At 40.1% G+C, this 144,179-nt stretch overlaps 1 protein-coding gene and 1 long non-coding RNA gene across 4 annotated transcripts; one reads left to right on the top strand and one right to left on the bottom strand.

Moving 5' to 3' along the window:
• The first annotated feature begins 81,612 nt into the window (after nucleotides 1-81,612).
• Nucleotides 81,613-124,090, top strand: LOC127429135 (protein Red-like). 2 transcript variants are annotated; one of them, XM_051677980.1, is made up of 20 exons: nucleotides 81,613-81,728; nucleotides 82,338-82,404; nucleotides 83,244-83,336; nucleotides 83,480-83,539; nucleotides 85,734-85,901; nucleotides 86,017-86,131; nucleotides 87,344-87,414; nucleotides 87,496-87,542; nucleotides 98,832-98,995; nucleotides 104,641-104,749; nucleotides 107,777-107,816; nucleotides 107,896-108,085; nucleotides 108,234-108,252; nucleotides 114,783-114,861; nucleotides 117,800-117,880; nucleotides 119,211-119,268; nucleotides 119,367-119,455; nucleotides 119,551-119,659; nucleotides 120,846-120,880; nucleotides 123,026-124,090. In XM_051677980.1, the coding sequence occupies exons 1-20, from the start codon at nucleotides 81,713-81,715 to the stop codon at nucleotides 123,051-123,053; spliced, it is 1,638 nt and encodes a 545-aa protein (XP_051533940.1). In that variant the 5' UTR covers nucleotides 81,613-81,712; the 3' UTR covers nucleotides 123,054-124,090. The 2 variants fall into 2 exon arrangements, 1 of the variants encoding a protein (XP_051533940.1); XR_007895235.1 differs by lacking the exons at nucleotides 119,551-119,659; nucleotides 120,846-120,880; nucleotides 123,026-124,090 and adding an exon at nucleotides 116,268-116,308 and having other exon boundaries at nucleotides 114,783-114,884; nucleotides 119,367-119,454.
• A 3,274-nt stretch (nucleotides 124,091-127,364) lies between these two features.
• Nucleotides 127,365-138,781, bottom strand: LOC127429174 (uncharacterized). 2 transcript variants are annotated; one of them, XR_007895238.1, is made up of 5 exons: nucleotides 138,440-138,781; nucleotides 136,586-136,630; nucleotides 136,255-136,372; nucleotides 131,987-132,032; nucleotides 127,365-128,756 (listed from the first exon to the last, which is right to left on the bottom strand). It is a non-coding gene; the product is annotated as an uncharacterized LOC127429174 (long non-coding RNA). The 2 variants fall into 2 exon arrangements; XR_007895239.1 differs by lacking the exon at nucleotides 138,440-138,781 and having other exon boundaries at nucleotides 131,987-132,303; nucleotides 136,255-137,272.
• Nucleotides 138,782-144,179: the final 5,398 nt, after the last annotated feature.

The raw sequence follows: 144,179 nt of genomic DNA, 5'->3' as shown, positions 1-144,179 counted from the left end.
TCGATGGATGTAGTCACGTCGTCTTCTACAACAAAGAACATAGGTGTTATATTTGATAGAAATCTGTCCTTTGAAAACCACATTTCAGATGTTTGTAGAACAGCATTCTTCCATCTCAGAAATATTGCTAAGACACATGCATTCTGTTTCTAATGCTGAAAAAATAATTCATGCATTTATGACCTCAAGACTAGATTATTGTAATGCAATAGTGGTAGAATGTCCTGCAAGGTTCCATAAATAAACTTCAGTTAGTTCAAAATTCAGCAGCTAGAGTGCTGACTAGAACCAAGAAATATGATCATATCAGCCAAATCTTAGCGTCGCTCCATTGGCTACCTTTAAATTTAGAATTAATTTTAAAATACTTCTAGCTACTTACAAAGCTTTGAATGGTCTAGCTCCACAGTACTTATGTGACATTCTATCTTGCTATATTCCATCATGTTTACTAAGATCGCAAAATTCTGGCCTGTTAATAATACCAAGAATATCAAAATCCACAAAGGAGGAAGATCCTTTTCCTATTTGGCTCCTAAACTATGGAATAGTCTTCCTAACATGGTTCGGGACTCAGTTACACTCTCTCAGTTTAAGTCTAGACTAAAGACTTATCTTTTCAGCCAGGCATACACCTAATTTATCCATAAACTTATAGTTATGCTGCATTAGTTAGGTCTGTTGGAACCGGAAACACTTCTCATATTCTATAATCCTGTTTTAAAGTGAATAGCATCCAAGCTAATATTATTCTATTTGTTTCCCTGTCTTAACCTTGGGATACATATTCTGAGGTTACCAGAGCCTGCCATATCCAGCTCTTGTCCTGCCTGGTGTCCGACTCCGGTCCTGCCTGATGTCCGACTCCCTCTACAATGTCTTGCTGAGTGATGACGACTAACTGCGGCCTGTGCCAGCCAGATATCACTTCAGTCTACTACAATGGACTTCACAGAGTATGAACTGATGCCAGCACCAACCATCAGCATGGGATACTTCACTGGACACTGCCTGAAACTTGGACTTAAGATGGGCTCAACCGGAAATTAATCTGCCACAAGCTTACAGTCGAACTGCAGTGCATCTCACTGACCTCTGCCTGCAAATCCTTGGTCAAAGGATGGACTACACACTTAAAATGGAATACAAAGATAATAAATTAATTGCAGCCTTCATCAGTCAAATAACAAAAGACAATGCGTCTGTTTCCACTTCCGCAGTTAAGAATGTAAATTCTAAAGACTTTAGTAATTAATATTACAGTTAATACAAAAGCTTTTTGTTTAAACATTGGCCCCTAACACTTACTTAGTTTACTAATTTTAAATCTTGACATGTACTACACATAAATAACTAATATTGGCATTATATTCATGCTGTTTAGCCAGAGGGGAACTGGCCTCCACAGTAAGCCTGGTTTCCCCCAAGGTTATTTTTCTCCACTAACCAGCATCTTATGGAGTTTTGTGTTCCTTGCCACAGTCGCCTTCAGCTTGCTCACAGGGGTTCTAAATACAATTATTATTTAATAATTTTTTGTAAATAAAATTCCCTATCTGTCACTCACTCGACGTTGTGTCGATGTAGTGACACTAGGAGTCCCTCTTGGGAGCCCCAAACAACTCTGATTTAGAAAAAGGCCAATGGGAGTTGGCGAGTGGAATTTGCATGCCACTCCCCCGGACATACGGGTATAAAAGGAGCTGGCTCGCAACCACCCATTCAGACTTTCTCTTCGGAGCCGAGTGGTTGCGTTCAGTGCACTGAATTCAATCTCGTTACTATTCACCTCAAACTGCTGGATCTATGGCGCATTTTAGCGGCTTCTCCCCCTCTGCACCCGTGGAGTGCAGAGAATGCCCCTGGGTGCTTCGGCAGAACAAAAAGAGTATATTTTCTATCTAAAAGAGTGGCACTCACGGAACATCTTTTTAAAAATGCCTTTCCATTTGTGTATTATTCCTGGTTGTGGTTGTTATCTCTCCACTTCTGACGGCCACGATTGCTGTCTTACATGTCTGGGTGCTGCCCACACGGAGACATCATTCATGGATGGGTCATGTCCTCATTGCGAGAACATGACTATGGCAATGTTGCGGTCATGGCTTTACTTCGTAAGAGGGCAAGCCACCCCAGCAGCTCCCCACCTCGGTCCTTCTACCTACGGGTATAAGGCTGCATCGGTTAGCACTGAGGGCGATTTGGGGACTTCAATGGGAGCACCTCCACCGGGGAACCCCCCACGGACCTCCCATTCCGCAGCATGCTCACTTGCCCTGATCGGGCTCTCGGATGAGACCGCCGGCTCATCTCAGGGCGAGTTCGACCTCTTATTCGGAGCCCAGGAAGACGATGAGCTCTCGATTGCCGCATCGGGGAGTGGGTTCGTCCAGTCTGACGCGGAGGCTTCGGCTGGGCTTCCTCCTTCGAGTATGGTCGCCCAGTCTCAGGCCGACGCGGAGCTGACGGACATGCTTTCCCGGGCAGCCGCAAGCATCGGGCTAGAGTGGAACCCTCCACTCTCCCCTGAACCCTCACGGCTCGATGATTGGTTCCTGGGCCTAGAGCGCCGCTCACGGCCACGCCCCGCCCCAGTCCCTTTCTTCCCGGAGGTGCACGAGGAGCTGACGAGATCATGGGGGGCACCTTTTACTACCCGATCCCGGTCTTTCAGCTCCCCCACTCTCACTACCCTTGATGGTGGGTCGGCCAGGGTGTATTCGGTGATCCCCCAGGTGGATAAGGCACTCACGGTGCACTTGTGCCCGCAGAGCACCACCACCTGGTGTGGGAGCCCGAAGCTCCCATCCAGGGCCTGTAGGTTTACGTCGTCTCTGACGACTAAAGCCTACGGTGCCGCTGGACAAGCCGCCTCCGCCCTGCATGCCATGGCTCTCCTGCAGGTACACCAAGCCAAGGCGCTAAAAGAGCTGCACGAGGGTAGTTCTGACCTGGGATTGATGCAGGAACTGCGCTCGATGACTGACCTCACTCTCCGGGCAACGGAGGTCACGGCGCGGTCTCTCGGGCAGGCTATGTCCACCCTGGTGGTCCAGGAGCGCCAACTTTGGCTCAACCTGGTCGAGATGAGAGAGGCTAACAAGGCGCATTTCCTTGACACCCCTATCTCCCAGGTTGGCCTGTTCAGCGACACCGTTGAGGACTTTTCCCAGCAGTTCTCGGCGGTGAAGCAGCAGACGGAGGCTATTCAACACATCCTGCCCTGGCACGGCTCAAGACCCTGCACCCCGTCTGCTTGTCGCCAAGGGTGTCCTCCTGCAGCAACAACACCGGCTGCACTGCAGCCCACCCCCGCGGCCCAGCCCCGGTGTGGAGCCCACCGCAGGAAGCAGATGCCACCCATCTCACGGCCGGCCGCCAAGAACCCGAGGAAGGCTTCAAAGCACCCCTGAGATGGGCGACCCAGGGACAAGGAGACCCGCTACTCTGGAGCTGGTGGACAGACCACTCCATCCCCTGGTGGATGGCTGGGAGGAGAATCTTTGTTTCATTTTATTTCGCTGCATGCCCAAGAGTCTGCGGTTCCCAAAATTTCAACAAAAGAGCCGTTTTCTTGTTCCCTGGGTCACATATCCAGTGCACACGGCCATTGTCACGACCGCCATCCACCATCTCATTTCGGCAGGTTTGGCATTCCAGTGGCGGGCCCCCCGCCCCTGCGTGCCCAGCTGTGGCATGAACACGCCCACACCAGGTTGGTTCTGACGGACTGCGGGGACGATATTCCTCCTCCCCCCTCCCCGGCCAATCTTATGGTGGGTATAAGGAGCCAGGTAAGTTCTTCGATGTCCCTGGACTCAGCACGGCCACGGGGCTCAAGCCCCCTCGACGTGGCGCCTCAGGCTTTTGCCCTGCTGCGAGGCCCCACCCACCGGTATGTCCGATATGATTGTCCCCTTGGTCCCCCTTGCCCGGAGTTTGGATGCATGGCTTGCGCTCTCCAACCTGCTGCGATAGCTGACCCAGACCGTCCGACTCGACTACACGATTCAGTTCACCAGGTACCCGCCCAGGTTCAGCGGCGTCAGCTTCACTTCGGTGAAGGGCGAGAACACCGCTACCTTGCGTGCGGAGATCACTACCCTTCTTAGATTCTGTTCCAGGTCATCAATGCAGCGGCCATGTGTTTCAATGCTCATCTTAAAGCTCTCAAGAGATGCAGCAATAGGAGCGAGGGCAGAATCAATGGTTGCTGTCAAATCGGATATCAATGTTACATGAAGAAAGGTAGCTTATTGTCCCCATGGCAGTCAACCGTGTTGCTTGCCGCGTTCCCAGTGGTTTTATTCCTTCACTGCTTTTCGGTATCCATTGGACCTATCTAGTTGTAGGTTAAGTAGAATACATAAAAACAAAACAGAACAAATGCTCATACATTGGCAGAAAGGGTCTGACATACAAATAAAAAAATTAAATGCTCCAGAGCCTACTCCTCTCACGTCTTCCCAGATACATGATCACCCGGAAGTCAGATGCTGATTATTTTTTTGTGTAATGTCTGATGGTGAGGGGGATTCATGTGTTGTGTATTCTGATACTGACTTGCCAGATGTTATGTATGACAGTAATGAAGGGGATGTCCCTTTGAATGATGCTGTCCCACCAGGTGACTCTTGGAATGTGATGGCTACAGCTGATTTGCCTTCTCAGTACAAATGCAAGTGAGTGTACTGTAGATGACTCTTTGGAAGTTGTGGTGTGAAAGGATTGATGCTGGTGGCATGGATGGTGAAATTTCTGATGAGGAGCAAAATCAAGATGGTAATGGTGCAAACACTAGTCAGCTGGTGCCTTCGGTTAAGGGTCAAGGGTGGCCACATTATAAAGCCGGTTAGGTGCCTCATATACTCCATGAGCAGTCAGATATTTGTAATCAACAATTTCACTCTTTAAGGAGATAAACTTGTTCAAGTTTCAGTTTGAAGGATACACAGGTGCAATGTTGATATTTTTTTTATTTATTTATTTTTTATAGGAGAAAGTTTTAAGTGGGGATTGCTCAATGAAGTGTAAAAGGCATTTGATTTTAGTTAAGAATGAGGAAGGGGTAATTTGTTATACTCATAATCTTCAGGTTTACATTATAGTAACCAGCATTTTGTGTGCTGGTTTTGCATTCCCTGAGATACTGTTTTTGGGATATAGTTATTTTGTTGTTGTTTTATGCACAATGTTGTGTATTATAAAGCATTGTGGGTAAAAAATGTATTTGTTTATTTGTTTTTTGTGCTGAATTCAAGAGGGGATATAACAGTAAAACTTAAAATGCAGGGTATTTTTGTCAAAACAAACAAAAAAGGAAGAGTTTATTTTCTGATAGGAAATGTTACTTATTGAATATAATTGTTTAAAATATTTTTAATGTTTATTTTGTAATTGTTCTATAAAAAGAGAGTATAATCAGTTCTTTTAGGTGTCCTCTAGTGGGAGGGGGGGGACATATGGTAGAGTTTTCTTGCACCTGCCGTCACATCTCTCTCTCAATTTGAGTTAGGCTGTGAGAGAGATGGTAGGTTGAAATGTGCTCCGCTCCATTAGTACTAAAGAAATAATTCTTTCTTTTCATAATCTTAAAGGTACATGTGCAGCCTTCTAGACAAATATAATTATAGATGTATTATGTGTCAATTTTGTCATTGTATTCAAAGTTATCAGTGTTTTCTTTTTCAGTTAATTTGAGAAAGCACTCCAACCACGTTACACAGCAATAGCATGTGTAACCTGTGGTTGGAGTGTGTGTGATAAAAAAAAAAAAAAAACACTTGATTTTCACACTTTAGGGTAAGTTTTGGAGCAAAGAACTGACACGGTGTGTCTGACACGGTGTTTGTTCCCCCACTGTTGATCTCACAGGTATTGTAACGCTGGTGTCATGGAGAGGAAGAGAGGAGATGCAGGAGTACTGATACTTTTAGGACTTTTAATAATAAATGCTGGAGTGGAACAAACTATAAAGCTAAACTTCTTAAACATAACAAAACAATGTAACACTATCAAGGACTATCAAAGGAATGGGCAAAACTAGAGGATATTTATACTATATATATACTATATTATATTTATAAGTAACTAATGAGGGACAGTTGGCAGTGATGAGGGCAGTGCACTATGGGAGATGTTGTCCGGGGAAACATTTCAAAATAAGAGTCCTAGGAAAACATGAGGGAGACAGAATGTGACAGGTATGAGGAACTTATGTACTTTATTTACTGTTATGTTATTTACTTTTGTACTTTATTTACTGTTATGTTATTTAGTTGTGTACTGTTTTATTCATTTTTCTATGAATAAAATCTTTTAAACTCCCAGATTTATTGTAAGAGGTAAAACAGATCTGTTCTCATAACATATGTGATGCTGAATTTTTGTGAAGAGTTTAAACATTTTTATACAGCATATTGCTCAGTCTGAGTTTGGCTGTGAGAGAGACGGATGAGTTTTGGAGAGGAGAAATTGTGTCTGACATTATGTTTGTTGCCCCATTATTGATCTCACAGATCACAAGCAGATAAAAAGAGATCCGCCAGCTCAATAAAGAGGATGAACTCAATCTGTGCTTGACTAGTGTCATCATTTATAAGGGACCAGAAAAGAAGGGGTTACAGATAGATGCCTCGTACTGACCTCCCTCAGCTTTCTTTGTTTTGTTGGGGGTTGAGATATGTATGGGGTTGAAGATATGAATGAATCCTCTGAAGCATTTCTTGCCTCACCTAGATCCAGCTCTTACCACTTTGGTTAATGGCTCTAATAGAAGTGTCACTGCTCTTCCTCTACAATGGCAGAAATATTTCCACTTGTAGGTTGTTCGTTGACATGAGGGTCAAGGAACGAAATAATATAATTTCCATATTTTAGTCAAAATACGGAAATTATATTATTTCCAAATAATATCCTTCCTTGACCCTCATGTCAACGAACAACCTACAAGTGGAAATATTTCTACCTGTCTGCTGCTGAACCACTCTTCTTTTCCTTTTCAGCACTCCTTTCTTTGATGTATCTGTCTCTCAAGTTCTTTCATGTTTTTTACTTCTGTAAATACCAAAAGGGAAAAAGCAGGATAAGATTTACAATAAACAATTTATAATTTGCACTCATATTAATTATTAATAAAATGTTATTTTGTGTGTTTGTTTCCATGTACAGGTTTCTTGGAACTGGAGACTCCTTCACATCTATAGGATTTTGCTACAGGGCTGCGACATCAACTGTAAAATAATAGATGATGTCACAAGGGCTATCTGGGATGAACTGTGGGAAAACTACATGCTTGTTCCCAAAAAAAGTGATTGGGAAGACACTGGGAATAACACCACACTGGACATACCTCAGGACAAAGAACTCCCAGGTATCATGTCCTTGTTGGAGATGAGGACTTTCCCCTACAAAAGCACCTCATGCGTCCATTTTCTGGACAGCATTTACCTTGAGAGAAGAGGCACTACAATTACCGGCTCTCTCATGCAAGACACATAGTTGAAAATGCTTGTAGCATCCTCTCCACACAATGGCGTGTTTACAGGCGTGTCTCACCACAAAAGGCAAAAGCACTGGTGAAAGCCACTTGTGTTTTGCACAATTTTCTGAAGATGAATGGAGATACTGTGGGAGGCGAAGGCCCTGATTTAAATGCACCAAACATTTCCCAGTTCTGTCTGCAGCCAATACACAGGGCAGGGGCAAACCACTGCAGCAGAGCAGCAGCAGAAGGGATACATTTGCACATATTTCTCCTCCCTGGCAGGTGAAGTACCGTGGCAGCACACCATAATCTGAATAGTTAGCAAGATTTGTACATTGTTTAGAAGTATAGGTGCGAGCATGCTCACATTTCACCTGGATTTGAAAATAAATGAATAAATAATTCTGTTTTTAGTATTTTTCTGTTTAAAAAATAAAAGCCTAAAAATACAATCCCTGCCTTGTTTGTTTTTAAGATTCATAACAAATAAAGAAATAAATACAATATTACTATGTTAATTAAAAAAAGCCTACAAAGACAATCCCTGCAATGTTTGTTACTTGTTTTTGAGACTAACCAAATAAAAACATAGTTTGTGTTGCATTTATTTCTTCATTACATAAACATGCATGTTGTAATGTAAATGACATGATCTGGTATACATTTAGCAAAATTACAGATTGTTCGCTTATCTACAACAAACATGAGATTACTTCGGAAATCAGATGTGGGAGTGCTACAAATGAATATTCAAAGACCACTAAGCTCTCTATCAATGACCTGCTTGAGAAAAAAGTAGGATTATCCATTATATAAAGTTGATGCAGACACTGTTCCAGAAAAGCAAATTAAAATAGACATTTCATGGTCCATCTGCAAACTTCACACAATCGTTTTAAGTTATAAATTATGTGTTCGAATAAAGTCTACCCACCTGGTACATCATCTCGCCCACTCACCGCTTTCAATCTCTTTATACCACGGGTCTGCTGAATGCTTGATACTGATTGGTTGACAGATGTTCTAAGGTGTGCAATTATTTTTTAGTAAATGCACAGATATGAAGTAGTTCCAGGTCTTGACCACATAACGGTTCCATATAACTTCTCCAAATTATACAGTGTAACACTTCTCGGTTAAAGGAGGAGGCAAGAAGCAGATTTTGTGGTTCAGGTAAGCCTTTTATTCTCCCCACTGCAGCAAATGCACTCTTTCAGGGCTTTCACCGTGTTCAATAATTCAGTCTAAACATAAACAACTATTTCAGAAAAATAAACTCTCAGCTTCGCAATAATAAGCTCTTGGCTTAACAATGAGGTCTCTAGTACCCAGGCTCTCTCTTTCATCTGAGTCCTGCGTGGCCCTCTTTATGCCGCTCTCCCCGTGCTCACTGAAATTAGAGACAGGTGTTAGACATAATTTAGCTCAGGTGTAAGTGCCCTTACCGCTTTCTCTCTCTCCGGAGAGATGCTTGACCACGCCCCCGCTGCCACATATCCCCACCGCCTGACTCAGGCCGGGGCAGCATCCGGCCTGCCTACCACTCCCCCCCCATTCCTGGAAAGGAAGTTGGCGACAGCCATCTGCACCCCCGGTCTGTGGACCACCTTGAACTTAAACGGCTGAAGAGCCAGATACCAACGGGTGATCCTGGCATTAGTATCCTTCATGTGGTGGAGCCACTGGAGTGGGGCGTGATCCGAGCAGAGGGTGAAGGCCCACCCCAGCAGGTAGTATCGGAGTGTGAGGGCCACCCACTTGATGGCGAGACACTCCTTTTCCACCGGGCGCTCCTCCCCCTCCACCACCTGCGAGAGTACGGCCCCCAGTCCCCTGTCTGAAGCATCTGTCTGTATAACAAAAGGGAGAGAGAAGTCAGGTGAATGTAAAAGCGGCCCCCCGCAAAGTGCGGCTTTAAATTGCGTGAACGCCCGTTGACACTGCTCCATCCACTGGACCGGATCTGGAGCTCCCTTTTTAGTGAGATCAGTCAGCGGGCTGGTGACGTCCGAATAATTAGGTACGAACATTCTATAATAGCCAGCCAGCCCCAGGAACTGTCTCACCCCCTTTTTGGTCTTGGGTCTCGGGCAGGTTGCAATCGCCGCTGTCTTGTCAATTTGGGGATGCAGCTGCCCGTGACCCAAGTGGAACCCCAGATACCGTACCTTCACCCGTCCAATCGCGCACTTCTTCGGATTCGCTGTGAGTCCCGCTCGGCGCAGCGATCTCAGAACCGCCCTCAGATGTTGCATGTGCCGCTGCCAATCATTGCTATAAATGATGATGTCATCTAAATAGGCAGCGGCGTAAGCTGAATGCGGTCTGAGGATTTGGTCCATGAGACGCTGAAACGTAGCCAGGGCTCCAAACAAACCGAACGGAAGAGTCACAAATTGGTGTAATCCAAACGGTGTGGAGAAGGCGGTTTTCTCACGGGAAACTGGTGTCAAGGGGATCTGCCAATAACCCTTCGTCAAATCCAATGTCGAATAAAAACGAGCAGTGCCCAACCGATCGAGCAACTCATCAACGCGAGGCATTGGATATGCATCAAATTTAGACACCGCGTTGACTTTTCTATAATCCACACAGAATCGCACAGACCCGTCGCTCTTAGGCACTAGAACAACAGGGCTGGACCAATCACTGTGGGATTCTTCTATTACCCCCATATCAAGCATCGCATCCAAATCTTCCCGAACGATTTTCTTCTTGTGTTCGGGTAATCGAAAGGGGCGGCTATGTACCACGACCCCCGGCTCGGTCTCGATGTGGTGATGGATGAGGTTTGTACGTCCCGGTAGAGGGGAGAACACATCTGCGAACTCCTGTTGCAACCTAGCAACCTCCGCGAGTTGGCTCGGTGAGAGGTGGTCTCCGCAAATGACCGGGGTGAACTGATTATGTTTTGAACTCACCTCCGGTCCGAGCTCCGCCTTCTCGGGAACTACCATAGCCAACGTCACGGGGACCGCCTCCCTCCACAATTTCAGGAGATTGAGGTGGTATATTTGACGTGCGTCCCCTCTATCGGTTCGTTTAACCTCATAATCGAGATCTCCCACTCGTCGTGTGACCTCAAAGGGTCCTTGCCACTTGGCAAGTAATTTAGAGCTCGATGTGGGAAGCAATACAAGCACTTTATCTCCCGGTGCAAATTCCCTTAATTTTTGTGGTTAGCTGAGTTCAGTACAGTCGGTGCTGTCATTCTTGAGCTTGGAGCAAATTCTCCTGTGTTAGTTGCCCCAAGGTGTGGAGTTTTGCTCTAAGATCAAGAACGTACTGAATTTCATTTTTACTGTTTGAAGGTCCTTCCTCCCAGGCCTCTCGCAATACATCAAGCACGCCGTGTGGGCGTCGCCCATACAGCAGCTCGAATGGGGAGAAGCCAGTGGAGGCTTGTGGGACCTCTCGTACTGCAAATAATAGGGGGTCGAGCCATTTATCCCAATTTCTAGAATCATCGTGCACAAACTTACGAATCATGTTTTTGAGGGTTTTATTAAATCGTTCCACCAGGCCATCTGTTTGAGGATGGTATACACTGGTGCGAATCGATTTAATATTTAACAACTCGTACAGTTCGCGTAGTGTTCGTGACATAAATGTTGTGCCTTGATCGGTGAGGATTTCTTTCGGAATCCCCACCCGGGAGATTATTTTGAAGAGTGCCTCCGCAACACTGCGTGCTGAGATGTTGCGAAGAGGCACTGCTTCCGGATATCACGTTGCATATTCCACTAGGACCAATACAAAGCGATGTCCATGTGCTGACCGTTCTAATGGCCCGACGAGGTCCATTCCAATTCTCTCAAAGGGGACCTCGATCAAAGGGAGAGGGCGCAATGGCGCTTTTGGGGTGGCCGGTGGGTTAACCAGCTGGCAATCGCGGCATGCCGCACACCACCTGTGGACATCGCCGCCAATGCCCGGCCAATAGAAACGGGTTATTAGACGGTTCAGTGTTTTCCTTTCTCCTAGGTGACCCGCCATGGGATTATAATGAGCCACCTGGAATACCATTTCCCGACGGCTCCTTGGAATCAACAGTTGGGTTGTATCCTCTTTGGTCTGAGTGTCCTGTGTCACTCGATAAAACCGCTCATTTATAATTGCAAAATAGGGGTATGAAAGTGCGATGTCAGGCTGGAGTCGTTGACCATCGATGACTCTCACTTGGTCAAAGGCGTGTTTGAGGGTTTCGTCTCGCGATTGCTCCAAAGTGAAATCCCCGTCAGGGAACTCCCTGAGAAGGGGAGGGGCAGCAGCCTCTCCCCCTCTCTCGTCATCATGACGTGGAGCTGTCGAGGATGGCCCCGGCTCCGCCTCCCCTGCCAGAGCATCACACATCACACATCTCCCTATTTTCATACAGGACCCATCCGCGCAAATTCCCTTTAATAAAACTCTAAAATCATGCCAATCAGTCCCCAAAATCAGCGGATGGGTGAGGTGGGAACTAACCGCAGCCTCCACTCTATGCTTTTTCCCCCTTAATTTAATTGTCAGGGTCACCACCGGATACTTGTGAATATCCCCGTGTACACATTTCACCTTCACCATTTTAGTTGTGACCAATGCCTCGGGTTGAACCAGGCGTTGGTGGATAGTGGTTTGATTACAACCGGTATCCACCAACGCTTGGCGAGTACCCCCCTTGACACTTACCAGTATCCGGTACGCTCCGGCCTGGTCGGGGGCAGCCTGTGGGAGGTCAGAGACCCGCACCACCATCCCCAGCTCCATCAGAGGGCACTGATCTCGGAAGTGGCTCAGGTCTCCGCACCTCCAGCAGGCCGGCCCAGGCGCTACACCCGCACTTGCGTCGGCGGGCGCCCCCCCTGAGGGGGAGAGCGGCGGGGCATTGGAGTAGGGGAAGGTGTCGCCTCCCACACCCGGGGAACTGGTCTCAGGGGCTGAGGTCCTCCTCGTCTGCGTGGGGCAGGAACAGGACCTGGAGAGAGAGCAGACGAGAGAGAGAGAGGGGAGGGGGAAGAAACAGAGGGAGTAGAGAAAACGTAGGAGGGCTCTTCCGCCCTCGGGATCGCCACCATGTGGTCCTCCGCAAGTCGGATAGTTTCCTCCAACGACGCCAGGCGGTGGCACTGGACCCACTCCGCCATCCCTTTTGGCAGTCGAACTATGAACTGTTCCAGTACCACCTGGTCGATAATTCCCTGGACGTCGCGATCCCCTGCTAGCAGCCATCTTCGGCAGGCGTCACGGAGCAGCTGGGCAAAGGCAAACGGGCGGTCGGAGCTCTCCAACTTCAAGCTCCGGAAGAGTTGACGACTTTCCTCTGGAGTGCGACCAACCCATTGCAAGATGGCTCTTTTTAAATCTCCGTAGGTCAGGAGGCTCGACGCTGGCAGATGTTGAGCCGCGAGCTGGGCTTCCCCGGACAATAGTGGGATCAATCGGGCTGCCCATTGGCCGAGCGGCCAGCCCCAGATCTCGGCGGTCCGCTCAAACAAATCCAGGAAGGCCTTGGGGTCGTCCACCGCCCCCATTTTCTGTAATGCTGGCGGGGTTAACGGTGTGGGAGTGTCCGGGGTCACGGCTGAGGATGCCCCCTGGCTGAGGAGGCTCCGGATCGCCTGCCGGTCCTCGGCTTGAGCGTGCATGAGCTCGACAAACCGGCGGTCTTGATCTTGTCGGAGCTCAAGCAGCATCTGTTGGTGGTTCTGATGTAGGCTGGCGAGGGCTTGGAGGATCTCCGCCAACTGGGAGGACTCTACGGGGCAACTTCAGCTTCGCAATAATAAGCTCTTGGCTTCACAATGAGGTCTCTAGTACCCAGGCTCTCTCTTTCATCTGAGTCCTGCGTGGCCCTCTTTATGCCGCTCTCCCCGTGCTCACTGAAATTATAGACAGGTGTTAGACATAATTTAGCTCAGGTGTAAGCGCCCTTACCGCTTTCTCTCTCTCCGGAGAGATGCTTGACCACGCCCCCGCTGCCACATACAGTTTCGCCAATTATTCCATACAGGCTACCACAGCAAAATAGCCATATAAAACAAAGATATTGGTTAAGTAAATCGCATAAGAATGACAAACAATGTCTAAAATATCTTCCTCTTCTTTTGATTTTCCCTTATGTGCTATTAGGCATCGGGCTTCTTGAGCCAGGGGTAAAACTCTCCTCTGTCCTGGGACAGTCTCTGCACCTCGCCGAGAGTCTTCCCTTGTGATGTCCAGAGGAACGAATCCTACTGCCTGCTGCTGACGAGAGCTGCCTTGAATATATATATATATATATATACACATACACATACATACACATACGTACATTGAGTGGAGCAAAACGAAAACATTGATAACTTTAAAATCAATAAGGTATTTGGCAACATAGTTAAAGAAATAACAAAAGCATTTGGAGGGAGCTATGACTTACCAGCAGGAACAGAAATTAACAGTAGCAAGATTAAATTAGTGAGCTTGATTCGGCACAGGTTTTATCCAATGATTGCAAAACCTACTTACTTGCTACTAAATGTAACGTCCCAAACCACGTGCATTAAAAGTGAACAGCATCATACTGTACGGATCAGTACCCTCTGATGGAGCTGGGGATGGTGGTACGGGTCTCTGACATCCCGCAGGCTGCCCCCGACCGGGCCGGAGCATACCGGATACCGTTAAGTGTCAAGGGAGGTACTCACCAAGTGTTGGTGGACACCGGTTGTAATCAAACCACTATCCATCAACGCTTGGTTCAACCCGAGGCTTTGGGCACAGTCAAAACAGTGAGGGTGAAGTGTGTGCACGGGGATATTCACAAGTGTCCTGTTGTGACACTTACAATTAAATTCCGGGGGAAAAAGCATAGAGTGGAGGCCGCGGTTAGTTCCCGCCTCACCCATCCACTGAATTTGGGGATGGATTGGCCTGATTTTAGAAATTTATTGAAGGGAATTTGTGCGGATGGGTTCTGCACTAAATTAGGGAGATGTGAAATGTGCAATACTCTGGCAGGGGAGGCGGAGCTGGGGCCGTCCTCGACAGCTCCATGTCATAATGACGAGAGAGGGGGAGAGGATGTAGCCCCTCCCCTTCTCAGGGAATTCCCTGAGGGAGATTTCCCTTTTGAGCAGTCGTGAGACGAAACCCTCAAACACGCCTGTTTCACGATGGTCAACGACTCCAGCCGGACATCGCCATTTCATATCCCTATTTTGCAATTATAAATGAGCAGTTGTATAGAGTGACGCAGGACGCTCAGGCCAAAGAAGAGCCGTCGGGAAGTGGTATTCCAGGCGGCTCATTATAATCCCATGGCGGGTCACTTAGGAGAAAGGAAAACACTGAACTGTCTAATAGCCCATTTCTATTGGCCGGGTCTGCAGGTGGTGTGCGGCATGCCTCGAATGTCAGCTGGTTAAGCCACCGGCCACCCCATAAGCACCATTGCGCCCCCTTCCGTTGATCGAGGTCCCCTTTGAAAGAATTGGAATGGACCTCGTCAGGCCATTTGAAAGAATTGGAATGGACCTCATCAGGCCATTAGAGCGGTCAACACGCGGACATCGCTTTGTATTGGTCCTAGTGGACTATGCAACGTGATATCCGGAAGCAGTGCCTCTTCGCAACATCTTATCACGCAGTGTTGCGGAGGCACTCTTCAAAATAATCTCCTGGGTGGGGATTCCGAAAGAAATCCTCACCGATCTAGGCACAACGTTTATGTTACGGACACTACGCGAGCTGTACGAATTATTGGGCATTAAATCGATTCGCACCAGCGTGTACCATCCACAAACAGATGGCCTGGTGGAACGATTTAATAAAACCCTTAAAAACATGATTCGTAAGTTCATACACGACGATGCTAGAAATTGGGATAAATGGCTCGACCCCCTGTTATTTGCAGTACGAGAGGTCCCGCAATTCACCCTCTGTTCGGATCACGCCCCACTCCAATGGCTCCACCGCATGAAAGACACCAACGCACGGATCACCTGTTGGTATCTAGCTCTTCAGCCATTTATATTCAAGGTGGTCCACAGACCGGGAGCGCAGATGGCTGCCGCTGATTTCCTTTCCAGAAACGGGGGGGGGGGGGGGGGGTAGGCAGGCCGGATGCCTCCCCGGCCTGAGTCGGGCAGTCGGGATATGTGGCAGTGGGGGCGTGGTCAAGCATCCGTCCGGAGAGAGAGAAAGCGGTAAGGGCACATGCACCTGAGCTAAATTATGTCTTACACCTGTCTCTAATTACAGTGAGCACGGGGAGAGCTGCATAAAAGAGCCACACCGCCAGCAGACCAGAGAGAGAGCCTGGGTCCAAAAAGTTATTATTGTGAAGCTGACGTGACGCATGGATACAAGAACGGAGGGGAGTGGATACACTGACACCTGGGAAACAAAGGTGCGGATGAGTGGGGTGGCCAATCAGCTGCAGTTTAAATGTAGCCTTCACTAAATGTCTTCTGAAAGGGCCCTTTATGTAAAAATGTACTGTGGCAGACCTCTGCCTTTCTTATGGAGGAAGAAGCAGGAGCAGGGTAAACATCAAACGTAAGACATTTATTAACACACACTTTTCAGTGTCACACATAACGGGGTGCATTTCAGCACCCCCTCGTGCGAACTGCGGCTCTGGCTCTTCCTTATCTCTCTCCCGGCTGATTGCAATAATACTCCCCCAGCCGTCCATCCTTATCACTCGGCCATGCCCTGCTCGCCACATACCCCCATCACCCGACTCGGGGTAGCCAGCTGATTTCTGGAGAGGGAGTGTTGCCATTTCAGCCGACCCGCTGCAGAATGGCCTCCGGGGTCACAACTCCCCGTTTCCGGAGAAAAGAAACAGGATGGGGGGGGGTGGAGAGGGAGAAAGAGATAGGAGAGTGAGAGAGAAGAGGGTATTATTGTTTCTTCCCTACCGAGTTTGTTGATAATTTTGGCTGCATTATCATAATTTCAATGAAATATGTTATTAAAATATACAAACATTGTTTTTTCCTATAGCTTTTCCCAAGCATAGGGTTGATGAGGCATTGGTCAATATGGTTATTGACTCTCAGACATTTACAGTGGTTGAGGATGAAGGTTTCAGAGGGCTCATCTATGATCTGGACCCTACCTACATACTGCCAACGAGTATGAATACAGCAGAGGCCAATTTTGATGTGTAACCTTTATTTTACCATTATTTTATTGTTGTGTTCTTTTGGCTTTAAATAAAATGGTGGCTTCAAAATATGAGAAAGCAAAGAGAAAGGTCAAGGCTCAGTTGGAAAACATTACAGCTGTGTCTCTCACATCAGATATGTGGACTTCAATCAACATGGATGCATACCTAGCAATAACCTGTCATTATACTGATGACAATGAAAAGCTGACCACTGTCTTGTTGGGGGTTGAAAAGTTCACAAATAGACACACAGCTGAAAATATGGCCCTGGTGAAAAATAATGTTATGGAGGAGTGGGTAATCAAGGACAAAGTGAAATGCCTTGTCACAGATGCTCCAGCAAACATGACTGCTTGTGCAAGAATTCTGCAAGTGAGACACTCAGTCTGCATTGCACATGCCCATAGCACAATGGTTAAAAAAAATTTTGATCAGGTTCCTGCTCTTTGTGACATCCTGAACAAAGCGAATACAGCAGGAGATGCTCAGACCATTTCTTAAACTGGTCAGTGAGGTGGAAACATGCTGGAACAGCACTTTTCACATGCTTCAACACCTGCATGATGAAAGACAGACTGTGGGGGCATCCCTTGCCTCACTTAAAACTGACATCACTCCTCTTCATACACAGGAGTATGAAGCCATAAAGCAAATTCTGTGTGTTCTCTCCCCATTCCACCAGGCCACTGTAGAGCTGTCTGAGGAAAAATGAGTGTCTGGCTCCAAAGTCATTCCATTACTGAAAATGATTCACCATTCTTTACAGGGGGAACAGATCAGGTATTTATTTGTATTTATTTAGCCTGATTACTATTGTTAATGAATAATGTTTTGGGGCTGGCTTAGACTGTTGTTTCATATTATACTGTTATATATAAATAATTAAATACAGTATATTTTGGAAATATTATATTGTTTATATGTATATACTGTATGTTTTTATTTCAGCTTTGAGTAAACAATTTTTAATTTTATAGGTTAACCATGGACATCTCAAAAGAATTAACTGAAAACTTCATCAGGCATCTGAGGGAACACATCTGGAATATGGAGTCACTGAGCATAATTACCATGGCAACTTTGCTCAGCCAGAATAATTACCATGGCAACTTTCCTCAACCAGTATAAAATGACAGAGGCTGTCAAACGGCTTATAGCAGAATATAAAAGCAGAAGATGAAAGACAAGCACTCTGTCAACAGAACCACCATCCTCAACTCAACAGCCTACAACAAGCTCAAGTATTTGTTTATTAATGTCTTTAAATAATAATAATAATAATAATAATTTTTATAGTTGTTGACTGTTGGTGTATCATGTATTCAGTCAATGTACATGTACAGTCACTCCCATTCAAGTTATTTTCCCATCACATCTCTTAGGTGGAAACCTGTGGCTCCTGTTGGACAGTGCTGTGGACCAGAGCAAACAAAGCTCAAATGCTGATGCAATAGTCGAAGTTAATAGATACCTTACAGAGACAAACATTCAAAGAGACGAAGATCCACTGGGATATTGGAAAATCACTGTGCCCTGTGAGAAAGTGTTCTCTAAGGCAGGGGAAGTACTATCAAAGAGGAGAAATAGACTCAGCCCTAACATTGTCAAACAGCTCTTATTAGGGGGCCAAGCACCGCAGGTGCTGGAACCCTATTGTATCCGTTAGAATTTTTAGGGAGCCAAGCACAGAAGGTGCTGGAACCCTATTGTATCCGTTAGGATTTTCTTCTTATTATTATTATTAGGGGGCCGAGCAGCTGGAGCCCTATTGTAGTTGTACTGATTCTTCTTCTTTTTTTTGCCCTAAAAGTGTGGGCGTAAGAGACCATAAGTTGTGGAAACAACAAACTTGGCAGAATGGTCCCAATTCCCCCCACTTCTCAGGCGCACAAATGCACACTCATCTGACCCTAGGTGGCATTATAATAAACACTTTTATGCTGTTTCTCTGCAACCGTAAGGACTAGAATCAAAATTATATTTTCCTCTGATTCCTTGAGTCAAGCCCTACAAAATGTATATCTCCGAAATAATTTCCATCTATTTTGAATTTTTTGAAAAACCTACTTTTTCAAACTTCTCCTAGACCGTTAGCCTGATTGGCACGAAATTTGGTATACATCATCTACAGACCGTTATGACAAAAAGCTATCAAAAGAATTTTTATATGTCAAATCATTCCAAAGATAATAACGATAAAATTCCTTTGATTTAACACAATTTGAGTAATTGATTAATATCTACTCAATGCAAACTCCAAACGTAACCTAACTTGGTACATATAGTCAACAGGATGTTTAGATGTCATAAAAGTTTCAAACAATTCAACCCCTAGGGGGCGCTACAACTAAAAAAACTGTGATAACCGTGCAGCAAATTACTATACACAAGCAGGGTATCTACACGAAGCCGCATATAAAAAATTTTGACAACCGGCCACACGGTGGCTCTATAATTAGCTAATTTGTGGTTTTGCTAATAACTCGGGAACCATATAGACTACAATAAAAATGTGTAGCTTCTCTGAATCCACCAGTGCCCCCAAATCATATGGTCAGTTGAATTTCCATATCCACAATAAATGTTTCTCCAATTTTAATTTATTTGAAAAACCTATTTTTTCGAACTCGTCCTAGGTTATTTGCCTGGTATACATCATTTACAGACCCTCCTGACAAAAAGTTATTAAAATAATGGAAATAAGTATGTAATACTTGTAATGCTGATAGACTCGACTGATTTCTCAGTTATTTATCATCAAAGGTGTTTATTCATCTTCACAAGTTTATTATTTGTTATCTGTAAACAAAAAAGCTTAGTTAGCTCTTCAGTATTATAGCGAGTGCACATGCAGGTCTCCAAACAGAGTGCGAGCCTATAATCCGACACCACATGTCAGCGAGAGACTCGCTCACTTTAATATGACTGCATTTTGCACTTATATAATATAAAGTGTATAAGTGTTAGCCTGCATGTGATGACACTTGACCATAAGTTACATGCTCAAAATAAAAACATTACAGTTAAAACATTTATTTGTCAAATTTGCAGCAACACAGCATAATGCAGCATTTGCTGACATGAATACAATGTGCTATAAATGTTCCTTTGTGGATATAGCCATAACTACACAAACATCTCCTCAGCATTTACTGTATCAGCAGTATTGACTGAAATCATGCGAGTCTTGTGTCAAACGGCCCGCACCAGAGAACAACTAGTTGCATATTTGCCAAAGTTCCTAAGTTCATTAGTATTATGCAATGTTCTACTGAGTTCCAAAAAATTGTTTTTACACCTTGTTCATTCACAATAAAGGTTTAAGTAAAAATATACGAAGGTAAATAATGCTTTTTATTAGGTTACTATGTATCATTGTATATAAAATATAAATATAAAAGTGCATAACAATGAAAGTGATTAGATCTAGATTTTTAAATAGATTTAGCCGTTTCATAAGAAATACATAATTTTCAAGATTGAATATCGTCAATAGCATGAAATTATTTTTTATAATTTTTGAAGCCATTGTGCCCAACCCTAGTTCACTGCACCTCTTTAAAACCTGTTTTGTTCAAGTAATATGACAACATTTATTCTTTGCAGTATTATTGATTTGCTGGATTATCATATTATCATATTAGATTATCACATGTACTACTATTTATTATGCTGATTTCTGATGTTCTCACAGAAACAATACACAAACCAAACATGCACAGTCTTTACTTCACAATATACTTTTGGAATATACTCTGGAGTAGCTGCCATTGTTTCTAAAAGAAGAATTGGGCGAATTGGTTTACAAGCAGTCCATTTATGTAAAAAAAAAAAAAAACGTATCAGTATAATACATTATAGACTTTAGTCTCTTCAACTGCATGTGCTGAATTAAGCCATATAAAATTCTTAGATCACATCTAATATTCACAGCTTGTGCTTTGTGGAGTTTGTTGTCTACTTATTTCTGAAAGATGCTTTTTTTATTATTTATTTATTTATGTTTTTTTTTTTTTTTTTTTTTTTTATTTATTTATTGTTTGTTTTTTTTATGTTTTGTCCGCATAATGATAGAAAACACTTTAAACAACAGTACAACCCACTAAGGAGAGTGTAAGATCCCTGTCAAAAACCACACAGCTCTGGAAAGATTAAGAGACCACTCCAAATGTTCAGTTTCTCTGGATTTACTATTTATAGGTATGTGTTTGAGTAATATGAACATTTTTGTTTTATTCTATAAAGTTCTGACAACATTCCTCTGAAATTCCAAATAACAATATTGTCATTTAGAGTATTTATTTGCAGAAATTGACAACTGGTCAAAATAACAAAAAAGATGCTGTGTTTTCAGACCTCGAATAATGCAAAGAAAACAAGTTCATATTCATTTATAAACACCACAATACTAATGTTTTAACTTATGAAGAGTTCAGAAATCAATATTTGGTGGAATAACCCTGATTTTCAATCACAGCTTTCATGCATCTTTGCATGCTTTCCACCAGTCTTTCACATTGCTGTTGCGTGATTTTATGCCACTCCTGGCTCAAACATTCAAGCAGGAATTCAACAGACACTGATATGGAATGGCTGCCATACATGTAGAGATGCTGATTTAAGAAACATTTGGAGTGGTCTCTTAATTTTTTCCAGAGCTGTATATTGCATTGTGAAAAAGGTCCATGCCTGCTTGGCCCCTGATAATTGCCACTTGCAGCTATATTTTATCAATAAAAATAATTAAAAACTTCTCCATCCCCCTTCTGCCATTCCCACAGTTACACAAGCACTATCACTGCCAAGTCTCATAAGCACATTTAATAAACAGATGATCCCATCACACAATATGTTCTTATTCACATCTTAGTCCTGCACTTTAAATGGATGGATCATTTTGTCCATTTCAAACTTCTTTGACTTTCATACATTCTTTGACCCTGTCATACAAGTAGTATAGAGAATACCAATAATTACAGCCTAAATACTTGCCATATGCAACTCATGTTAGTCATAATTATATACTGTACATTATTCTATTACATCATATTGAATTATATTGCCATGTTTACCTCAAAGAGTAAATGTGTAACTGGTTGTATCGAATCTCACCAGATTATAACATGAAAATAATAAAAAAAACTAGCAAAGTGCAGGTGTTGCCATGCTTTAATGGGTAAATGATTTTATCAGAGGCAGAAAATCAACACACACACGTGCTTTTATTTGTGCACGTAACATTGAAACTACATCAATGAGGTGTGTGGTTGGCGCTTCATCCGACGGAGCTTCATCCTTAGGTTTTTTTGCTGCTTTATTTTGTACTAACCACCAGATGGCACTGTTTTGACACTCTTTAAGCTTTGAAGCTTTTCCCGGAACAATCAGGGAAAAGCCTCAGAGCTTTAGGAGACTTCACTTCCCCATCCCTATCGTTAACGTTTCACAGGTGATTGAGTCATAAGTGTCCCAGTGTTCAGTGGATAAACACCCTTGCCAGTGCCCAAATTCGTGTTCACGATATACTGATTCATGACATAGGGAGCTAGGGAGCTGATTGAGCCACAGGGGGTATTTCTCAATTCTAAGAACGCAGAGAACGGACTTGTGTTCTTATGAAGACCAGTCTTGCCAAGCTACCTTGGAAGAACGAACTTGGAAGGACAGGAGGACGTAGAACGCATCTATTGCGAGCTTTGAGATGTGCTGCGATCTTCCTGTTGCGCAATTAACCGTCATAGCACATTTGAATCCAGTGAGAGAACTACTGGCATTATCACACAAGTGACAGCATTAATATCATCACACCAGTGAGGTTTTGTAGGACTAGTGACACGTTAAAAGAATAAAGTCTGTAAACACTCGTTTTCTCCATGTTTATTACTATATTAAAATGATGCCCAAAAAACAACTATGTTGACTGAGTATAACGACTCTCACAAGCAGTCAGACTTTCGCAAGCTAACAGCGGGAAACTCTTGAGGAAAAACAAAATTATAAATGTCCTTCATCTGCCACTGTAGTACCAAGTTTTGCCCACATGACGCGTCACCGTCCAATGCATCCTCGATTTCAAGGACACATCCGGGTTATTTCCTGCGTTCTCTGTACTTAAGTTGTTGAGGATTGGAATTGGAGGCGCACAAGATGGTGGCCGTAGCAGTTGAATATTATTCTATCTGAGCGCTTTTAGGGATTTACACACTTAATATCCAGTAATTTTTTATTGACTTAGATCATACAACACCTTAGATAATATACTGATGATCTGCAGCATTTTTTGGAAGCTATTGGTCGAAATTTTACTGAAACTTTACTGTGTCGTGGAAGTTATCACCACGTGTGCAAATCTGCCAGTAAAACGCCTATTATCACAATGGACAAGTCTACAGCAGCACAGATAAAACGGGATTCATCTTCCAAACCAAAGAAAACCTCTCAACAACAACTAACTTTTTCATCTGGATTATTTGGTAAATGTGCTTGAAATCGAACGGAAGGGGCGCAGTTGACTCCTTTACCTGACACTCCTCTGAAAAGCCCGGAGTTGAAGAAAACCAAAAGAAAGAAAATCTACACTACTTGAAATTCAAAACAACATAGTGAGTCTTCTAATGGATAAAATCATAGAGAGAGCTGACAGTATAGAGGAAATGGTCAAGAAGAATACCGTCAGTATTGACGCTCTAAAATGCTCATTTGAATTTGCCTTCAAAGAAGTCAATGAGCTAAAATCTGATGTGAAAGCTGTGAAAGTGACATGCACAGTAAAAGAGCGAAAGGTAAAAGAATTAGAAGAAAAGCTGAATGAGGATGAACGATATCGTCGAAGGTGGATTCTTCGTATTTCTGGAATTCCGGAAAGAGCAGATGAGAACATCAAGCAACGGGTGATAGAAATATGTGGAGCTGTCATTCCTGAAGAAAAAGTCAGACTGACAGTGGATGTGGACATCGTTCATCACCTGGGACTAAAGGAACCGAACAGAGGCCCCAGAGCAACAATCATCCAGTTCCTAAGCAGAGCTACGCGTGATCTCCTATGGAAACGGGCTAAGACATGTGAATATTTGAAGAGACACAATCGGAGATTTAAGGAAGATCTGACCAAAGCTGACATGAAAGTTCACTGGGAACTGTGGCCAGTGGTGGAGGCGGAGCGGAAAGAAGGCAAGGTGGCTTTCTTTGCTGGTGTGAAAGTGATCATCAATGGTAACTGGTATCGACCATCCAATTCGTAACTGATCTTTTGTCAAGATGTAGTTCTAAAGACACTCTAGCAATGAACAGTTTTCATAGTGTTGTTTTATGCACAGTTGATTTGTTCTGAACTGTTCTGAAAATATTCTTGTTCATTGCACTTTTGAATATTAATGACCAAAGTTTGGTATAATGATTGTTTTAGGCATAAACCCCTAATGAGCTTAACAAAGCTTACAACCAGTCTAACACTTCATAGGCTTAGGAGTGGTTGTATTTTTCTTATTTATTTTATTTCTTCATCCGTTCAATTGATGTCTTTATGTATCTGTTTTATTAATGTTAGGGGTATTAGAGATCTGTTGAAATGCAAAGCAGTTTTTTTTTGTATTGCAAAAAATTTAATGCAGACTTTTATTTTATGCAAGAAACACACACACTGTCATCCGACCTTAATCTTTGAAAAATCAGTGAGGAAATTATGTTTCAAGATGATATCTCTGAATTTCTACTTTTTGTTTTTAAGGAAGCAATTGAAACCGGTTCTCTTCCTACTACAATGACACAGTGTCTAATAACTATAATTCCAAAACCAAAAAAAGACCCATTATCATTAGACAATTGGAGACCAATAATTTTAATTAATAATGATGCAAAATTATTAGGTTTGATTTTTGCTGAAAGACTTAACAAAGGACTTAATCAAATTATAGATGAATGTCAGTCTGGTTTCATGAAGGGCAGGCATATCTATAATAATATTCGACTGATGTTAGATCTAATAGACTATAGTGATTTTATACCAGAAGATAGTTTTATATTATTTATAGATTTCTTTTATGCATTTGATACAGTTAAGCATACTTTTATTTTTAAAACCCTTAATGTTTTTGTATTTGTTGAATATTTTCAACAATTAATTAAAACCCTATATCATAACATCAACAGTTAAGTGAAATTAGCTCATGGGACATCACAACGATTTAATATCAGTATAGAGGAATCAGACAGGGATACCCAATTGCACCCCTTCTTTTTCTATTAGTTACCCAAATAATGACATTACATATACAAAAAAAAAATTGATTTAAAGGAATTCAAATTCAAGACAGAGAAATTAAATGTAGTCAACTTGCGGAGGATCCTACTTTTTTTTTTTTACGAGATAGCAATGTGTGTTTAGAAGCTTTTTCCAAAGTGTCTGGTTTATGTATTAATGTTAAAAAATGTGAATTGTTACCGCTTAAAAATTGCATGTTAAGCTCTATATGTGAAATTTCTGTGAGGAATCAAGTCACCTACCTTGGTATCAAAATCTGTAAAGACCAGAAAGAACGTGCTTGTCAAAATTTTTACCCAATTTTAGGAAGTATTGTAAAAAAAAAAAAAAAAATTGTGGTTAATGAGGGACGTTTCATTGTATGGCCGTGTACTTATTTCTAAATCTGAAGGATTGTCAAGATTAGTGTATGCTTCTCTAGCCCTTGATGTTCCCTCGTCAATTATTAAAAAGGTTGAATCCAAGCTCTTTAACTTTATATGGAGGAATAAACCTCATTATCTAAAAAAAGACATAATATGTAATATCCAAGAAAAAGGAGGCCTAAATGCTTTGGACTACCGGACATCAAATAAGATTTTTAAGATATAATGGATACAAATTATCTAATAAAAAAATGTCATGGTTACTGGTGTAACCTCCGTTCCCTGATGGAGGGAACGAGACGTTGGTGTCGATGTAGTGACACTAGGGGTCACTCTTGGGAGCCCGAGACACTTCTGGTCTTTGATAAAAGGCCAATGAAAATTGGCGAGTGGTATTTGCATGCCACTCCCTCGGACATACGGGTATAAAAGGAGCTGATATGCAACCACTCATTCAGGTTTTACGCTGAGGCGCCGATATAAAAGAATGGAGGTTACACCAGTAACCATGATGTTCCCTATCTGTCACTCACTCGTGGAGCCAGTGCTGAAGCGGCCTCATATGCATCAACCCAAGCGGGGTGGCCACCGCCGAGGATGGCATATGCCCCAGGAGCCTCTGAAAAAGTTTCAGTGGAACCGCTGTTTTCTGTTTGAACGCCTTCAAACAGGCCAGCACTGACTGGGCGCGCTCGTTCGTGAGGCGCGCCGTCAAGGAGACTGAGTCCAACTCCAAACCAAGAAAAGAGATGCTCTGAACCGGGAGGAGCTTGCTCTTTTCTCAGTTGACCCGAAGCTCTAGTCGGCTGAGGTGTAAGAGCACCAGGTCCCTGTGTGCGCATAACCCATCTCGAGAGTGAGCTAAGATTAGCCAGTCGTCGAGATAGTTGAGAATGCGAATGCCCGCCGCCCTTAACGGGGCAAGGGCAGCCTCTGCGATCTTCGTAAAGATGCGAGGAGACAGGGATAGGCCGAAAGGGAGGACTTTGTACTGATACGCCTGACCCTCGAACGCGAACCTCAGGAAAGGTCTGTGTTGAGGAAGGATCGAGACGTGAAAGTAAGCATCCTTCAGGTCTACTGTCATGAACCAATCTTGATACCGGACGCGAATGCGTCTTTGCATCAGCATCTTGAACGGGAGTCTGTGTAAAGCCCGGTTCAGTACTCGCAGGTCCAAGATTGGCCACAACCCACCGCCTTTTTTTCAGTACGATGAAGTTGGGGCTGTAAAACCCTTTCTTCATCTCGGCTGGAGGGACAGGTTCTATCGCACCCTTCCGTAGGAGGGTAGCGATCTCCGCGTGCAGGGTAACAGCGTTTTTGCTCTTGACCAAGGTGAAGTGAATACCGCTGAACCTGGCGGGCGCCTGGCGAACTGAATCGTGTAGCCGAGTCGGACGGTCCGGACCAGCCACTGCGATGGATTGGGAAGCGCAAGCCACGCGTCCAAATTCCGCGCGAGGGGGACCAAGGGGACAGCGTCGTCAGACATACCGGCAGGTGGGGCCTTGCGGCGGAGCACGAGGTGCCACAGCACGTCGTGGCCGTGCTGAGTCTAGGGACATCGAAGCACTTACCTGGCTCCTTGTGACCACCCCCGGAACAGCCTGAGACGGAGGAAGAGGCCTGTCCTCGTAACCCATGGAGCCTGCCACATCGGGGGCGGCTGTTTGTCACAGCTGGGCACTCAGGGGTGTAAAGGGCACTGCTGGAGCACCAATCCTGCAAGAAAAAGCCCGTAGACGGTTGTCGTGGTGACGACCGTACACACCGGGTATGTGACCCAGGGAGGAAGGAAGCCGCTCTTTTGCTGAACTGTTGGGTACAGCAGCCACTTGGGCATGCGGCGAAATCAAACAAAAAGGCAACAAAAGATTTTCTACCCGGCCCTCCACCGGGGGATGGAGCGGTCTTTCTACCAGCTCCACGTGAGTTTCTACCAGCTCCACGTGAGTGGGTTCCCTCGTCCTTGGGTTGCCCATCTCAGGGGTGCTTCGAGGACCTCCGTGTGTTCTTCGGCACCGGCTGTGAGACGGGTGGCATCGGCTTCCTGCGGTGGGATCCGCGCCGGGGCTGGGCCAGAGGGGCGGGCTGCGGTGGAGCCGGTGCAGTCACCTCAGGGGGACGCCCTTGGCGACGAGCAGACGGGGTGCGGGATCTTGAGCCGTGCCGGGGCAGGATGTGCCGGATTGCTTCCGTCTGCTGCTTTACCATCGAGAACTGCTGGGCAAAGTCCTCAACGGTGTCGCCGAATAGGCCCGCCTGGGAAATGGGGGCAGCAAGGAACCGTGTCTTGTCGGCCTCGCCCATCTTGACCAGGTTGAGCCACAGGTGGCGCTCCTGGACCACTAGTGTGGCCATCGTCTGCCTGAGAGACCGCGCCGTGACCTTCGTCACCCGGAGGGCGAGGTCGGTCGCCGAGCGCAATTCCTGCATCAAATCTGGGGTGGAACTACCCTCGTGCAGTTCTTTCAGCACCTTGGCTTGGTGGACCTGCAGGAGATCCATGGTGTGCAGGGCAGAGGCGGCTTGTCCAGCAGCGCTGTAGGCCTTAGCTGTCAGGGATGACGTGAGCCTACAGGGCTTGGAAGGGAGCTTAGGGCGTCCACGCCAGATGGTGGCGCTCTGTGGGCATAAGTGCACCGCGAGCACCTTATCCACCGGGGGAATCGCCGTATAGCCCCTGGCGCCCCACCATCGAGGGTAGTGAGAGCGGGGGAACTGCGGAGTTGGGGTCGGGTAGTAAAAGGTGCCTCCCACGACTTCGTCAGCTCCTCATGCACCTCCGGGAAGAATGGCACTGGAGCGGGGCGCGGCTGTTTTGAGCGGCGCCGCAAGCCCAGAAACCAATCATCAAGCCGCAAGGGTTCAGGGGAGAGCGGAGGGTTCCACTCTAGCCCGACGCTTGCGGCCGCCCGGGAAAGCATGTCCATCATTTCGGCATCGGCCTGTAACTGGGCGACTGTCCCCAAAGGGGGAAGCCCAGCTGAGGCTTCTGCGTCCGACTGGACAAGCCCGCTCTCCGATGCTGCGCTCGAGAGCTCATCATCTTCGCGGGCCCCGAACAAGAAGCTAGACTCGCTGTGCGACGAGCCAGCGAACTCATCCGGAAGCCCGATTGGGGCAGACGAGCGTGCTGGGGAATGGGAGGTCCGCGGGGGGGATACCCGGCGGAGACGATCCCACTGAGGTCCCCAAATCGCCCCCAGTGCTAGCCGCACTGACCTCATACCCGTAGGTAGGAGGACCGAGGCGGGGAGCCACTGGGGTGGTTGCCATGATCATGTTCTCGCAGTGAGAACATGAACCATTCATAAACGCTGCCTCCGTGTGGGTCGCGCCCAGACACGAAAGACAGCGATCATGACCATCCGAAGTTGAGAGAAAAAGACCGCAACCAGGAATAACACACGATCGGAAAGGCATCTTTAGAAAGACGTGTCTTTAAAAAGACGTTCTGTGTGTGTGCTCTTTTAGAGAAATATACTCTTTTAGAGGGGAAAAAATGCTCTTTCAGAAGATATACTCTCTAGTTTTTCTGCCGAAGCGCCCAGGGGCGTTCTCTGCAGTGCACCAGTGCAGAGGAGGGAGAAGCCGCTGAAATGCGCCCTAGATCCAGCAGAGGTGAATGAACAGTGCTATTCAGCTCAATGAGCATGACCGTTCGGCTCCGAGAAAATCTGAATGAGTGGTTGCATACCAGCTCCTTTTATACCTGTATGTCCGGGGGAGTGGCATGCAAATACCACTCGCCAATTTTCATTGGCCTTTTATCAAAGACCAGAGGTGTCTCGGGCTCCCAAGAGTGACTCCTAGTGTCACTACATCGACACCAACATCGAGTGAGTGACAGATAGGGAACAAGACTCTATGTGGAATATTTCCCAAAGTTAATATTTCAACAGGTTGGTGGACTAGAGTTTTTACTGAAGTGCAATTATGATGTTGGGAAACTACCAATGAAACTGTCAAACTTTCATAGACAGGTGCTTCTTATTTGGGCCCTAACCTACAAACATAATTTTTCACCTCACAAATATACAATTTGGAATAATAGAGATATAAATCATAATAGACAATTTTTTTCCTAAAAGATTGGTTTGAAAAAGACATGGGTTATACAGTTAATTAAGAATAGTTCTTTTTTTAAATTATTCCGAGTTTTTGATCCATTTTGGTAAATCCATTAGTCACAAAGAGTTTGAAAAAGTATTGAGATCCATCCCTGGAGGAGTAAGACTGCTGTTCAGGAATTTATCAGATTTTCAAATCTGTAAAAAAGAAGATTTTATGGAGGGTCACGTGATGCCATGCGAGGAGCAGACGTGTAAACGGTGAGCTCTGCGCACTTTGCTAGTTTTTTTATTATTTTCATGGTATAATCTGGTGAGATTCGATACAACCAGTTACACATTTACTCTTTGAGGTAAACATGGCAAAGAAGTCAAAATCCTTGGGCTCTGGAGACATTAAAAGTCACTTACGTGCTCAAGCCGAATCCTCTGACGGGCCTGCAGACCAGGGACTCGATTTGGATGGTGCAGCCGGGGAAATTCAGCGTCAACTGTCCAACATGTTTGTGATGCTGACGAAAGTTGTTGCTGACTTGGAGGATCTCGCTGTAATACGTCGATCGATTATGGTGATGGAAACAAAATTCCCTGAGTTGGTTACAAGAGTGGCAGATGTTGAGAAATGGATCAATTATCTGGAGTCATCGGAAAGGGAATTATCCACTAATCAAACCAAAATAGATGTGGAAGGCATTTTGGAAAAACTGGAAGCTCTCGAAAATAGGAGTCGAAGGAACAACATATGGATTGTTGGAATTCAGAGATATGGTGAGATTCCTGGACGAGCTCTTCCCGAGTCTGCTAGACATACCAGACCATAAGATGGAAATCGAGTGAGCTCACAGAGTCCCGGCTCGCAGATCTGCTGAGGGAGACAGGCCCCGATCAATTCTGGCCAAATTTCTGAGATCATCCGATAAAGATCTCGTGTTGCGCAAGGCGATGAGCAAAGGAAAGCTTTCTTGGAAGAATCACAAAATTTTCTTGTTCCCGGACTGCGAATTTGACAAGAGAAAAATGTGATCGGTTCAAGGAATGTAAGAAACACTTTCATCAACGGAAGATCGCTTTTGCACTGATGTTTCCGGCCAAACTGAGAATAGACACCAAGGACGGCCGCAAAGTATTTTTATGCCCAAAACAAGCACTGTCCTTCATAGAAACAATGGGAGAGTAAACCATTGGGTGTTTCTCATGTGAGTGGATTGACTTGCTCTACATTGACTCGACTGTCTGAGGAAGCTAGGCACCATTTTTGTTTCTTTTTGCGTTGGCTTCGCCTAGCGGCTGGAGTTTGTTTTGTGGAATAACACTTTTCCTTAAACTTTTGCATTGACGGAAGTTCGCTTTTACACTGAAGTTCCCGGCCAGATTGAGAATGGACACTATGGATGACCGCAAAATATCCACATGCCCACACAATGTCTTTTATAAAGTTGACAGACTGAGTAAGTCAGGGTATATTTTTTTATGTGGCCTTTGAGTGAATTTGACTCTCGACCATCCGAGGAACCGCGACGCCTGTTTTGTTTCTTTTTGTGTTGGTTCCGCCTAGTGGCTGGAGCTTGTTTTGTTGAATAACACTGCTTCGGGACAGTTATAGATGAATCTGTTCGTTCTTTGTGCTTATGCCTCCTGTTGGCTGGAGTTTGGTTTGTGGAGTATTTTTGTGGGACATTGGAATGATTACGTCATCTGCTGCACTCATACACAGCCGGCTCACTGAACACTTGTCTGTCTGTCTGAGGACACTGAACAGCTTTATATTGGCTGGAATTTGTTTTATGGAGAAACACACCTTCAAGACAGTTCTATGAATGATTCTACACGTTCTTTGTGTTTATTCTGCCTATTGGCTGGGGTCTGTTTTACAAAGTATTTTCTGTTATGTAATTTTGCCTCACAAATTTGTGAGGCAAAATTTAGCAATCCAAAGGCAAAGTTGTCACGGGGGCTCTCGTAGGCAAACATGGACCTTTTGAGTTCAGAGGGATTGACGCCGGTTGGCGCTATCGTGCGTGGGGTTAATGAGCACGTTTTTCTTTTTTCTGTTTGTTTTGTTAGGGAGGAAGTTTGAGGTTTTATTGTTGCACTAATGGGGAATTTGGTCTGTATAATCTTGTTTTTGACACACATTCTATTGTTTCTATTATATCAACAAGTCAAATGTTAATATGAGTGGGTTATCTTTATCCACGTGGAATGTGAATGGGTTGGGGCACCCCATAAAAAGAAGGAAGGTTATTTCTTTTCTTAAACATAAGAAATGTGATATAGTGTTTCTTCAAGAAACACATCTTTCCTCACAAGAAGCTGAAAAAAATTGGGAAGATGTGGGGTGGGCATGTTTTCTTTAGTGTTGGCTCAAGTAAGAGCAGGGGAGTCATTATATTGATAAGTAAACATCTACAATTCAAATCTCTCAAACAGATTAAAGATAAATTAGGGAGAATCATTATTGTTTTAGCAGAAATTCAGGGGAAGAGATTGGTTTTGGCTAATATTTACGTGCCTAACGTTGATGATCTGGGCTTTTTTATCGACCTTGAAGGGATGTTGCAAGCCGCTGGCACCCCTCATGTTATAATATTGGGAGGAGACTTTAATCTTTTGATGGACTCAGTCCTTGATTATAGTGAAGCAAAAGTATGTAAGCCCCCTAGAGCAACATTGATGCTTCACAGGATGTGTAAAAATCTTGGTCTTGTAGATATTTGGTGACTTTTGAACCCATCTGGTAGGGACTATACATTTTTTTCATCAGTCCATAAGATTTATTCTAGAATACATTTTTTTATATATATATCTAAATCCCTCATTTCATCTGTTGTTGATTGCTCAATTGGAAACATCTTAGTCTCAGATCATGCCCTGGTGAGTTTAGAGGTGTTGCCACATATGGAGAAAAATAAATCATATAGTTGGCGCTTTAATGTATCCCTGTTGCAAAATCCTGATTTCCAACAAATGTTAAAGACTGAAATCAATGTTTATATGGAGACCAACTGGTCCTCAGTATCTTCTGTGGGCGTGGCTTGGGAGGCAATTAAGGCAGTTCTTAGGGGTCGGATCAGACAATATGCCTCATTTACCAAAAAATCCAAAGCATGAGAACTTGTGGAGTTGGAAAGGAATATTAAAAGTGCCAAGGCAGAGCTGAAGCACTGAATGTTGTCTGATGGCCTCAGAGAATTGACCCGATTGAAATACAGATATAATACTATTTTGTCTCGGAAAGTGGAGTTTTGGTTATTCAGGGCAAGACAGTCATACTTTGAGTTGGGGGACAAAGCAGGGAAGCTTTTCAAATCAAATCAAATCACATTTATTGTCACACAGCCATATACACAAGTGCAATGGTGCGTGGAATTCTTGGGTGCAGTTCCGATCAACATAGCAGTCGTGACAGTGATGAGACATATACCAATTTACAATAACATCAAATTATCACAACACAGTTTAAAGTCTAATATACACATAATTACATACAACACACTATACAAATAATAACATACACTGTACAGTATACAATACGCACAATATAGATACACATTATTCAATAAAAATAAAAAATAAAAAAGTATATATAGTAGTATATATAGAATGTACAGTAGGTTGTATTGTACTGTATTGACATTCAGGCTGTCGGTTGATAGTAAGTTGTTAAGAGAGAATATATATAATAATAATATAATTTATGACAGTCCGGTGTGAGATATAAGAGTAAGAGTAATAAAGTGCAGTGCTGATGTATTTTGATCGTGGGAGATCAAGAGTTCAAAACTCTGATTGCTTGGGGGAAGAAGATATCATGGAGTCGGCTGGTATGGGTCCTGATGCTGTGATACCTGATGCTGCAATTTTGGCTAGATATATAAAGCAGAGAGAGTCTTTTTCTACCATTCCCTCAGTGAAATCTGCTGGTGGTGAAATTTTTACCTCGGCCATTGATATTAATAATGTCATTAAAGAATTCTACCTTGATTATATAGTTCCACGTCTTTGTCTACTGATGATGATATTAGAAACTTTGTGGAACCATTAGAACTCCATAAATTGACGACTGAGCAAAAAAATTCTCTGGATTTTGAGATAACCTTGGAGGAGCTTGACGAGGTAATTAAGGCCTTACCCACAGGCAAGGCTTTGGGGCCAGATGGTTTTGCAGCTGAATTTTTTTGATCTTATGCTATAGAATTGGCTCCACTTTTGTTAGAAGTTAATACGGAAAGCTTCCGCCAACCATGACACAAGCCCGGATCAGTCTGATTCTTAAAAAGTTCAAAGATCCAAGCGAATGTAAAAGTTACCGCCCAATTTCCCTGATCCAGCTACATGTAAAAATTTTGGCTAACCGGTTATGACATCTCTTATACATATAGATCAGGTGGGGTTTATTCGGGGCCGTAGCTCTTCTGATAACATTAGGCGTTTCATCAATATCATGTGGTCAGTAGCGAATGATCAGCCTCCGGTCGCTGCCATCTCACTTGACGCTGAGAAGGCATTTGATATGGTAGAATGGGATTATCTTTTTAAGATTTTGGAAATGTATGGGTTCGGGAGTACATTTATTGGTTGGATTAAGTTACTTTGTAGACACCCTGTGCAGCGGTATAAACAAATGGATTCATTTCAGATTATTTTACTCTGGATTATTGTTCTGTCTTGCCCTGCAACTATTAGCAGCCGCGATAAGACAGGAGGATGATTTTCCAGGGGTGATGCCGGGAGGTGTGGTGCATAAGCTTCTGCTTTATGCAGATGATATTTTATTATTTGTCTCTGAACCTACTAGATCTATGCCTTGCCTCCACAGAATTATTAATTCCTTTTCCAAGCTCTCAGGATACAAAGTCAATTGGTCTATATCCAAAGCTTTTGCTATGACAGCGTACTGTCCAGTAACGGCCTTCCAGCCAGGCGCCTTCCAGTGGCCCAAACAGGGCATTAAGTATTTGGGTATTTTATTCCCAGCTAATTTTGACCCTTTCATAAAAAGATTTTCGAGCAATGTGGACATGTGGACTTCATTACATTTATCGAGATTGGGAAGGTTAATGTTATTAAAATGAACTGTATTCCAAAATTAAACTGCCTGCTACAGTCACTCCCTATAGATGTCCCCCTCTCTTATTTCAAGCAATTTGATAGCATAGCGAAGTCTTTCATTTGGAATGGTAAACGTCCCAGACTACATTTCAAAAAATTACATAGGCTGATTGACAAAGGTGGGCTAGGCCTACCCAGGATTTTGTTTTATTATTATGCATTCGGTATCAGGCATTTGGCTCATTGGTTGCTTCCACCTGAAAGAGCCCCTCCCTGGTTTTCTATTGAACAGGAAGTCCTTGCTCCTATTTCGCCATCGCAAAGCATTTCTATCAAACTAACCGGAGAAGTTAAGTCACACCCCATTATCTCACATTTGCATGTGATTTGGACAAGAGTGGCCAGAGTATTTAATTTGGACATTTATTTAAATGTTGCCTCAAGCATATGGCTTAACCCAAAATTATGTATCAACAAGTCCCCATTCTGTTGGTTAGAGTGGACTGTGAGGGGGGTTACTACACTCGGCGACCTGTATTAGAGTGGAGTGTTGAGACCTTTTGAGATTTTGGGTCATCATTTTGGGATTCCCAGATCTCAGTTTTATAGGTATTTACAGCTGCGCCACATGCTCTGTACTGTTTTAGGGAGTAGCACACACCCTCTTAAAGTGGCAGATACTTTGCGAGAAGTGATTACTGCTTTTGGGAAAGGTCATAAGGCATCAGTGTATTACTCCCTGCTAATTCAGAGTCTGGGGCTTTAACTTCTATCAAGAGATTATGGGAGAAAGATTTGAACTTGGTATTGGAGGAAGGAGTGTGGACTAAGATTCTAAAAAATGTTAAGTCTGCATCTAGAGATGCAAGGGATCGCCTTATGCAATTTAAGATTTTACATAGATTTTATTGGACCCCCTCTAGATTATATAGGCTTGTTGTTAAAGACACACCTACCTGCTGGCGATGCCAGTCAGAAGTTGGAGACACAACCCATGTCTTTTGGGGATGTGTTGAGATCCAAGATTTTTAGTTAAAGGTTCAGAATTATTTGTGTGACGTTTTGGGCACTCAAATTTTACTTTGCCCCTGACTTTCTATTTTGGGCAATGGGGTAGTTATACATTTTGGGGACAAATATATTAAAAAATTGGGTTCTGAGTAGTATGATGATTGGCAAACAAATTATTTTAAGGGGTTGGAAGTTAGACGGAGCGCCACCATTTCCACAGTGGTGTGCGGAGATGGGGAGGGTGGCGGCTTTTGAGGAGATGACAGATAGAAGGCTGGGGCTGGAGGACTTGTTTTTCAGGAAGTGGGGTAGGTATTTGCCTGTTTTGGGGGACTCTAGGGGAAGGGATGAGGAGAGAGAAGTTTAGTTTCATTATGCATGTTTATTATATATATTGTTTGTGTGTGTGTGTGTGTGTGTGTGTGTGTGTGTGTGTGTGTGTGTGTGTGTATTATTTTATGTGACCACAGGGGTGTTCTTTGGGGTTGGGAAGGGTTGGTGTTTGGGGAGGGATATTAATGAGGGTTAAAAGTTAAATGTTTATTCGGTGTGTATATGTTGTGTTTTTCTCTGTTGTGTTATTTTCTTTGAAGCAATAAAAATGTTAATAAAAAAAGGAAGATTTTATAGCTTTTATTTTTCTAGAAGGTGTAGATATTAGATAGTAGATATATTATGTAATAATAGCAATATCAGATCTATGTGCAGAAGCAATAATACTCCCCCTAGTGTCAGAAATTGGAATATTAATTTGGAATATATACATTGGAAAAATACATGGAATCAATGTAATAAATACCTTATAACTAATAAAATTAAAGAGGTAACTTTTAAAATTATTCATAGAATATATCCTGTCAAAGATTATATTACTAAAAGATGTAAAATTGAAATTAATAATGAATGTGCATTCTGTAAAGTTGAACCAGAAACATTATCCCACCTATTTTGGAATTGCCATCTTGTCAAAAGATTCTGGAAGGATGTCGCTCAATTTATGTGTATAAAAAGTAATTATACTTTTTCATTGAAGAAAACAATATTTTACTTTATTTTCATCACAATAACAAAGATGTTATCTTTTCTTTTATTGTAAATTTTATAATTATTTCTGATAGATTATTTTTACGTAAGTTGAAATGGTCAAAAAAGAAACCCAATATTAGCCTATTTTTGATAGACTTACAAGGATATTACAATATGATTAAACTTTGTAAAAATATTAAAGCCAAAAGATTTGTAAAGATCTTTAATTTGTATAATTTATCATAATGCTGTTTGTATTGAAACCCCTAACTATTTGTATTGTCTTTTACTTTTCTCCCCTTTTTTGTCTTTATACTTTCTATATTGATATTATAAATTGTTTAATTTGTAAATAAAATAAATAAATAAATAAAAAAGGATTGGAATTGAACTTTGGCAGTGGATGATGACGTAGAATGAGTCCTCAAGAACGTAAGAACACAAAAGAATACACACTGAGAAACAGGGTGAATTCCAAACGGAGGTGAGCATCCCTATGCCCTGCTCCCTCCGAAGGGCTGAGCCCTTGAAGTGGGAACTCTGGAGGGAGCAGGGCATTCGCGTCTCATGTATGGCCATTTGGAACAACCTTGATGAAGGGAGTAATGAAAGACATACTCCACTTCGCCTTAAATGTTACCATGACGACGAAGCACTGCTGTTCTAACAACATGAATCTCTTATTTATTGCTGTTAATTTGTTGTTGCAAATAAATATACTTTTTGTAAGTTTTTTTTTTTTCAAACATTGCCTTTTGTGTCTTATTTAGAATTGCTAAATGTTGCTGTTTTAATAATAATAATAATAACAGTAATATATCTGTACATAAATGTATATACAGGTGCATCTCAATAAATTAGAATGTCATGGAAAAGTTCATTTATTTCAGTAATTCAACTCAAATTGTGAAACTCATGTATTAAATAAATTCAATGCACACAGACTGAAGTAGTTTAAGTCTTTGGTTCTTTTAATTGTGATGATTTTGGCTCACATTTAACAAAAACCCACCAATTCACTATCTCAAAAAATTAGAATACATCATAAGACCAATAAAAAAAAACATTTTTAGTGAATTGTTGGCCTTCTGGAAAGTATGTTCATTTACTGTATATGTACTCAATACTTGGTAGGGGCTCCTTTTGCTTTAATTACTGCCTCAATTCGGTGTGGCATGGAGGTGATCAGTTTGTGGCACTGCTGAGGTGGTATGGAAGCCCAGGTTTCTTTGACAGTGGCCTTCAGCTCATCTGCATTTTTTGGTCTCTTGTTTCTCATTTTCCTCTTGACAATACCCCATAGATTCTCTTTCAGGTGTTCAGGTCTGGTGAGTTTGCTGGCCAGTCAAGCACACCAACACCATGGTCATTTAACCAACTTTTGGTGCTTTTGGCAGTGTGGGCAGGTGCCAAATCCTGCTGGAAAATGAAATCAGCATCTTTACAAAGCTGGTCAGCAGAAGGAAGCATGAAGTGCTCCAAAATTAATTGGTAAACAGGTGCAGTGACTTTGGTTTTCAAAAAACACAATGGACCAACACCAGCAGATGACATTGCACCCCAAATCATCACAGACTGTGGAAACTTAACACTGGACTTCAAGCAACTAGGGCTATGAGCTTCTCCACCCTTCCTCCAGACTCTAGGACCTTGGTTTCCAAATGAAATACAAAACTTGCTCTCATCTGAAAAGAGGACTTTGAACCACTGGGCAACAGTCCAGTTCTTCTTCTCCTTAGCCCAGGTAAGACGCCTCTGACATTGTCTGTGGTTCAGGAGTGGCTTAACAAGAGGAATACGACAACTGTAGCCAAATTCCTTGACACGTCTGTGTGTGGTCTTGATGCCTTGACCCCAGCCTCAGTCCATTCCTTGTGAAGTTCACTCAAATTCTTGAATCGATTTTGCTTGACAATCCTCATAAGGCTGCGGTTCTCTCGGTTGGTTGTGCATCTTTTTCTTCCACACTTTTTCCTTCCACTCAACTTTCTGTTAACATGCTTGGATACAGCACTCTGTGAACAGCCAGCTTCTTTGGCAATGAATGTTTGTGGCTTACATGATTGTCTTCTGGACAACTGTCAGATCAGCAGTCTTCCCCATGATTGTGTAGCCTAGTGAACCAATCTGAGAGACCATTTTGAAGGCTCAGGAAACCTTTGCAGGTGTTTTGAGTTGATTAGCTGATTGGCATGTCACCATATTCTAATTTTTTGAGATAGTGAATTGGTGGGTTTTTGTTAAATGTGAGCCAAAATCATCACAATTAAAAGAACCAAAGACTTAAACTACTTCAGTCTGTGTGCACTGAATTTATTTAATACATGAGTTTCACAATTTGAGTTGAATTACTGAAATAAATGAACTTTTCCACGACATTCTAATTTATTGAGATGCACCTGTAAAATACATGAATGAACGTTTCCCATGAGAGTTTTTTTTTATTTGTTATTAACAATTTTTATTGATTCCATTCATATAATAAATAAACATAAGATAAAATACAGAATCAAATTATATACATTAAGCCCCTCCTCCCAAACATCCCCTCCCCCAACACAAACACACACTACACTGTTCAAAAATAATTAGAACATAAAATAAAACATTAAAAAAAGTATACTTTCAAAAAACAATAAGAATGCACATACACATTTAAACTACAAATCCCTCTCCACAACCCTTCCCCGAGAACCCTCCAAAAAAGCCAAATATCTACCCCACTTCCTGTTAAACAAATCCCATTTTCCCAGCCTTTTATAAATTACCTCCTCGAATGCCGCCACCTCGCCCATCTCTTTGCACCACTCCTGAAATGAGGGTCCTCCAGCCGACTTCCATCCCCTGAGAATGATCCGTCTGCCGATCTTAAATCTGGCTAGGATCCAACTTTTTAAATGTCTATCCCCTATATTAATGACTGCCCCATCACCTAAGATACAGAGTCTGGGGAAAAAAGAAAACTGAGTGCCCAATACGTCACACATAAATCTCTGAACCATCAACCAAAATTCTTGGATCTTAACACACCACCAAAAAACATGGGTTGTGTCCCCGTCTTCTCATTGGCATCACCAGCAGGTGGGTGTGTCTTTAAGACCAAGCCTATACAATCTAGAGGGGGTCCAATAGAATATATGTAAAATAATAAATTGCATCAGACGCATCCTTGCATCTCTAGATGTAGACTAGACGTTTTTTAGAATCCTAGCCCACACTACCTCCACCAATACCAAGTTTAAATCTTTCTCCCATAATCTCTTGATAGAAGTTAAAGCTCCATCCCCCAGACTCTGAAATAGCAGAGAGTAATACACTGATGCCTCATGACCTTTTCCAAAAGCAGTAATCACCACTCCCAGAGTATCTGCCGCTTTAGGGGGTGTATGCAGAACAAATAGTACAGAGCAGGTGGCGCAGCTGTAAATACCTAAAGAACTGAGATCTGGGAATCCTAAAATGCTGAACCATATTTTCAAAGGATCTCAACACTCCACTCTCATATAGGTCACTGAGTGTATTAACCTCCCTCACAATCCACTCTGACCAGCAGAAAGGGGAATTATTAATACATAATTTTGGGTTCAGCCATATGCTCGAGACAACATTTAAATAAATGCCTGAATTAAACAATCTGGGCACTTTTGTCATACCGAGTGCAAATGCGAGATAATGGGGTGTAACTTAACTCCTCCAGTTAGTTTAATCAAAAGGCTTTGCAATGGTGAAATAGGGGCAAGAACTTCCTGTTCAATACAAAACCAGGGAGGGGCTCTCTCAGATGGAAGCGACCAATAAGCCAAATGTCTGAGACCGAATGCATAATAATAATAAAACAAAATCTTGGGTAGGCCTAGCCCACCTTTGTCAATTGGCCTATGTAACTTATTGAAATGTAATCTGGGACGCTTACCATTCCAAATGAAGGACTTTGCTATGCTATCAAATTGCTTGAAATAAGAGAGGGGGACATCTACAGGGAGAAATTGTAGCAGGTAGTTGAATTTTGGAATACAATTCATTTTAATAACATTAACCTTCCCAATCATAGATAAATGTAATGAAGCCCACCTGCCCACATCACTCAAAAACCTTTTTATTAAGGGGTCAAAATTAACTCTAACTAAATCACACAAATTTGCAAATACTTAATGCCCTGTTTGGCCCACTGGAAGGCGCCCGGCTGAGAACCGTTACTGGGCAGTAAGCTTTCAGATCCAAAGCTTCGGATTTAGACCAATTGACTCTGTATCCTGAGAAATTAGAGAAGGAATTAATAATTCTGTGGAGGCAAGGCATATATCTAGTGGGGTCGGAGATGAAGCAAAAGCTGCGTAAAGCAAAAGCTTTTGCGCCATACCTCCACCACCACCCCTGGAAAATCATCTTCCTTTCTTATCGCTGCCCCTATCCAGAGTAAAATAATCTGAAATGAATCCATTTGTTTGTATCTCCGCTACCGGGTGTCTATAAAGTAACAAAATCTATCCAATAAAAGTAATCCCGAACCCGTATATTTCCAAAATTTTAAAAAGATAATCCCATTCTACCATATCGAATGCCTTTTCACCATCAAGTGATATGGCAGCGACCGGAGTCTGATAATTCGCCACTGACCACATGATACTGATGAAATGCCTAATGTTATCAGAAGAGCTGCAGCCCCGAATAAACCACACCTGATCTATATGTATTAGAGATGTCATAACTTAATCGGTTAGCCAAATTTTATTTTATTTTTTTCTCCCCTTTTCTCCCCAATTTGGAATGCCCATTTCCCAATGCGCTCTAAGTCCTCGTGGTGGCGTAGTGACTCGCCTCAATCTGGGTGGCTCAGGACAAATATCAGTTGCCTCTGCGTCTGAGACTGTCAATCCGCGCATCTTATCACGTGGCTTGTTGAGTGCATTACAACGGAGAGGTAGCATATGTGGAGGCCCATGCTATTCTCTGCGGCATCCACACACAACTCACCACGCGCACCACAGAGAGCGAGAACCACACATTATAGTGACCACAAGAAGGTTACCCCATGTGACTCTACCCTCCCTAGTAACTGGGCCAATTTGGTTGCTTAAGAGACCTGGCTGGAGTCACTCAGCAAGCCCTGGATTTGAACTATTGACTCCAGGGGTGGTAGTCAATGTCAATACTTGCTGAGCTACCCAGGCCCCCGGTTAGCCAAAAGTTTTTACAATATTTTTACATCTAGCTGGATCAGGGAAATTGGACAGTAATTCTTACACTCGCTTGGATCTTTGTCCTTTTTAAGAATCAGACTGATCCAGGCTTGTGTCATGGTTGGTGGAAGCTTTCCATTCTTTAATGATTCCATATAATCTTCTAACAAAAGTGGAGCCAGTTCTGTAGCATAAGATCTAAAAAATTCAGCGGCAAAGCCGTCTGGCCCCGGAGCCTTGCCTGTAGGCAAGGCCTTAGTTACCTCGCGAAGCTCCTCCAAGGTTATCTTAGAATCAAGAGAATTATTTTGCTCAGTTGTCAGTTTAGGGAGTTCTAATGGTTCCACAAAGTTTATAATATCTTCATCAGTAGACAAAGATGTGGAACTATAAAGATCAAGATAGAATTCTTTAAAAGCATTATTAATATCAATGGCCAAGGGAAATATTTCACCACCAGCAGATTTCACTGAGGGAATGGTAGAAAAAGACTCTCTCTGCTTTATATACATTATCTAGCTAAAAGCTTCCCTGCTTTGTCCCCCGACTCAAAGTACGACTGTCGTGCCCTAAATAGCCAAAACTCCACCTTCCATGACAAAATAGTATTATATCTGTATTTCAATTGGGTCAATTCTCTGAGACCATCAGATGACATTCAGCGCTTCAGCTCTGTCTCTGCACTTTTAATATTCCCTTCCAACTCCACGAGTTCTCGTGCTTTGGATTTTTTGGTGAATGAGGCATACTGAATGATCCAACCCCTAAGAACCACCTTAAGTGCCTCCCAAGCCATGCCCATAGAGGATACTGAGGACCAGTTGGTCTCCATATAAACATTAATTTCAGCCTTTAACATTTGTTGGAATTCAGGATTTTGCAAAAGAGATACACTAAACTCACCAGGGTGTGATCTGAGACTAAGATGTTTCCAATTGAGCAATCAACAACAGATGAAATGAGGGACTTAGATATAAAAAAAAAAAATCTGTTCTAGAATAAATCTTATGGACTGATGAAAAAAATGTATAGTCCCTACCAGATGGGTTCAAAAGTCTCAAAATATCTGTAAGACCAAGATTTTTACACATCCTGTGAAGCGTCAATGTTGCTCTAGGGGACTAACACTTTTGCTTCACTATGATCAAGGTCCATCAAAAGATTAAAGTCTCCTCCCGATATTATATCATGAGGGGTGCCAGCAGCTTGCAACATCCCTTCAAGATCTATAAAAAAAGCCCCGATCTTCAGCGATAGGTGCGTAAATATTAGCCAAAATAAAACTTTGCCCCTGAATTTCTGCTAAAACAATAATGCCTCTTCCTAATTTATCTTTAATCTGTTTGAGACATTTGAATCGTAGATGCTTACTTATCAGTGTGATGACTCCCCTGCTCTTACTTGAGCCAACACTAAAGAAAACATGTCCACCCCATATCTTCCCAAATTTTTCAGCTTCCTGCGTGGAAAGATGCGTTTCTTAAAGAAACACTATATCATATTTCTTACATTTAAGAAGAGAAATAACCTTCCTTTTTTAATGGGGTGCCCCAACCCATTCACATTCCACATGGAGAGAGATAATCCACTCATATTAACATTTGACATTTTGACATATTAGAAAAAATAGATTGTGTGTCAAAAATAAAATTATAAAGACCACATTCCAACATTAGTGCAACAATCAAACCCCAAACTTTTCCCCGAACCAAACAAACAGAAAAAAGAAAAATAGCGCCAACTGGCATCAATTCCTCTAAACTCAAACAGTACATGTACACCTATGAGAACCCCCTCGACAACTTTGCCACAGGATTGCTCAAATCCGGTGTTTCTATACAAATTTTGTGAGACAGAATTACACAACAGAAGATGATCTATAAAACAAACTGAAGCCAATAGGCGGAATAAACACAAAGAACTCGTAGATATATCCACATAACTGTCCCGAAGGTGTGTTCCTCCACAAAACAAACTCCAGCCGCTAGGCGGAACCAGCACAAAAAGAAACAAATAGGCGCTCAGTTTTCTCGGACTGTCAAGTGAATGTTCAGTCAGTCGGTCCACTTGGCTGCAACGTAAATACCACAAAATAACTTACTCAGTCCATTGACTTTATGAAGGATATTGCTTGCTGGGGACATGTAATATTTTACGGCAATCCTTAGCATCTATTCTCAATTTGGCTGGGAACATCAATGCAAAAGCAACCTTCCGTAGACGTAAGAGTTTCTTGCATTCCTTGAATCGATTACGTTTCTCTCGTCAAATTCGCAAAGTCTGGGAATAAGAAAATGCTGTGGTTCTTCCAAGAAAGCCTTCCATTACTCCTCGCCTCACGTAACACAAGATCTTTATCGGATGGTCTCAGAAATTTGGCCAGAATTGATTGGGGCCTGTCTCCCTCAGCGGATCGCCGAGCCAGAACCCTGTGAGCTCGCTCGATTTCCAGCTTATGGCCTGTTTTATCGAGCAGACTCGGAAAGAGCCCGTCCAGGAATTTCACCATATCCCAACCTTCTTCGGCTTCAGGAATTCCAACAATACAGATGTTATTCCGCCATCTACAGTTTTCCATATCCTCCAAATTTTCCCAGACGTGCTCCAAATTCACCTTGGTCGCTAGCGGATTAGCAGATAATTCCCTCTCGGATGACTCCAGATAATCCATTTCTCAACATCCCCCACTCTTGTAACCACCTCAGTGAATTTCGTCTCCATAGCAGTGATCGATCGACGTATTACAGCAAGATCCTCCAAGTCAGCAATGACCTTCGTCAGCATTGCCGACATGTTCAACAATTCTCGCTGAAATTCCGTCACTTCTCTGGCCAAATCAGCTCCCGGGCTTGCGGCCTGCTCGGGGGCATCTGCTTGAGCAAGTGTCTTTTAATGTCTCCAGAGCCCGAGGATTTTGAATTCTTTGACATATTGTCTTCCTAGAACAGTTAAGGATCAGGGTGTATCGAATCTCACCGGTTTATGACATAAAAAGTATTAAAACTAGCAAAGTGCGCAGAGCTCGCCGTTCACACGTCCGAAACTCGCATGGCGTCACATGACTAAACCACAGGGTTTAGACTAGCCTACAGGAAAAAATGGACCCTGTTTTTTGAGTATCTCTCTGCTTATGGCTGTCTACTATCTTATGTATGAGGACGAATGTAAACTGCAGAGGAGGAGAAATATCTGTTATAAAATGCCTATAGCACTTACCCGATCATTTGAAAATGTAATATGTTCTGATCGACAACCTTGCTATAAAATATATCCTGAGGACACACCACCCAGGATCGTGACCATAAACGGTAAAATTACTTCCTCAAAGTGACCCTCGCATGTACCCTCCGCTAACAGCCCTTTCTGGAGGGCTTGAGTTGCTCACTTTCATTTGGAAAACCCCTTTGTGTGGTGTCCTCTTCCCGCAGTGCCCTTCAAGGGCACAAAAATACAGTTTGGAATTCGCCAACAGCCTTCGCTCCTATTGACCTGTTTCGGTGACGTCACTTTTTCCCGGTAGCCACCATATTTGTGACCATCAGCGGGAGGTAACAACTGTGGTGAATGGAAAAACACCCGTAAAACTATATCAAGAAAAACCTCAAAAAATGCTTTTGATCCATGCCAAGTCCTAGGAAAGGTGTATACAGGTCTGAGGTCAGCACAAATATTGCCAAATTTGACTTTCGCATACATTTACATCATGATTTACCTCCGTACGTCAGTGAGTCTGATGTGTGACTGAGGAATGCAAATGCCTCTCTGTACATCACTGTAAATATCTCTCATTAAGAAGTTAAACATGGTCATGTTGTTCTCTGCTCTGATTTGGTAAAAATATTACAAAATATCTGTGATGATCCCATCTGTATGAATGTAAGAGCTGCTTTTAACTCATGAAGAATACATATTAGTGAATAAGACTATTATGCTTACATTGTGGTCTGGTGGTGTGAATAAAGTCTTTGCTTCATAATATTATGATGTGTTGTTTCTTGACATACAGTAGTATATACACATCAAATATATACTATATAGTCACATTATAGTGCTTTTTTTATTCATTACAATGTGTTACAATTATGGCATACCTTTATTCAGTCTGGGTGTTATGAATAACATCATCCTATGTGCATTTCCAGTTTAATCGTATCTGAATTGATGATGTTATAAGTATAAATGACAAGTTTACAGATAACTGACATGTCTGAATAAATGAGCAAAGACCTACAAGTGTTTTATCCTTGCTCTCCCCCTTCATCGCTGCTTGCCTTTGGTGAAATGAAGCCGTGTCACTTAAAAGATAAAACTTTATTGAAAGAAAAATTACATTTTGGCTATGGTAATGAAACAGCAGTATCACCTTTTCAAGAATTATAAATAGAAACAAAAATTTTGCAGACTTTTGTCGCATCCCACAGCGCAGCACAATGAAGAAATATGGAATTTTGTCCACAAACATGGCGGCGCAGTCATACAGTAACGTTACTTGAAACAGGTCAGTTGGTTGTCGCTCCTGAAGGTCGCTCATCATTTGCATCAAGTTAAACTTTTCTCAACTTTGTCGTGTTGCTCACCACACCCACATCTAGTCGCCAGTGGTCACTGTCACTCAGTAATTTTTATTTGTATAGCGCTTTTCACATCACACATCGTTTCAAAGCAGCTTTACAGAAAATCATGCATCAAAAAAATTAAACTGTAATATCGATAAATTCTTAGAATGATCATTGTGTAGTTTGATTAAATATGATTGTGAATTGTGTATAAAATTTTTATAATTAAATAATAATTGTATTTAGAACCCCCGTGAGCAAGCTGAAGGCGACTGTGGCAAGGAACACAAAACTCCATAAGATGTTGGTTAATGGAGAAAAATAACCTTGGGACAAACCAGGCTCACTGTAGGGGCCAGTTCCCCTCTGGCTAACCAGCATGAATATAATACCAATATTAGTTATTTATATGCAGTGCAGGTCATGGTTTAAGATTAGTAAACTAAGTAAGTGTTAAGGTCCAGTGTTTAAATATAAATATATTTTTTATGAACTGTAAGATTAATGACTTATGTCTTTGAAGTCAGTCCTGGATTAACTGCAGAAGTTCACATAGATGCATTGCCCGTTGTTAGTTAGCTGATGAAGGCTTTTGTTGGCAATCAAATTATAGCCTATGTATTCCATTTCAAAAGTGTAGTCCATCAATAGACAAAGGTGATGCAGGCAGAGATCAATGAGGTGAATCGTAGTTCAACCGGCAAGTCATTTCAGTGAGGTTCGTGGGGTCCATCCTAAGTCCAAGGTTCAGGCAGTGGCATATGAAATATCCGATGTCTTACAGTTGGAGTTGGCATCAGTTCATTCTCTGAAGTCCATTGTAAAAGACTGAAGTGATGTCTGGCTAGCACCGGCTGCATTTAGTCGTTATCACTCAGACACATATTGCAGTGGAGTCCCACAACAAGCAGAAACGGAGCTGGATCTGGCTGGCTTTGTGATATGAATCCCAAGGTTGAGACATGGAAACAAGTAGAATAATATTAGCGTAGATGTCATTTAATTTTATGCAGATTTATATATCATGATAGATGTTTCTAGTTCCAGCAGACCAATCTAAAGCAGCCTAATTGTGAGTTGATGGATAAATTCGGTGTATGCCTGGCTAAATAGAAGTCTTTAGTCTATACTTAAACTGAGTGAGTGTGTCTGCGTCCCAAACAGTGCTAGGGAGACTATTCCATAGTTTATGATCCAAATAGGATTTTGTGGATTTTTATATTCTAGGAACTATTAACAAGCCAGAATTTTGTGATCGTAATGAACGTGATGGAATATAGCATGTCAGAAGGTCACTTAAGTACTGTGGAGCTAGACCATTTAAAGCTTTGTATGTAGTTAACAGAATTTTAAAATGAATATGAAATTTAACAGCGACAGTAAAATGGGGCTAATATGATCATAATTCTTGGTTCTAGTCAGCACTCTGGCAGCTGCATTTTGAACCAAATGAAGTGTATTTATTGAACTTGCTGGACATCCTCACAGTAATGCATTACAATAATCTAGTCTTGAGGTCATGAAAGCATGAATTTTCGGCATCAGCAACAGAGAGCATGTGTCATAACTTAGAAATATTTCTGAGGTGGAAGAATGCTGTTCTACAGACATTGAAAATTTGATTTTCAAAGGACAGATTGGTTTCAAATATAACACCCAAGTTCTTCATTGTAGAAGGAGGCGTAACAGTACATCCATCGAGAGTCAAATGATATTTTAGCAGCTTATTTTTTAGAGGTTTTTGGCCCAATAATTAGTATCTATGTTTTGTCGGAATTGAGTAGAAGGAACTTTCTGGCCATACAATCTTTGATTTCATTGATACACTGCTAATTTGGAGAATTGTGAATTTTCATTGGGTTTAGAAGAAATATAAATTTGGGTATCGTCAGCATAACAGTGGAAACTTATTCCATGATTCCTCATAATATCTCCCAGGGGAAGCATGTATAAGGAGAAAAGCAGAGGCCCTAAAACTGATCCCTGTGGCACTCCATACTTAACTTTTGTTTGATTTGACAATTCCTCGTTTACACATACAAAGTGGTAGCTGTCTGATAAATAGGACCTAAACCATTGCTAAGTCCACTAATGCCAACATAATTATCCAGCCTATTCAAGAGAACGTTGTGATCTATCATGTCGAAGGCAGCACTAAGATCTAAAAGCACTAGAAGAGAAATGCAGCCGCGATCAGATGATAAGAGCAAGTCATTTGTAACTCTGATAAGTGCAGTCTCTGTACTGTGATGAGGCCTAAATCCTGACTGAAATTGTTCATATATACCATTTCTCTGTAGAAATGAACATAGTTGGGAGGACACCACCTTTTCTAGTATTTTTGACATAAATGGTAGATTTGACATCGGACTATAATTAGCCAATTCTCCAGGATCAAGCTGTGGCTTTTTAATAAGCGGTTTGATAACTGCCATTTTAAAGTTTCTTGGGACATGTCCTAAGTATAGCAAGGAGTTAATAATATTAAGAAGAGGCTCTGAGATTTCAGGGAATACCCCTTTTAAGAGCTTAGTTGGTATTGGATCTAACATACATGTTGTGGCTTTTAAATTTTTGCTATGTTTTGTTAGCTCTTCATGACCTATGACAGTGAAGGATTAAAGTTGCTCATGAGGAAAATTATGAGACACTGTTTTCTGAGGTGCTGCGACAGTTGTTTGCATAGTTCCAATTTTATTTCTGATTATTTCAATTTTATCAGTAAAGAAATTCATTACTACTGTGCTACTACAGAATATCTGGTTCAGTCTATGCTTTATTCCTAACCAATTTAGCCACAGTACTGAATAAACAGCTAGGGTTGTTGTAGTTATTTTCAATGAGTTTGCTAAAATATGCTGACCTGGCAGCTTTTAGTGCCTGTCTGTAGCCACAGACACTATCCTTCCATGCACCATGAAATACCTCTAATTTTGTATTCTTCCACTTGCGCTCCATTTTCCTAGCTGCTCTCTTAAGAGCATGAGCATGATCATTGTACCATGGTGCGGGGCTTTTTTCTTGAATTTTCTTTAATCGAAGGGGGCGACACTATCAAGAGTGCTAGAGAATACTGTATGTATATTTTCTGTTATTACATCAATTTCTTCTAGACTTTTTGGCTTACTGAATATGTGAGACAATTCTGGAAGATTATTAGTGAAGCTATCTTTAGTGGTCGAAAGAATAGTTCTACCTGAACGATAGCGTGGTGTAGATTGATTGACATTAGCTGATCGCAGCAAACAAGAGACGAGGTAATGATCTGAAATGTCATCACTCTGTGGTAGAATTTTTATAGTCAACATCAACTCCATATGACAGAATTAAATCTAGCATGTGATTTTGGCAATGAGTTGGTCCTGTCACATTTTGTCTGACTCCAAGAGAGTTGAGAATATCAATAAATGCTAATCCCAATGTGTCATAAGTCACCAACAATTAAAGCTCTATCTACATTAACTACTAGATCTGATAAAAAATTTGCAAATTCACCAAGGAAATCAGAGTACTGCCCGGGTGATCTATATACTGTAGCAAGGGCAAAAGACGACATAGATTTTTTTATTTATATCTGATGGTGTCACTTTAAGCATTATTAGTTCAAAAGACTTACATTTATATCCTGTCCCCTGAGTAACACAAAAACTTCACTGTAGATTGTAGCAACACCTCCTCCTCGACCCTTCAGGTGAGGCTCATGTTTATAACAATAACCTGAGGGAGTTGATTCATTTAAACTAATATATTCATCCGGTTTAAGCCAGGTTTCAGTCAAACAGAGCACATCCAAACTATGATCTGAAATAATTTAATTTACAGTTAGTGTTTTGGTAGAAAGAGATCTAATGTTTAGTAGCCCTACCTTTATATGATGTTTATCTTCAATGTTTTTAACATTGATATCTAGGCGATACAGTCTCTATGTGTTGTAGTTTATGTGACCTGTGTGACGTCTCAAGGCAGCTAGCAGACATTCGGATAAGCCAGTTTGTCTGCTTCCTGACCTGGGCCCCAATTAGTCAAATACTATCACCATTAAGACTATGAGCCAAATTACTAGAGAGGAGAGCGGCACCTTCCCTGGAGGGATGGAGTCTGTCTCTCTTTAGCAGGACAGGTCTACCCCAAAACTCTTCCAATTTTCTATAAATCCTACGCTATTCTCCAGACACCACAAGACATCCAGTCGTTCAATGACACTAATCTACTATAAACTTCATCGTCGTGTCTCCAGAAGTCACCAGCTCTCATTGACAATGAATGAGATGAGATTGCTTTGTTGCTGGAAGTTGCTACATGTGTGTATGGGGCTTAAATGGGGCTTAATTTGATGCAAATGAGAAGTGACTTTCGGGATTGACAACGAATAAGAGTGAAGACTGTGCCAGTGGAGCTCACATCATCTGTCTCCTTTGAGACAATGGAGTCGTGTGCAGGCAAGACTGAAGTTTCTGTGAGCGATTTCACTGTTCTATTTGACTCATCTGTAACCACATACATGGATATGAACGAACACCCCTGTGGTCCCAATAGGAATACATGCACATGTAACACATTCATGGAAAGGAGGAGGCGAGAACCGGCTTGACAATATAAATAATATTTAATGATTAACTAAAACAAAAGACACAAACACACACAGGTGTCAGACAGCTGTCCGTTACTCTCTCTCTGTCACACTGCCATCTCCAGTCGGCCCTTATCCCTCTCAGGTTAATCAGCCTGATTAGGAGCCAGGTGTGAAAAATCACGACCCGGCCCTGCCCTCCGCCCTGCCACATTCCTCCCCTGTTCTCTCAGGCCAGGGAGCCCCCGGCATGACGTATACCCCCCCTTTCCCTGGGGGGGGGCGTGCCTTCCGCCGGCAGGTCACCCCCGTCTACCTGGATCAGGGAGGGGACAAGGGGAGGGAAACAAAAAACAATGTGGCACCTACACGCTGTAACGGCGATCGTGCCAAATTAACAAAAACATTTAAAAAGAGAGGGAAAAGGCCAACACAGAGCGGCAGCAGGAGAGAGAGAGGAGAGAGAGAGAAAAAAAATTCACTTGCCGGTTCTCCGATACGCCGTAGCCTGGTCCTCGGCCACTCCTCCACCCTCTGGTGGACGACAGCCATGCCTCCCCGGGCGGATCGGAGGCAGTCCTCCGGCCCCTGGTGGACGGAATACCCCGCCGCGTTTTCGGTGGACAGAAGGGTATCCCCCGCCCCTAGCAGCGGTTCTCCCACTCCAGGCGGTCGGCCAGGAGCCCCTCCCTGCTCGCGGTCGGCGGTCTCAAACACTGCCGCGTTTCAGCGGCTGGTAGGGGTCTCCTCCGCCCCTGGCAGTGGCCCTGACTGCTCCAGACGGTCGGTTAGGAGCCCCTCCTCCCCTCGCGGTCGGTGGCCATTCCTCCGCTTTCAGGTGGCCGGGCTCCTCCGTCCCCCGGCGGATGGCCACGGCTGCTCCGTTGGGGTGGATGGTAGTGGCAAGGACTCTACTATGGCGCATCCCTCCTCCTTCCAGGGTTTCGGCACCAGTGTAACACATTCATGGAAAGGAGGAGGCGAGAACCGGCTTGACAATATAAATAATATTTAATGATTAACTAAAACAAAAGACACAAACACACACAGGTGTTGGACAGCTGTCCGTAACTCTCTCTCTGTCGCACTGCTGTCTCCAGTCGGCCCTTATCCCTCTTGGGCTAATCAGCCTGATTAGGAGCCGGGTGTGTAGAATCACGACCCGGCCCCGCCCTCCGCCCACCACAACACACAAAAACAAAAGAAAAAAATATATAATAATCATGTATTATTAAAACTAAACTACTCTCTCCACTGCCCCTCCCCGAGAGTCTCCCAAAAACACTAAGTAGTTGCCCCATATCCTATCAAACAAATTCTTAACCCCCATCCTTCTGCTTGACCCCTCCTCAAAAGCAGCCACCCTCCCCATCTCTGCACACTACTCCGGGAATGAGGGCGCTCCATCCGACTTCCATCCCCTTAAAATAACCTGCCTACCAATCATATCACTGGTGTTTATCCCCCAAATTTATGACTGCCCCATCTCCCAAAATACAGAGTCTGGGGCAAAACGAAATTTGAGTGCCCAACACATCACACACAAAACTCTGTACCTTCAACCAAAATTCTTGGATCTTACCACACCCCCAAAAAACATGGGTTGTGTCTCCATCTTCTGATTGGCATCGCCAGCAGGTGGGTGTGTCTTTAAGACCAAGCCTATACAATCTAGAGGGGGTCCAATAGAATCTATGTAAAATCTTAAATTGCATAAGGCGCACCCTTGCATCTCTAGATGCAGACTTGATGTTTTTTAGAATCCTAGCCCACACTCCCTCATCCAATACCAAGTTTAAATCTTTCTCCCATAATCTCTTGATAGAAGCTAAAGCTCCGATCTCCAAATTCTGAATTAGCAGGGAGTAATACACTGATGCCTCATGACCTTTTACAAAAGCAGGGGGGTTGGGGGGGTGCAGAGCAGGTGGTGCAGCTATAAATACCTATAGAACTGAGATCTGGGAATTGGGGTGTAACTTAACTTCTCTGATTAGTTTGATAGAAAGGCTATGCAATGGCAAAATAGGGGCAAGAACTTCCTGTTCAATACAAAACCAAGGATGGGCTCTCTCAGGTGGAAGCGACCAATGAGCCAAATGTCTGAGACCGAATGCATAATAATAAAACAAAATCTTGGGTAGGCCTAGCCCACCTTTGTCAATCGGCCTATGTAACTTATTGAAATGTAATCTGGGGCGTTTATCATTCCAAATGAAGGACTTTGCTTTGCTATCCAAATTGCTTGAAATAAGAGAGGGGGACATCTACAGAGAGAGATTGTAACAGGTAATTAAATTTTGGAATACAATTCATTTTAATAACATTAACCTTACCAATCATAGATAAATGTAATGAAGCCTACCTGCCCACATTGCTTGAAAACCTTTTTATGAAGGGGTCAAAATTAACTCAAACTAAATCAGACAAATTTGCTGGGAATCAAATGCCCAAATACTTAATGCCCTGTTTGGCCCACTGGAAGGTGCCCGGCTGGAAAGCCATTACTGGGAAAGTACGCTGTCAGAGCCAAAGCTTTGGATTTCGACCAATTGACTCTGTATCCTAGAATTTAGAAAAGGAATTAATAATTCTGTCAAAATCAAAAGTAACAGTCAGTATTACTGGATTTTTGTAAAATTATCTTTAAAATACAGTGTCCTGAAAAAGGGACATATCTTTTTTTGCTGAGTTTGTATGTATAAAAGATGTCATAACTTTACTTAATTGGTTAGCCAAAATATTTGACAATATTTTAACGTCTAGCTGGATCAAGGAAATTGGAAGATAACTCTTACACTCATTTGGATCTTTGTCTTTTTTAAGAATCAGACTGATCCAGGCTTGTGTCATGGTTGGCGGAAGCTTTCCATTCTTTAATGATTCCGTATACACTTCTAACAAAAGTGGGGCCAATTCTGTAGCATAAGATCTAAAAAACTCAGCGGCAAATCCATCTGGCCCCGGAGCCTTGCCTGTAGGCAAGGCCTTAATTACCTCGCCAAGCTCCTCCAAGGTTATTTCAGAATCAAGAGAATTGTTTTGCTCAGTCGCCAGTTTAGGAGTTCTAATGGTTCCACAAAATTTCTAATATCTTCATCAGTAGACGAAGAAGTGGAACTATAGAGATCAAGACAGAATTCTTTAAAAGCATTATTAATATCAATGGCCATGGTAAAAATTTCACCACCAGCATATTTCACTGAAGGAATGGTAGAAAAAGACTCTCTCTGCTTTATATATCTAGCCAAAAGCATCCCTGCATTGTCCCCCGACTCAAAGTATGACTGTCTTGCCCTGAATAGCCAAAACTCCACTTTCCGTGACAAAATAGTGTTATATCTGTATTTCAATCAGGTCAATTCTCTGAGGCCATCAGACGACATTGGCACTTCAGCTCTGCCTCTGCACTTTTAATATTCCCTTCCAACTCCACGAGTTCTCGTGCTTTGGATTTTTTGATGAATGAGGCGTACTGTATGATCCGACCCCTAAGGACCACCTTAAGTGCCTCCCAAGCCATGCCCACAGAGGATACTGAGGACCAGTTGGTCTCCATATAAACATTGATTTCAGTCTTTAACATTTGTTGGAAATCAGGATTTTGCAAAAGGGATACATTAAAGCACCAACAATCTGATTTCTTTTTCTCCATATATAGCAACACCTCTAAATACACTAAGATGTTTCCAATTGAGCAATCAACAACAGATGAAATGAGGGACTTAGATATAAAAAAAAATCTATTCTAGAATAAATCTTATGGACTGATGAAAAGAATGTATAGTCCCTACCAGATGGGTTTAAAAGTCTCCAAATATCTGTAAGACCAAGACATCCAGTGAAGCGTCACTGTTGCTCTAGGGGGCTTACACACTTTTGTTTCACTATGATCAAGGACTGAGTCCATCAAAAGATTAAAGTCTCCTCCCAATATTATATCATGAGGGGTGCTAGCAGCTTGCAATATCCCTTCAAGATCTATAAAAAAGCCCTGATCATCAGCGTTAGGTGCATAAATATTAGCCAGAATCAACATTTGCCCCTGAATTTCTGCTAAAACAATAATGACTCTTCCTAATTTATCTTTACTCTGTTTGAGACATTTTAATTGTAGATGTTTACTTATCAATGTAATGACTCCCCTGCTCTTACTTGAGCCAGCACTAAAGAAAACATGCCCACCCCATATCCTCCCAAATTTTTCAGCTTCCTCAGGGGAAAGATGCATTTCTTGAAGAAACACTATATCATATTTCTTACATTTAAGAAAAGAAATAACCTTCCTTCTTTTTATGGGGTGCCCCAACCCATTCACATTCCATGTGGAGAGAGACAATACACTCATTAACATTTGACATTTGGACATATGAGAAAAAATAGATTGTGTGTCAAAAATAAAATTATAAAGACCACATTCCAACATTAGTGCAACAGTCAAACCCCAAACTTCCCCCCGAACCAAACAAACAGAAAAAAGAAAAACGTGCGCATTACAGTCCATCCCTCTAAACTCAACAGTCCATGTACGCCTACGAGAGCCCCCACAACAACTTTGCCATCGGATTGCTCAAGTCCGGTGTTTCTATAAAAATTTTGTGAGACAGAATTACATAACAGAAGAAAATCTATAAAACAAACTCCAGCCAATAGGCAGAACAAACACAAAGAATGTGTAGATTCATCCGCATAACTGTACCAAAGGTGTGTTCCTCCCCAAAACAAACTCCAGCCTCTAGCGGAACCAGCACACACACACACACAAAAAAAAAGCCGTTCCGTTTCCTCGGACAGTCAAACAAATGTTCAGTGAACCGGCTGTTTCATGAGTGCAGCAGATGACCTAATCATTCCAATGTCCTGCAAAAAATACTCCACAAAACAAACTCCAGCCAATAGGAGGCATAAGCAAAAAGAACGTGCAGATTCATCCACAAACTGTCCCGAAGGAATATTACTACACAAAACAAACTCCAGCCACTAGGCGGAACCAGCACAAAAAGAAACAAAAAGGTGCCCAGTTTCCTCGGATGGTCAAGTGAATGTTCAGTGAGTCAGGTCCACTCGGCTGCAACATGAGAATCACACAATAAATTACTCAGTCCACTGACTTTATGAAGGACATAGCTTGTGGTGGGCATGTACATTTTTGGCAGTCATCCTTAGTATCTATTCTCAATTTGTCCGGGAACATTAGTGTAAAAACAACCTTCTGTTGATGTAAGAGTTTCTTGCTTTCCTTGAATCGATCACGTTTCTCTCTTGTCGAATTCGCCAAGTCTGGCAAATTTATTTTATGGTTCTTCCAAGCAAGACTTCCTTTACTCCTTGCTTCGTGTAACACAAGATCTTTATCGGATGATCTCAGAAATTTGGCCAGAATTGATCGGGGGGGCCTGTCTCCCTTAGTGGATCTTTGAGCCAGAACTCTGTGAGCTTGCTCGATTTCCAGCTTATGGCTTGTTATGTCGAGCAGACTCGGGAAGAGCTCATCAAGGAATTTCACCATATCTCGGCCTTCTTCATTCTCAGGAATTCCAACAATTCGGACATTGTTTCGCTGGTTACGATTCTCAAGGTCTTCCAACTTTTTCCAAACGCACTCCAAGTCTGTCTTGGTCACTAGTGGGTTAGCAGCTAATTCCCTCTCCGATGACTCCAGATAATCAATCCATTTCTCGACATCCCCATTCTTGTAACCAACTCAGGGAACTTTGTCTCCATGGCAGTGATTGATCAACGTAATACAGCAAGATCCTTCAAATCAGCAATGACCTTCGCCAGCATTGCTGACATGCCCAACAGTTGATGCTGGATCTCTCCCACCGCACCGTCCAAACTGAGTCCGCGGTCTGCGGCCTTGTCAGTGGTATCAGCTTGAGCACGTAAGTGTCTTTTAATGTCTCCAGAGCCCGAGGATTTTGTATTCTTTGACATATTGTCTTCATAGAACAGTTATGGAACAGGGTGTATCGAATCTCACCGGTTTAATATTAAAAGTATTAAAAATTAGCAAAGTTCACACATCCAAACCTCGCATGGCGCCACGCGACTCACCAGTTCGTTCATCTTATTAATGTTATGATGCATTTCATATAAAAACACTCTCCCCTGCAGATTGTGCATTTTTTGGGACAAGAAAACTGATTCCTTGTCAAATTAGAATGAAATCGTAGTTTTACTAGCAAAATGCCTCATCTGTGATCATATTTTCAAAAGACATGGCCAGACGCCACATCATACCCAGCCACCATCCCAGCCTGCTCAATTTACATGGAGGAACAAGTCAGTCAAGGAAAAAAATTATTACTTCTGCTATCGATGTGGAGTAGACAGCCACATTGCTACAAAATGCCAAGCACCCGAAAACCTAACTCAAGTGATTCAAAAACTAGTCCACTCTCTACGGAAGGCTTAAGGGGTGAAGAATGATGAAAATCCCAACAATGGCAATGCAGGAGATCAAACATGTTTTTAAAAAAAGAGTCAAACCCACGGCAAGAGTCAAACAGTCTTCCAAAGGGATTGATAGGTCCCGTCGTGACTCTGGCTGTTAAGATTAATGGGTATCCATGCCAAGCTCTGCTAAACAGTGGGTCCTAAGTCACCATCATGTTCGATACATTGTATTCTAGATACCTGCCTGATGTGCATATCCATTCTCTCACTGGGTTTTCCATTGGGGCCTCAGCTCGTCTAGTTATCCCTACAAAGGATATGTTGTGGTAGATGTCTCATTCCCTGCTTCTCTTACTGTGGTAGAAGAGTCCATCTCAGTTCTTGCTCTGGTCTGTCCTGAGCCCCAAGGTCCTCAACAGGTTCCAGTAATAATCTGAACCAGTGATCTTCCAGCATCTCCGTTGCTCTTAACAGAGACACAAGTGCTACAAACATTGCCCACACCCTAAGAATTCAGTCACACCCTGACATTGATGATGTGCAATGCAACTTAAAAGACCTCCTAGTGGCCGGCATCATCAAATAATCCAGAAGCCCTTACGCGTCACCCATTGTGATAGCTTGGAAGAAGAATGGAGCTGTGTGGATGTGCATCAATTATGTACCTTAAATAACTGGACCATTCCTGATCAATACACCACCCCACGGATAGATGATGCCTTGAACTGCCTCTCTGGCAGCCAGTGTTTTTCTGCCTTGGATCTTTGCAGCGGGTACTATCAGATAGCGATGGCCGAGGAGGACAATTCATATGTCTTCTTGGTTTCTATCAGTTTGAGCATATGCCACAGGGGATCACTGGGGCTCCTGCCACATTTCAGAAGCTTATGGAGAGAGCGGTCGGTGACATGCATCTCCTACAAGTCATCGTTTGTTTACTTTGATGACCTCATTTTGTTGGCCGCACTCTTGAAGAACATGAGGAGCAGCTGCTGAAAGTTCTAGACCGATTCGAGGAATGTGGTCTGAAGGTATCCATCGACAAATGCCAGTTCTGCCAGCCTCAAGTCAAATACGTTGGCTACATTGTCTCCTCTGCTGGTATAGCGCCTGACCCAGAGAAAATAAAGGCTGTCACTCACTGGAGAGTGCCTACAGACCTGAAATCCCTAAGGTCATTCCTTGGTTTCTACAGCTTCTATCACCGCTTCATCAATAATTTCTCCACCATTGTGAACCTGATGACTGAGCTCACAAAGGGTTACCCCCCTGCAAAGGAGCAAGGCAAGTTGGAAGGAAAGAAGTACCACAAGGAGACTGAACCATTCGGTGATCGGTGGGACCAAGCTTACAGAGGCTTTTCAGAAAATCATTTACTGCCTCACACATGCCCCAGTTCTAGCCTTCGCTGATCCTTCCAAACCCTACAGTATGTACTGCACGTAGATGCCAGTTTGAGTGGCCTAGGAACTGTCTTCAATCAGGAACATCCTGATGGTCTTCGGCCTGTGGCCTATTCCAGCCGAAAGCTGAGTGCCTCTGAACAACGCTACCCGGGTCCTGCGTGAGTTCGGCAGGAATGCGGACCTCTAGATTGCAGTTGTCTTGCCACAATCATCTGTGTTGTCTTTCTTACCTGGAATCTCTTTTCTGCTCTTTCCTGTAGCCTTTCCACCCTGCTGTTCCCATTTTCTGTCTTTTTTCTAACAAATATGAAAAATTTCAGAAAATTCTCCTGATTTAGTAACATTATTATTATTATTTTTTTTTATTTCCTCCTAATTTACTGACAAAGAATTTTGAGAACATTTTGAAGTACACTACTGTAGATTACTTTAAAATGAATAGATATGGACTAAAACCAGCAAAACTTTCATTTTTATTTCATGGGGTTTTTAAATGCATACCACATTCCACCCCATTTGCCTCATCCATTTTTGGCACTATATTCCCACATCTTTAGTTTTCCTCAAACTTTCTGTAACAAATAGTGTAGCATCAAAATTCAAAAGGAAATAAAATTTCCACTGCTTAAAAATGTATAAGCAAGGTTGCTAATGACCTGAAAAGTAATAGTATGAGCCAAAAAAAACCTTACATACATAGTTCACTGTGAAACAAGACACACAGACATGCAGAATAATCCTGCACTGAGGCGCTTATGGCCAGAAATGCATCAAAACGGTCAAAGAAGTCCATCTAGTGCATGTTTACATACACCAACAATTAAAAATAGTGCAGATGGGTGCAAGAACGCGTCCAGGATGCGTTTGTGCTCAAAATAGCAAGAGGCAGAGCAGCTGACTGAAACAGAATAGGGTCTCCTTTTCAGAGTTGTAACTTGAGACAGCATCTTTAAAAAGCAGCATGAGATACATGACAATGGTCAAAGACATCCATCTAGTGCATGTTTATGTACAAAAATAATTCAAAATAGTCCAGAAGGGTCCCACTTTGGTGTTCAGGAATAGTTAGTAGGCCAAACTAAGCCTGTCTATCCTGCTCTTGCTCTGTATACGATTTTTATCTCGCTCTGCATTAATGTTGTTGCTGTAGAGGAGGTCATGAATTATTGGGCCCCCAAGTGACGTAGGGAAGTAGAGAAAGAGGCCTTTTGCAGCTTTGTTTCAAAAAATGCTTTTATTGCATTGGGGATTAAGTTTTGAGTTCTTAAATTTACAGTATGTTTTTATATGTCAAAATATCAAGTAAAATGTTATTCCTCATGACATGACCCCTTTAAATGCATACACATGCAAAGAAAAAAAAAGGAAAAAATGGGGGAAAGAACGTTTTATAATTTTAATAATTTTTCGTCTCAATTTATGTCACCCCTCCTCTGAAAGGTTTGAAGGGGCTGACTGCAGGTCACTGATAAAACTATAGTAAACAAAAAACTTTCACCCTGAGCTCCAGGGAGGCTGCCCGCCTTGCCTGTAGTTACGCCACTGACTCCCTCTGTTTGAATGAGCGCTGATCAGCGCAAGTGCTGTCTGTGACTGCTTGTGTCTTTAGTTCATCAGAATCAGAATCAGCATTATTGCCAAGTATGCTTACACATACAAGGAATTTGTCTTGATGACAGGAGCTTCCAGAGTACAACAATACAAAAACAATACAAAAACAGCAGCAAGACATAGATAATAATAAAAAATAAAAAATAATTATACACATACGTACATACACACACAGACACACACATACATACATACATACATACATACACACATACACATATGTAGTGCAAATCTAATACAAATCTGTTATCTGTTATGTACAGTGCAAAATACAAATCTGTTATGTACAGTGCAAATGTTTTTTGTTTTTTTCTGAGGAATGAAATGGCAGAAGAGGTTGGATGTGTTGGATAAATATAAATAAGACTAAATTGTGTATTGCACATAGTTATTGCTCAATGGGGCAATTTAACTGTTCATGATATGGATAGCCTGAGGGAAAAAACTGTTCCTGTGCCAGATGGTTCTGGTGCTCAGAGCTCTGAAGCATCGGCCAGAAAGCAACAGTTCAAAAAGGTATTGGGTTGGGTGAGTGGGGTCCAGAGTAATTTTTCCAGCCTTTTTCCTCACTCTGGAAGTGTATAGTTCTTGAAGGGGGGGCAGGGGGCAACCAATAATCCTCTCAGCAGTCCGAATTGTCCTTGGTAGTCTTCTGATGTCTGATTTTGTAGCTGAACCAAACCAGACAGTTAATTAAGCGCAGAGGACAGACTCAATGACTGCTGAGTAGAACTGTATCAGCAGCGCCTGTGCAGGTTGAACTTCCTCAGCTGGGCCTTTTTCACAATGGAGTCAATGTGTGTCTCCCACTTCAGGTCCTGTGAGATGGTAGTGCCCAGGAACCTGAATGACTCCACTGCTGCCACAGTGCTGTTTAGAATGGTGAGGGGGTCAGTGTTGGGGTGTTCCTCCTAAAGTCCACAATCATCTCCACTGTTTTGAGCGTGTTCAGCTCAAGGTTGTTTTGACTGCACCAGACAGCCAACTGTTAAACCTCCCTTCTGTATGCAGACACATCATCATCTCGGATGAGGCTGATGACAATGGTGTCATCTGCAAACTTCAGGAGCTTGACAGAGGGGTCCTTGGTGATGCAGTCATTGGTGTAGAGGGAGAAGATTAGTGGGGAGAGCACACATCCCTGGGGGCACCAGCGCTGATTGTACAGGTGCTGGAAGTGAGTTTCCCCTGTCTCACAAGCTGCTGCCTGTCCGTCAGAAAGCTGGTAATCCACTGACAGATAGACATGGGAACGGAGAGTTGGTGTAATTTATTCTGGAGTATAGCTGGGATGATGGTGTTGAAAGCCGAACTGAAGTCCACAAAAAGGATCCTTGCATATGTCCCTTGTCTGTCCAGATGTTACAGGTTATGATGCAATCCCATGTTGACTGCATCATTCACAGACCTGTTTGCTCGATAAGCAAACTGAAGGGGATCTAGAAAGGGTCCAGTTATGTCCTTCAGGTGGGCCAACACCAGTCTCTCAAATTACTTCATGACCACAGACGTCAGGGCGACAGGTCTGTAGTCATTAAGTCCTGTGGTTTTTGGTTTCTTTGGGACAGGAATAATGATTGAGCGTTTGAAGCAGCATGGGACTTCACACTGCTCCAGTGATCTATTGAAGATCTGTGTGAAGATGGGGGCCAGCTGGTTAGCACAGGATTGAAGATATGCTGGTGAGATGCCATCTAGGCCTGAAGCTTTCCTCGTCTTTTGTTTCTGAAAGACGCGGCTCACATCATCTTCACAGATCTTAAGTACAGGTTGAGTAGCAGGAGGGGGGAGGAGGGGGGTTGCAGGAGGTGTTTGTGTTTGTGTGAAGTGAAGGTCAGAGTGGGTGTGGGGTGTGAGATTGGGCCTTTCAAATCTGCAGTAGAACACATTCAGGTTATCAGCCAGTTGTTGGTCCACCACAGGGTGTAGTCCTGTAGGTAGGGGTCCTGTAATTTGTGAGTTGTTTCATGCCACTCCATACTGATGCAGGGTCGTTAGCTGAAAACCTGTTTTTCAGCTTCTCAGAGTATCTTCTTTTAGCCACTCTGATTTCCTTGTTCAGTGTGTTCCTGGCCTGATTGTACAAGACTTTATCCCCACCCCTGTAAGCATCCTCTTTGGCCTGACGAAGCTGCCTGAGCTCTGCTGTAAACCACGGTTTGTCATTGTTGAACTTTAAATAAGTCCTAGTAGGAATGCACATATCCTCACAGAAATTGATAAATGATGTAACAGTATCTGTGAGCTCGTCCAGGTCTGTGGCTGCAGCCTCAAAAACACTCCAATCCGTGCAATCGAAGCAGGCTTTTAGTTCCCATTCTGCTTCATTGGTCCATCTCTTTACAGTCCTTACTACTGGCTTTTTTTATTTTAATTTCTGCCTGTAGGTTGGAAGAAGATAAACCAGATAGTGATCAGAGAGTCCCAAAGCTGCTCTAGGGACAGAGCAATATGCATCCTTTATTGTTGTGTAACAATGATCCAGTATGTTCCTGTCTCTGGTGGGGCATGTAATGTTCTGTTTGTATTTGGGCAGTTCACGTGTGAGATTTGCTTTGTTAAAATCCCTAAGAATAATAATAACTGAGTCCGGGTATTGTTGTTCTGTGTCTGTGATTTGATCAGTCAGCTGTTGCAGCGCTGTGTTCACACACACGTTTGGCACGATGGACACACTCACCAGAATAAACGAGGAAAATTCCTGCGGCGAGTAGAAAGGCTTACAGTTAATAAAAAGCGCTTCTAAATTAGGACAGCACATCCTCTTTAACCTTGTTACATCTTTACACCAACTTTCATTGATGCAAAAGATTGTTCCTCCGCCTCTCGTTTTCCCCGTTAACTCCGCGATGCGATCCGCTCTGAACAACTGAAAGCCCGGCAGATGTAACACACTGTCCGGAATGGCTTCACTCAGCCAGGTTTCTGTGAAGCACAAGGCAGCAGAGTTTGAAAAGTCCTTGTTTGTACGGGTGAGGAGATGTAGTGCGTCCGTTTTGTTAGGAAGAGAGTGGAGATTCGCTAGATGAATGCTCGGCAGCGCTGTTCGAAATCCGCGCCGACGGAGCCTGACCAGCGCGCCTGCTCGCCTCCCTCGCCTGCGTGTTTAAACAACACAGCTGCGCCTCTGACTAAAATGTCCAGCAAAATGTCTGAATATTCAAAAAGCGGGAAAAGGTTGTCTGGTATATGCTGCCGAATGTTCAGCAGTTCGTCCCTGGTAAAACTGACTGGAAAAATATTACTAAACACAGGACAAACAAACAAAAACAACAAAAGAACTGAAGAGCTACACACCGAGGCGGCCATCCACAGCGCCATCTTTATGATAATGATAATGCATTAAGATGAGCGGGAGAACAAATACAGTAGTTCCTATCCTTGGCAACTATTTGCAAATATATAATTCTTTTTTCATTTTAAAGCTTATGATATGCACTGTTTCATCATAGCTAAATAATAATATCACTAGTTTAAAAAAAAATTTATAATCTTTATCTTTATGTGAGGATCGATATTCTCAATACAACATCAGTATTGAAAGTATGGATACTTCAATACCACCTATCCCTACTGACAATTTAAACGGGGCTTTACTTATTTATTTATTTTATTTTATTATTGAAAAAATACAACAAAGCATGGTATTTTACAGTGTGATGTATTTCCCCCAAAGCAGCTAGTTTATACAGTAACAACAACAACAACAAAAAAGACCTATTACAAAGACAAATCGATACAGCCATAATATCACAGCAACTCAAAACAAGAGCCCATACACATCTGAAGAATAATAATACAAAAAAACAACAGGATACAATAAGATGGTCATTCTGTGAGACAGACTGCATTGTAGTTAAAACAATGAGCACAACAGGTTAAACCAAAAAAGTGAAAGAAAAGAAAGACATATTTTCCCAAATAAAATAGTTTCACACCAATTTTTATTTGTATTTTTTATAAATAATAATAAAGGATTATTCTTATTTTAAATAAAAGGGGGTAAGTTAACTGCTGGGTAGTTCTTTCAGATTCTCAAAATATGACAGAATGGGTTCCCATTTTGAATAAAACCTCTCCACGGATCCTCTCAAAGTAAATTTCATCTTTTCTAGTTTTAAAAAATACATCACATCTTCCAGCCAAGATGCTGCTGATGGAGAAGTTGTGGATTTCCAGCACAATAAAATTATCCTATGAGCCAGCAGAGATGTAAAAGCAATAATATCATTAATTTTTGTAGTTAAAGTTGCATTTATTGCATCGTCTGGTGTTCCAAACACGGCTGTTAGGGGACACGGCCTCAATGTTACCCCAAGAGCTTCACTAATGGTTTTAAAATCAATGTCCAGTAGTTATCTAGACCAGGGCAAGACCAAAACATATGTGCCAGATTTGCTTGAGAAGAAGAGCATCTTTCACACGCAGCATCTTCCCCAGGATATATTATGGCAAGCCTAGCCTTACTTAAATGAACCCTATGCAGAACTTTAAATTGTATGAGCCCTAGTCTAGCAGAGGATGACGATGAATGGACCTTTTTAAGCGCCGCCTTCCAATAGGCCTCATATAACTCTATACCCACTTCATCTTCCCATCTGGTTTTGATCTTATCCAGGCTGTATTCTTTAAAAGACATGAGCTGAGAGTACAATATGGAGATCATCCCCTTATTACTGAATATAAGAGTATGGTTATCCAAAATTGAGGTGGGTGGAAGGTCAGGAAAGACAGGGAAATTGATCTTGACAAAATGACAAACCTGAAGATATCTAAAGAAGTGGTTATTTGGGAGGTCATACATTCTGCAAAGATTCTCAAAGCTACTAAATAAACCATCGGTACACAAATTCTTAAAACACGTGAAACTGCTTTCTACCCACTGCTTAAATACTAGGTCCAATGTAGAAGGGATGAATAAATTATTTTTATAAATAGGGCCCAGAATTGACACTGATGTAAACTTATAGTGATAACGGAACTGATTAAAAATCCTAAGAGTAGAAAGCACTACCGGATTAGATGTGAATCGAGAGGCTTTCAAGGGTAGCGAAGAATATATTAAAGCAGGAAGGGATGAAGAATGACAGGTTTGTGATTCAATTAGATACCAAAATCAAACCAAAATCAAACAAAGGGAGTCCAAAACAGACTACAAATCCCATGGAGCCTTGCTCACTAAAGGATCGAACTCTCAACTCCTATTGGATGAGGCACATAACAGAACGTCCCTCAAACATGACATCATCAGGAGTTGAAATACCTCTGAAATGCTTCCGGGATTTGCTTCCAGCAACTTTGTTCACAGGGTATAGACGCAGCTCATCGCTGCTCTCAGGTGCAACCTCGTGGCACAAGGAAGTAACGTCCAACTTGAAACTGTGGCCATACAATCTCCATCTCGCTGGACGGGTTGAGATTACTCTGTGTTCTAACGGATCCAAAGGAGACCACCGAGCAATCTGCATCTTCTTCCATTTGCCTACAGAACTGAAGAGATTAAAGATTTCTCTTCCATCTTCAATCAAGTCGACATTTCTGAGTTCTCCGCCAGCCCGCCGAGAATCAACAGCCGTACCGCCCGCCGACAGAGCGAGGAAACGGCCTCCCGTCATCACCCGAGCCTCAAGGAACCGGGTCAGAGTTAAAGGACGGAGGAAAACACATTCTACCTGTGTCCTCATGCGATTCAAGTAAGAGGTTTACGTCTGGGCAGAGATAGAATATTATAGTGTGTTATTCTTGTGTTTCAAGGTTTTTGCTTGTACAGTTTACAGACCGCCATGTCCGCTCATTATTAATACTCAGGGTATTAATTATCACAAATTTGTTTTGCTGTATTGTGGTCCAACCAAATTGGACTGTTGTGCAATTTCGCCATCGCGGGTGAGACAGGTAAACTGAGTTCATCCATTAAAGAGTAAAAGTACGCGGGACTGTTTACGAGCCGTCCACCGCGTCTCTGAGCGATGAACTAACAGCTGCTTTCTCTCCCACGATCGTGAAATCGGCTTCAGAGCCGTCACTTCTCTCTCTCTCTCGTACTAACCACACACACACACGCACGCGACCCTTCACAAACATTCTGGCACACATTTTTGGCTCCTAGATAGCTTAGTGCTAAAGCCCAGCTTTGTCCCTAAGCTATCGTACAAGCGGATACACACGGTAACTGGTAGACGCCATTGACTGGTTTCTCGCCGCCCCCATTCGCGGTCATATTCCCTGGCCGGAAGTCTCGTGTGACATACTCTCCACGAGAGTCACGTCTGCCATTTTGTGTGCGTCCCTCCTTACACACACACATACACTGTCACACACACACCTTATGTGTTATAGGATTATTTTTATTTCCATATCTAACCATATCACTGTTTAGTTTGTAGTTGTAAGTCGGAAGTTTATTGACTGCATTGTATTAATTATTAATTGATATTACTGCATAAATAAACTTTGTTTATATTAAAAAGAGAAGTGTTTTGGTTTGTTTTGCATATGCCTGTGTCATGCTGATGGGATGTCAGTGCTCGGATTCAAATCTTCATTCATTGTTTTTTCCCCGAAAATCGATATTCTTCGGATGTCGATTTTCCTAAGAAAACAATCTAATATTGAGACTGTTATACTATCTGGTTATTAGTCCCTGATTCCAGGGTGGTGCCCCGTCAATGTTAATCCTTATTAATATTCTGTTGATTTTTGATAATTGATAATTATCTTTGATGATTGTTGAATTTGAATGATCAATAAGCTAGTGTTAATTTTAATTAATGTTTCATCGATGTTAATAATTAACGATTATCTTTGATAATTGTTGATTTAAAGGATTAAAAAAAAAGCTAACATTGATTCTCATCAATGTTCTATTGATTTTAATAATTAATAATTATCTTTGATAATTATTAATTATTGCTAATAACCAAACTTGCTCCTAAACGTAGCACACTATATTTACTATTTACTATTAATTAATAACTAAAGAAATATTTATTAATTATTTCTGATAGTAACACTGATCTAAACAACCAGTAAAGCCTTACACTATAACAAAATGACCATTCGGGTCACTGAGTACATCAGATGGTGTAAACTGCACTCTCTTACTTATTAATATTGCCACATCTCTTGATCTGCTGTTGAATTTGGAATGAAAGACATGGCTAACCCATATTTTATTAATTCTTTTACAGTCCTCTGGTCTTAAATGAGTTTCTTGTAAAAACAAGATATCTAGTTTATAATCCTTAAGATGGGAAAAAATATTAGTTCTTCTAACAGGATCGTTAAGCCCCCTAACGTTCCATGACAGCAATCTCACAGGATGGCCTCTATTCTTATCACCTATATTAACTAAAGAAATGAACTAAGAAGTGCAGGGCTTATAGTTTGAAACAATCTGTATCCATGGCATAACATAACATAACAAAAAACTTCCAAAGTGTACAAAATAACTATAATGAAAGTCCCAAACAGTCTGAGTGCAGCTCCCTTCTATAGGAGGTTTAAAAGCAAATAGTATCGCCATTTAAGTACACTGTCCAGCTTACTGGAACATAAGGAATATGTAGTATATAGTATATGTAGTATATGCAAAGAAAGTCACAGTCAGCCTCAACCTACATACAGTGGTGTGAAAAAGTGTTTGCCCCCTTCCTGATTTCTTATTTTTTTGCATGTTTGTCACACTTAAATGTTTCAGATCATCAAACAAGTTTAAATATTAGTCAAAGATAACACAAGTAAACACAAAATGCAGTTTTTAAATGAAAGTTGTTATTATTAAGGGAAAACAAAATCCAAACCTACATGGCCCTGTGTGAAAAAGTGATTGCCCCCTAAACCTAATAACTGGTTGGGCCACCCTTAGCAGCAACAACTGCAATCAAGCGTTTGCGATAACTTGCAATGAGTCTTTTACAGCGCTGTGGAGGAATTTTGGCCCACTCGTCTTTGCAGAATTGTTGTAATTCAGCCACATTGGAGGGTTTTCGAGCATGAACTGCCTTTTTAAGGTCATGCCACAGCATCTCAATAGGATTCAGGTCAGGACTTTGACTAGGCCACTCCAAAGTCTTCATTTTGTTTTTCTTCAGCCATTCAGAGGTGGACTTGCTGGTGTGTTTTGGATCATTGTCCTGCTGCAGAACCCAAGTTCGCTTCAGCTTGAGGTCACGAACAGATGGCCGGACATTCTCCTTCAGGATTTTTTGGTAGACAGCAGAATTCATGGTTCCATTTATCACAGCAAGTCTTCCAGGTCCTGAAGCAGCAAAACAGCCCCAGACCATCACACTACCACCACCATATTTTACTGTTGGTATGATGTTCTTTTTCTGAAATGCGGTGTTACTTTTACGCCAGATGTAATGGAACACACACCTTCCAAAAAGTTCAACTTTTATCTCGTCAGTCCACAGAGTATTTTCCCAAAAGTCTTGGGGATCATCAAGATGTTTTCTGGCAAAAATGAGACGAGCCTTAATGTTCTTTTTGCTCAGCAGTTGTTTTCGTCTTGGAACTCTGCCATGCAGGCCATTTTTGCCCAGTCTCTTTCTTATGGTGGAGTCATGAACACTGACCTTAACTGAGGCAAATGAGGCCTGCAGTTCTTTGGATGTTGTTGTGGGGTCTTTTGTGACCTCTCGGATGAGTCGTCGCTGCGCTCTTGGGGTAATTGTGGTCGGCCGGCCACTCCTGGGAAGGTTCACCACTGTTCCATGTTTTCGCCATTTGTGGATAATGGCTCTCACTGTGGTTCTCTGGAGTCCCAAAGCTTTAGAAATGGCTTTATAACCTTTTCCAGACTGATAGATCTCAATTACTTTCTTTCTCATTTGTTCCTGAATTTCTTTGGATCTCGGCATGATGTCTAGCTTTTGAAGATCTTTTGGTCTACTTCACTTTGTCAGGCAGGTCCTATTTAAGTGATTTCTTGATTGAGAACAGGTGTGGCAGTAATCAGGCCTGGGTATGGCTAGAGAAATTGAACTCAGGTGTGATAAACCACAGTTAAGTTATGTTTTAACAGGTGGGGCAAACACTTTTTCACACAGGGCCATGTAGGTTTGGATTTTGTTTTCCCTTCATTTAAAAACTGCATTTTGTGTTTACTTGTGTTATCTTTGACTAATATTTAAACTTGTTTGATGATCTGAAACATTTAAGTGTGACAAACATGCAAAAAAATAAGAAATCAGGAAGGGGGCAAACACTTTTTCACACCACTGTATATACTATGTAATCTTACCCGAAAGGGTAAAAGAGAAAAACGTTATTGCACCTTAATCTTCACCCCAATGGGAAAGGTAGAAATCACTGGCTTTCTCCGGTGTATCGAAGCAGTGTGTCTTCCCTTCATGTGTAATACGAAGCCGTGCTGGGTATAAAAGAGTGAAAATAATTCCCTTCCCGTACAGCCGTGCTTTCACGTCCTTGACGCCGCTCGCCTTTTCCCCAGAAATCTTCATGGAAAAACACTCTGTGGCCGCGATAGTACAACTCCTGCTTTTGCCTGCTGAATCTAAAGATGCAATGCTTATCTTGGAAGAAATGGAAGAGAACCAAAAATACTCTAGGTCTGGACAGTTTGGCCTTTGAGTCGTTGGTTGGCACAGGTTCGACTCGGTGGGCACGCGAAAGAAGGAGTGGGCTTGTGAAGAAGTCCTTCCCCAGTACTTCCACGAAGAAGTTATAGTAGATTTTTATATATAAAATGTAGAAAAATACTAATATAGAATAGCTTTGTGTGTGACCCAGGAGAGGGTATATGAGGAATAAAAGTGCTGATGTTACAAGAAACGCTCAGTGCACTAAGCTGCAGCAGAAATGTTGCAAGAAATACTCTTGTGTCCTCAGCTGTAAGCACAGAACAATGGTACTGAGTCATGAGAAAGCTCTGGGAAAATACAGCAAAGTTAAAAAGTAACAACCAATAATCAAAGAAACTGAATGTATACTTTCATGATAAATGAATTTAAAATGTTATTTTTGAATTAAAAGCCAGGTTCCCACCATTGAAAAGAGGTTAGAGGCTTTGTGAAATAATGGTGAGAAACAGAATCCATTGGCTACAAAAGATATCAAGATGGCGTGGGCATGAGGTAATGCTAGATAACAAACTGTACTAGAACTAAGGGTTTTGACAGAGAAAGTCAGATCTCAGCTGACATCTCGGGTTTGTTGGTATGTTCAATAAACTCTAACATTTGACACCTGGAACTCCTGACTTTGAGAGTTTTCTTACAGACAGGGGAAGAAACGTTTTCCACGCTCCACAACATAAAATTGGCAATCCACGAAGGGACCGGCACAGGGCCAAGGGGAGCCGCTGTGGGCTTACTTGCACTGATTGCACAAGGTAAGCAAATTTTGCTTAAATGGTGTTTTTGTGAGGTCTGTTGCAAGGTTTGGTCCGGGGTCTAAATTTAAATCCAGCATCTAACCACTGATTCATTGAGTTGAAGAGTAAATTTTACAAATTTGATGGCAAAGTTAGAGTCACCTATTGGATTGGTTACTCCCCAAATTTTCCAGAGTACCCTAAAAAAATAAAATAAAAAAAAAATAAAAAAGGTTAGTGGGTGCTACGAAGAAGGACTGAGTGTCTTGTTCTATTATTACTATTTTTATTTGCCATAGTTAATCCATGAAAGTATAATTTTAGAGGAATACAGTTTCTGCACTGTGAATTTTGTTTCTGCTATTTAACTGAATAATTTGTTAAGAAATGCTTATAAGTATAAGAGAATAATAACTGAAAAATCTTATTGTTAAATGATGCTGAAACATTAAGACATAAAAAATAAGAGACATGAGAAATTAAAAGGACGTAGTGTAATGAGTAATTATTTCAAAGCACTAATTTTCATTGTGCCTCTTTACTACTTTATTCTGTTTAAACTTTTACTTACTTTTCTGTTAGTTTAAAAACTTGATTTATGTTATTTTATGAGATAGAATGGAAGTTCCTTCTCCTGAGAGAGTAAGGAAAGGGAGAAAGTAAACATAAGAGAGTTATTATTACTATTTTCACTGTTGAAGAATAACTTTAATATATTATTGTGAGATACTAAAATGAAAAAAAGAAGGAATAGCTGTAATGAGATTAGAAACAGCGTGAGGGAGTGGAATGTTCCCCCTCCTAATTTCTCCCCCACCCATCTCTCACTCTCACTCTCAGTCTAAGTTTGATAAGTGTCTGCTTGAAACAGAAACACAAGAGCAGAGTTTTATGATTAAAGAATTTATATATATTCAGAGGGCAATCTAAAGTTAAGGGTTTATACTAAAGACAAGAGATTAAGTTGAAAGTTGATCTGACACACTTAATGTAGGTTTAAAACAATCTAGAGACTATTATTGACTTAATGTGATGTTTTTAAATTAAGCTTCCTAAAAGTTTGACAGAGGCTACCCTTTAATTTGTTTTGTTCTGATGTTAGTCCCCACCATGACCACACCATCTTTTGTGACGTTTGCTAAAGTAGCAGAAATATAACCAGAATGGAAATTAGTGATCTGTAAATGAGTTAAATTTTAGCATTGTTATTTCACTTTTAATTTGGACAATTTTAATAGATTGTTGAATTTTGAATAATGCTTTGTGAATTTAACCATGTTTTGAACTGTCTCCATATTTAAGCATTTGTAGATGGTTCCATTGGCTGTGACGGTTCTCAGATGATACTTCCTGAAAAGAAAATATCTGCTTACTGATACCAAATTATTAAGGATTGGCCAATAGCACTGAGCGGTATCGAGACCAGTGGCAAGAGGTGATGACCCAATGACGGGTAAGACTCTCCAATGGCAAAAAGGGGCAGGACAGCACCGCCCTGGAAACCTGCCCAAAAAGGTTTGATATGGGTTTAAGGAAGTGGATGAATGCTCTTAGGTCAGAAGCATCAAAAGGGAGGTCTAGAAGAGACCTGCCCGAAAAATTGTGAGTTCCACTCAGCCCGACTACATTTTAATAACCGCTTTACTAAAACAACTTATCACAGTGTTAAATACCAAGCATTCTGTCACTGTGCCATCAGGGGATCATACCCTGTGTAGAAGATTATTTATAGATTGGTTTTTTGGGGTAAAGTTTTGAGAGCCGTTGCAGACAAGGGAGTGCCTGACTTATTAAAGAAGTATGAAACAAATGTTTGTATGATAATTAATTTAGATTGGAAGATGATTTATTACTTTTACTTATACTTTTATTGAATTCATGTACATTTTAATAGTAATGAAGAATGGGAAAAAAAAAAACATGGTGGTGACTAAAGGTTTAGATTGCTTGTCTTGTTTATAACAATCTAAATGGAATTGTTTAAGAAATAGGGGTGCATGGTTGGCTAAAATTGGTATAATGATTGAAACAACAATTCTTGTGAGAGGAATACTACTATTCTGTTGTGTGTTACCATTGATCAAATCATTCTTGATCCGAGCTATAGCAAAACAGATCACACTGATCAATGTGAATGGTCTAATGCAATACAATGACAATTAACCTGGATGGACAGAAAGACCAAATTGGGAGGAAATTGATTCCTCCAATGAAGATATGTATGAGGAGATGAATGATGTGTTACATATTTAATCATTCTTTTATTGATTTAATACTCTGATTTACTCTGATGCAGTCTGAATCTATGGAAAACAGTTTAGCTTGCAGTTTCTCTCTGTGTAAGGCCTTTCTGTGTCAAGGGAAAATGCGTTGATGTGATACAGACAATGAGAGACCTTGGGAAACAGGAGGAGACATTATCTGGATGCAGAACAATTCACATTGGTTAGGAGCAGAGGAGGTGCCTGTAAAACCATTAAACAGAAAACAAATAAATGCTATTCTGAAATATCTGAGAAAGACCAATAAAATACTTTAGGAACTGTGACAAGTCCTCAACCCAGCAAAAGCCCAGGGGAAGTCAGGGGTCAGATACTTTTAGTGATCCTCATCTGATTAGCCTGGTGAAGACTAGTTAAGGATAGATACGAGCTGGGGTTAGAGAGGTACGGTATAATACATCATATACTGTGATAATAAAAACCAAGTAACCATGACATCAACACCAGTAGAACAGATGTGCTCAATGTATCCAATATGTAAAGACACAATAAGGGAGCTGTCTAAAAAATGGGAAAAAAGAACAAAGAGCTTAAACACAAAATGGCAAGCAGAGGGAGCGTTTGATGTGGCTATGTGTAGAGAAATGGAAGCATTGATCAAAAATCACAAAGCCAAAAAAACAAGAGCAAAAAAGGGAAGATAAGAGAGAAAAAGAACAAGAAGTATTGCAGTTGTTTAAAAATCATGGAATAAAATTAATAAAAGCTGAGAGACGGGCAAAAAGACCAGTCGATGATAAAAGTGAAAAAAACAGAGAGACCACCTCCCTATAACCTTATACGTGAGTAAGGGAAGTCAGGCAAAAGATCTAGGACCAATGATGAAAAGAGCGGAAAAGAAAAAGTGGGAAGCCACAGAAAATCCTTTAATCTTTGAATCAGCAGATAAAACATACCTAAAATTTCTGTGTTACACTGCTATGGGAGGCATTCCAAGGGTGGTGGTCACTACTAAAGAAAAATAAAAATTAGATTCAAAAACAGTTGAACTAATGTTAGAAATGGAAAAACACATACCTGCTGAACTGTGGTCTCAACATGGTACAGACGTAGGCTTAGTAAAATCTGCTAATCCAATTAGAATTAAATTTAAACCAGGAGTAAAACTACCAAGAAAACAACAATATCCGTTACAACAGGAAGCTGCAGAAGGACCTGAAAAAACAATTCAGGGATTGAATAAGGCAGGGGTGTTAATTGAAACAGCAAGTCATTGCAACACGCCCATATTGCCAGTTGCTAAGGCAGATAAATCAAAATGGCACTTAGTGCATGATTTGAGAGAAGTTAATGAGGTAACGGAAGGCTGGCCTGCAGAAGTTCCAAATTTACATACGCTGTTGACTAATGTTCCTCCTGCTGCCAGTTATTTTACCGTTATTGACCTGTGCTCTGCTTTTTTCAGAATCCCTTTAGCAGAGGAAAGCAGACACCTTTTTGCATTCACCTATCAAGGTAAACAATATACATACACCAGAATGCCCCAGGGATTTAAACATTCACCACATGTGTTCAATCAAGTTTTGAAAGCTGATTTGGAAGATCTTAGATTGGATAGCACATTGATACAATATGTAGATGATCTGTTGATTTGTTCAACAACATTAGAGCAATGCCACCAAGACTCAATTAAAGTGCTCACTAAATTAACTGAAAGGAGAAACTTCAATACTGTCTACCACAGGTTGAATACTTAGGACGAATCATTCCTCATTCATATCATTCATATCACTAAAGCTATATCACCAAGCCAATTGGAAGGTATAAGTAAAGCACCCCAACCACAAACAGTGGGACAAATGATGACCTTTTTGGGCATGACAGGTTTTAGTGCTGATTGGATAGAAAACTATGCTATTAAGACTATGCTCCCTTAAGAACACTGATGAAACAGACAGGGCATCAAAATCTCTGAGCTTGAATAACATGGGATACAGATGCATTGATAGCCTTCAAATCATTGAAGAAAGAACTTCAGACAGCTCCAGCGTTAGCAACCCCAGACTATACTAAACCATTCCATTTATATGTAGCAGATAGAAGAGATGGATATGCATCAGCAGGCTTAATGCAGGAGACCTGTAGTGGAAGAAAAAAGCAACCACTAGCTTATTATAGCAACAAGTTGGACAATGTTACACAAGGCTACCCGCCATGCTATCAAGGACTTACAGCAGTGTATTTTGCATATGACAAAGCTTCCACTATGGCAATGGGCTATCCAGTGATAATTTATACACATCACAAAGTAACAGAGTTATTAGAGCAAGGTAGATTTGTTTTAACGCAAGCCAGGTGTTTGACATATTCAACACTGTTAACTTACCCAGACATTACCATAAAATGATGTACAACAATAAATCCAGCCAATTTCATTCCTCTAGAAGGGGAGGGAACACCTCATGAATGCGTAATAGACTCTCTAGCTTTTACTCGTTTATGACCATATCTGGAATCATCACCAATCATAGAGGCAGAGGCAGATTATTTTGTGGATGGGTCATGTTTCAGAGATCATCTAGGAGATCATGCCGGGTATGCTGTTGTCAAAATAAATGACAATTTTTTTTTTTCAATTGTTATACAGCATTGTGAGCAGCCATGGTCAGCACAATTGGCTGAATTGAAAGCATTGACTGAGGCTTGCCTCTTAGCTAAAAATCGTACTGTTAATATTTATACAGATTCCGCATATGCACATGGAGCATGCCATTTATTTGGAGCAGTCTGGAAACAAAGAGGTTTCAGAAAGACTGATGGGACACCAATTCAGCATGGTGACCAAATAATCAAGCTCATTTCAGCCATGATGCATCCAAAGAAATTGGATATCATCAAATGTCAAGCACATAAAAAAGGCAATGATTTTATTATTCAGGGAAATAATGCTGCAGATTTACATGCATAAAAGGCTTTAGGATGCCAAGTAGCAATAATGGCAACTGTATCAGTTTTGCTTCAGCCTCAACCACAATTAGATGACATTGCATGAATGCAGCAGCAAGCTGGCCCTTATGAACATACCATATGGCAACACAGGGTCATGAGGGTCATATGATTGCGCCAACAGCACTCCTTACTATTTTAATCTCTGACGCGCATGGTTTTGACCATTGCGTGAGGGGCGAGGTAATTAGGAAAATAAAAAGACAGGGATATTGGTCCCCATATCTCTTCCCCAATAGGTCACATACCAGTCCCAGAAGGACCATTTAAACATCTGGTAATGGACTATGTGGACATGGCAAAATCAATAAGAGGAAAAAGATACATGATGGTGATAATAGAAAGATTCAGCAGATGGGTAGAGGCAGTACCATCAGCAGACCAGGGAGCTCAAACTGTGATAACATTTTTGACCAGAGAGGTCATTCCAAGATTTGGCATACCATCTCAAATAGAAGCTACAAGGTGTGTGGGCAAACTCACGGGAAACTGCCTTATAAATTGTTAGAACCAAACTCTAGTCTCCCCTGTAATAAAAATATATGAGGAACAAACAGCAGCCATAGCAGATTACTTTTGGATTTGCAGAGGAAGACGGTTGAGAGCTATATTACCTATAAATTGGAAAGGAATATGTACTAGAGTAAGACTATTGCAAGAAGTAACCATGTTAACATGGGACCCCCAAGAATCTGAAACCCAGACTGAACCAAGAAAAATTGTCCCAAACAAACGCAGAGTAAAGAGAACATACAAACCAGACCCTAATGTTTATTTAGATGCAATGGTCAACCAAGAGGAATACCACAAGAATTTAAGGATAGAGATGAAATAAAATCAGGCTTTGAGTCTATATTTGTATGGATAACACCCAATAAAAATGCAGAATGGATCAATTACATTTATTATAATCAGCAGAGATTTATAAATTACACTGATGAAGCATTGAAGGCCTTTGTTGAACAGTTAGCTGCAACCAGCAAAATGACATGGCAAAATAGACAGGCCCTAGACTGGCTATTGGCAGAAAAAGGAGGGGTTTGTGTAATGTTTGGAGCTGACTGTTGTACTTATATCCCAAACAATACAGCTCCTGATGGATCCTTTACCATAGCCATGCAAAAGCTAAAAAACTTACAAGAGGAAGTGACTGCCAATGCTGGAAGAGATCAACATATTAGCAAATGGTTTGACAATCTATTTGGATCCTGGGGAGAATGGCTCACTAAAGTAGGAATAATTATGGCTGTAGCTATTGTTTTTGTGGTGTTGTTGTGTTGTGTTGTATCTTTCCTCAGATCAATGGTGGCCAATGTTGCAGCTAAGCAGATGCTCAATGTGTCAGTGAAGCCATCTGGAGTTGATATAGGGCTCACCATAGGCCCTGGACTGGAGGAGCTGGATGAATTCTAGTAAAAACCCTGGCATGACACAAAAATGGTAGGGAAGGTGTGCCTTTTATTTTGACTCTTTATTTTCAAACTTATCTTGTTTTTGGTTAGCAAGGGAGTCAGTATACTCATTGTATTTTCTTTTGTAATAAAATTAGGTAGTACTTTAGAATGGATAGAGTAGGCAGGAAGTTAGAGGGTATTATGTTTATTATTTTGGCATATACCCCTTCCTGAAGTGATTATTTTCTTTTAAATGATGTTTGTTGTTTAATCAAACCATGTGAATAAAAGGGAATGATGAAGGTCTGAAGCAGATCATTATCCATGTTATGAGGTAATGTAACTAGGTAAGATAACCAGAGTTTAAAATGAAAGAAGGTTTACTGTGATTTTCTGCACTATATGCACTTATAAATGTTTTGTTTAACTCATCTTTGAAGGTGCTAATAATCAAGTAAATTACTATAGAATGTGAATTTATGAACTCTAAAAACACTGAAAGTGCCACTGGAGGTCCAGAGAATTAAACATCACAAAGACAGGATCGACGAGCACCTCAGTGCTTAGCAGCAAAAGCAAGACTCTACTGGTGGTTTAAAAACCCGCTGTCTGTTGCAACACCACCAGATAGCACTCCAGGCTACCGGAAATGTCTGTGAGTTCCTCTGGCACCATGGGACATATCAGATGCTGATCTACTACTATTATCTAATCACTGTAATATATTAACCTACTGAAATAAGTCTAATCACTGATGTATTCTACATAATGCAAGGCTACCTTTGCATGCACATGCTTATTCAAGAGTTTGATTACTGTTACCCTCCAGAAAAGAACTTAGCTAGGGAGGGAAGAGATCTTTTACTTCCTTCTAGTCAAATGTTGAGGGAGATGTTTGGTCTTGTTGCTTCTCCGGAGTGCAGTTCCAAAAGTATAGGCATTTTTAGAGAAATGTGTGACTTATATTGGTCACTTGAAAGAAATGATGTAGTTTGTCTTGTGAGGTTGCACTCTGGGAAAAGGGCGATAGAAGGTGAGACTTTTTATAAGTCTCAAAGGAGGGAATATATAGTAGATTTTTATATATAAAATGTAGAAAAATACTAATATAGAATAGCTTTGTGTGTGACTCAGGAGAGGGCATATGAGGTTACTAGAAGTGTGGACTTTGTGTGACCGAGGAGAGGGCATATGAGGACTAAAAGTGCTGATTATACAAGAAACGCTCAGTGTACTAAGCTGTAGCAGAAATGTTGCAAGAAATACTCTTGTGTCCTCTGCTGTAAGCACAGACCAATGGTACTGAGTCATGAGAAAGCTCTGGGAAAGTACAGCAAAGTTAAAAAGTAACACAACCAATAATCAAAGTAACTGAATGTATACTTTCATGATAAATGAATTTAAAATGTTATTCCCACCACTGAAAAGAGGTTAGAGGCTCTGTGAAATAATGGTGGGAAACAGAATCCATTGCGTAGGCATGAGTTAATGCTAGATATGCTAGATTCAGCATAAACAAGCCAGTTATGCCCTCCGAAAAACTATCAGAACTGCAAAACGCCAGTACAGGAGCAAGATTGAAGGACAGTTTAACACCACCAACTCTAGAAGCATGTGGCAGGGAATTAACATCTTTACGGACTTTAAAGGGAATAAAAACTCCACCATGAACACCGCTGCCTCTCTCCCGGATGAGCTAAATACTTTTTATGCTCATTTTGAGGGAAATAACACCGCCCTCGCGGAGAGAGCTCTCGCGGCCGAAGCTACAGAGGTTAGTTCACGCTCCGTCTCTGTAGTGGATGTAACCCGATCCTTCCGATGGGTGAATATCCGCAAGCTGCGGGCCCAGACGGCATTCCGGGCCGCGTCATCAGAGCGTGCGTGAACCAGCTGGCTGGTGTTTTTACGGACATTTTCAACCTTTCCCTCTCTTTGTCTGTAGTCCCCACATGCTTTAAAACATCCACTATTGTGCCTGTTCCAAAACAATCAAAAATAACTTGCTTAAATGACTGGCGTCCTGTTGCTCTGACCCCCATCATCAGCAAATGCTTTGAGAGACTAATCAGAGATTACATCTGCTCTGCGCTGCCTCTCTCTCTTGACCCGTTGCAGTTTGCTTACCGCAACAACCGCTCCACTGATGATGCCATTGCATCTACAATACACACTGCTCTCTCCCACCTGGAAAAAAGAACACTTATGTGAGAATGCTGTTTGTAGACTACAGCTCAGCATTCAACACCATAGTGCCCTCCAAGCTAGATGAGAAACTCAGGGCTCTGGGCTTAAACAGCTCGCTGTGCAGCTGGATCCTGGACTTCCTGTCAAGCAGACGCCAGGTGGTTAGAATAGGCAGCAACATCTCCTCATCACTAACACTCAACACTGGAGCCCCACAGGGCTGTGTTCTCAGCCCACTACTGTATTCCTGTACACACATGACTGTGTGGCAACACATAGCTCCAATGCCATCATTAAGTTTGCTGATGACATGACGGTGGTAGGTCTGATCACTGACAATGATGAAACAGCCCACAGAGAGGAGGTGCACACTCTGACACACTGGTGTCAGGAGCACAACCTTTCCCTCAATGTCAGTAAGACAAAGGAGCTTGTGGTGGACTTCAGAAGAGAAGACAGAGAACACAGTCCCATCACCATCAATGGAACACCAGTGGAGAGATTCAGCAGCTTCAAGTTCCTGGGTGTCCACATCACTGAGGAGCTCACATGGTCCATCCACACTAAAGTCGTTGTGAAGAAGGCTCATCAGCGCCTCTTCTTCCAGAGACGGCTGAGGAAGTTTGGAATGAACCGCCACATCCTCACAAGGTTCTACACCTGCAATGTAGAGAGCATCCTGACTGGCTGCATCTCCGTCTGGTACGGCAATAGCACAGCCCACAACCACAAAGCACTGCAAAAGGTGGTGCGAACTCAGAGGTGAGCTTCCCTCCCTTCAGGAAATATATACAAGGCGGTGTGTGAAAAAAGCTCGGAGGATTATCAGAGTCTCCAGCCACCCGAGCCATGGGCTGTTCTCACTGCTACCATCAGGCAGGCGGTATCGCAGCATCAGGACCCACACCAGCCGACTCCATGACAGCTTCTTGCCCCAAGCAATCAGACTTCTGAACTCTTGATCTCCCACGATCAAAATACATCAGCACTGCACTTTATTACCCTTACTCTTATATCTCACACCGGACTGTCATAAATTATATTATTATTATATTATATTCTCTCTTAACAACTGACTATCAACCGACAGCCTGAATGTCAATACAGTACAATACTGTACATTCTATATATACTACTATATATACTTTTTTATATATTTTTATTTTTATTGTATAATGTGTATCTATATAGTTTTTTTTTTTTTTTGCGTATTGTATACTGTACAGTGTTTGTTATTATTTGTATATTGTTGAGTGTAATTATGTGTATATCAGATGTTTAAATTGTGCTGTGTTAATTTGATGTTATTGTAAATTGGTACTGTCTCACCACTGTCACGACTGCTATGTTGATCGGAACTGCACCCAAGAATTTCACACACCATTGCACTTGTGTATATGGCTGTGTGACAATAAAGTGATTTGATTTGATTGATTTGATAACAAAGTGTACAAGAACTAAGGGTTTTGACAGAGAGAGTCAGATCTCAGCTGACATCTCGGGTTTGTTGGTATGTTCAATAAACTCTAACATTTGACACCTGGAAATCCTGACTTTTGAGAGTTTTCTTTCAGAGAGCGGAAGAAACGTTTTCCACACTCCACAACAAAGTCAGTCATAAACTTAATGGGATCTGATCCTTGCAGTTTTTCGGGGATACCCACAAATCTCATATTAGACCTCTGTGAGCGATTTTCGAGATCGTCCAGCTTCTCCTTCAAAGACACATTTTCTTTCTGTAGCGCGTCAATGGATGCCTCAGCCTGTCGCTATAATCATTTCGGCCATCTTCAACCTCGTGAAGGCATTTGTCATGCGCTTCGTGGTACAATTTAACTTGCTCCATAATATATATATATATATATATATATATATATATTTAGTGTAAAATTATAACATGATACTTTGTGTAGTATTTCCCTGGAATTAGTTTTAAAAAACGAATTACCACAGCTGTGAGGGGGTATAATCTTACAGCTGCTGAGAGAGTAACAGTAAATTTGGCATCTTCTCCCATCTGACTGTCTTAATCCACCACTCTATTTTTTTCCTCTTCTGGAAAGTCATTCAAACGTAACAGTGGATTTGCTCTTGGGTAAGTGAAAATAATATTTGCTGTGATCTCCCATTCACTCCCATTCACCTCTTTCGAAATTTACCCTGCAACCGTTTACTTCCGCGTTCCAAAACCCGGAGTGTGAAAAAGGTTTCTTGACATAAAATGTAAAATCTGGGGTCCTCTTCAAGCAAAACTCGATGTGAAGTGTAGAAAAAAAAATCTATTCTGTTCTCATCAAGCTCGACATGTGGCGCTAATGTGCTTGGACTTCAGTGAACACGCTCCAAGTGGAGCGGAAGTGACGTCAGCTGATGCGTTCTTATTGTTGAAGAGCGTTAGTCGTGTTAAAGAGCGATTTGTTAAATTCCATCATGCCCGAACGCGAATGTAAGTATTTAATCATGTTTATTAAATATTAGTTCAATGTACGAGTGAAAAATGTCTTAAAATATGCGCTTTTTGTCACTAACACGCGAGCAACTCGACGCGCCTGTTATGATAAATGTTCCGTCTAAACTCAATTTTATTCGACAAATAAAATATACATAAATATTTTCAAATATAAGACACTCAAGAAGAGTTTTGTGCAGGTTCCTTCAGACAGAAACACATGAACACAAATATAGCAAAACTACTGAAACCAAATCGTCAGTGTTTACAAATGTGCACAATCAGGAAGTACTGAAATACGTCAGGTGCCGCAATAATAGTGTGGAGGGCTACACGTGCTGTAAATACTATAATTACTGTAAATTTTCTTGCAAACGGCGTAAATGATGACTTCGCAGAGCACTTCGAAGAGAGAACAACAACAATAATGATAGCATGCCAACATTCTGCTTAATATCATCTTTTGTGTTCCATGGAAGAAATGAAGTCGATGAATGATGAAAGTGTTGTAATTTTGAGTGAACCAACCCTTTATGCAGTGTGCGGTGCAGACGATTATTTCAGGATATATGGCTGAAATATGTTGATGTATTGTGCCTCTTTCAGCTGAAGTGTATTCTAATCCTCTGGCTCCAGACGGTCATGAGGTAGAGGATCATCGATCAGCGCTGCAGTAAGTTATCTTCTCCTTCACTTAATATTAATATTGGTATTAAGTCCACCTTACGAATTGTTGAAAAAAGAGGCACACATCGAATGTGGTAATGAACATTACGCAAAAAATTATGTTGATTGAATTTAACTTGTGTTAAACCCTGGAATTTTGCTTTAACTGTATCTTGGAATGGAATAAAATATATTTTTAATATTTACAATGGTCATAATTTTTGAAAAAACACACTAAAATAATGAAAATATACTCTACCGGTCAAAATGGTAGACACATCTACTCATTCTTTATGAGTACTTTTTTCCACATTTTAGAATAATAGAAATAAAACTGTGAAACCATGAATAAAAAAAATGTAAGTATGGGCATTATGTACTGACAAAAGTAATGTTAAAGAAACCAAAACTCATATTTTAGCTTCTTCTTTACACTGGATATTCTCTCAAGCAGCATAATGAGGCAGTGTTCAGGAGGCACAATTTATATTTTAATACAAACTAATTTGAAACATCTTATAAGGTAAATTTATTTTCAAAGAATATTTTATTCTTACATTATCTTCAGCATAAATTGAAATGTAAAAAATGAAACTCTTAAAATATGATGTAATAATTAACATAAAGTCAGTAATTTTAATGTCAGTGGTGTTACCACAATATAGATATATGAATAGGACTTGTATGTAAAGAACTTTTTCCTTGGGCACCAGGTCATGTGCGATGAGGGAATAGACACTGACAAAACACAACATGTCTTATGTTGTTAATTCTTGAAGGGCCTTTCTGTTTTGCCAGCGGTTTTACCTCCGTTTAAGTTATATCTCATCTGTTTGTGACACTCAGATCCAAGCTGACCAATGATGACTTCAGGAAGCTTCTGATGACCCCTAGAGCCACCCCATCCTCAGCTCCGCCCTCCAAATCACGCCATCATGAGTACGCTCTTACATTTTAGCAACTTTATTCAGATCAGCTTATTCGAGTGTTATTCGAGTTTCTTATTGAGATGTGGAGTGTATGTGTGCAGCTTATGTTTAACCAGTCTCATTAAATCAGTTTTTATGTGATACATTTTTCAGGATGCCACGGGAATATAATGAGGATGAGGATCCTGCAGCTCGCAGACGGAAAAAGAAAAGGTAAGTAAAGGAACAGTGATTTAACAGTGAATAAATAATTTATTTTTCCATGGCCCTTTGGTTTCCACAATGCAGAAAACATGAACGTAATTTGGAATTTTCTCATAAAAATGTAAGAGAGAGCGAGATTTGGCACTGTCAGCCAAATAAAAGTGAGAAAACAGCACTTTTTAATGCAGAAATAAGTTACGCACTACTTTTAAAATTAATGTTGCGCAACTCTTGTTTTATATGAATTTATAACTTCGCTGTTTTACCAGAATCTCACTTGTCAGTTGTTCATGAACGTAATTTTTTTTAATCGCAATGAAAAACGTAATTTGTATGGAAGGTGAGATGCATTATGAAGTTTTTATTCAGAAAGTCCATGAGTTTTGATGGGTATCAGATGTCACTCAAACTTGCACAGCATTATAATATTTTTTTATCTTTAATATAAATATTTTAATCTTTAATGGTAAAATATTAGTTTGTTCCATATACTTTCTGCACTAAAAGTATCTGTCTGTACTGAAGCATTTGCTAACTAGCCTTTCTGTTAGTTTTCATTAAATAGTTCAGATGCAAGCGTCTACCAAATGTGGAATTTTCTTTGTCAATACATTTGAAAGGTGTATTTTTTCCTCATTAAAAAAGATTAACGCCTAAAGACATGAATTGTAAATTTGCAATATATGTAGGAAATCATGACCACTCACATTAGTATATTCAGATGCAATGTGCGTTATGTGTAAACCCTGCAATTTTGTTTTATTCTCTTCTGATTGAGTTTGCTGAATTTGAGGGACTACATGATGTTAGCCAATCATAACAGTGAGCATTTACGTTGAAGTTTTAAGGAAGCGCTTTGGCCAAAACTGAGCTTTTCAGACAGAGGGCCAAAAACAGGGTGGAAAATGATCATACATTACTAAATTGTGACTGTTTTGGTGCAAAAAAACTTTTATAACATTATCATTGGACCTCAGGGAAGATAATACAATTATTTAAAAAAAGCATTTCATGACCCTTTCAAACTGTTCATCTCAAACACAACTGTTAACCCAGGGCATCATAAACATCAAACAGTTTACTTAAGTTTTTGGAGTGTTTTTAACTGCCCCATTCTTCAATAACAGTTCCTTTGCAAATCTTGAATCGCATTTTGTGTGTTTACAAGCAATCCATGCTGACATGAGCCGAAAAAAATGCACATACATTGTCCACCAAAGCACCAAAACGGTCGAAGACATCTATCGTCAAAGATGTCCTACGTTTACATACACAAACAATTAAAAATAGTGCAGATGGGCGAAAGAGCACGTCCATGATGCGTTTGTGCTCAAATAAACAAGAGGCAGCAGCTGAATGAGAGAATTGCTTCTCCCTTTCAGAGTTGTAACTTTACACCCCCTCTTTTAAAAGTAGCAAGATACATGGCAGCGGTCAAAGTGTCTGTGTAGTTCATGTTTTTATACAAAATAATTCAAAATAGTCCAGATGGGTCCCCTTTGGTGTTACACAAGGCCTGCCATCTGGACTTGACCTGCGTGCCAGTGGGCGGGGCCAAGGGTGCGATGATGCATGATGTGGGATGTGTAAATACAAATGAGCAATGTGTTCTGATGTCAGTAACACAGAGATTTCAAAATGACGTTTCAGCAGGGTGGCATGGCAACTATAAATGCTCTTTTTAGACTGGTGAGGAAGTTTTGAGTTCTGAAATTTATAGTATGTTTTTATAGTACAATTACCTCTTATGTCTAAATATCAAGGACAGTTTTATTCTCCATTTCATGACCCCTTTAAAAAGAAGACTCCAGTCATATCAGTAACCTTATGAAAGCTGTTTTATTCTACATGGAGAGGGTTTGCACATGGGGGCTGCCATTTTAGAATCACATGACTAGCCGAATACTACTTGCTTAATCTCAGTAACCGTCCTGTTATTTGACACTTTCACTCATTGATTAAAGTAATCATGGCTGACTGTGAATACAAAATTTCTACAATGGCATCTGAAGCTGAAACCTATTGATTTTAAATGATGCTGCATCCAAGCCGAAAGGTGTCAGTGTAAGTCCAAGATGACACAAAGACAAAAGTTATTGAGTGCACCTTTAAATTACACGAAATGAAATATAATAGAGCAAAATAGAGAATGTAAAAGACAAAGTTTTGGTAATTTTTTGTTGATTTATGGTTTTCTGTAAAGTTACTACGCTAAACTGCGACAGCAGGAGATGGAGAGAGAGCGTGAGTTGGCAGAAAAATATCGCGATCGTGCTCGAGAGAGACGTGACGGCGTTAATAAAGACTATGAGGAGACGGAGCTCATCAGCACCACTGCAAACTACAGAGCCGTGGGGCCCACTGCAGAGGCGTGAGTTTCCTTGCCATTTGTTTGTTTAACACATAATGACACACAACATACATGCAGCACAAGTTTTAAATTGAAATTATAATTGTAATATGTCGCTGTCTGTTTTTTGGTGTAGTGACAAATCTGCGGCTGAGAAGAGGCGTCAGTTGATCCAGGAATCCAAGTTCTTGGGTGGTGATATGGAGCACACTCACTTGGTGAAGGGTTTGGATTTTGCCCTGCTACAGAAGGTATGATGGCACAACTGCTGTTTAAAAAATTAATAGGACTGTCAAGTTTGTGTATTAATTTAGTACAATTAATTATTAAAAAAAAAATAATAATAATTTTTTTTTTAAATAATGCATTTAATCATGCCCCTGACCCATACTTACATTTCATAAGGACTTTTCCTATCATTTGAACATAGTCGAGTCTTGAAGGAATAGTTCACCCAAAAATAAGAATTGTCATAATTTACTCTTTCCAAACCACAATGACTTTCTTATGCAGAACACAAAACTTGAAATTGTATTGAATATCCTGTTCCGTCTTTTCAATAAAATGGCAGCTAAAAGTGTCTCACTTCAAAGCATTAAGCATGATTCATATGCCACTGCCTGAACCTTGAACTTAGGATAAACCTCACCGAAATGACCTGCTGGTTTAATGGAATACATAGACTATCAGTTAATTGCCAACAAAAGCCTTCATCGGCCAACTAACAAAGGACAATGCGTCAATTCGAACTTCTGCAGTTAATCCAGGCTGAACTTCAAAGACATTAGACATTAATCATATAGTTCATACAAAATCTTTGTATAAACACTGGCCCTTAACACTTACATAGTTTACTAATTTTAATTGCACTGCACATAAATAACTAATATTGGCATTATATGCGTGCTAGTTAGCCAGAATGGAACTGTAAGCCTGGTTTCTCCCAAGGTTATTTTTCTCCATTAACCAACATCTTATGGAGTTTTGTGTTCCTTGCCACAGTCACCTTCGGCTTGCTCACTAGGGTTCTAAATACAATTATTGTTTAACTGTTTAATTATTTATTTTTGTACACAATTTACAATCATATTTAATCAAACTACACAATGATGACTCTAAGATTTTATAGACATTACAGTTTAATTTTCTGTTAATGCATATTCTGTAAAGCTGCTTTGAAACGATGTGTGTTGTGAAACGCACTATACAAATAAATATGACTTGACTTGTTCACAGTGGCTCATGTTGTAATGCGGGAACTTGGGTTGTTTATCTTTAAAAACAATACAAGTTTTTGCGTCAACACATGCCACTGTGAAAAAACTTCTAAAGGGAAGAGAACATGACCCATGGTATCAAGAAAAAGTAGTGTGTTATTGTGGCTGTAATTGAAAGACCTATCAATACACCATTACAGGGCTGCATGTTTACCTTCATATAATTTATATTGTTTATATTTTCAGGTCAGAGCTGAAATCACTAGTAAGGAGAGAGAAGAGGAAGATATGATCGAAAAAGTGCAAAAAGAAGTCAAGTATGTTTCAGGATAACCTCATCCTTCATTCAGCCCAGTTCAGTTTAGCGTATCTTTAACAGGAACTTTTGTGTTTGACAGGAAAGATGAAGATCCAGAGCAGAAGATTGAGTTCAAGACTCGTCTGGGTGAGTTTACTGATTATCAACAAATAACACGTCACAGGTCAGATTCGAACCTGTGACACCTGCGTAAGCAGCATGTCGAAAGCATATGCCAGTTCCATTAGGATGTCACGCCACCTGTTCTTGATTATTGAGGCCCAAAATGGCTGAATTTGCTGCGGCTTTTCTTAAAAACTGTTATGTCATTTGCAGTGTTTTTGGTGATGTTTTGCAGTAAAAACTTGTGAATAATCACTTTGTACTTATGTAAATTGTCAATAATTGCTTTCACACAATCAGCCTTTTCCGGAAAATTAGCTGCAAATTTCTGTTTAGAGGACGTGTGAACACAGGCCCATTTCAAAATACAGATAAATCAGCTTTTGCAATTTCCCTGAATTAAAAATTTAATTTTTGTCCGTAGCCATTGCCGGCAAATGTATGAGACAGAGTATTTTTGGATTCTATTCTGATTTTAGAAGTTGTTTGCTAAGCCGTTTCCGGATTACACTATTGGCTAGCCTTCTATAAGCTTCTCACAATAAGTTGCTGGAATTTTGGCCCATTCCTCCAGACAAAACTGGTGTAACTGAGAGAGGTTTGTAGGCCTCCTTGCTCACACAGGCTTTTTCAGTTATGCCTACAAATTTTCCATCAGACTGAGGTCAGGGCTTTGTGATGGTCACTCCAACACCTTGGCTTTGTTGTCTTTAAGCCATTTTGCCACAACTTTGGAGGTATGCTTGGGGTTATTGTCCATGGTTATTGTCCTTCCTGGCTGATGTCTTGAGATGTTACTTCAATATATCCACATAATTTTCCTTCCTCATAAAACCATCTATTTTGTGAAGTGCACCAGTCCCTCCTGCAGCAAAGCAACCCCACAACGTGATGCTGCCACCCCCATGCTTCATGGTTGGGATGGTGTTCTTTGGCTTGCAAACCTCACCCTTTTTCCTCCAAACATAACGATGGTCATTGTGGCCAAACAGTTCAATATTTGTTTCATCAGACCAGAGGAAAGTTCTTCAAAAAGTACGATCTTTATCCCCATGTGCACTTGCAAACTGTAGTCTGGCTTTTTTATGGCCGTTTTGGAGCAGTGGCTTCTTCCTTGCTGAGCAGCCTTTCAGGTTATGTCGATACAGAACTCGTTTTACTGTGGATATAGATACATGTCTACCTGTTTCCTCCAGCATTTTCACAAGGTCCTTTGCTGTTGTAATTGGATTGATTTGCACTTTTCGCACCAAACTACGTTCATCTCTAGGAGATGAAATGCATCTCGTTCCTTGGTGGTATGATGGCTGTGTGGTCCCATGGTGTTTAAACTTGTGTACTATTGTTTGTGCAGATGAATGTGGTACCTTCAGGCCTTTGGAAATTGCTCCCAAGGATGAACCAGACTTGTGGAGATCCACACATTTTTCTTTCTTTCTTTTTTTTTTGAGGTCTTTGCAGATTTCTTTTGATTTTCCCATGATGTCAAGCAAAGAGGCACCGAGTTTGAAGGTAGGCCTTAAATACATCCACAGGTACACTTCCAGTTGACGCCAATTAGCCTATCAGAAGCTAACTGGCTGATTGCCTAAAGGCTTGAAAAAATTTTCTGTAATTTTCCAAGCTGCTTAAAGGCACAGTTAACTTAGTGTATGTAAACTTCTGACCCACTGGAATTGTGATATAGTCAATTAAAAGTGAAACAATCTGTCTGTAAACAATTGTTGGAAAAGTGACTCATGTCATGCACAAAGTAGATGTCCTAAACGACTTGCCAAAACTATAGTTTGCCAATATGAAATCTGTGGAGTGGTTAAAAAAGGAGTTTTAATGATTTCAACCTAAGTGTATGTGAACTTCTGACTTCAACTGTACATACACTCACATGCTTAGGGTAGTTGTAGTCCTTATTTAACAACTTGTTAGCAATGTAAAAAAATTTTTTTTTTACACTGTGGCTTCAAAATAAAAAGTGTCATTTGTTGTCTTCAAGTAAAGACTACAACTGACCTTATTTTATTGCTTATTTTTCTTAAATTGGCAAACCCTATTATAAAAACCCATAGGAAATGAGAGAGGGAACCCAAGACGAATTAGCCTTTTGGGTCGGCTATGTTGGATCTAATGATCTAATTAGAATTTTTTAATGGCAACCTAAGTGTGTTGCTTTAATAGAGCAAACATACCATATTTTCCAGAATATAAGTCGCAGTTTTTTTCATCATCTGAAAGGTCATGCGACTTATAGTCCGAAGCGACTTGTATACATAATTTATTCGTAATTAATGTAGGCCATTCAAATGCACGCACAATAAAACACATATGCTAACACACAAACAGATGAAAACATCAGTTAAAGAGATGGTAGTAGTGATTTAAAGTGGCCAATTCAGAGTATTTTGCCTTTAAAAACTACTTTATGCAACCAGTTTAAATATTCTGTCCCATCAACATTATTGTTCTGACAAACTCTAGACCGCTGTCAAACGCAACTCCTTACATGCCCACGAAATGATTTGTCATCATGTACTAAAAACATTCAGGTAGTGAACCAGATAGTTAGTGCAGAGAAAAGTTTGCTAATATCAGAGATATCCACAGATAGACAGTCTCTAATGTTAATGAATGAATAGAATACAACAGGCATACCGTTTTATTTACAGACTAAAAGCTGTTTATTTGTATACAGCATAGTTACAATGCATAAAGATGAGTATTTGCTGAGGTAATCTTCATAATGGAGCGGATCTGACATGTTGAGCAGCTGAAGGGAAGTCGGGACTCGGGTGGCTTCTCCCTGGTCCTTGTGCCGTATTTAACCTCAGTCAGTGCAACTAAAGCAGCGCTGCGCCGCAGACTCCCCAAATTCTAGAGACATTTATATTTGACACGCCATTGTACTATTCTGTGAAACGACTTGGGGCAGCCCAGAGAAAATATCAACTGAATCAGCAGGAAGTTGCAGTGAGTAGTAGTTGTTAGCTAGAACAACATCAGATCACAACTTAAAAACCTTTACAATAATCTTTGTAATAAAAGCATCTAACTTCAATCTGGTTTTGTTTTTATTCGATATTCAGGCACCGGACGAATACTTGTATGTATGCCTAAAAAATGCCAATAGTATATTTATTGACCTTATACTCCTATAAATTTATAGAAGCATATAGATATGCTACAGTATTAAACAATTTTCACACAAACTATATAAAACAATTTATAACTAAAGAGTAATGCTACGGTCTCTGCGACATTCAAGGTGTAGAAGGCACCGCTTCTATATTTTATGCTTATATACAGTATGCTTACACCTGTAGGAAATTCAGAAGTGAAGACCAGGGGATTCGGGTACGTCTTCAGCAGAATTCTTTATTGAGAACATGCTGTGTGGTGCTGCAGTCAACGAGTCCAACTAAGTGAGACTTACATTGTAGTTTTATAGACATTTTGGTGGGCAGTCCTTCAAGTGAAGACAAAGTATTCAGTTGATGACCATTAACTAAGTATGCAAAGGAAGTAAACAGTTGTAAGAACCCACCCCAGACCTTGGAGTGTCACCAGCTCTTAATCCAATCAGCATAACTATATCACTTAGACCACTTCATTATTATAGACATAAAGCAAAGCTCACACCTAAAGTCTTAACATTTGACTCAGACATTAACCATGGACGTCAATTCAGGGATTGGGATGGAGACATCAAGTGCCATCAAAGGTGATAGCCTCAGTCACTAATGCCCATTTGACTCAAAATGAGGTGAATAGGAGCTGGCAGAGACCTCCACTTAGCAACTCTGTTTAACAGTGTAATGCAGCTGATGCTGTTGTTCTCTCTACTCCGTCAAAACATAGTAATTTTAAATGTATGTTTCCACACACCCATATATACTCTTTTAGATATGCAAACTAAAACATGCAGTTAGTGACTAACACAACTCACTGAGCCTTATTCGTGAAACATAAGTATAGAAAATGTGTGTGTAAATGCTTATGTAAATTGTCCCATTGAACTAATTGGGGCAATTAATGCAAGAATGGTTTTATTAACAATTTACAGTGTGCTTTGCTCATGTGTCATGAATTGACTAAATTTTCATTGACCTGTGTTTTTGTAATAAGCTTCAAACTTCAGTTTAGTTGTTTTTATTCAGTATTCAATAAAAGGCACTAGACATAATTGTATTTATGCCTCAAAACACTTATAAATCATTATAGAATATTTCTTGACCTTATACTCAAAGTTTTCCAAACAAACTATACAAAAGAATTTAAACCTAAAGAGCAATGCTACAGCCATTAATTCAAGGCATTGAAGGCACCGTTCTTATATTTTACGCTTATAAAATTGAACTGCTTACATTCATATACGCTCTTACAGAAATGCTAACATGCAGTGTAAAGCAAACTCATTGGGCCTTATTCATGAAACATGACCAAAACAAATTTGTGTGTAAATGCATGCGTATTTAAATGAAATCCACAGTTTTCACTAATTGTTTTACTTACGATTTGTACACAAATTTGTTCTGCTCATGTTTCAGGAATAAGTCAATTACGTAATTTTCACTGACCCGTGTTAGATTTTGTGCCCTTAATGTTGATTTTTTTTTGCAGTGTAAAAGTTTTTAGAACCTTTGTAATAAAAAGCGACAAACTTCTATTTCTGTTTATGAAAGATTCTTTATCCATAAAATGAAATGGTCGGAAAGTAAAACTTTTTTTTTTTTTTAAATAAATGTTTATTGAATAAACTTCAAGGCATGTTACATAGATTTCAGATACTAACTGCAAATAAGAAGTCTGACAGTTTTCTAGTATGTTAAACTGTTTCAACCCATAAGCAAGTATAGAAGCAAACAGCACAGAACATACCCACCTCCCCTAATTCGCCCTCCCGCACGCCCATTCTCCCCAGTGTCATAAGGGGGAACAAAATACATTTCTTTGAGGAACAGACGGGGGAAAAAATTATAAATAATTAAAAATATTAGTAATAATAATAATAATAACAATTAACTAATTAAATGGAGAGAAAAAAATGGGGAGGGGGGTATAGAGAGGAGTTAAACTGATTATATGTCTATCAAAGTTAAAGAGTTAATATAGGAGAGAAAAGGGTCCCAAGTTCTGTGAAATCTTTTCACAGATCCTCTGACTGTGTGCTTGATTTTTTTCTAAGTGGAGAAAAGATATTAAATCTTTTAACCAAGAAGTTGTGCAGGGGGGTCAGGGGACACACCGAAAATAGAAATTAAAGGACACAGGATTAAGGAAATATCAAGAACTTCAGAAAGAGTTTTTAAAAAAAGATGTCCAAAAAGTGTCAAGCTTTGGCCAGGAGAAGAATGTATGCATGTGGTCTGCTGGGGAGAAAGAGCACCTGATACAGGAGTCATCCGTACCAGGAAACAATTTCTTCATCCTGGCCCTAGTGTAGTGGATCCTGTAAACCACTTTAAACTGAATAAGACTCATTCAAACGCATGCACAAGTGGAGTTGATCCTAAGCAGTGCGTCCCTCCACCAGTTTTCATCCAGCTTGAGACCCAGCCCCTTTTCCCATGTATCTTTTAACCAAGAAAGAGAAGACGATTGTGAAGTAAGAAGAAGATTATAAATTGCTGAAATATTATTTTGTGATTCTTGGGGAGACATTATTTTTTCTAGCACAGTTTTCTCAGGCAGTTTAGAAAAGGATGTGAAATGAGTTCTTGCAAAGTTGCACAACTGAAAGTATCTGAATAGTCTAGAGTAGAGGGAAAAATAGGTGATTGTTGTAAATAGGGGTGAGGACAGAAGGCAATTTTAAAGGTGAGTATGTAAGATTCAGAAACTCTTGTTATTAATAACACCTGTGGCCGTTAAGTGAACTGCAGCCTGTTGCTCGTGATCGCGCTCGTGCACACACTCCATAGGGACGCGAGCAAGCATGACTCCATAGGGAAGCGAGACTAATCATGATTCACCGGCATCATGATAACAGATGAGGTAGCATAATAAAAATTACACTGTTATGATTGTTTAACTACGAACTTTGAGACTGTATATTATATTTGACTCCCCAGTGCTGGAACAGGGCTAAAACAAAGTGTGGATATAGGTCTGAATATGCAAGACTGTAGTTTGAAGTAATCACTTTTCTTTGCATGATACATTGACTGCATTTATACGATAGCCTATGTCGGAGTTAGCTAGCTAGCCAGCTTTATCAGTAGCTGTTAGCTAAATTTGGTTGATGATGACAGTAGCTGTTTGTAAATAGACTGTACATAATAAATATGTTGACACAATTCAGTATTGATGTGATTCCAGCACAACTGTCATTTTGATATATCGATGCGCTATTGTTTTATAATTATAGATTGTGTATAGTTTCTGTATAACCAAGTTACGTTACAATGGGTCTTTTTGCATTATCTTGAACATTGTCTAGCATTCATTTCATGTGTTATTTTAGTTTACCTTGCTGAATATTTACAGATTAACATTATGTCAGTTACTGTGAATCACCATACCTGACTTTTAGTATAAAGAGAAGATCGTCGAAATTATTTGAAAGTTACGAAGCAAGGTAGCTTGCAATTTATCAGCGTTAGCAGGCAAGATCAAGTTAGCTAAAATTACACAGATCAATCCTTATGGCACTATATTTCACATGCTTTGCAGTTATGCAAGCTTGCCTGTCCAATAAGAAGAACGCCAATTCAGGGTCAGTTTTGATCCCCAAAACCAAACGAAGGTCCCTCCAGTAATCAAACGTCCTGCCGATGTTCACTCTAGTTTTCGCTTGACCATGATCACGTTCCCGCTTAGCCAGATGGGATTCAGTAAATGTGTGTTTTTTTTTTTTTTGGCTTACTCAGAGTTTGTGTAGGAGTCAGTGTTGTGCTGGGAGCCGGACGTTTGCTGGATTCCCTCTATAAGATAATGTTACCTAGTGTTACAGACGGTCTGTTGTCGTTGTTGAATAGCGAAAGAGAAACTACTGTCTGAGGAAAGGCTCTCGGGAGCGCGCATAAACGTCACATCCTTTGGATTTTCCCGGCAAAAGCGACCCGCTCCCTTCGCATGGAAATCAGTCCACAGGCTTTAATAGGCAACCTAGGAAGTCCGGGAAGGGCTAATTTAAGTTGCGTTACAAGCCGTTCACACATTGGCAAAAAAAGGCAAATATTACATGAAAAATGTTACATATTGCACCTTTAATCTAAAGTGTTGTCTAAACTGTTTCCAGATCTTTAGTGAGGAAAGTGCAATTGCGTAGTTAGTGTACTGGGAGGACGTATTGGGATGGGAGCAAAGAGCAATGCAGGAAGAGAGGATAAAGTGCAAGAGTTGGCTTCAATAATGCACCAATCAAACATTTTTGAAGGTTGGCAGCCCAATAATACAGCATCATGTTGGGTAAGGTAAAGCCCCCATCCTGTTTAAGCCTCTGGAGAGCTGCCTTTTGGTTTACCAGCCCAGATGTAAGATAGTAAAGTGGAGTTAAGTGAGTTAAAAAAAAAGATTTAGGAAGAAAGAGGAAGAGTCTGAAAAAGAAATGGGATTCGAAGTAGAACGTTCATTTTGATTGTTTCAATTCGACCTACAAGCAAAAGAGGTAACACGCTCCATCGCTGAAGGTCCAGTTTAATCCTCTCAGTCAGTTTCGTGAAATTATTCCTGTGAAGCGAGCTAAGAGAATGAGAAATGCTGACACCTAAATATTTAAAGCCACTAGGGGATAGGTGAAAGGGCAGTGCACCTGGAGAGATTAGTTTGGCCAGCTGGTTGACAGGAAAACATATGTTCTTTGCAATATTCAGTTTGTAACCTGAAAACACTCCAAAGGCCTTTAACAAATTCACTATACCATCAGGACAGTTTACTGGGTCTTGGACATATAATAATAGATCATAAGCATACAGTGCTACTCTGTGTTCGATGCCGCCTCTATGTATGCCTGAGAACAATGTGGAACATTTCAGAGCTATAGACAGTGGTTCTATAGCCAATGCAAAGTGTAGAGGTGAAAGGGGGCATTCCTGGCATGTGCCGTGAGTGAGAGGAAAAGGAGGAGAGATTTCAGAGTTTGTTTTAACACTAGCTAATGGAGCAGAATATAGAAGGCAAATCCATGAGATAAATTTAGAACTAAAGCCAAATTTTTGTAGGACTGTAAATAAATATTGCCATTCCATGCGATCAAACGCCTTCCCTGCATCCAATGAAATGACCATTTCAGGAGTTGCAGAAGCAGAGGGAGACAAAATTACATTCAGGAGTCTACGGACACTAGATGACAACTGATGACCCAAAATAAAGCCTGTTTGGTCCTCTGATATGATACTATGGAGGCAGGTCTCAAGACGGCATGCCAACACTTTCGCTAATAGCTTGACATTAAGAAAACTGATGGGTCTATAGCTACCGCATAAGTTAGGGTCCTTATCTTTCTTTATTATAAGAGAAATCAAAGCCTGGTTCAGCATTGGTGGTAAAACAACCTGCTCTATTATTAGATGTCATTAAAGACATCTAATAATAAAGGAGCAAGCTGCATGGCTAACCTCTTATAGAACTCCACTGGGAAACCATCATATTTTTCTGCATCAGAGATATGCAGGAAGTGATTTCTTCTAAGCCCAGTGGTTCATCTAAGCTTTTTGCCATTTCTCCACTTATGGTTGGTATATCTAAATTATTAAGAAAAGACTCCATACCAGAAGTATCAGAGGGGAGCTGCCATTTGTAAAGGTTGGAGTATAAGGAAGAAAACTCAGAATTGATTTTTACTGGGTCTGTGGTCAGATTCTGAGAGGAGGTATATACTTGTGATATGAAGTGAGAGGCATAACGATGCCTTAGCTGCGAGGCTAGGAGGTGAATAGCCCTGTCCCCATGTTCAAAATAAGTTGCTCTTGTCTGTTGTAGTAGGTGTTCCGCTTTGCTCGTTGATAATAGATTGAATTCACTTTGCAGTTGTAGACATTTAGCTGTCAGAACAGGATTCGGTGAGGAGGCCTGTTGCCTATCTATGTCTAGAATAGCATTCGTGCGTTGTTCCTGTCTCACCCTTATGATTTTGGCCAGATGTGCACTGAAGGAAATTATATGCCCACGGATAAAAGCTTTAAACATTTCCATAAAAGCGATGGGGATGTTTATTCAGACCTGTTGGTCTCTAAAAAGAAATCAGTATTTGTGGATACGTAGTCGCAGAACTCTGCGCTGGCCAGCAACCGAGTGTTCAGTTTCCATCCTCCTTGATGTCTACGTGAACCTGAAGGGAGGCAGAGGGTCTAGTATGTGAGGGACTTGATCAGAAATTACTATAGCAGTATATTCTGTAGATCTGACAGAGGGTAGAAGGGCCCTGTCAATAATTAAAAAAAATCAATACGAGAATAGACTTGATGGACAATAGAGAAGTAAGAAAAATCTTTAGTAGAAGGGTGAAAAAAGCATCAGGGGTCAACACACCCCATCTGAGCCATAAGTGCTGATAAGGTCTTAGACATTGCTGTTGGTATAGTTGATTTGAATTGTGAACGGTCAAGGCATGAGTTAACAACACAGTTGAAATCCCCTCCCAATATTAAATGTGTCCAAATTTGGTGGGAAAATATTTTAGACATAAAACTTGGGTTGTCCCAGTTTGGTGCATACACATTAACCAATACAACTGGTGTTTGGTAAAGAATACCAGAAACTATAATGTAATGACCATCTCTCTGATTGTGGATTCCTGAGATGCCAAAGTCAGCTGAAACAACTCGACTGAAGACCGGATAGGTTCTAAGGAGTTATTCAGTAGAACTGTATGTTCGCCGGTCATATCTTTCCTCAGCTTTTCAAGCTCTCGCACCAGCTTCTCCATTGTTAATGGCGATGCAGGGTCATCCTCCATGTTGCTACAATCTTTAGCACCCTGATTCTGGGCTTGAGTAATCGTATTACTGCTCGTTTTTCCCGCTCTACTCATTCTGCTTCTCAAGTGGAGAAATTACTTCAAGGTGAAGGCACTACGTGATGATAAATTGTATTTTATGAAGCGATTGTGCTGAAACGATTCTGAGCTCGGATAGCGTGCATCTTAACACCACATTGCGTAACCGGAAGTCAGTAAAACTAATTTGAATGTATTTCTGATAGAACTGCAATATTATTATAAGATGGTAAAGCTATGTAAAAATATTAAAGCAAAAAGATTTGTTAAAATGTTTGATTTATCTAACTTAACAGATTAATGATCTTTGTCTTTTGAAACCCCTCTTTTTATTTCTTTTATTACTATATATATATATATATATATATATATATATATATATTATTTTTATTTTATTTTTTATGTTTGAATTGTATCTGAACATGTTTAACAACATAGCCAATGTTGCCTCCGTGTCTTTTTAACAAAGAAGCAACATATCCGTGTTTTTTTTTTTTTTTTTTTTTTTTTTATCTGAACAACGCGATTTTGACCAGTTGTGACTTATATTCAGATGCGACTATTATCCGGAAAAAATGGTACATCTGTGTTGTACTTCATTTGTTTCTTTCATATTACTTATATATTTACTCAATTCATTATAATCATTTTATATATTCAAATTTACTTATTACGTTTTATATTTTTTCTTGCCATTGCAATGTATTGTTATTTCTGTTTAATTTTATATTGTGTGCTGTATTGTCTTTACAAGTTAGAGAGAGAACGTTGTCGCCATTTTAACGTCTTAGGAAGATGTTGTGAAGCAGTCATTTTCAGGATGGATGATTTAACATCCCAATGCTATATACAATAATAAATTGGACTTCCCAGTGCCACATATAAGATAATCATTGAACAATTGTTTTTAACCAGTTAGTTTGCATGAACTTCTCAAACAAAATAATTCAATAAATGTCTTGGACATTTTTTGAGAAGAGAGAGGATGATTTTAGGTAAACATGTTTGATTACTGCTTCAGTTTGCTCGCATTTATTGCTTGCATGTGCAATGCAATGTAACAAAAAGCCGTGTAGTTTTAATAGTAATGTCGCACCATTACCTGTTGTTAAAAGTAGCTTGTTATTGGAAAAGCAAATTTATTGTGAAAATAGCTAAACTTCTGTCACGCTGCTGTATAATGTAGTTAAGTTAGTAGCTTCTTTTAGTTAGTAACTTCTCAAAACTGATGTGAAGGGATTGGGTGCGGCTAGCCGGGGCACCCCAGAGATCGTTGCCCACCTAGGCACTAGGCCCTGTGCCAGGATCTGCCTCTGCTTGACTGTGGTAAGGCCATACACTTGAGTTTTTACCAGAGTTTTGTGGATTGTTCTGCTCTTTAGGTAGGAACATTTACCGCATCCTGTTCAAAGGTCGTCAGATGGAGCGAAACGAGCTGTTCCTACCTGGTCGAATGGCGTATGTGGTGGATCTGGAGGACGAGTACGCAGACACAGACATCCCAACCACCCTCATTCGCAGCAAAGCTGATTGCCCCACCATGGAGGTACAAACTCACTACAACACACTGCAAGCTGTTTTTACAGGGTTATGTTCAGAATGGAATACTACTCTATTGCTTACTGTGCAGTATACATTCACTGAGCACTTTATTAGGAACACTATACTAATACTTGGCAGGGCCTCCCTTAGCTCTCAAAATTGCCTCAATTCTTCGTGGCATGGATTCCACAATGTTGGAAACATTCCTTTGAGATTCTGGTTCATGTTGACATGATTGCATTATGCAATTTCTGCAGATTTGTCAGCTGCACATTCATGCTGCGAATCACCTCTTCTACCACATCCCAAAGGTGTTCTATTGGATTCAGATCTGGTGACTGGGAAGGCCACTGAAGAACAGTGAACTCATTGTCATGTTCATGAAACCAGTTTAAGATTACTTTTTTTGTTGTTTTTGCCAGATGTATTTATTAATATTTTCAAATCATTTAACAGAAAAAAATAAAAAAAACAGAAAAAATAAAAAACATTATCCAAAGGCGTACACAGAGCATTCAGATTAATTATAACAAAGGCAATGCTACATTATATACTACAAATACATAAAATAAAAATCACAAATAGGTCATTACAAGCAAAATTTGCAAAATTATGACTCTACAAATTCAATAAACAATCCCCAAATCAACTGAAAATCTGAATATTTCCCTTTTGTCACGAAAATGAGTTTTTCCATAGCCAGAGAAAACAACAAACCAAGCCAACATTGAACTTTAGGCCTATAAACTAACTTCCAGAACTTAGTTAATATATGTCTGGCTTGCAGTAAAGAAAAAGTAATTATTTTCTTAGTTGTCTTATTGAGGTCACGATCTAATGTGAAGGGTCCAAAAATACACAGCTTAGGACAAATTTGTAGCCTCACATTGAAATGGACAAAACATCCAATACTTTCCTCCAGAAATCTTTTACAACAGGGCAAGCCCATAGGCAGTGAAAAAGAGAGCCTTTATGTATCCCACATTTAATACATAAATCAGGTATATTGGCATTGAAATTGTCATAAAAGTTGTAGGTGCTACTGGTTGTTTAAATCAGTTTTACTATCAGAAATAATCAATAATTAATTATTAATTATGGAATAATTAACAATTAAATAATAATTAAATAGAATTTAACTCATTAAATTCTATTCTCAGGGCACCACTCTTTGAAAAGAGAAAAATGATAGCAAGTTACTGATTGAGTCTCACAAAAAAAAAAATCTACCCTGTAGGTTGAGTATCTTAATTGTTAATCAAAATAATCAAAAAGGGGAAAAACTAGTTAAATTATTGCTATACAAATCTAATAGTAATCTAGTTACAGTTAGTTTCTAACACCAATAAAATAACAGTACTCTGAGGTAACTTGGGAGTTCTTCACATGGCAGAGGTTGGCTTCAACACAATATTCAAACAAAACAAACAGGAGTACTTATTATAATATAACAAGATTTATTATAATCAAGCAGTAGTGAACATAGCCAATACTATCCGAATATAATCCAAAAATAAATCAAGGAAATCCTAAACTAACAGTGGAGCTATATGCTAGTGTGTGTGTGTATATGTGTGTGTGTGTGTCCAGATGCGGTAACAAAGGAATCAAAATGGAGGGTTGGATCCAAAATGGAGCTGATACCATGTGAGGGTGGAAATGAGCGGACACACAAAGGAACTGACGAAACAGGCGGGAGAATTTGGCTCACCAGCCTGAGTCGAACATAAACCGCAGCGCCGCTCACTCAATGAATATCAGTGAGAGAGAGAGAGAGAGAATGAGAGCGAGAGAGAGAGGAAAAGTGCATGCAATTTAATTAAGGGTAACTGCTCGTAACAGCGGGACTGAATTACTAGTTCAGATCACTCAACAAAAACGCAACCCCAAAAGAAAACTAAATACAAATCTCCCAACTCGAAACAGCAAACAGCGAGCAGAGTTTAACATACAAATATGCTTAAAACATCAGCATTTAGAATCAAAAATACGATTTAGTTTCACAAGAAAAATCACAGTTTCTAAACTAAATCTGCCCAGATATCAAGCCTTACTTGGGAAATCCTGTGTGATTTCAGTAGGGTTGTCCGTTGGAATACCTGTTGCATTGAGCGGTCAGGAGAAACAGTCTGGATGGTCCCTTGTCTTACGCTCGTCAGCGAAAAGACGCGTCTCTGCTTTATTCTTCGGATCCAGTGATGGAGAAGAATGCAGAAAGTAGTCAACGTTGAATGAAAAAGAGGGAGAAGGGAAACTTGTCGCCTTTCCGTTTTTCAAAATAAATTCACTGTTGCTTTACAGTGAAACTGAACTGGTTGTTATACTATAAGACTGGAACAAAGCTAAGTTAATCTTACTCTACCGTGGCCAAATGGTGAGGTTAGAAAAACGTGGTCTCTTTGTTCTCAGTCCAAAACGGAGGGAAAACTCCTTCAGTACGTGCACAGTACAGATGTCCCTTAACAGCCAGGCAGAGCTTAGCACAGAGAGGCCGAATTTCATCTGTCCGCTGGTTTTATTGACAAGATGACGTCATCGGGCGTAGGCCGCTTTCGACCAATGGCGTTTGAGATTGGGTCCATGGGCGGGACTTCGCATCCAGTTGTGAATTTGTGAAGGATCCTGGGAAACTGAGTTCAGTGTCTCTCCTTTGATTATAGAACAAAGGGCCATGCGGTCTCTGCTGCCATTCTGAGTGGGCCAAGGCCCTACAAAATGTAATGTAAATCCTGCATAAAATCATGCAGATACGGGTCAGGAGCTTCAGTTAATGTTCACATCAACCATCAGAATGGGGAAAAAATGTGGTCCAAATCACTGAGATCACATTTTGTCCCCATTCTGATGGTTGATGTGAACATTAACTGAAGCTTCTGACCCGTATCTGCTTGATTTTATTGCACTCCACTGCTGCCACAGGATTGGCTGATTAGATAATCGCATAGATGATTATTGGTGCCAGATGGGCTGGTTTGTGTGTTTCTGTAACTGCTGGTCTTCTGAGATTTTCACACACAACAGTCTCTAGAATTTACTCAGAATGGTGCCAAAAACAAAAAACATCCAGTGAGCGGCAGTTCTGCGGATGGAAATGCCTTGTTGATGAGAGAGGTCAGCAGAGAATGGCTAGACTTGTTCGAACTGACAAAGTCTACGGTAACTCAGATAATCGCTCTGTACAATTGTGGCGCTGTTTTTGGCGGCACGAGGGGGACCTACACAATGTTAGGCAGGTGGTTTTAATGTTGTGGCTGATCGGTGTATATTGAAATCTGACATAAATTAATGTAAACTTTTCGGCATTGATAATGTGTAGAATCCAAGCCTGAGGAGTGGTCTAGTTGTGGATTTAGAGTGCAATAAAAATTTCCACCCATTATTATGTCACCATGTAATGTAGATAGAGTAAAAAAAAAAAAAAAAAAGATTATTATAAAATATTGGATCATCATCATTAGGACCATATACATTTACCAAAATTATTTCCTGATTAAACAACAAACCTTAAATGATTATATATCTGCCTGCTGAGTCCTGATACATTTCCTTAATCCTAAATGGAATAGATTTATGTAAAAGTATAGTGACGACTCTTGCATGAGAAGAAAAAGCAGCAGCAATCACCTGAACTTGCCATCTTTTCCTTAGATGCAAATTTTCACTAAGTAAATGAGTTTATTGTAAAAAAAAAATACAAATTTTGATTGAAGAGTCTAGATAATACTTGTTTTTTACGAGTTTCCTAATACCCCTAACATTCCAATAAATCATATTAATATGAGAATTCCTGACTATATCAACAATAATTACCTATATTGATCAACCATAGTAGCATAGTGTGCCTTGTAAAATCTGTAAAATGTGTGCGCAGATAACAAACCGATATAGCCCGAATATATTCCTCGCATTCAGTGAATGAACTCGCACAGCAGCACCCTCCACCCCTCAAGTCCAAGAGATCTGATTACCTTATTGACTGATCCTTCCAAGAGGAGCAGAGAAGGAAAAAAATAAACAACAACAGAGACAAATCTTTGTCCAACTAGTAATGTTTGTGACATGAAACCAGAGACTTATGAAAAAGAACAGTGCATAACTTGTCCGAGACAGCATCCATAACCCCATTTTTTGCTTTTTTGCTTATTTGTTTGTTTTAAACTGCGCTGAATGGCCAGTGATGTAAAGTTTGTAAAATTCTCAGATGAAAGTCTCCACTTCGGCAGGAGACTGGAAAATATATTGCTTGCCATTGTGATTAATTTTCATCTTAGCGGGGAATAGCATACCAAAATTGATGTTGTGATCTCACAGCTGCTTTTTAACTAGATCATAGAGTCGATGTTGCTTTTCTACCTCTGTGGATAAGTCTTGGAAAACCATGATGTGACGCTCACCAAACTTCACTTTACCTCATTCACGTGCTGCTTTCATAACCTGATCTCTATCCTGATGTCTGAGAAATCTCACAATGAGAATCGGGGGGAATAAGCTTCTGTTATTGTGGTCGTTCAAAGCTTATAGGCTTGATCAGAACAATAGGGTCCAGAAAATGTTCTGAGCCCAGGACTTTTCAGTCGCTCACTTTTGAAGAAATTATTTTCAGTATTTTCTGGCAAACCCAGCAGTCACAAGTTTAATCTGCACTGGAAATTTTCCATAGCTTCCACCGACTTGGTAAGAGCAGTTAGTTTCTTTTGTGTTTCCTATGTCTTATTGTTTAGTGTTGAGATTTGATACTCAGTTGTACTGATGCGATGAGATAACGTCTTGAAATTGTGATTACATTTTTTTCTCAAGGCATTGACTGTTGACAGAATTTCTGCCTCACCTGTATGGTGTGCATCATAATTACTGTCAAGCCCTCCTCATCCTGTGCTATCCGGTTCATGCAAGTTTCTGAGTCTTCATGTCATTTTAGTTTTTTGTGGGCATTTCTGGTCTTAATCATGTAAGAGTTTACTAATGAGTCTTAAGAGTTTAGCTAATGAAATAAATCCTTTGAGCAGATTTGTAGCTATGATTTATTGATTTTTACGTTGAATAACGTACATGAGATTTACTTGGGTGGTGGTCACCCAAGTCTGTTGTTTTCAAACGGTTACCTCAGATGCCCCCACCCCCCAACCAGGACATTGGTTGGACAAACAAGTAGTCCCGCCCTAAACTGATAGCGTTGGATTAGTCACTATTGGTGTATGTTCAAACAAACCGGACGATGTTTTCAGAGTGTCACAGTGTTTACACTTTTTGAGGAAATCAACCTAAAAATTGCTGGCTTGTCTCTTCACATTAGCTGGGATACAACAAAGTATTAGAATGTCAAAAAACTATGTCGATAAACATCAAGGTTGATATTACTTTGGATTCTTTCATCCCAATGGAAATCAAGCCATATTCTTGACCAAGAAGGTCAAGTTCAGTGCAGTGTGCTCTGGTTTTGTATCTCCCAGTTTGGCAAATGTAGCAATTCATTAGTAGGTATCTTGCATACAGACAATCTGCAAACTCTGCACTGTATATATTGCATACCACAAAAATGATAAGAGTAGTATACTATTCAGAACATTGCTGAGTCAACAAAGCTGTTTTGACTCTCCCTTACCGTAAGTGTCGTGTGTTGAAACTCTGTGGTGTGGATTTGATCCTCAGGCTCAGACGACACTCACAACCAATGACATCGTCATCAGCAAACTGACGCAGATCCTGTCATATCTGAGGCAGGGCACACGCAACAAGAAACTCAAGAAGAAGGACAAAGGTAGGTGCTTCACTGACGTATTATGCTGTGTTCAAAAATAAAAATGGTCATAATTTACTCATCATCATGTCGATCCAAACCTTTATGACTTGTCCTATTTGGAGGAGATTGGTTTTATACGGAGAGGTGGGGTAATAATTATAAGGGCTTCTCTGTTATTTTAGTCCCATCCAAATCAGTCTTATCAGTAATTATTCTCTCTGTGCCGTTACAAATCATAGCTCCTCTTACATTCATTAAAATGCCCTGGAAGAAAAAATAAGTTTTAGGTAGTTCTTTGCGAATTGTCATACTGACAAAAAGCCAGTGAATCTTCACTGTCCTGCCTGTGAGCCCTTTAACTATTATTGTTTCCAAGTGTCTGAAGTAGGGATGCATCGATATGGAATTTCTGGGCCGATACCAATATCTGATAATTCAAAGCTAATTGTGGCCAATACAATAACCGATGTTTAAATATTTTTGAGCATGTCAAGTACCCTAAAAGTACCGAAAACCTTGAGGAGGAGGAGGAGAAAAAGAAAAAAGAAGAATCCTTAGAAGAACAATAGGGCCTCTGCAGTTTCAGTGCTTGGTCCCTAATAATAATTAGGGACCAATCAACCATATTTAATCTTTTAACCTGGAACTACTAGCTCATTAAAAGCTTCTCACTGAAAATAGGTATAATTTAAAACCAAAACACTTTCCCGGACTTTCAGCTTCATCATACCACGTTGGTGGAACGACCTTCCCAACACCATCCGTGAAGCTGACTCACTCTCTGTCTTCAAAAAATGACAAAAAACACATCTTTTCCATGAGCACTTAACCAGTCATTAAAAAAAAATAAAATCCTGTTGCACTTTATTCTGTTTTGAATACTATTATGATGCTAGTGAAACCTTGTAATACAGCACTTTTTTCATACCACTGTCTCCTTAAGATGATTCGCTTATGTTTTCCTCTTTTGTAAGTCGCTTTGGATAAAAGCATCTGCCAAATGAATAAATGTGAATGTAAAAGCTTGGAATTTGGACTTGCTGCTATTTAAGGTTTGGCGGATGTAACATGAACCAGAAATGTGCCAATTACAGATGCTTGTGGATTTGAATGAGAAATAAATGACACTCGCATAAATTATATGGTGCCCATTTATGTATAGTGTTTACGGTAATCCGGATGACTCGCTAACAGAAAGAGAATAATTAACTTCTAACAGCTGTACTAATGCATTAAACCAAAAGGAGGCGATTAACAGAATGTGACGAACATTAAACAAGAAAACACACAATACAAACTTAGCAGCCAGACTGTGTGTGCAGCTGTGGTTTGTGTGTGTTATGTGTGCTTATGCACGTCTCATTCACAGACGCTTGTAACAATGCTCATCTGTGACAGTTCCCGTGTATAACTTATGAAATGTGAACACAACAATCAAAATGGGATTAGGTAAAACTATCATACAGATCGAGTAGTCTTGAGTCATAACGTTAGAAAAGTCTAAACTCATAAAATACAAGCACATTTGTTTCACTCACAGACTAGTGTTTTTATCCATCTTGAGTCACTCTGTGAGAATTATTTCAAAATCTGTGTATCTTGTTAGGTTGTGTTTGAGTTTGTTTTAATCGCAGTGCTGTGCTGTAAGTAACAATGTGCTATTTCCCACATACTGTTTATGTTTCATAAAGTAATAAGTGAAAATGATTGCCCCCAAGTAACATGTTTTTGTCTTGTTTTCATTTATTGCCTCATGAAACAAACAGAATATGGGAAATGGCTGTCGTTACTTACAGCAGATAATCAGAATTAAAACCAGACCAACAACAATGTAAGAAGGTGCAGAGATGTTGAAATAATCTGCACAGAGCAGCATGAGCATGGCTCTCACTCCCACAGACACACTGTGTTTGCACGCACACTCTCGCTTGAGGCTGCCCGAGTCCCTGCCTGAATGAAAAAAAATGCTGCAGTCAGATATTCTCAGCCGCAAGTAAATAAACCATAACTTTATTGGCGAAAATATCGGTTGTAATTCCATTATCGGCGCCAACAATATATCTTGCATCCCTAGTCTGAAGTGGATATTGGTCAATGAGAAGACACCAGAAAATGAAAAGACATGCTGCACAACATCAGATAAGGCTGGCTGTTGCGCATGGATGGATGCATGAATTCATGTTTTTTCTATAGCATTTTATGCGGTTGAACATTTATGTACCCATAAAAAAAAGAGAAGGAAACAAGCTGTTTTCTTTTGGTTAGGAATATGAAAAAAGTACACAAGCATGTAATTTTGTGATTTGAGCAGAGTGAATAGGGGAAATTGTGTTGAGGTTTTTGTGTTCTGAAACAGATTGTCCATCCTGTGTTGATGAGTGTGATATAGGATTACAGGCTTTGTAATGTCACCTATTGTATCTGTTGTATTTTGCCAGATATTCCAGTCAATTTCTTCTAATAATCATTTTTCGTCTAATAATATTTTTTAATATTTCCTGCATAATTAATCGGCATGGCTAAATACTTTCTGAAATTCAGTAGATGGGCGAATGATGTGATGCTCATTTTTGTTTATTGTCCGGATTTATCAAGTTAATAATACTTTAAAATGCAATTCACACAAAACAATTACTTAAATACACCTCTACTATGACTACTACTATACTAATAAATATTGCCGTCCATCTTTTCATATTCCATGTATTTTGGAGGCTTACAATCAGTTTTGATGAGAAACAATGCAGAATTTAAGTCATTTTCAGTGATCGTTTTGACAGCTGTGTTCGTGTTCATGAGTGAAGCTCGGTCTCAGTGACACACTTATTCACATGAAAACTTGTTGTTTTGTACCAAACAACGCAAGTTCTCGTGTGAATATGCGCGCCACTGTGAACAAGCACGGGTGATCAGAATCAAGATTTTTCACTTAAAAATTGGGGTTCTCACCAGATAAAATTAGATTAGAGCTTGCCAGTTCAAGAAAGTTCTGTCCAGTTTTCTGTGCAACATAAGACTAACCTGGAATGTGTTCTCTGTGTTCAGTGCGTCTGGATGAGAAGAAAGCCCTAGAGGCAGACCTGAGGTAAGTTTACAAATTATCAGTTATTTCATTGAGTTTATCTCAATGGAGCTTCTAAACAGTCTTGAATGTGTGTCTGCAGCATCTTCGATGACATAGGAGACTACATCCCCTCCACCTCTAAAAGCAGCAGAGACAACGAGAAGGAGCGCTACTGTGAGAAAGAGAGAGAGAGAGAGAAGGATCGTGAGCGAGAGAGGGAGAGAGAGAGAGATCGGGATGAAGAGAAAAGACGACACAGTTACTTTGAGAAGCCTCGTGCTGATGAGGAGGTCAGCTGATCATTTGTCCATCTTTAAAGAAAACATTCACCTCTGCTCAAACTATTCATGCACATCTAAAATTCTAAATCTATGAAGTTCTATAATGAATAAATCTGTAAATGTCACTTTAATGTGTGATATTTTTGTCTCTACTCAGGCCATGGACATCGCTAAAGGTATGTGTTTGGTTTTCCTCATTTAAATTTAGTTGGATTCAGTAACTAAGCATTTTGTGAGAACAAAAGCACAAAAGTCCTATGCGTAAACCTTAAAGGAATACTTTACCCAAAGATGAACATTCTGTCATCATTTACTCACCCTGTAGTTCCAAACCTATAGGACTTTTTCTTCTGTGGAACAAAGGTGGATTTTTGAAGAATATCCTGGTTGCTCTTTTCCAAATAATCCAAGTGAATAAGGACCAATGCAGGTATCAAAAAGGACATAAAAAAGAAAAGTGATCCATATGACTTATGCATATTGCAAGTCTACTGAAGTCATACTGTCACTGGTGTGAGGAACAGACCCAAATTCTTTATTTAACAAGTCATTATTCAATCTCACATGAAGCTGTCCTGTGGCTTCAGAGCACTTACAATATACCTCTTGTGTCATATGGATCACTTTTTGTCCATTTTTAAGCTGAAAAGCTCTGGTCCTAATTTATTGTAATTGCATGAAAATGAGCGACCAGGACATTCTTCACCTTTTGTGTTCCATGGATGAAAGCAAGTCTTGCGGGTTTGGAACGACATAAACAGTGTTGGATAAGTTACTAAACACAAAAAATGTAATTCACTACAAATTATTAATTACTAAATGGAAATTTTAGTGAAAATACTGACTTAACTGATTGCTTTAATTAAAAAAAAATAAAATTAATCACATTACTAATTACTTAAGTTACTTTCTAAAACTCTTTTCAAAGAAAATCTTGCTTTTCTGCTCAACAAATTCAAAGTAATGTATTTTCCTTCTTGTTCAATGACTTGTTAGGGGACACCCTTCAGCTCTTTCAGAAATGCAAACAGATTTTTACATAATTTTAATGTATTTTATGGGGTTCTGTATTGATACAATTTCCCGATTCTGATTCACAATCTCTCGATTCGATTACTATTTAGATTCAATATTGATTCATATGGGAATATTTCAAATTTTTTTTTTGCTTACATATTAAGGAAATTCTCTCCCAGCTAATGCTGTTAATTATACAGGGGGCCTTCTAACTAGGTACATTATGAAAATATAAATTTTACTAATGATGTTTTTTGTTTTTCATCATTTGTCACATTTTAGCTTTTTAAAATTCCATCAATAAATGTGATATTATATTGCATATATAATATTTTGTTACTAAACCGGTATTTCTGTAGAGTGTCTGTAAACGACCGCATATTAATGGAGGACTCGAATGGCTTTGACTTACCCATGCTATGAATGATTAGAATTAAATGTTTCTTTTTTTTTTTTTGGTCCACAACTGACTGTAAAGAAAAGAATAGGTACTAAAAGAGACATTATTCAATAGCAAATGGATTGCATGGATCTCGTCTTTAGACACACAGAAGGAATGAGTCAAAATAAAATGTTATTCTCAACATGCAGTGAAAGGATCTTGCTGCTGAATACTTCATCACTATACTACGCTGTTACTGGTGAGTGAAATCTGAACATTTCGTGTGTGCGTGCGTGCGTGCGTGTGTGTGGTTAGTACGAGAGAGAAAGAGAGAATTAAGTGACGGCCCCAAAGCCGATTTCGCGATCGTGGGAGAGAAAGCAGCTGTTAGTTTATCACTCAGATACGTGGTGGACGGCTCGTAAACCATCCCGCGTTCTTTGATTCTTTAATGGATAAACTCAGTTTGCCGGTCTCACCCGCGATGGCGGAAATGCACAACAGCCCAATGTGGTTGGACTAAAATACAGCAAATCAAATTCATGTTAATTAATACCCTGAGTATTAATAATGAGCGGACATGGCGGTCCGTAAACTGTACAAGCAATAACCTTGATACACAAGAATAACACACTATAATATTCTATCTCTGCCCAAATGTAAACCTCTTACTTGAATCGCATGAGGATGCAGAATGTGTGTTCATCCGTCCTTTAACTCAGACTCGGTTCCTCGAGGCTTGGATGATGACAGGAGGCCGTTTCCTTGCTCTGTCGGTGGGCGGTACGGCTGCTGATTCTCGGCGGGCTGGCGGAGAAATTAGTGACGTCGACTTGATTGAAGATGGAAGACAAATCTTTTATCTCTTCAGTTCTGCAGGCAAACGGATGAAGATGCGGATTGCTTGGCAGTCTCCTTCGGATCTGTTAGAGTGTTCGGTGGAACACAGAGTAATCTCAACTCGTCCAGCGAGATGGCGATTGTATGACCACAGTTTCAAGTCGGACGTTACTTCCTTGTGCCACGAGGCTGCACCTGAGAGCAGCGATGAGCTGCGTCTACACACGGCAAGCAAAGTTGCTGGAAGCAAATCCCGGAAGCATTTCAGAGGTATTTCTACTCCTGATGATGTCATGGTTGAGGTGTGTTCTGTCGTGTGCCTCATCCAATAGGAGTTGAGAGTTCAATCCTTTAGTGAGCAAGGCTTCATGGGATTTGTAGTCTGTTTTGGACTCCCTTTGTTTGATTTTGGTGCGGTTTATATCAGTAAGATTTATGACCTGGTATGTGGGGGCCTGAGTTAGGTTTTACAACTGTGTTAGGCCTGCCTTTTGTCTTCTGTCTGAATACATGAGGCCCAACACCAACCAGTGGCTAATCATGGATTTTGACAGTGCGAAATTTGCTTGCAAATGCAAGCGATTTTTCTCTTTTTGAAGAACAGAGTTGTGCACAGATTTAAAGATCACTCTTGGGATTTAAGAATCAATATCGAGATTGTTCAAATGAAGATCGCCATCAATCAGAAAATTTATATACCCAGTCCTAGTATTTTAGGGCCCAAGCACTGAAAATGCAGAGGCCCTGTTGTTGTTCTATGGATTGTTAGGGCCCAAGCACTGAAAGTGCAGACTCGGATGCCCTATTGTTCTTCTAAGGATTCTTCTTTTTCTCCTCCTCCTCCTCCTCAAGGTTTTCGGTACTTTTGGGGTACTTAACATGCTCAAAAACTCATGAAATTTTGCACACGCATCGTCGGCCATTAGGGCTTGGCAAAAGTTCATACATGGGCATGTAGAGAAGACTCTGTAGTGCCACCTAGAAGATGGGCATGTTCGGGGGTCTCTGTAGCACATCCCTTTTGAGTTACCGTCACCAAACTTTGTACACATATAGATCACATCAAGCTGGACATCTTTCATGCTGATAGTCATAAGCTCCTCCCAACAGGAAGTCGGCCATGTTGGATTGTTTGAAAAATGCATGCTCTGGAATTTGAAATACTTCTAGAGATTTCATTTTACAGGTACCAAATGTGGGCGACATCATGCCAATACATTGATGCTAAATTGCGAACTGATTTTTGATATATCGAGTGGTGTTACCATGGCGACGCAATAAATTAACGTAAAACAAATGGGAAAAAGGAAGTGACTCATATTTTCTGCATTCATTGTGTGATTTACATCAAATTTGAGCCAAATGTTTGGCCTGAACTTTTAAATACTTCTCCTAGGAGATTCATATGATTGTTACCAAATTTAGGCAATGTTATGCTAAGACATTGAAGATGTTAAATTGCGAACAGATTTTTTAGATTTTTAACGGTGTTGCCATGGCGAAACAATAAATTTATAGCGATAAATGGAATAGAGGAAGTGCCTTATATCTTCTGTGTGCATTATGTAATTCAGCTGTATGTTTGGTAATGAGGTTTGATCACATTGATGCAGCTATTAGGGGTCACGGTCATAGCGCCACCAACTGGCAGTAGGAAGTATGGCACTTTTAACAGACTTTGAAATGTCCCTCTTGTGTTTATGTGAATTGCTTCAAAATTCTTTAGAATAATGTCAAGACACTGCTGATGTAAATTTATAAAATTTATTATGCTGATGTTATTATTCCTTTCCTCCTATATTTGGATGTTTTGAGGCACTTGGAATGCTTACAATTTCATGAAATTTTGCTCACACATCACAGTTGTCAGCCATTAGGGCTGGGCAAAAGTTGCAGGGGGGGCTCTGTAGCACCCCCTTGAAAATGGGCATGTAAGACGGCCTCTGTAGCACCCCCATTTTCACCTACAGTCACCAGAATTGGTTCATATAGTTCACATCAGGCCGAACAAATTTCCTAATTATAGTCATTAGGTCCGCCCAACAGGAAGTTGGCCATTTTGGATTTTTTGAATATTGCAGTCTCTGAACTTTTAAATATTCTTCCTAGGACTATTCATGAGACCATCACCACATTTAGAAAATATTGTGCCAAGACATTGAAGATGCTACATTTCAAACATATTTTGATGTATCAAACGGTGTTGCCATGGCAAGGCATTAAATTAATGGCAAAAAAATGGGAAACAGGAAGTGTCTCCTATCTTCTGTGTGCTATGTGTGATTTAAATCAAAATTGAGATGTATTTTTAGTCTTGGGGGCTAATCACATGGATTTGACTTATGCGTCATGTTCATAGCGCCACCACCTGGCAGCAGGAAGTGTGGCTCTTACAACAGACTTTAAAGTAGTCCTCTTATTTGTTTATTTGTTATGATCCCCATTAGCTGTGCCCTAGAGCAATGCTGTTCTTCCTTTGGTCCACATATAAAAAACATACATTTAAGAACATACATTAAACATTACAATCCATACCAAATCAACACATTTAAGAACATATATTTAACATTACAATTAACACAAGTATCCAACATAGGACAAATATTATACAAATTGCATTGCTATGTATGTATAGCTGAGTATATGTGCATGTATATGTATAAAGAAAAACAAACTCTAATGACTCTCTCAGCTGAGGTCCCAGCAAAGTAAAGCTACAAATCCCCATATGCATAACATCCTATGAATATGATGATCCAAGGTGTGCCCTTATTTGCCTTTTAATCTTTGATTTGTGTTTAGTCAGTAACAGCGGTAGTGAGTTCCATGTATTCATTGCCCTATATAGTACTGTACGATTAGGGAAATTGGTTTTTGCTTTAGGGAGTGAAAACCTGCCTTCTGTTTGTTGCCTGTCTGGTGGCATATGTATATGATTCTAAATTTAGTTTTAATTGACTGTACTGATACGTCAGGATTTTGGATTGTAAAACTTTCCATATTGCTAGTAGAATTGCAGCGATCATCCTGTCTTCAACTTTCAACCAGTTAAGACCTAAATACATACTATTAGTATTTGTGTCAAACGAAGTGCATGCTGCCTTGTTCTGTACTAGCTTTAGTTTGCTTAAATCTTTTTTTGTGGCATTAGCCCAAATTATCTGGCAATAGTCAAGCTGTGAGAGAAAAAGAGTACTTAGTACAAGTATCATTGTATCAGATGTAAAATATTTTCTACATCGCCTTACTACAGCTAATGCCGTGCCCATTCTATTAACAATGTTGTCAATGTGTTTTGACCAGGATAATTTGTTATCAAGGGTGATGCCCAATAGCTTAGTTTCCTTTACTTGCTGGATGGGTGTTTTATTTGTATCAAGTTCAAGCTCTGGCTCAAGTCTTAAAGAACGGTTTGAACCAAATAATATACTTTGTTTTAGATAAGTTAAGTATCAGTTTGTTTTCAAAGATCCATTTTACAATAATATCTAGCTCCCTGTTCAAGATAGCAGTCAGGTTAGCAGATGTTGTTGCAAATGCATACATCGTTGTCAATGTCATCTGCGTACATCGTTGATTTAGCATTTTCTAGAACAAAAGGTAAATCATTTGTAAAAATGGAATACATAAGTTGTCCTAGGCAGCTTCCACAGACATTCTATCTGAGTAGCTTCCATTAAGGAATACTCATGGGATCTATTTACCAGATAGCTTTCCATCCAGGCAACTGCTGATGGTCTAAATCCATAACACTCAAGCTTTTCAAGAATAAACTTGTGATCAATAAGATCAAATGATGCCGTAAAATCTAATAGAACTGCTCCACATATTTTATTATCCAGATCCCTATAGCAGTCATCTGTCATTTGCACTAGAGCTGTGCATGTAGAGTTTTCCTTTCTGTAAGCATGCTGGAAGTTTGTTATCAGATTGTTTTCTGAGAGGTGGTATTGTATTTGAATAAATACCGCCTTCTCAAGGATCTTAGCACTGGTAATAAACTTATGTGACGACTATTAGGGCCGTTTTGATATTTACTCAAATTGCTTCAAAATTGTTTAGAATAACATCAAATGCCAAATGCATGTCCACCTTGCATTGTTTTCTGAAAGCCACCGGGTTGAAATGGACCCATGGTGCTTGGGCACATCATCGCTGCTTGCAGCTATATTTCATATTTATTATTTTAGAAAAATGTGGAACCCAAGTGAAGTAATTGAAAGTAATGAATTTATTTGAAAGTCAGATTAGAAAGTCTAATCTGATTACAAGAATTTCAAAGTTATTGCGCTACTGCTTTTTGTACTAAAAGTAATTAGATTGCATTAATTACTTAAACACTGGACATGAGTGTAAGTCAGTGATGGCAATTTTCATTTTTGGGTGAGCTAGCTGTTAGAACTCTGTTTAAATGTTAAAGTTCAGTCCTGTGGAGTGATTCATTGCTCTATTCTTGTTTTCTTTCAGGTCCAGGCTCCGTAAAGGACCAGATCAAGTTGATCAATGAGAAGTTTGCTGGAACCACTCATTGGCAAGGACAGGAATCATATCCTTCACATGACTGCAAATGTCAGCGTTCACAGGGCTGTGTCCAAAATATCGATACGACTTTATATTGTCACATTCTCCTTTCCTACGTGCCTATCGATGCAGCTGCTTACATATCTATATTAGGTAGCACTTTGAAAGTTTGAGAGTAGCAACATCACTTTCAATCAGTTTCAATCACTTGAGCAGTTGTAGGCCACCACATTTAAACTGGATGACAGATTGTTGCTACTGCCAGTGAAACTGCAATCTAAAATATATGTGCATTTTGGCTTTTTGCCAAGATATGGCAGTAGGGAGTTAAGGCCTGCCCACAACAAACCCATTTTTTTCGGTGCGATTGTTCGTTCCGTACGAGCTTTTAAACAGGTAACAAACCATTCTGATGGCACTATTCACAGCAGGTCCGACAAATCGTCCGCCGACAGTCCGAAGGTTTTTTTACAGACTGCAATGAAAACTGATTGACCAGTAAGATAAGAGATTTTTGTCAGTTGCTGCAGCTGCTTAATCCAGCACATTGGTGGCGCTAATCAACTGGCAAACACTGGCATTGGACATGCAGTTGATACACACCCCTGAAAATTATATACTTAAAGGTGCACTCAGTAACTTTTGTCTTTGTGTCATCTTGGACTTACACTGACACCTAGCGGCTTGGATGCAGCATCATTTAAAATAAATAGTTTTCCGTTTCAGATGCCATTGTAGACATTTCGTATTCACAGTCAGCCCTGATTAATCATTGAGTGAAAGTGTAAAATAACAGGATGGTTACTCAGATTAAGTGAGTAGTATTTGGCTGGTCAAGTGATTCTAACATGTAAGGTTACTGATATGACTGGAGTCTTCATTTTAATGTGAGTGGTCATGATTTCCTACATATATTGCAAAATTATAATTCATGTCTTTAAGAGATAAACTGTTTTAATGAAGAAAAAATTACTGAGTGCACCTTTAAAAATAAATAGTTGCAGTTTATGAACTCTTTGTACTGCTAACATAAACCCGTTCTGTTTTTGAAAGTCTGCTTATGGTTTTTTATCTTAATGTACATTATTTAATATGTAGATCACTGTGCCTGTTATATTCGTATGGCATTCAAAAAAGCAGCGAGGTTCGGCAGTTTGTTTGCACTAAGCTCGTAGTAAAATATCCCATAAAAAGATTTGTTACATGCAATGTTTTAGACAAACAAACTGAAGTACCACACTGCTATTTTTTTTTATTGCAAGGATAATATAACAAAGTATTGCAGTAATTTAAAAAAAGAAAAAAACATGAGCAGAATTTTCTTTTATATTATTTTTTATATATGCATTCTGTTTAATACTATACTGGTATTCTTAATGTACATTATTCCATGTGTATTTATATCACTCTACCTTGTGTTATATTATCCAGGCATTATAAAAAGAGAAGTTGGGTTCGGGAGTCCATTTGAAATATCCTTGTTGCAAAATACATGTGCAAATAAATATGCAACAGCTCTCTTTACTCATCTCACTTGACAATGCTTTTCAGGAAAGACCTTGAAAGACTTGTTTTGTAAAATGTGCCCAGGAAAGCTCTTGGCATTTTTATCAAAAGTGTAACTAAAGGATCTAAAAAAGAATTTATTTACTGTACTAGGTTGAATAGTATTCCTTTTTTCTATGTATTGTTTTTGCAAGGTGTGTTGTATTAATGAATTTCTTGATTGCCACCTGTATTTGCCATGAAATAGCCATTTTAGCTGATATGGCAATGAACACCAAACAAACAAACTCATCTCGCTCGCATAAACACAGATTATATACTCCTCAAAATGCATCAACACCATGGAAAGAACATGATGAAACAGTTATGCCAAATTAGGAAAATAAATGCTTTAACAGCGTTTATATGAATCTCTAACAGTTGAAGAGTGCGGACAGGAGACTGGTATAACAACAGCACCTTAACAGCGCCATCTACTGTACAGGAGTGATAGTTTTTAGTTTCATTATTTTTTACGGACTCTTGTGTAAATAGACATTCCGTCAGAGGTTTGCCTCGCTAAATCAAAGATTTGGTGTGAACAGGCCTTTAGACGTTAGAAAATAAACCGCTAAATTTTGAAGAACAGACGAAAGAAAAGCCATAGATGTGCGCGTCTGATTCACTGTTTTTTTTTTATTTTTTTTATATAGAGGTTTAATGGCAATCATGAGCAAAGCGTGAATGCTTCTCACAGAACACGCATATGAAGAGTTTTCTGCCTTCTCTGTGTCGGTGGTCTACAAAAGGTTTTGTTCTATATGCAAGCGCTGCAAATGATCTCAGACCATCTCAAGATGTGCTCCGAGTTTAAATTGAAGTGGCTGGTAAAATTCAGCATTTACCAGCAACTGTGGCTGATGTTAAAAAAAAAAGTTTCGTTTCATACCCTGCTCTTAACCAAGGTGTGGAAAATGCCAAAGATCTGCAGTGGAGGCATTACAGATTTCACATGAAATTTATTAAGAAATAGTCTATAAATTAATAGTCTAAAATAATAAAATAAATTTATATAAATATTAAGAAAACACAATTAGTGCAGCCTAATATTTCTTTACACTTTAGAACAGAATATTTTGCACTGCCCATAATCTTTTACTAGTCCTGTTTATTTGTGAATGTGGCCTAAAATATGGGCTAAGTTCAAATCAAATTGACTAATTGCGGTTTCATTTTATGATTAATCAGTATATTCTATAACAGATGGAATATTATTACATCTCTTATGATCAGTGACTACTGGTAGCACCAGTCATGTCCCAACCACTGCCTCATATGCCTGAAGAGTTTGCATTATGGTGATGTTGCCCATGAAGTCATCTGCCATTAGGAATGATAGTAATTGCCCTGTAATTGTGAAGTGTTCCTGTGACACCGCAGATGTAGAGTTTGTAGTTTTTGTCTTTAACTGTGAGCACTGGAAACAGATGTGAGGAGAAGAAACATCTTGGAGATTTCTTTGGGATGTCAAACAGTTACGCTGAATGCTACCCTGCTACGTGAGTCAAACTACATCTATGCCTATCAGAACCTAAAATTCAACTTGGGATTGCATGTATTGCACACAATTGATATAATTCTCACACGTTCAGGATTCATAATGTGGGGGATTCCAGCACACATTTATTCACTTTATCATGTAGGAATTTGAAAATGAATCCACACAGATGAACAAACCAAATCGGAATCGGTAATTCTGTCTTTCACAGACAGTAATTCTAGAATCATGGCAAACAAATTGGCTTTGCCGCATCCTCCTCTCTTCCGTGAGTCAGATTGAGCAGAGGCTTATCACTTAATGGAAACGCTTTCTTGCATATTTGTTGATCTTCTCATAAAGATGGTTACATGGGTGAAACCTATGTAAATTTACTAATCTGACACACAAATGGCGACACGATAAAACTACTGCTCCTTTTATAATCAACAAAGTCAACTCATTTATGCTTTGTCTTGCTGAGAAACATGTAACTAAAGAGAAGGGCCATAATATAGACTTTATACGCTTAACATTGTTCCATCTGAATAAAATTGTAGGCAAGATTAGAGAAAAACAGATTTTGGATGTGTTAGTATTGCAAGGTTAAAATTTAGGTTACATTTTTATGAATGTATAAGGGAAAGTGTTTATCTTGGGCCCTGTAACTGATTACCATTTTCAATCAAACTTTTGCCTTCACTAGATCATTTTAATGGTCCTGAGGTGTGAAAATTGAATTTTTAAAAATGCAAATATTCCATGTAGTTTCTTAATTTGAGCTCATGAATGCTGCATACATAATAGTTATAAAGGAATTAGCAGTGTGCTGTTTCTGTTGCTCAGGTTAAATCAAAGTTCTCTTCAGTCATGTACAGTTGAAGATATGATTCATCAATAAGTTCACACTTAATAGTTTGAAAATTTAGGATAAAAATTAGAACCAACTCTCACCACTCAGACAAAAATCACAGACTCCTGATGGCTCTTTTATATATTATACTGTTGTAGGGTAACTTAATTATTCAATTTCGAATGAGACTTACTTTAGAGAAGCGTAGATTAGGTGTGTTACACTTCGATCTGGGATAGGTTTGGCAAATGGTGCCTGTATAGGTTTTGAAGATGGTACATTTGGCTTTACTCAAAGAACTTGAGAGTGCATTTTCAGAGAGCGCTGTGCAGAAAATATTGGGATTTATTTTTTTTTGCCATCTATTATGCTAATTTCTAACCGTGGGCACATGCTCCCTTATTTAGAATAATCGGATTGAATGCAAATATTAGTGAATGTGACCCATTAAGATTTTGGACTTTTACAAAAAAAAGCAATCTTTATTTGGTGTTTGTAGAATGGATGATCTGGCTGTGGACAGTGATGAAGAGGTGGACTACAGCAAGATGGACCAAGTGAGTGTTTCTTTCTGTGGATCAGTTAAGTAATTTTAGTTGTAATGGAGTAGTTTCTCTGATAAGTCATGTGCATGAGCATGTCTGTCTGTGTGTAGGGTAATAAGAAGGGTCCTCTGGGCCGCTGGGACTTTGACACTCAAGAGGAATACAGTGACTACATGAACAACAAAGAGGCGCTGCCAAAGTAATACACACACACTCTGAGTTCATCAATGTGCAGTTCAGTGTATTTATTTTGAGAGTGATTATGAATGTTTATAACTTTGTTCTTGTTTGTAGGGCTGCCTTTCAGTATGGCATCAAAATGTCAGAGGGCAGGAAGACTCGTCGCTTTAAAGAGACCAATGAGAAGGCCGAATTAGACCGTCAATGGAAGAAAATCAGTGCTGTGAGTTCAAGAGCTGTTATTATTCATTATGTAAGGGATAACGTTCAGTCAGCCAGTTGTTAACGCAAAATAAACCCACCAGCATCACACTGAAAGGGGTTAATTTTGCTGTAATGACTGTCTGACTGTGCATTATTTACTTATTACATGACTACCTACTAAATGAATAAATGGACATGCAATATTGTTTGCATTAAAATGATGTTATTATGTGAGAAGAAAGAAATTGTGGAGTCTCCAGAAACAGCTGAATTCCACCTCCGGTTTGCGTCAAAGTTCTGTTGTTTTTTGCAAAAATGAACGTCTGACTGACAATTATCCCGCTTTTTACAAGAGTACTTGCCAAATAAAGAAATGGACATGAAACATTGATTTGAGTTGAAAATATATTATTAGCTTACTTGTAGAAGTCACAGAGTGATACAGGAAATAGGAAAGATGACTTGCCTTAACCGGATGACTGGTCTGAAATCACTTTATCCCCGAATGTGTGGTTGTAATGCAGAAATATCAGACGGCTATAGGGCGTGATTGACAAGAGTCAGAATCGAGTGTTCCAGAGAGCTGTGTAGTAAAAATAGATTATTCTAGTCATGCTAATAATAGTTGAATAATACTCTTTAAAAACAATGATAAATAGAAGCTGCAAACAGTGTTTGCGATCTGTGACAGGGTTCCTACGCGTCCTGGAAAAAAACCTAGAACCTAGAAAATGAATGTAAAATGTCCTGGAAAATAATTTCAATTTCACTTTTTTTTTTTTTTTTGGGGTTGTATTTTACCTTTGCTGAGAATGAACCGCCAACCCTGAAATCAATCATAGCAGCTGAAAGCTCTATGTTCAGGGGAGTTTTTGACTTATAATCTTATTATATTTTGAAAGTGTAATGCAAGCCCCAATGCTATTGAACACCCTTAGGTCATGTTTCTCGGTGGCACATGCAATAGCCATATAATGTTATGCACGAAGCTAGCCTTATTGAAGAATGTATTATTTTTGGGTGCGATCGCTGTCTTTTATTCCCACCATTATTGAAAATGTCCTGGAAATTATCTCTGAAAAACTGTGGGAATTCTGTGTGACTTTTTAGTTTGTAAACAGTCATTTTAACATGCGTGAATGTGCAGGAAATGTTCAGATATATGAACATTCTCCAGGACTTAACATGACTTCATTATGTTTCAGATCATTGAGAAGAGAAAGAAGATGGAGGCAGATGGGTAAGTCTCAGCATTTACTTTCTCCAAGCTAGTTGTCGTACATAAAAAAACAAAAAAAAAAACAAAAAAAAACCTTAATCCCATTAGAGCTGAAATCAGAAGTCCACAGTCCAGACGCGCACACAAAAGACTGAAATTTAGCCAAGTAGGAAAATTATTAATCAATTTAATAAATTAATAATTGTTCAAAAATACAAAATGAGAAGCAAAAAAAACTGTGTTGTGTAATAAGAGGCAGAGCTGGTATTCATTGAGAGCAAAACTTGCATGTTGGAGAATCTAAACAGACACCCCAGCATTTTGTCCTTTTTTATATACAATGCATCCATCTCACAAGCGAGAGTGCTGTTTATCTGAATCTCAAGTATACTTGATCTCCAGTATTTACCTGTATTTCAGTGAAGGTTATGACCAGGTATTTTAAAAAGATTGTTTCATCCTCTTGTCTTTTTTGTTATTTAGTCCATGCCTAAAACAACCTCTTTAACAAAAGAGGCAAAAGCTGAATTGTCGGTTTAGAGTTGTTTATATTAATTGTTGCATCAATCGCCCAATTTGTCGATTTTATCTATCTAATAATCATTTGATAAGTCGATTACCAAAATAATGGTTGGTTGCAGCCCTACATCCCATATAAAAAAAACACAGCTAAAGAAGTAAAATACTAATTATAGATTGTGCCTGTTTAAAATAATTTCCAACCATCAGCATGCTAACCTCCCCAGACCTCGCATGACTGTTATGTGCATTTTCAGTTTTCCTTTTTGATTTGTAACTAGTAGCACCTAATAAACAAGACTAAAAAAAATGTGGACAGCGAGACTACATTATGAAATTTTAAATAACACTAAGGTATAGAAAGTCCGATTTTTTTTTTTTTCATCAAATTGTTTATGTTCAAGGAGTGTTGGTTATTCATGTTTTTGAGACGTTACAGACATGAAAGCTGATTTTCTGTAAAGTTGAATAAATAATTCTTATTCAAAGTAATGTCCAGCATCATCCAATAACTGCCAACCATGTTAAAATAAAATGTTGCATTATAAAATTCAGAATCTATGTACGGATTACCATTGTCCCATGTCTGCCAAACATGTTGAGTGGTCCAAACATAATTTGCAGCCTGATACTGAACATTTCATTCAGCAACATTTTTCAGCTTTTGGATGAACCCATTATTCTCAATGTGAAAATGCATAGTAAATACACTGCCTGGCCAAAAAAAAAAGTTGCAGTTTGGATTTAAATAAGCAGATACTTAAGAGCCTGTGATTGGATCATTATTGCAGTGATTAATATGTTTCATTTTTAATATGTTTTTTAACTGTTACTGATGCAGTGTTTAGCTTCTCATTTCTTAACCAACCATGTCAGAAGACATATCCCGTGGTCGTGGAAAAGATGTTACTGTGTTTCAGAAGGGGCAAATTATTGGCCTGCATCAAGCAAAGAAAATAACTAAGGAGATATCTGAAATCACTAGAATTGGGTTAAGAACTGTTCAACGCATTATTAAAACCTGGAAGGATAGTGGTGGACCATCAGCTTCGCGGAAGAAATGTGGGTGGAAAAAATCTTGAATGATCGTGATCGGAGATCACTAAAACTCTTGGTCACATCGTAAAAAATCTATAGTAGAACTCTATATGTTGTGTCACATGACTCGGTGCGTCAGATGTTAACCCTTTAAATGACAATCTGGAGTCTTATGAACAGTATTCAGTCAGTTTTATTAATTGAAATTTTGCATTGCATATGTCAAAATACAGTGTCCATGCATGTGGACGTGGGGTCGCACAAGGTTAAGATCAGGTGTGAAGTTTTTCTCCTGGTGAAATCACGGCAATACTCTTATAACAGACTCTCACATCCTGTCGCATAAAATTAGCTGTAATGCCACCTTTGTCTTTATTATATTCTTATAAAATAAAAAAAGTATTTGGGCCAATATATACTTGAACTAGCCAACCCATTTTTTTTTATTTCTTAATTGGGCTGGATTCATTTACACAGTTTAAGCCGAGTCATGAATAGAAATCAGTTTGCTGCTATGTACTGAAATTACTGTAGTCATTGCAAGTAGCAAGTAGACTGGTGACCTGTGTTTTTAATGTTTTTCTTTTGTTTGTTTTTCTTTTCTTACAGGGTGGATGTCAAACGACCAAAATATTAAAGCTTCATAATTTCATCATTACGCTGCATGTATATGAGATATATACACATATATACATAAAAAATTCAGAACTTATTAAACTACTTCAAAGAGTTCTCATCAAAAAATCCTCCACGTGCAGCAATGACAGCTTTGTAGATCCTTGTCATTCTAGCTGTCAGTTTGTCCAGATACTCAGGTGAAATTTCACCCCACACTTCCTGTAGCACTTGCCATAGATGTGTCTTGTCGGGCACTTATCACACACCTTACAGTCTAGTTGATCCCACAAAAGCTCAATGGGGTTAAGATCCATAACACACTTTTCCAATTATCTGTTGTCCAATGTCTGTGTTTCTTTGCCCACTCTAACCTTTTCTTTTTGTTTTTCTGTTCCAAAAGTGGCTTTTTCTTTGCAATTCTTCCCATAAGGCCTGCACCCCTGAGTCTTCTCTTTACTGTTGTACATAAAACTGGTGTTGAGCAGGTAGAATTCAATGAAGCTGTCAGCTGAGGACATGTGAGGCGTCTATTTCTCAAACTAAAGACTCTGATGTACTTATCCTCTTTAGTTGTACATCTAGCCTTCCACATCTCTTTCTGTCCTTGTTAGAGCCAGTTGTCCTTTGTCTTTGTAGTTTTCACCTTTTGTATGAAATCTTCAAGCATTGCAATTGCCTACATTCCTCAAAACAATGATTGACTGACAAGTTTCTAGAGAAAGCTGTTTCTTTTTAGCCATTTTTGACCTAATGTTGACCTTAAGACATGCCAGTCTATTTCAACACAAACACAATGTTAAGATTCATTAATCAAACCAAATAGCTTTCAACTGTGTTTGATATAATGGCAAGTGATTTTCTAGTACCAAATTAGCAATTTAGCATGATTACTCAAGGATAAGGTGTTGGAGTGATTGGGGCCTGTCTAGATTTGATCAAAAATGGCTTTTTTCAAATGGTGATGGTGCTGTTTTTTACATCAGTAATGTCCTGACTATACTTTGTGATCAGTTGAATGCCATTTTGGTGAATTAAAGTACCAATTTCCTTCCGAAACAGCAAAATCTGTACATTATTCCACTTTTTTGGCCACGTGTGTGTGTGTGTGTGTGTGTGTGTGTGTGTATATATATATACAGTTGTGCTCAAAAGTTTGCATACCCTTAGAAAATTGGTAATATATGTACCATTTTTAAAGAAAACATGAGTGAGCAGGCAAAACACATTATTTCTTATGGGATTCATATTCAACTGCAGGTTATAACAGAATGGCACAATCATAAAACAGAACATGGCAAAAAAGAAAAAAATGAAATGACCCCTGTTCAAAAGTCTGCATACCCTTAGTTGTTAATACTGTGTATTGCCCTCTTTAGCATTAATGACAGTGTGCAGTCTTTTGTAATAGTTGTCTGAGGCCCCAAATTCTTGCAGGTGGTATGGCTGCCCATTCGTCTTGGCAAAATGCCTCCAGGTCATGCAAAGTCTTTGGTCGTCTTGCATGAACTGCACATTTGAGATCTCTCCAGAGTGCCTCGATGATATTAAGGTCAGGAGACTGTGATGGCCACTCTAGAACCTTCACCTTTTTCTGCTGTAACCACAGGAGGGTCAACTTGGCCTTGTGCTTAGGGTCACTGTCGTGCTGGAAAGTCCAAGAGCGTCCCATGCGCAGCTTTCGTGCAGAAAAATGCAAATTGTCTGCCAGTATTTTCTGATAACATGCTGCATTCATCATGCCATACATTTTCACAAGATTCCCCATGCCTTTAAAGCTCACACACCCCCAAAACCTCAGTGAGCCACCACCATGCTTCACAGTGGGGATGGTATTCTTTTCACTATAGGCCTTTTTGACCCTCTCCAAACATAGCGCTTATGGTTGTGACCATAAAGCTCTATTTTGGTCTCGTCACTCCAAATTACAGTGTGCCAGAAGCTATAAGGCGTGTCAAGATGTTGTCGGGCATATTGTAACCGGGCTTTTTTGTGGCATTGGCGCAGTAAAGGCTTCTTTCTGGCAACTCGACCATGCAGCTCATTTTTGTTCAAGTATCGTCGTATTGTGCTCCTTTAAACAACTACACCGTCTTTTTCCAAGCAGCCTGTATTTCTCCTGAGGTTACCTGTGGGTTTTTCTTTGTATCCCGAACTATTCTTCTGGCAGTTGTGGCTGAAATCTTTCTTGGTCTACCTGACCTTGGCATGGTATCAAGAGATCCCCAAATTTTCCACTTCTTAATAAGTGATTGAACAGTACTGACTGGCATTTTCAAGGCTTTGGATATCTTTTTATATCCTTTTCCATCTTTATAAAGTTCCATTACCTTGTTACGCAGGTCTTTTGACAATTCTTTGACAATTCTTTTCTGCTCCCCAGGGCTCAGTATCTAGCCTGCTCAGTGCATCCACGTAAGAGTTAATAAACTCGTTGACTATTTATACACAGACACTAATTGCAATTTAAAAAGCCACAGGTGTGGGAAATTAACCTTTAATTGCCATTTAAACCTGTGTGTGTCACCTTGTGTGTCTGTAACAGGGCCAAACATTCAAGGGTATGTAAACTTTTGATCAGGGCCATTTGGATGATTTCTGTTATCATTATGATTTAAAAAGGAGCCAAACAACTATGTGATAATAAATGGCTTCATATGATCACTATCCTTAAATAAAAGACTTAAATTTGCATGATCAGTCATATTTTCAAAATCAGTGCCAAAATTTCACAATTTTTGCCAGGGTATGCAAACTTTTGAGCACAACTGTATATACAGTACTGTGCAAAAGTCTTAGGCACATAAGATGTTTAACAAAAGCCTTTGTCTTTAGATGGTTATGTATATCTTCAGTAGGAAGAAATGTAAATTATAGACTTCCAAACATTACTTTTGCAAATAGAAAAGATAAGTATAGAAGCATAGGGAGCTCTGCAACAGATGTCATGGCCCCTACAAAGCCCCCCACTGAACATCATGTCAGTCTGAGATTACATAAAGAGACAGAAGCAATTGAGACCTAAATAGATAGAAGAACTGTGTCAAATTCTCCAAGAAGCTTGGAACATCCTATCTGCCAACAACCAAGAAAAACTGTGTCCAGGTGTACCTAGGAGAATTGGTGCTGTTTTAAAGGCAAAGGTGGTCACACCGAATATTTATTTAGCTTTTTTATGTTTACTGGACTTTGTATGACATTAAGTGATAAATGAAAACTATGTCATTATTTTTGAATGCATCCTCACTATGTAACATTTTTCAAAAGTGCCAAAACCTTTTGCACAGTACTGTGTGTGTGTGTGTGTGTGTGTGTGTGTGTGTGTGTGTGTGTGTGTATATATATATATATATATATATATATATATACACACACACACACACACACACATACAGCTCTGGAAAAAAATTATCAGTTTCTCTGGATTTACTATTTATAGGTATGTGCTTGAGTATAATGAACATTTTTGTTTTATTCTATAAAAAAAAAAAGCTGAGATCATCACCGATGATAATCACCAATCCTCCACCAAATTTCACAGTGGGTGCAAGACACTGTGGCTTGAAGGCCTCTTCAGGTCTCTGTCTAACCATTAGATGACCAGGTGGAGGATCAGTGATGATCTGGGGGTGCTTCAGCAAAGCTGGAATCGAGCAGATTCGTCTTTGCGAAGGAAGTATGAGTACAAGGTTAATCTGCAAGAAAACTTGCTTCCTTTTGCTCTGACAATGTTCCCCAACTCTGAGGATTGGTTTTTCCAGCAGGGCAATGCTCCATGCCACACAGTCAGGTCAATCAAGGTGTGGATTGAGGACCACCGGATCAAGACCCTGTCATGGCCAGCACAATCTCCAGACCTGAATCCCATTGAAAACCTCTGGAATGTGATCTAGAGGAAAATGGATGGCCACAAGCCATCAAACAAAACCAAGCTGCTTGAATTTTTGTGCCAGAAGTGGCATAAAATCACCCAACAGCAATGTGAAAGACTGGTAGAGAGCATGCCAAGACGCATGATTGAAAATCAGGGTTATTCCACCAAATATTGATGTCTGAACTCTTCCTAAGTTAAAACATTAGTATTGTGTTTAAAAATGAATATTAACTGGTTTTCTTTGTTGTTCGAGGTCTGAAAACACTGCATCTTTTTTGTTATTTTGACCAGTTGTCATTTTCTGCAAATAAATGCTGTATATTACAATATTTTTATTTGGGAGAAATGTTGTCAGTACTTTATCAATTTTTTTCTTTACCGCTTAGTCCATTAGGGTCACGGTGGGAATAGGGAGAGCAGAGAGGCCAAGGCATCCCTGTCCCCTGCAACTTCCTCCAGCTCACCCCAGGGGATCCCCAGCCACTCCCAGGACAACTGGGCTGACCTCAGGGTCTCGTTCCAGTTTGCTGTGCCTGGAACACCTCCAACGGGAGGCGCACAGGGGGCATCCTTACCAGATGCCTGAACCACCTCAACTGGCTCCTCTCAATGTGGAGGAGTAGCGACTCTACTCTGAGTTCCTCCCGGATGGCCAAACTCCTCACCCTGTCATGGAGATTGAGTCCCGCCACCCTGTGGAGAAAACTCATTTCAGCCGCTTGTATCCATAATCTTATTCTTTCAGTCATTACCCAGAGTTCATGACCATAGGTCATCATCGGCTAAAACGCATGCGCAGGTTACTTCCTGAACGAGTGCGCACCCGAGTCTGAGTTGCTTTCACATTCACGCAAATCACCCTACAGTTCCATTGCAACCGAACTCAGACCACCTCCTACAGGTAGTCTCGGGTTCGGTACCGTGGTGCGCTCCCCACATGACAGCTTTCACATTACCAATTTTTCATGCGAACTGTGCTCTGTTTTGAACTAAACTGCCAGTGTGAAAGCACCCTTAATCACAAAGTAAGATAAGGGAAAACAGGTTATTGTACCTGTAATGCCATCTCATTAATTTTGTCAGGGGGTGGCTCACTGTCTAAGACTTTGAAAACCCCTGGACTAAATAAAAATTAAATGCATACAAAGATTGTAAACATGCAGTTAAGTGGCTAAATTCTCCCATCTTATATTACAGTTTTTGAGAAAATTAACCTATGAATGGCTTACTTATTGTTGTCTCTGCATTTTAAGCTGGGAAAGGAGAAAGTATTTTGACACCAGAAAGTTAAGACTGTTCAAGTTTGTTAGGAATGGAGCCCACACTTTGTGGAACTTGTTCTTGTTTCCAGCTTTAGATGAAGCATAACTTTTCTGAGCCATCTGATATGGTTAAGTAATCTGGATTCTTTCCAGTTCTACAAGATAATGTGAGTGACTAAAATTTTAGTTAGAGCTTTCAAGTTATACATGTCATTTGACCAGTCATCGCCGTCAGGTTTAACTCTAAACGGCAAGGATGGGTTGTGGTTTGATATTTATTCCATATAGATGAATTTACACTGTTTACAAACAAACGCTCGGCTGTGGCACTTCCGGGATCTTTTGGCACCACAAAAAATAACTGAAAGTACGATCTAACGATGATCTCATAACGTTTAGTAGTGAAATCCAACTTGATAAACTTGATCAAGATCGCTCAAATTTAAATGTTGTACTGTGATATTTAAGACTTTGGTGTCATACGTGTGTAGGTGTCCACAAAGAGCTGCCAGTGTTGCACGATTAACAGGTGGAAGTTGGTTCACCAGTCTGCGATATGTTCTGTGCCTGTCCATTTCAAGTGAAAGAGCTGAGGAGACAAATGTCAATAATAATTACATACCAGTCTATTTATTTTATTTCAATTATATTTTATGCCTTCATGACAATTCCTACATTCCAAGTGCAGTGTTCAAACAGGAAGCACACTTATTTCTAAAGTCAGAAGTTGATACGGTAATGCAAAATGTACAGTAAGCATTAAAATTGTTATTCAATAATAATTTTCTTTTACATTGTGGCCTTCAAATTTTGCAGCATGTCCTCTGCAAGGCAGTATTAATAAACTGCTCCACCGCACCCGACATGTAAATAATGAAATATAATATATATATATATATATAAATTCAATTTAATAAATTTAAATTCCTTCATACGGGTTAAGAGAGACATTTGGATGTGTAAATGATTTTCTTTCTTCTGTGGAACAGAAAAGGAAAATTTCCTTGCTCTGTTCATCACACATCAATAATTTGATTTGGGAGTGAATAAAGACTTACATTTCGGTCTGTTCATCACTCAAAGTGATTTTATGGCTTTAAATAGTGCATGAATCATATCGACTACTTTTAATATGAATTTATTTGCGGGGTGGGGGGAGCTTGACAGCCCAGAGTCACTATTAACTTTTATTAAATATCAAATTATGTGGCCATGTGGAGGCTTCTTTTTTTCTTCTTTTTTATTTACTTTTGTATTCCAAAGAGAATATGGGTTTGAGTGATATTAGAGTAAATACTGACCGAATGCTTTAATCCTACAATCCTTTAAGGATAATAAAGATAAATATTAATCTTAAAACTAGAGTAAATCTAGGTTTATCTAATAATTCAGTTGAAACAAACTTTAAATCTTGTTCAAAAATAAGCAGGATTACGTTTAAATAATCATTGTGATTTTGGTTTTACATTTACAGTAAACTTAGATTAAATCTTTATTCCAGGTTAAATATTATAGATTAAATTTAAACTTTCATATGAGGGGGGAGTTGAATTTCCAAAATGGAAGCACTTATTCAATGGCTTGGTGAAAATGAAAGGAGGGGTGGGCTGAGGGGGAGGGACTTTCCAATGTCTAGAAAGTCCTAGACATTGGAGTAGGAGCAGTCGATTTAGATTGAGAGTGATCCAGGTGATGATCCAGGTGATTAATCGTACAATTGAAATCTCCTAATATAAGACAGTGTGTCTAAATTTGGCAGATGGGAGAAAAGCGTAGTCATAAAACTTTAAGTGGATAAACACTAATACAACAGGATTTTGAAATAAGATGCCACAGACTATAGTGTAACATCCTCCAGGATCAGAAAAAAAAAAAAAAAAACTTATTGTGGGATCAACTTTGTCTGTTTATGTATTAAGATAGCAGCACCTCTGGCTTTGCTATTAAAGCTTGAATGAAAAACTTGGCCAACCCATTATTTACAAATCCTGACATTATCATTCATTCAAAGGTGTCTCCTGAAGCAAAGCAATGTCAGTAGACAAGCTTTTCAGGTGTGAGAACACTTTAGAGCATTTGATCTGGCCACCTAGTCACAGAATGTCCAGCAAGCCCCCTGTATTCACAATGTGATTAGTCATCTGAACAATAAATTGAATATTGAATAAATACATTTTTACTATCAATCTCCACTTTCACTTTCACATTCTTCTTTTGTCTTTGGAGATTTGCATTCTTTGTGCATATCGCCATCTACTGGTAAGGGAGAATTTATAGTAAAAAAAAAAAGACTTAAATATTGATCTGTTTCTCACCCACACCTATCATATTGCTTCTGAAAATATAGATTTGACCACTGGAGTCTTATGGATTACTTCTAATCTGCTTTTATGTGCTTTTTGGAGCTTAATTTATTTTGTACCCAATCACTTGCATTGTGAGGACCTACAGAGTTGAGATATTCTTCTAAAAATCTTCATTTGTGTTCAGTAGAAGAAAGAAATTCATACACATCTGGGATGGCATGAGAATTTTTATTTTTGGGTGAACTATCCCTTTAAGCCCAAAGTATACTTCGTTTTTGATGCAAATGCTCAGCGTCTGCATCCAGTCAAACGCGAGCCTGTCAAAGTAAACGCCATATGACACAGGCAGTTGGCTCATGCGCTAAGACTGCCATGAGACAACAGACTATTTCTCTTCTATGTCTTCATATTCCTTCAGGCTCGAGTTATACAAATGCAGGTATCTCCTGACCTCAAACCAATAGCAACTCAAACCAATTAGCTGAACTTCCTTGCAGTCTTCCCTTGGATACCTTCGGGTAGGCCTACCACCCGTATGATCTGACGTTTTGAACAATATACCAGGCTGTTCACATTAGCTTTAAGTGCCGCATTTTCCTCTGCCACTTGTGCCAGCTTTGTCTGCAGAGCATTTACATCATGCTCTAGTTGTGTTTTTTTTTCACTGTGGTCAGAGAAACTTGTTTCCATCTCACTGATAGTGGACACTTGAGCTGCCAAAGTTGCACCAATCAAGTTAATAAAATATTGAATTGGTTCTAGGGAACTGTTTAACAAAGCAATATATTCCTGTCATGTTCTTTGAGTTTTTCAAGTTCTTTGATCAAAACCCTGATTGTCAGTGGCGCAGATCCGGAATTCGCCATCTTACTATCTTCTTGGCCGGCTTGAGAGTGTTGAGCTTGATTGTGCAGCTTACCAACTGCTCTCATAGATTTACTCATTTGGCAGGGCCATATTAAGACTCCTTAGTGCCCCTGGGCATGAACACACATATAGTGTGTGTAGCGCTGCTGTCCGTCTGTCATCGAACATGACATAGCAAGGTTCAAAGCAATCACCTCCCACATATTTAGCTATTCTAAATTTGCTTTACTGTATACCATCATGCTGTTAACGTTTCTACTCAACAACTGTAGTAAAAAGCACCCTAAACCTGTTTCTTTCTCAGGATAGCCATCCCGGGATTTCCAGAACCTATGTCAGCTCCAGCTTCGGGTCCAGCTCCCACCATTATAAGTTGCTGAATGGCAACTGCCAACAGCAGCCTGTGCCAGCCAGGGGTGCTTCGTTGACCACTGGCTGCATCACTTCAAAGACTACTATCATTATCCTTACAATTTAATCATTATATGTACACACATATGCCCAAAAAGCCCCAAAATTATGCACACGTCTGTGATGGCCAAAAATGATGCACATGCCTATGATGTCCACAAATGCATCTAGATATGCACCTCACCAGCTTTTAATACCCAGCCCATTAATGTAAAAAAAAAAAAAAGGTGCTGACCTCTCAGAAACATGCAGCGCTATGGAGTTCTCAGACTGCTGCAGATCTAGAGAAAAGAAACATTAATTTATTAATTACTGTTTACATCGCAGTTACAGTAGCTGCTAAAGAGGCTATAATAAGTGTTGTTATACTGATGGCAGTGTGTGTGAGCATCAAGCCGCAGTTTGTCTCTGGAGCTGTGTGGCTGTGTGTATATGATAATTTCTCCGTCTGTAATGCACAGCACACTGCAGCACAGCACCCTCACATACAGATGCTCTGGATACAGCACACACACCCATCAGATCTTCATCCAAAATGGCACCTAGCACAATCTACACAGAACGTATTCACAGATGTTGGCATGAACTGGACAACAGTCATATGATGACATTGGTTAAGGTTCTTTGCATGAGAGTATGTCATTACAGATCAGTCTGTCAGCATTAACATCTCAAACTCATAAATTACAAGCAAATTCATATTTATATAGTTATATTTGAATTGCACCTACAGTGGCATGCTAAAGTTTGGGCACCCCTGGTCAAAATTTATGTTGCTGTGAATAGTTAATTGAGTAGAAGATGAACTGATCTCCAAAAGGCATAAAGTTAAAGATGAAACATTCTTTTCAACATTTTAAGCAATATTAAGTGTATTATTTTTATTTGTACAATTTTAGAGTGAAAAAAAGGGAAGGAGCACCATGCAAAAGTTTAGGCACCCCAAGAGATTTGAGCTCTCGGATAACTTTTACCAAGTTCTCAGACCTTAATTAGCTTGTTAGGGCTATGGCTTGTTCACAATCATCATTTGGAAAGGCCAGGTGATGCAAATTTCAAAGCTTTATACATACTCTGACTCCTCAAATCTTGTCCCAACAATCAGCAGCCATGGGCTCCTCAAAGCAGCTGCCTAGCACTCCTAAAATTAAAATAATTGATGCCCACAAAGCAGGAGAAGGCTATAAGAAAATAGCAAAGCGTTTTCAGGTAGCTGTTTCCTCAGTTCGTAATGTAATTAAGAAATGGCAGTTAACAGGAATGGTGGAGTTCAAGTTGAGGTCTGGAAGAAAACTTTCAGAGAGAACTCCTCGTAGGATTGCTAGAAAGGCAAATCAGAACCCCTGTTTGACTGCAAAAGACCTTAAGGAAGATTTAGCAGACCCTGGAGTAGTGGTGCACTGTTCTACTGTGCAGCGACACCTGCACAAATATGACCTTCATGGAAGAGTCATGAGAATGTAGGGCTTTACTGGTTGTTTAGATCAGTGTTACTATAATTAATAATTATTTCTTTAGTTATCAATTAATATTTAAATTAATTAATTGAATCTAACTCATTAAAACCTCATATGGGGCACCAGTAAATGTAGTGCGCTACGTTTAGGAGCTGGTTTGGTTATTAGCAATAATAATTATCAAAGATAATTATTAATTATTAAAATCAATAGAACATTAATGAGAATCAATGTTTTTAATCCTTTAAATCAACAATTATCAAAGATAATCGTTAATTGTTAACATCGATGAAACATTAATTAAAATTAACACTAGCTTACTGATCATTCAAATTCAACAATCATCAAAGATAATTATCAATTATCAAAAATCAACAGAATATTAATAAGGATTAACATTGACGGGGCACCACCTTGGAATCAGGGACTAATAACCAGATAGTATAACAGTCTCAATATTAGACTGTTTTCTTAGGAAAATCGACATCTGAAGAATATCGATTTTCGGGGAAAAAAACAATGAATGAAGGCTTGAATCCGAGCACTGACATCCCGTCAGCATGACACAGGCGTATGCAAAACAAACCAAAACACTTCTCTTTGTAATATAAACAAAGTTTATTTATGCAGTAATATCAATTAATAATTAATACAATGCAGTCAAAAAACTTCCGACTTACAACTACAAACTAAACAGTGATATGATTAGATATGGAAATCAAAATAATCCTATAACATATGAGGGTGTGTGTGTGGTTAGTACGAGAGAGAGAGAGAGAGAGAATAAAGTGATGGCCCTAAAGCCGATTTCGCGATCGTGGGAGAGAAAGCATCTGTTAGTTTATCGCTCAGAGACGCGGTGGATGGCTCGTACAAGTCCCGCGTTCTTTGACCCGCGATGGCGAAAATGCACAACAGTCCAATTTGGTTGGACCGCACAGCAAAACAGATTTGTGATAATTAATACCCTGAGTATTAATGAGCGGACATGGCGGTCCGTAAACTGTACAAGCAAAAACCTTAAAATACAAGAATAACACACTATAATATTCTATCTCTGCCCAGACGTAAACCTCTTAGTTGAATCGCATGAGGATGCAGAATGTGTGTTCATCCGTCCTTTAATTCCGACCCGGTTCCTTGAGGCTCGGGTGATGACGGGAGGCCGTTTCCTCGCTCTGTCGGCGGGCACGGCTGTTGATTCTTGGCGGGCTGGCGGAGAACTCAGAAATGTCGACTTGATTGAAGATGGAAGAGAAATCTTTAATCTCTACACTTCTGCAGGCAAACGGATGAAGATGCGGATTGCTCGGCGGTCTCCTTCGGATCCGTTAGTGTGCGGTTGAACACAGAGTAATCTCAACTCGTCCAGCGAGATGGAGATTGTATGGCCACAGTTTCAAGTCGGACGTTACTTCCTTGTGCCACGAGGTTGCACCTGATAGCAGCGAATGAGCTGCGTCTACACACTGCAAACAAAGTTGCTGGAAGCAAATCCCGGAAGCATTTCAGAGGTATTTCTACTCCTGATGATGTCATGGTTTGAGGGACGTTCTGTTGTGTGCCTCATCCAATAGGAGTTGAGAGTTCGATCCTTTAGTGAGCAAGGCTTCATGGGATTTGTAGTCTGTTTTGGACTCCCTTTGTTTGATTTTGGCACGACTTTTATCAGTATAATTTATGACCTGGTATGTGGGGGCTTGAGTTAGGTTTTACGACTGTGTAAGGCCTGCCTTTGTCTTCAATCTGAATACATGAGGCCCAACAAGAAGAAAACCTTTCCTGCATCCTCACCACAAATTTCAGCATCAAAAGTCTGCAAATGAACATCTAAACAAGCCTGATGCATTTTAGAAACAAGTCCTGTAGACTGATGAAGTTAAAATACAACTTTTTGGCCGCAATGAGCAAAGGTATGTTTGGAGAAAAAAGGGTGCAGAATTTCATGAAAAGAACACCTCTCCAACTGTTAAGCATGGGGGTGGATCGATTATGCTTTGGGCTTGTGTTGATGCCAGTGGCACAGGGGAACATTTCACTGGTAGAGGAAAGAATGGATTAAATTAAATACCAGCAAATTCTGGAAGCAAACATCACACCATCTGTAAAAAAGCTGAAGATGAAAAGAGGATTGCTTCTACAACAGGATAATGATCCTAAACACACCTCAAAATCCACAATGGACTACCTCAAGAGGCGCAAGCTGAAGGTTTTGCCATGGCCCTCACAGTCCCCCGACCTAAACATCATCGAAAATCTGTGGATAGACCTCAAAAGAGCAGTGCATGCAAGACGGCCCAAGAATCTCACAGAACTAGAAGACTTTTGCAAGGAAGACTGGGCGAAAATCCCCCAAACAAGAAATGAAAGACACTTAGCTGGCTACAAAAAGCTTTTACAAGCTGTGATACTTGCCAGGGGGTGTTAGTAAGTACTGACCATGCAGGGTGCCCAAACTTTTGCTTCGGGCCCTTTTCCTTTTTTGTTATTTTGAAACTGTAAAAGATGGATATAAAAAAGTAAAATTGCTTAAAATATTAAAGAAATGTGTCATCTTTAACTTTATGCCTTTTGGAAATCATTTGCTCGCTTAGCTATGCACAGCAACAGAAATTTTGATAAGGGGTGCCCAAACCTTTGCATGCCACTGTATATGTTTCCACAAAATACAAAGCACATTTACTAAATATTGTATTTGCCAATGTTGTGAGGTCAGTGGCATCAAATCTTTGAAAGATATTCTTAGTTTGAGGCACTTAAAGATATTCCTCTTATTTTTCTGAATTATGTCTGTAACAATCTGTATTTTTGGATGGACAGAAATTCTGATCATAGATCAAGTTTACACACATTTATGCTATTTTCATTGGGGTGTTTTCTGTACAGCAGTTTGTGAAACCACACAAGTCTTTTATTGTGGTATGCAAAAACAAAATGATCTGGCTTCGTGAGACTGCACACAAGTTTTTCCATATGCTCTGCATATAAACATGTAATTTCTGTAGTACACAGCTATGAAATAACATGTATTATGATATTTTCTTACTCTGCTGAGCAGTCAAACACTGAGATGACCCTGGTTAAATTTAGAAAATCACAGGCAGCGGACTCAATGTCCTGCAAGAACCGCTCCTCATCCAGCTTTCCATGCAGTTCCTCTACACCTGCAGAAAAATGACACAAATTACAAATAAATAAATGACTGCATTATTTTGTGTACAATTTAGGTAGCATCATAACATCGCGTCAATAGTAACACTATTCTGAATATTCTTAAATTGTGGATAAAATAATTTCTCTGTTAATCCTATAATTTTTAAGTGAACTTTAAACAGACAGGTAGTGTTAGATGAAGCATGTGTGTACTGTATTCTCACCCATAAGTTCTTATGAATGTCATATTCGGTCAAAGTCAGGTGCCTCTTTAAAACAAAGCAACATGAATTAGACTAATCCTCTATTCATAAAAATAAAAAAAATTACACTTGTTTTAGATATTGGGAAAATATTGTCACTAGTGCAAAACTCGTCAAGAACACGTCCAAGTCATATTTCAGTCCAAAATTAAAGAATTCTTATTTTTATTTTGCATAAATAAAATGAACCAATAATTGAAGGGCCATTACTTGTCATTTTTTTATTATTATTTTCATTTTTGCACTTTCCCCCCATATTTCTAATTAGGAAGCATTCTTTAATAACACATCTATTAATAACCTGTTATTTTTTTTATTTTTATTTTTTATTCTTCAGTGGTAACACTAAATTTAAATACTACCCTTTTCTCTTTACTTTCAAAACAGTAAATAAATTTGGGGGTGAAAATGTGCTTAATATTAAAAATGACCCTTAAAATGGGCTTTATTTTTTAAGCAAAATATAATTTCCTATCTCTTTTTTTATTTTAGTGTGAAATATGAGATGGATATAATCTGGACAGGTTTTTTAAGATTCACCCGTTTTTTTTTTTTTTGTTTGTTTTTTTTAAGTTTCATCTTCATGTTAAATGTTTAAGGTTTTTGTATAAATTAACTTTTCATAGTATTATGGGTTGATAAACAAAAAAGGGCTTACAAAAATTTGCAAAACATGAAAAATCACACTTTGTAGAATTAGAACCAATTAGACCCTGAACAGGGACAAAAAAACTTTTTTTATAATTATTATGCATGCTGTTAAAAAAAAACCTTGTATTAATTGAGAGATTACAAGGAATATGTGAACATTTAAAAATTCATTGGATCTCAATCCATTTTCTCAAAGTATTGCTGCATTCATCAAGCTCAACTCAATCCTGTTAATAAAAACATTTTGTTGTAAGAAAAATGATCTAACAAATATTTATCTTCAATTTATGGTAAATACAAGCAATATTTCAATATATCAATAATTTAAAAAAACATATGGTCCCAAACTAGTTAGCCCCTACTAAGGGATAATCTAGGTGAAATCCGGAACTGTGTTATTCATTCTGTGGTAGTTTTATTTGAACATAACTTTATGGTGTGTTCACATAATTTTGGAATAACCTTAATTACGAGATTTTATTTTATGCCATTTTGTTAGGTCATTGTTACCTGAAGTGTTCCTATTTTTCTTAAACATTTTGCAACAGCATCTAGAGGTGAATTAATGAATTAATTTTGGAATAAATATTTTGCCATTATCAACAAGAAAGCCGTTTTGGCATTATGAGTGTTGCCATAGAAATGAATAACTTCTGAGGTCCCAGGAAGTGAACAGCTGCAGGTGGAATTTCTGAGTTGCCATCTCGTAATTACAGTAATTAAAGAATTCTAAATTCAATAAATTCTGTCATTATTTAGTCACCCTCATTTAGTCATTCCACATGACTTTCTTCCGTGGAACTCGAGACATTTTGAAGAATGTTGAGAATGTGAATGGTAACCATTCTGCCAAACGTCTACTTTTGTGTTCACAGAGGAAAGTAATACGTGTTTGGACAACACGAGGGAGAGTAAATGACAGAATTTTCATTTTTGGGTGAACTACCCCTTTAATATGTATTTTAATTTTTCTATTTCTTTAATGTTTATTGCTAGAAAATATCAAAATCACACAAATTAGGGTTTAAACTGTATTCAGACATGCCCCAAATTTTGCTAACAGTTTAAAAGAAAATTGAGAACCTCATTAAATTATTTAGTCTCCTACTCATGGAGTGTTATTAGGTGTTATTAAGCTTTATATGTCAAAATATAAAAACTCACCTGAACTAAAGGCTCTGTCCAAACCTTATTATCTAGTTTGAGACTTTGCACTTTGGACCTGTTATTGCCCAATGATCGATGAGCGCCCACCTCACAGATGACCAGCAGCAGGTTCACTGATGCCCACTCCTGGTTAGCAGCACCACAGTCAGCACAAACTTTATTCCAGGGGCTCGACCACAGTCGGTGTGCCACTTCGCTGCATGACAGAGTGCTGCGGATCACCTCATTCAGACAGTCCAGCCACACGTTCGCCGCCTCAGCCGAGTCTGCATAGAAACTGAACAAACCTGTTGGGTTACTCTTTGACCAACAGTAAACAAAGCATTTAGGGAACAGAAATGTGGCCAGATACGATACTTTTTACAAAAAAAGTCCTTCTCCCTTTATTTGAAACTAATTTCTGTCTGTTGCTCACACAAAGCAGCCATATCACCTTTTAGCTCTAAACTGGTTGCCCACTGAGGCTGAGCAGGGTTGAGGCTGGTAAGTACCTGTATGGGAAACTTCCTGGGGAAAACAAAGGTTGCTGCTGGAAGAGGAGATAATGAGGCCAGCAGGGGGTGCTCACCCTGTGGTCTGTGTGGAACCTAATACCTCAGTATAGTGACAGGAATACTATCCTGTAAAAATGCACCATCCTTCAGATGAGACATTAATCCATTACACCCTGAAGGCATTTTGAAGAATTTAATGCTTAAATGGCATACCCAAAAGTAAGAGCTTATAACTAAAAACAAAAATAGCAAAGAGGGTCAATTACATGGTATCAATTGTTAGAAAACCTTTAAAATTTTGTAGAAAATATATTTGGATCATGCTTTTGAGCATCTTCGTGCACGAACTAACAAATCATGTTTTTCAAGGTTTTATTAAACCGTTCGACCAAGCCGTCCATTTGTGGATGGTACACGCTTGTTCTAATTGATTTAATTTACAATTATTCGTACAACTCGTGTAGTATAAGTGACATGAAAGTAGTGCTAGGATCAGTGTGGATTTATTTCGGAATCCCCACTCAGGAGATTATTTTGAAGAGTGCCTCCACAACACTACGTGCTGAAATGATGCGTAGAGGCACTGCTTCCGGATATCGCATGGCATAGTCCACCAGATCCAATACAAAGCGATGTCCGCATGCCGTCCGCTCTAATGGCCCGATGAGGTCCATACCAATTCTTTCGAAGGGGACCTCAATCAAAGGATGCGGGCGCAAAGGCGCTCTTGGGGTGGCCGGCGGATTCACCAGCTGACATTCACGGCATGCCGCACACCAACTGTGAACATCCCCGTGAATGCCCGGCCAATAAAAACAGGTGGGTTAGTTTTTATAAAAATAAGACGGTTTCGTGTTTTTTCTCGCCCTAAGTGACCAGCCATCTGATTATAATGAGCCATCTGGAATAACATTTCCCGACGGCTCTTCAGTATTAATAACTGGGTTGTATCTTCTTTTGTCTGAGCATCCTGCATCACTCAATACAACTGATCATTTATAATAGAAAAGTATGGATATGCAAATGCAATGTCTGGCTGAAGACGTTGACCGTCAGTCACTCTCACTCTCATGCCTAATGGTTTCATCTCGTGTCTGCTCCAGAGGTAAATCCCCATCAGGGAATCCTCTAAGGGCTAGGGAAGCCGAGACTTCCCCCTCCCTTACGTTATCCTGACGCAGAGCTGATATAGACGCCCCGGCTCCGCCTCCCCAGCCAGTTCATCACAAATCCCACACCGAAATGTTCTGTTACAGGACCAGCACAAATTTCCCTTAATAAAGTGGAAAATGCTGGCCAATTTGTGCCCAAAATTAGTGGATGGATGAGGCAGGAACTACCTGCTGCCTCGACACTATGCTTTTGTCCCCGAAATTGAATAGTCAGATTAACCACCGCCTCGGGCTCTCCGTCGGCAAGCACCCACCTCCGACAGGCATCGCGGAGCAGCTGGGCATACACAAATGGGCGGCCGGCCTCACCAAGTGTGAGGGAATGGAATCTCTGGTGGTGGTGTTCATGTGTGCAGCCGATCTGTTGGAGGATAGCCTTCCTCAGGTCCCCATAGATCAGGTGGTGTTTGGCCGGCAGCTGCTGAGCAACAAACTGGGCTTCCCCAGAGAGCAGCGGTAACAGATGTAGCGCCCACTGGGCTTCTGGCCAGCCCGAGGCAGTAGCAGCCTGCTCAAAGAGCCCAATGAAGGCCTCCGGTTCATCCTTGGGCCCCATCTTGGTCAACAGGAGAGGGGGTATGGCTGCTGCCCCCGGGAATGCGGCTGAGGACATGCCTGGGGCTATCAGACTCTGCAGTGCATGTCGATCCTCGGCCTGGGCTTGTAGGAGGAGAGCCTGATGGTGTTGCTCTTGAATGCTGGCGAGGGCACAGATGACTTCGCCCAGCGGTGAGGCTTCCATAATGGCACTTCTTTCTCCAATTCACCCTGGTTTCGGCACAAGTGTAACAATGTTCATAAGAAGGAGAATGCAGGAGCCAGGAGAACAGTCCACGTATCATTTATTTTACACTCTCAAACAAAGCAGCCTTCCAGTGGCAACTGAAATCGGGCTTTCCGCCACACACACTAACGAGTCTTTGGATACTTCAATACACACACACACGCACAAAGGACAGGCTTGTCAGTCTCTCTCTGCCTTCTCCAGCATCTGGCTTCCTTTTAAACTCTCCCGCACCCTCACTAGAACAAGAAACAGGTGTTAGACTCATTTTAAACAAGTGACAATCCTTACCGTTCTCATCTCCCAATCTCGCTCTCCATTCACATACTAATACTATTTTGTCACAGAAGGTAGAATTTGGTTATTCAGGGCAAGATAGACATATTTTGAGTCAGGGAACAAGGCAGGGAAATTTCTTGCCAGACATAAAACAAAGCTTTCTTCCACCATTCCTTCAGTGAAGTCTTCTGGGGGCAATATATTTACTTACATTTACATTTATTCATTTGGCAGTCGCTTTTATCCAAAGCGACTTACAAAAGAGGAAAACATAAGCAAATCATCTTAAGGAGACAGTGGTATGAAAAGTGCCATATTACAAAGTTTCACTCGCATCAGAATAGCATTCAAAATAGATTAAAGTGCAACTATATATATATATATATATATATATATATATATATATATATTAGTGACTGGTTAAGTGCTCATGGAAAAGATGTGTTTTTAGCCGTTTTTTGAAGACAGAAAGTGAGTCAGCTTCACGGATGGAGTTGGGAAGGTCATTCCACCAACGTGGTATGATGAAGCCGAAAGTTCTGGAAAGTGTTTTGGTGCCTCTTTGTGTTGGTACAACAAGGCAACATTCCTTAGCCAACCGCAGGCTTCTAGTGGGCACGTAGCTCTGCAGAAATGATTTTAGGTATGCTGGAGCAGACCCAGTGACTGTTCTGTATGCCAGCATCAGAGCCTTGAACTTGATACATGCATCAACCAGCAGCCAGTGAAGAGAGACAAGGAGTGGTGTAACATGCGCTCTCTTTGGTTGATTAAAGACCAGATGTGCTGCTGCATTCTGGATCATTTGCAGGGGTCTAATTGCACATGCAGGGAGGCCTGCAATGAGAGCGTTACAGTTGTCCAGTCTAGTTATGACAAGTGACTGAACAAGAAGTTGTGTGGCATGTTCATAGAGGAAGGGTCTTATCTTCCTGATATTGTAGAGTGTAAATCTACATGATCTTGTAGTCTTTGAGATGTGGTCTGTGAAATGTAGTTTATCAATGGTTACCCCTAGATTTCTGACCGTTTTGGAAGGCGTTACTGTAGTTGCACCCAGCTGCATGGTGATGTTGTGTTCAGCAGCAGGGTTGGCTGGAAAGACAAGGAGTTCGGTCTTGGCTGGGTTAATTTGCAGGTGGTGATCCTTCATCTAGGCCAAGATGTCTGCCAGGCAGGCAGAGATTCGAGCAGTCACTGTGGTGTCGTTGGGCTGGAAAGACAAGTAGAGTTGCGTGTCATCAGCGTAGCAGTGGTAAAGGAAACAATGTGCCTGAATGATGGGTCCCAGTGATGTTGTGTATTTAGAGAAGAAAAGTGGCCCAAGCACTGAACTCTGAGGTACCCCAGTAAGTAGCTGATGTGGCTTGGACACCTCACCTCTCCAGGCTACCTTGAAGGACCTACCTGAGAGATAGGAATTAAACCAGTCAAGCACAGTTCCTGTGATGCCCAGCAAAGAGAGGGTGGAGAGTAAGATCTGATGGTTGACTGTGTCGAAGGCTGCAGAAAGGTCCAGCAGAATCAGGACGGATGATCTGGATTCAGCTTTTGCCTGTCTCAGTGACTCGGTGACAGACAGCAGGGCAGTGTAGGGCTTTACTGGTTGTTTAGATCAGTTTAATTGATAATTATTTCTTTAGTTATTAATTAATATTTAAATTAATTAATTGAATCTAACTCATTAAAACCTCATATGGGGTACGGCTGCTGATTCTCAGCGGGCTGGCGGAGAAATCAGCAATGTCGACTTGATTGAAGATGGAAAAGAAATCTTTTATCTCTTCACTTCTGCAGGCAAACGGATGAAGATGCGGATTGCTTGGCGGTCTCCTTCGGATCCATTAGAGTGATCGGTGGAACACAGAGCAATCTCAACTCGTCCAGCGAGATGGAGATTGTATGGCCACAGTTTCAAGTCGGACATTACTTCCATGTGCCACGAGGCTGCACCTGAGAGCAGCGATGAGCTGCATCTACACACGGCGAGCAAAGTTGCTGGAAGCAAATCCTGGAAGCATTTCAGGGGTATTTCTACTCCTGATGATGTCATGGTTGAGATGCGTTCTTTTTGACAGATTTACTTCTGCCACAGATATTAATAAGGCCTTTAAAAAATTATATTTAGATCTTTATAGTTCCATGTCTACATCTACCGATAAGGCACCGGGGCCAGATGGTTTTGCTGCAGAATTTTTAAATCTTACGTCACAGAACTGGCTCCACTTATGTTAGAAGTTTACACAGAGTCATTAAAGAAAGGTGAACTACCGGCACCCATGATCTGCCTTGATCAGTCTCATTCTTAAAAAAGATAAAGACCCAAACTAATGTAAAAGTTAATGTCCAATTTTGCTGATCCAGTTAGATATAAAAATACTGACTAAAATTCTGTCTAATCGATTTAACAGAGTAATTACATCTCTCATATATATAGATCAAGTGGGGTTTATTTATGGTTGTAGTTCTTCTGATAATATTAGACGTGTTTTTAATATTACTGTATGTGCTCAGTATCGTGTATATATATATAAACTGGTGGCCAAAAGTTTGGAATAATGTACAGATTTTGCTGTTTCGGAAGGAAATTGATACTTTAATTCACCAAAGTGGCATTCAACTGATCACAAAGTATAGTCAGGACATTACTGATGTAAAAAACAGCACCATCACTATTTGAAAAAAGTCATTTTGGATCAAATCTAGACAGGCCCCATTTCCAGCAGCCATCACTCCAACACCTTATCCTTGAGTAATCATTCTAAATTGCTAATTTGGCACTAGAAAATCACTTGCCATTATATCAAACACAGCTGAAAGCTATTTGGTTTGTTAAATTAAGCTAAACATTGTCTTTGTGTTTGTTTTTGAGTTGCCACAGCATGAAATAGACTGGCATGTCTTAAGGACAATGTTAGGTCAAAAATGGCAAAAAAGAAACAGCTTTCTCTAGAAACTCGTCAGTCAATCATTGTTTTGAGGACTGAAGGCTATACAATGCTTGAAAT

This window comes from Myxocyprinus asiaticus, chromosome 38 (assembly GCF_019703515.2).
Source record: "Myxocyprinus asiaticus isolate MX2 ecotype Aquarium Trade chromosome 38, UBuf_Myxa_2, whole genome shotgun sequence".
Taxonomy (NCBI): Eukaryota; Metazoa; Chordata; class Actinopteri; order Cypriniformes; family Catostomidae; genus Myxocyprinus; species Myxocyprinus asiaticus.
Note: the sequence above shows the minus strand (reverse complement) of the source record. Positions and strands in the feature narration are given on the sequence as shown.

Bases quoted from the DNA above. Each gene is read 5' to 3' on its own strand.
- LOC127429135 (XM_051677980.1), top strand. The intron at 86,132-87,343 runs GTATGATGGCAC...TTATATTTTCAG, and splicing joins ATTTTGCCCTGCTACAGAAG to GTCAGAGCTGAAATCACTAG. The intron at 87,415-87,495 runs GTATGTTTCAGG...TGTGTTTGACAG, and splicing joins AAAGTGCAAAAAGAAGTCAA to GAAAGATGAAGATCCAGAGC.